The sequence below is a fragment of the Mobula birostris genome, chromosome 25 (assembly GCF_030028105.1).
Source record: "Mobula birostris isolate sMobBir1 chromosome 25, sMobBir1.hap1, whole genome shotgun sequence".
NCBI lineage: Eukaryota > Metazoa > Chordata > Chondrichthyes > Myliobatiformes > Myliobatidae > Mobula > Mobula birostris.
Window position 1 is genome coordinate 31,622,367 of NC_092394.1, and position 144,179 is coordinate 31,766,545.

Below are 144,179 nucleotides of genomic sequence, written 5' to 3' on the forward strand. Positions count from 1 at the left end.
CTTCTCAATATTGATGTAACCCTCAGGGTTGGCCAGCACGTGTTCGTCTCGGGGAAGACAACTTCTGGCCCCGTCAAACTGAGAAATCTCATTTGTGTGGATGCTGTGTGATGTGTTGCCCAGTTACAAATCCGCACCACAGGATATCAGACAGTACACCGTATGTAATTAAATGATTGAACTGTATAAATCTTAATCTGCATATAGGGTTAGTAAAGAAAATAAAAAGTGGATGGGCCCATTTTAAGGAAAAAGTCAAAAGTGCATGTTGGAGCTCACTGCTACGGCTATTCATCAACCATCGATGGCCTGTGGCATTTAGTTTCGCCGAGGTCAGGATATACTTTAAGTTTGGGGGTTGTTGTCCGTCCTCACCTCAAACTTGGCCCTGTAGAGGTAGTCACTCAGCTTATCCACCCATTTCAATGCCAGAAATTCCAACTTATGCTTTCCAGATAGCCCCAAATTCCTTATGAGGACTCTGTCTCCGGGCAGGAGTTGGGAGGACCTCACCTTTTGATCATACCTCCTACTGTCTTGTCTCCCTTTCTCTTCAGCATTTACACCTCGGACTTCAACTTCTGCACAGAGTCTTGTCATCTTCAGAAGTTTTCGGTTGACTCTGCCATAGTTGGATGCATCAGCAAGGGAGATGAGGCTGAGTACAGGGCTATGGTAGGAAACTTTGTCACATAGTGTGAGCAGAATTATCTGCAGCTTAATGTGAAAAAGACTAAGGAGCTGGTGGTAGACCTGAGGAGAGCGAAGGTACCGGTGACCCCTGTTTCCATCCAGGGGGTCAGTGTGGACATGGTGGAGGAGTACAAATACCTGAGGATATGAATTGACAATAAACTGGACTGGTCAAAGAACACTGAGGCTGTCTACAAGAAGGGTCAGAGCCGTCTCTATTTCCTGAGGAGACTGAGGTCCTTTAACATCTGCCGGACGATGCAGAGGATGTCCTACGAGTCTGTGGTGGCCAGTGCTATCATGCTTGCTGTTGTGTGCTGGGGCAGCAGGCTGAGGGTGGCAGACACCAACAGAATCAACAAACTCATTCGTAAGGCCAGTGATGTTGTGGGGATGGAACTGGACTCTCTCACGGTGGTGTCTGAAAAGAGGATGTTGTCTAAGTTGCATGCCATCTTGGTCAATGTCTCCCATCCACTACATAACATACTGGGTGGGCACAGGAGTACATTCAGCCAGAGACTCATTCCACCAAGATGCAGTACTGAGCGTCATAGGAAGTCATTTCTGCCTGTGGCCATCAAACTTTACAACTCCTCCCTTGGAGGGTCAGACATCCTGAGCCAATAGGCTGGTCCTGGACTTATTTCATAATTTACTGGCATAATTTACATATTGCTATTTAACTATTTATGGTTCTATTACTATTTATTATTTATGGAGCAACTGTAACGAAAACCAATTTCCCCTGGGATTAATAAAGTATGACTATGACTATGATTATTCCCTTTATTCTGTTTGGCAGCCACAACCCCAGCTAATTCATAAGCCCTTTACAGCGCTCTTCTCATGTCAGACTCAAGAAAGAAACAACGCATCTCCCATTGGATAACATACATTCCAAAGCCCCGTAATCTCGAGTCATAACCCAAACATTGCTGCTCCAGAGAAACCCTTACATTAGCAGTGAAACATTGCAGAGGGGCCATTACGTTGAGATCTTCAATCACAAATAAGGAGCTTACTTTAATCATCTTTCTATCTGCATATACTTTATTTAATACCTTGCCTATTCCATGTCTTTGTGACAACACTTCAGTGCCAAATTTTCTCTGAAGTCCATGCAAAGTCAGATCTCTGGAGGGCCTGACGAGCTATACGTCATAATTGGGTCATGCATCGAGCATCCTCCCTGCAGATGTGGATAGGGGAACCAGGCATAGTTTTGATGGCTGTTAGAGAACAAGGTGTGGGTGATGGCCTTTCCCTTAGCAAAGCACCATAGTCTACAGTCCAACTTTGTGTGGGAAGTGAGGGGTTGTCATGGAATTGACACAGATGGACTGGCAACCAGTTTTATCCATTACTGATGTTTCTATGCCCTGACCTGTTCATTTTAAAATGCTGACAGAAGTCAAACAAGGCTGGAATGCCAAGGTTACACTTGCACCTTTTGTACTCAATGATGTCAGGCCAGAATGGCACTGACCATATTTGGCTTTGCTCAGTATATGAGGAAATACTTGCATCTTGTCTAGTATCTTGTTCATCTGGTCAGTCAATATTTTGGATCGAGACCCTTCATCTGAACCCGAAATATCGGCTGTCCTTTTCCCTCTACAGAAGTTGCCTGACCTGGTGAATTTCTCCAGCAGCATGGCCTCGCACATGCTGTCCTCTAAGTCTCTACTTCACTCTCATCTCTGTTTAATGTTGAAGATTTGTATCATGAAATGCATTGAGCTTACATCAGTGCAGCTGGTTAACAGTAAACTAATTTTCTGTGCACTTTTTTTCTGGTTCAGCAAAGTTTTATCCAAAGTACAATTTGTTAAAATTTGTCATATTGTGCAGGCATCTTTATTGCTAAGTGAACTTCACACTGCATGCTGCAAATCTCTAACCTGAACAAGCTTAAACTTGCCATTTTTGCTGACTACTCGCAAAATACCATATGTAATATGTTCTGACCTCTAATCAATCACAGTTGTATGGGGAAGATCAAACCCAATAAAGTAACAGCTTCATATTGTTATGATTGCAATCATCTCCTTTATATTAACTGGTGGAGAAGAAAAAAACATACAGTTGAAATGCTGACTAAAGAGTTTGATTTCCTTTGTAGAGTTACATGATGCGGCAGAGGAAATTACACCCATAAATGTCTTTACCAGCAGGTCGAAAGTTTTAACCACATAATATTTGTCTTTGAAAGGTCAGAAACCATATTGAAATTTGGCAAAAAGCAGCTGGCCAGCTGTCGTTAGGTAAGCTATTTAATATAAAATTATAAAGTAACATTTAAAACTACTGTTTCACTGTGGTAACACATAAAATGTACTTGCTTTGAGAGAGCATTAAGCCTTAATTTGGGAGGTGAATTGGGAGCACAGATGACAAAGCAAAGCATTGAAATGCAAAGCCAAAGAGAGTTAAAATCCAGGGTGTCATTATGCTATATATTTTTGGGTTTCTACCACAATGTCAGCATTTACTGCCCACCCTACTAAGTGACTTGCCACATCATCCTGGTAAAGATGACAGATTTCTTTCTTGGAAAGACATGAGTGAACCAGATGGGCTTAGGCTTATGCAGCAGTCCAGTAGTTTGACAGTCAGACTTATTGAAGCTATTGTGTTTCCCCCAGATTTAGTTAATTTCCTGAACTTAGGTTTCATAGCTGCTGTGGGGGGGGGGGGGGGGGGCGGGGTGGGAGGGAGGTTTCAAACGTATTCCCTGGATCATTATTTCAGGCTAGTGGTTTACTTAGCCAATATCTGAATTACCATTTCCTTGATCAAGTCAGTTGATAGAAATCAGCACACTTTTGTTGAGTGGGCAGTAAAACTGGGGTAGAAGAATAGGGGAAAGGCAGAAGAATTGGGAGGAGAAAGTGCAAGGAAAATAGCAACTCAGGAATGTGATTGAAAGATTCAAAGTACATTTATTATTAAAGAGTGTATGCGGTATACAACCCTGAAGTTTGTCTTCCTCACAGACAGCCACGAGACAAAGAAACATGGAACCAAACGCAAGGAATTCTGCAGGTGCTGGAAATTCAAGCAACACACATCAAAGTTGCTGGTGAATGCAGCAGGCCGGGCAGCATCTTTAGGAAGAGGTACAGTCGACGTTTCGGGACGAGACCCTTTGTCAGGACTAACTGAAGGAAGAGCTAGTAAGAGATTTGAAAGTGGGAGGGGGAGGGGGAGATCCAAAATGATAGGAGAAGACAGGAGGGGGAAGGATGGAGCCAAGAGCTGGACAGGTGATTGGCAAAAGGGATATGAGAGGATCATGGGACAGGAGGCCTAGGGAGAAGGAAAAGGGTGGGGGGAGGAACCCAGAAGATGGGCAAGGGGTATAGTCAGAGGGACAGAGGGAGAAAAAGGAGAGTGGGAGAAAGAATGGGTGTATATAAATAAATAACAGATGGGGTACAAGGGGGAGGTGGGGCATTAGCAAAAGTTAGAGAAGTCAATGTTCATGCCATCAGGTTGGAGGCTACCCAGACGGAATATAAGATGTTGTTCCTCCAACCTGAGTGTGGCTTCATCTTTACAGTAGAGGAGGCCGTGGATAGACATGTCAGAATGGGAATGGGATGTGGAATTAAAATGTGTGGCCACTGGGAGATCCTGCTTTTTCTGGCGGACAGAGCGTAGGTGTTCAGCAAAACGGTCTCCCAGTCTGCGTCGGGTCTCGCCAATATATAGAAGGCCACATCAGGAGCACCGGACGCAGTATATCACCCCAGCCGACTCACAGGTGAAGTGTCACCTCACCTGGAAGGACTGTCTGGGGCCCTGAATGGTGGTAAGGGAGGAAGTGTAAGGGCATGTGTAGCACTTGTTCCGCTTACACGGATAAGTGCCAGGAGGGAGATCAGTGGGGAGGATGGGGGGACGAATGGACAAGGGAGTCGCGTAGGGAGTGATCCCTGTGGAAAGCAGAGAGAAGGGGGGAGGGAAAGATGTGCTTAGTGGTGGGATCCTGTTGGAGGTGGCGGAAGTTATGGAGAATAATGGGGTGGTGGGGTGGTAGGTGAGGACATGGGGAACCCTATTCCTAGTGGGGTGGCGGGAGGATGGAGTGACAGCAGATGTGTGTGAAATGGGGGAGATGCGTTTGAGAGCAGAGTTGATGGTGGAGGAAGGGAAGCCCCTTTCTTTAAAAAAGGAGGACATCTCCTCGTCCTGGAATGAAAAGCCTCATCCTGAGAGCAGATGCGGCGGAGACGGAGGAATTGCGAGAAGGAGATGGCATTTTTGCAAGAGACAGGGTGAGAAGAGGAATAGTCCAGATAGCTGTGAGAGTCAGTAGGCTTATAGTAGACATCAGTGGATAAGCTGTCTCCAGAGATAGAGACAGAAAGATCTAGAAAGGGGAGGGAGGTGTCGAAAATGGACCAGGTAAACTTTAGTGCAGGGTGAAAGTTGGAGGCAAAGTTAATAAAGTCAACGAGTTCTGCATGCGTGCAGGAAGCAGCACCAATGCAGTCGATGTAGCGAAGGAAAAGTGGGGGACAGATACCAGAATAGGTTCAGAACATAGATTGTTCCACAAAGCCAACAAAAAGGCAGGCATAGCTAGGACCCATATGGGTGCCCATAGCTACACCTTTAGTTTGGAGGAAGTGGGAGGAGCCAAAGGAGAAATTATTAAGAGTAAGGACTAATTCCGCTGGACGGAGCAGAGTGGTGGTAGAGGGGAACTGATTAGGTCTGGAATCCAAAAAGAAGCGGAGAGCTTTGAGACCTTCCTGATGGGGGATGGAAGTATATAGGGACTGGACATCCATGGTGAAAATAAAGCGGTGGGGGCCAGGGAACTTAAAATCATTGAAAAGTTTAAGAGCGTGAGAAGTGTCACAAACATAGTTAGGAAGGGATTGAACAAGGGGGGATAAAACCGTGTCAAGGTACGCAGAAACGAGTTCGGTGGGGCAGGAGCAAGCTGAGACAATAGGTCTGCCAGGACAGGCAGGTTTGTGGATCTTGGGTAGGAGGTAGAAATGGGAAGTGCGAGGTGTGGGAACTATAAGGTTGGTAGCAGTGGATGGGAGATCCCCTGAGCGGGTAAAGACGGTGATAGTGTGGGAGACAATGGCTTGGTGCTCCTTAGTGGGGTCATGATCGAGGGGTAAATAAGAGGAGGTATCCGCGAGTTGTTGCTCTACCTTGGCAAGGTAGAGGTCAGCACGCCAGATGACAACAGCTCCCCGCTTATCAGCAGGTTTAGTAGTAAGGTTAGGATTAGTACAGAGGGAGTGGAGAGCAGAGCATTTGGAAGGAGTGAGGTTGGAATGGGGACAAGGTGCGGTGAAGTCGAGACAGTTGATGTCCCGTCGGCAGTTAGCAATAAAGAGATCCAGAGCAGGCAGAAGACCAGAGCGGGGTGTCCATGAAGAGGAGGAGGGTTGAAGACAGGAGAAGGGGTCATCAGTGGGGGTGGAAGAGTCCTTGCCGAAGAAGTAGGCTCGGAAATGGAGACGGCGGAAGAAAAGTTCCGCGTCATGGCGAACACGGAACTCGCTGAGGTGTGGGGGAAGGGGGACAAAAGTTAGGCCCTTACTGAGGACAGAGCGTTCTGTCTCAGACAGTTGAAGGTTGGAGGGGATGGTAAAGACCCGGCACGGATGAGAGCTGGGATCAGGGGGGGAGGGGCGAGGCTGGGGGTGTCAATGGAGAGGGGAGGGTTGGAACATGGATCCACCCCATTCAAAGAAAAACATCAAATCCTCTCCTCCCCCGCCCCCACCACGTGCAAAAAGAATAGCACAAATGGCAAGAGGAATGAGCGAAAACACAATATAAAACAGAAAATCAAAAAGCATATTTCAGTGTTCACTATCTGCAGGCCGTCCTGATTCAAAAATCACCCAGAAGTTAGCAACAAGAAAGGGAGTGGCCAGAACTGGAACACTTTGTAAACCTGATTTAGAGTCCAAGTCTACAAACTGCAGCGATTAAACATTGCTCTGGCGTCATCCTTGACAGCATTGAGGGAGAGAGAGAGATCACCTGAATGCAAGGACCTCCCCTTGAGAGCAACAAACAAGAGGGTTAGGGTGACTCAGGAGATTCCGCAGATGCTGAAAGTCTTGAGCAACCCCAGACTGGAGGAACTGAGCAGGACAGGCAGCATGGTTTGGAAGTCTGTGAAAGGGTAAAGAAGGAGAGGTGGAATTCCAGTTCAAGGCAACCCAAATATTTCCTTGTGGAACACTGAGGTGCTTACCAGGAGCTCCTATGGCTGGAATAAATATACGGAAAAGATAAGCTTTATTTGTCATATGTACATCGAAACATCAACATTCAAACAACAGGAATTCTGCAGATGCTGGAAATTCAAGCAACACACATCAAAGTTGCTGGTGAACGCAGCAGGCCAGGCAGCATCTCTAGGAAGAGGTACAGTTGACGTTTCAGGCCGAGACCCTTCGTCAGGACTAACTGAAGGAAGAGTTAGTAAGAGATTTGAAAGTGGGAGGGGGAGGAGGAGATCCAAAATGATAGGAGAAGACAGGAGGGGGAGGGATGGAGCCAAGAGCTGGACAGGTGATAGGCAAAAGGGGATATGAGAGGATCATGGGACAGGAGGTCCGGGAAGAAAGACGAGGGGCGGGGGGAAAACAGAGGATGGGCAAGGGGTATAGTCAGAGGGACAGAGGGAGAAAAAGGAGAGTGAGAGAAAGAATGTGTGTATAAAAATAAATAACGGATGGGGTACGAGGGGGAGGTGTTTCGCCAGAGAAAGCAGGATCTCCCAGTGGCCACACATTTTAATTCCACATCCCATTCCCATTCTGACATGTCTATCCACGGCCTCCTCTATTGTAAAGATGAAGCCACACTCAGGTTGGAGGAACAACACCTTATATTCCGTCTGGGTAGTCTCCAACCTGATGGCATGAACATCAACTTCTCTAACTTCCGCTAATGTCCCACCTCCCCCTCGTACCCCATCCGTTATTTATTTTTATACACACATTCTTTCTCTCACTCTCCTTTTTCTCCCTCTGTCCCTCTGACTATACCCCTTGCCCATCCTCTGGTTCCCCCCCCCTTGACTTTCTTCCTGGGCCTCCTGTCCCATGATCCTCTCATATCCCCTTTGCCAATCACCTGTCCAGCTCTTGGCTCCATCCCTCCCCCTCCTGTCTTCTCCTATCATTTTGGATCTCCCCATCCCCCTCCCACTTTCAAATCCCTTACTCAATCTTCCTTCAGTTAGTCCTGACGAAGGGTCTCGGCCTGAAATGTCGACTGTACCTCTTCCTAGAGATGCTGCCTGGCCTGCTGCGTTCACCAGCAACTTTGATGTGTGTTGCATCAACATTCAAGGTTGTTTTCTGTTATTCTTCACTGCACAAGTGTAAAGAACAAAATGATGTTTACTCCTGATCTCATGTGGGATAGTAGTAGTAGTCAGCAGCCGTCGATCCCAGGGGATCATGGGTTTGCTCCTCTGGTGGACCGTGTCCTCTCCAGGGCGCAAGCCTGGGCGGGAAGATTTGAAGAATCGGTTGTTGCCCATGCAGCGGGTTTCCCCTCTCCACGTCACTAATGTAGTTGAAGGGAAGGGCAAGTGCCGATACAGCTTAGCACCAGTGTCATCGCAGAGGTTGCCAGAGTGAAGTTGTAAACAACATCAAACTGCCCTAGGGACCTCGGCTCCGGATTTCTTCCTCGACATTTACTCCTGAAGCCTTTCCCGTGGGTGGGTATGGCCGCGAGGCAGTGGAGGTTTAAAATCAGAGCTTTCCTTCTCCTAGGCGGGCTGCCGTCCAAGGCCGATGAGCTCCACCTGCCCGAAGCAACCGGTTTTGAGGCGCCAGTGGTCCGCTTTTGTCCCTTCTTTTGTCAGTAGAAACAGTTCCACTGGGCCTAGTAGCTAAGCACATGTGAAGGTCGAGAGCTGGACTTGGTTGTCAGAGGCTGTTAGAGTCGCACACCACTCGCTTTATAGTGGGAGCTTATCCTCACTACCACCCTCGTTATGACAACCTTAGAAACCCATGTGGGATAAAAAAAACACAATAAGCATAAAGAACACAATAGAACAACAAAAAAATCAAATCGCAGTAAGTAGAAATATAAAAGCAATCCTATAAAACAGAATGTACAAGTTACTGTTGTATACATCGACTGTATATGTGTACAGACAGTGATGGCTATGTAGTGGTGGTAGGGTGAGATGGGGGTGGTGTCGGCTTGGGGGATGTAACCGTTTTTGAGTCTAGTGGTCCTGGTGTGGATGCTCCGAAGCCTCTTTCCTGATTGGAGTGGGACAAACAGTCCACAAGTAGAGTGGGTAAGTTCATGATATTTCTGACCTTTTTGTATATACAGTATGCTTTTTGTTCATATATATAAAATAATAAGTACTTTATTGAGCCTGAGTGGGAAATTATTTCGTTACAGCAGTACCATTTAAAAAAACACTTAGCAATAATGATTAATAATAATAATAAATATAATAATAATATTAACTAATAATAAAGTGTAAAGTAATAATTTACCAATGTGCAATAATAATGTATGGTTATAACTAATAAGAAAATATGAAGCATACAATGAAATATGTCATTTGTGTCAAACCAAATCTTCAAGGATTGGTCTGGGCAAGTGTCACAACGTGCCCTGCACACAACTCACTACTCACTAACCCTAACCTGTATGTCTTTGGTATGCGGTCGGAAACCAGAGCACCTGGAGAAAATCCATGAAGTCATCGAGGAACCGTGCAAACTCCTTAAAGACAGCGACGGGAATTGAATCTGGATCCTACAGCTGGTGATGGACTAGTGTTATGCTAACTGCTTTGCACAATTTTCTGGCAAATTGGAGATGGTGCATATTTCATGTATCCCAATAATTAATACAGTTTCCTGGTCCAGTTATTGAAGCTGGGATTCAATTTTGCCATTCAAGTTACATCCTGTTCGTTTGAGATGAATGGGCTCCCTGATCCAGTTTTCAAACAATTTTAAACAGAGAACAGAAATCCTGCTGCCTACTCTGCCATCAGAATATTATAACTCTATTTACACGTGCTTTGCCTTCTGTGGGCATGGAAGGTTGTTGAATTGCTGCCTTCAGTCTTAGAAAGGTTAGATATCTGACAGTAACAATAGACAGACAAGTAGAGGTATAGGACATACCTACAAAATTCAACTGTATTACAATTCAATGTGCAGCACACGTTGTGTTCATTGACAGTATTGCACGTCATATATCAGAGTATCAGAGGAAGGATTCTGTGCTTGCAGTCGTAAATGTACACCAGTCAGTTACCACCTTGTTATTGACAAGTGGGGAATTGATACCAGCGTATAAGCTAATTTGCTTCTTCTGCGTCCTTTTATACAAACATAATGGCTCTAGGATAAACTTTAGTTCAGAGACAATGGCATGGGTGATGGCCAGCAAACAAGTTTGGACTATTAAAAACTAGAGGGGGAGTATTTGAACGCAACTCACTCTAAGAAGCCCACAGGATCAAGTTGTAAATCTTTTTCAAATCGCAGGCAAAGTTGCAGCCTCCACTCCTCAAACAGCCACAACTAGATCTTCCACTCACATAGTGCCTTTAATGTTAGAAACATTTCATACCCAGATATTAGGACCGATGCAATGGTTTTAAAGGTGTATCTTAAAGAAGAGATGTAGCATGTTCTAAGGAATACTTGCTCTTTTTTTCTCTAAAAACAGAAAGGCTACCTTTGGTAAAAGTTTTTGCTTTGTGCTGAAAAGCTTTTATTTCAATGAACTTCATTCGAAAATCTATCGAGAAAACACAATGCAATCAGTAGAGGGAAGGTTATTGGAAGGTATTCTAAGGGACTAGATGTATGAATATTTGGATTGATAGGGACTGATTAGGGACAGGCAGCATGGCTTTGTGTGTGGTAGGCTGTGACTAACCAATCTTATAGAGTTTTTCAAGGAAGTTACCAGGAAAGTTAATGAAGGCAAGGCAATGGATGTTGTGTACACAGACTTTATCAAGGCATTTGACAAGATCTCCAGGGAGGGTTGGTCAAGAAGGTTCAGTCGCTTAGCATTCAAGATGAGTTCATAAATTGGATTAGATATTGGCTTTGTGGGGGAAGCCAGAGAGTGGTAGTAGATGTTTGCCTTTTTGACTGGAGGCCTGTGACTAGTGGAGCCACAGGGATCAGTTCTGGGTCTGCTGTTATTTGTCATCTATATCAATGACCTGGATGTTACTGTGGTTAACTAGGTCATCAAATTTGTCAAGAAAGAAGGTGTCGTGGACAGTGAAGAAGCCTATCAAAGCTTCTGGACCAGCTGGAAAAATGAGCTGAAAAATGGCAGATGGAATTTAATGCAAGGTTTTGCACTTCAGTAGGACCAACCAGGGTAGATCTTATACAGTAAACAGTAAGACACTGGGGAGTGCGTTAGAACAAAGGGATCTGTGAATACAGGTCCATAATTCATTGAAAGTGGCAGCAGACGTACATAGGGTCATAAAGAAAGCCTTTGGTAAATTGGCCTTCATAAGTCAAAGTATTGAGTGCAGGAGATGGGACGTTATGTTGAATTTGTATAACATGTTGTTGAGGCTTAATTTAGAGTATTGTGTGCAGTTTGGTCACCTACCTACAGGAAAGATGTAAATAAGGTTGAAAGAGTACAGAGAAAATTTACGAGGATGTTGCTGGGACTGGAGGACCTGAGTTATAAGGAAAGATTGAATAGGTTAGGACTTTATTCCTTGGAACATAGAAGACTGAGGGGAGATTTGATAGAGGTATACAAAATTATGAGGGGTAAACATAGAAAACCTACAGCACAATACAGGCCCTTCGGCCCACAAAGCTGTGCCGAACATGTCCCTACCTTAGAACTACCTAGGCTTTACCCATAGCCCTCTATTTTATTAAGCTCCATGTAGCCATCCAGGAGTCTCTTAAAAGACCCTATCATTTCTGCATCTACCACCATCGCCAGCAGCCCATTCCATGCACTCACCACTCTCTACGTAAAAAAACTTATCCCTGAAAGGTGAAAAGTTTAAGGGGAACATCAGGGGAAACTTTTTCACTCGGAGGGTCTTGAGTGTGTAGAACGAGCTGCCAGCACAAGTAGTGCATGCAAGCTCCATTTCAATGGTTAAGAGAAGTTTGTATAGGTAATTGGATGGCAGAGGTATACGGGGCTGTGGCCCAGGTCCAGGTCAATGGGAATAGGAGGTATAAATGGTTCAGCACGATGGGCCTGTTTCTGTGCTGTATTTTTCTGTGTTTATTTATATTCAGAGAATCATCAAGTCAATACATTGCATTCACAAAAGACCAATACTGCTCATATGACCACTTTGAACATTGAGATCTTGAGAGTGATGCCATTTGAAACTTAGCTCCTGGTAGATGAGGTTCCAGTCAAAGAGTGATCCCACCAAGACCTAGATGGTGGATGGAGCCGGCGTTCGATGATTCCACATATTGTATGTGTCACAGATTGTGGAGATATTTTACATCACTAAACAAACGTTCTGAACCGGGAAGCTCGTACTTACGTACCCGTGGAGGTTCTGAAAGTGGGGCTGATTTCAGCTGCAGACAGGTTTCCATTTTCTACAGCTCCAGCAGATTTTCCAGAATACTATTTGCTTCCCAAGTGGCTGGGGTGAAAGTTGGTGCAGGAGTCTTATCCACTGTTCTTCACCCACTTCACAGTTCCATTAGTTTTCAGAAGTATCTTTTCAGACATGGGCGTGTTGTAGAAATTATGTCAAATGTTGCAGTCTACGGCATTTCCATTTTATTTACTTATTGAGATACAGTGCAGAATAGGCCCTTCGAGCCATGCTGCCCAGCAAACCCCAATTTAACCCTAGTCTAATCATGGGACAAGTTACAATCACCTATTAAACTACCAACTGATATATCTTTGGACTCTGGGAGAGAACCAGAGCACTAGTGGCAACCCACATAACTATGGGGAGAACATATCAATTCCTTACAGACAGCGGCAGGACCAATCCCTTCCATGGACATTGATGTTAGTCATCAACTTGGTTCAGAGTGAACTTCAAAGAGAAAAATCATTTTAAGTGCAAAGTCCTGTTAAACGGGTTGTGCCCAACTGCCTTACTCCATTTGTGTGTCTTACTCATTTCAAAGTGGTTATAATGGATCAGACTAAACTTGGCCCAGCTCTTCATGGGTGGGTGAGATTGGGACTTCCTCACCAGCACATTACAGCAGAGGTCAGGAATGGGCTGGATGTCAGATGGTCCTCTGTTGTTGGACCTGAGGTTGTCTCCTGTACAATCCCAGAGCCAGGCTTCTGTAGCCCGGCAGCTCAACCATATTGGAGACCACGATGCCACGTAAGGTGGAGAAGTCCACGAATGGAGAATGGGCCTTAGGAGGTACGTGCTGGTGTTCATTTGACAGCTTGCTGTTGTCAATGGCTGTTTTAAGTGTCAATCATAATCAGAAACACTCAGAGCTGTCATTGATTTACACAGTTCATAACATCAAATGTTTTTTAAAGACCAGCTTAGAGATAATTAAGTATTTAAATATAGCATTACACTTTGACCTCACAATTTAATTGGAAGCACTAAAATTAATTGAAGGTTAAGAAGCATATACAAATATAATTGCCTATGCAATCTGGGTTGGCAATTCCATTCAAATGACTTGTATAAAGGTGAGGAGCTCCAAGCAAAGTGTTGCTGGCCCCTGATTAAGCGCAATCAACTCCAGCACTGGTCTCGGTGCTGAGCATAACAGTGAAGCAGCACTTCATCTCTAGCCAGTAGATGACTTCTGTGTTGCAGAAAAAGTCCCACACTCACAAGCTCATGAGGAGCCTCAATTCTCTTTCGAAGTCTGGGCAAACATGAAGGACAGCTTGGCACATTGTACTATTATTGATGAATTCATCACCTTTTCATTTTGACCCTGCAGCTTTACTGTATGTCAGGACTTCCCCAAATAAAGAAGCCACTAACTGAAGAAATGACTTTCATCAATCTTATTAACCACAAGGCTCAACTCAGGCAATATCCATTTTTTTCCCTTCAAGCAGCAGCACAGAATTAAAGAGCCTACCTACTTAACTGGTTGCTGCAGGATGTTTTTGTTATAAGGCAGTCTGACCTGGCGTTTTAGTGGGATATCATCTTTGTGGTCCCTCAGGTGTGAAATCTGTTCTCTTTTTAGGACATAAGCAATAAAGTGGCTGACTTAACTAACTTTTGTGGAGACCAAGCAAGATATGCAGTTGTAACAAAGCACAACCAGAGTACAGTAGTTCAAGAAGGCTCAGCACCTCTTCTTACATAGTATCTAGGGTTGGATAATACTTGGTCACTCTCACCTATGCCTAAATACTGAATTAGTTTGTTTCAGTCTTTAGACTCACACCTGGACATTAAGTACTGAACCACATTATTAGAGCGAATTTCATTAAACATTTTATATTTTACACTACACAGATCATGTAACTATAAGTAAAATTTGAAATCTGACCTAATGCTCAGCCAATTATTTCACCTCCTGAATCTCTTCCTTTACCAACTAAGTGCATTCCAAGTCTGCTGGGGATTTGAAAAAAATTAAAGCTCAGGAGGAAAAACTTCAGAAGCTGAATTTGAACCACTAAAGCCATTAAAAAAAAACTTAATTTCTGGCTCACATGTCTTCAAGGTCTCCTTAGTAAATATAACCTCAAAGCTGTGAAATGAAGTATTGCTGGAAAAGTACAAAATACAAGAACCTTATTGATACTTCAACTAAAAATAACTATAATAAAGAATTCAACACCAACACTTAATTAAAACTATTTAATAAACTATAAAAGTTTGCTTATTATGCAGCAGCACTGAATTTACAGAATATTTTATTGATTCCTTTTGCAAATTCCCTAAATAAATGCTTTTGGTATAAACTACCATTTCAGATCACGGTGATTTTCTGCATAGGCTTTTGAGATTATCTTTACTGGCTGCAAGTCTTTCCAGATGGCGCCATCTACTGTGAGCATGGAGTAAAAATTTCGAGGCAGCTCATAAATTCAGTGTGGTATCCTTTTCATAAAGGGACAATCAGTTCAAGCGACACTTACCTGCAGCTAATCATTAAGGATCTTAACTGATTATATTAAGTATATTTTTCATCATAATTAGGGAAACAAATTGTCCTGTAGTTCACACCAACATAAGGTTGCCTTGTCAGAAGTTATTTTCCCCCCAGTGGTTGTGTACATACATCTATTGATGCCTCTGGACACATCTTCAGTGATGTTCCTGGAATCATCGGGTGTTTCGGGTCTTTCAATATCATACAACCTCCTCCAGATGACCCAGCCGGGGTTGATCAGACCCTAGTTTGTGTCCAGATGGCTAGCTACTTGTGACTCCATGGCTCCCCTCTTTTGAGCCACAGCCATCTTGAGGCCCTCTCTGCCGCATCGGTGGTACTGTGGATGACTCTCCTCTTCCTCTCTCCCTCAATGCCCAAAATGCTGAAGGCTCTAACTAAAGAATGGGCTACGAATCCCCTACAACCAACCTCCACTGGGCATGGCTTGCAGCTTCCTATCAACTCCTCCCTTCGCCGTTGCCTCCAGAATTTGGTTAACATCTTCATCAAACTGCTTCCACAGTGAAGTCATGTTAGCTACAGGCCATTTGATCCGCCTCCTGTTAGACATCATGTTAGAGGGATTAGTTTGCAACACTTGGAGGTTCCGGGCGCTACATGGTGATTTGTGTTAGCAAGGTAGAGCTGTCAAAATCCCTCTCATGTTTGCCACATCTTAGTAAGCAGCTGACTCACCTCTTATCAAGAGGTCCTTGATTAAGGCCTCATCCCTGAGAAATCTAAAATCAATGTACTAGCAAAGCCACACAGAAAATGGTTAAAATGCACCCTTACAGCCTACCTCCTCATTAATCAAGCACTAGGCTCAACTCCTTACTCCTTTCCTATTCTCACACTTTAAACATTTCATCAGCTTCTACCTCTGGCTGTTTGCTCCTCAGATCCACTTTTTGACTGACCCAACATCTCTACCATTAGAAAAAAAATCTTCAACATGTCAAAATAGCCCATGAAACAGACCTATTAAAAATAATTCAGCACAAATTAGTTGTATGTAGTTACTGCAGATGCATTATTTTGGCAATAACTTGTTAGCTGGTCCTTAGCTACTTTTGTTTTCAGAACCATCATGGGAGAATGCGTGACAGGATAAGGTGCACAAGAGCTACTTCTGGATCTGATTCTGCAAGGAAAAGGAAAGGCTAATCACATTGTACAAAGTTTGTACAAATAATTGCTCGTTACCAAACAGGCAAGTCTCCATCTAAACCATTGAAGGACAGCTACTGCCCTCCAATGGCACATTTCACTTGCACTCAATACTGAAGAAAAATTTAGCAGCTCTCTGTATTAAATGGTGAAAGTGTAACCTTCCTCATGTAGTTGTTAATCGTTCAAGATATGTTTCATTTAAAGTGCAATAGGGCATAAATTCAGAATCAAAATCATGTTTAATATTACCATGTCCTGAAATTTGTTTTACTTTGTAGCAGCAGTATAAAGCAATACATAAACTGGTGTATATTAAAGTTAAATAAGTAGTGCAAAAGCATAATGTAGTGACAGAGTTAATGGTTTTAATATCCATTCAGAAAGCTGATGGCTGAGGGCAAAAAAGCTGCTCCTGAATTACCTTCAGGTCTCTGTACTTCCTTCCTGATGAACAATAAGAGGGCATATCCTGGGTGGTGGTGATCCTTAATGATGAACACAGCCTTTTTGAGGCACCACTCCTTGAAGATGTCTTGGATACTACAGTCTAATGCCCATGATGGAGCTGACCAACTTACTTTAACAACTCTCTGCAGTTTACTGTGCTCTTCTGCAGAAGCACCCCCCCCCCCATACAAAACAGTGATGCAACCAGTCAAAATGCTCTCCACGGTCTGTCTAGGTATCATATCCAATGCAGACGTTGGTGACCATGGTTTTCCATATAGATCTATCCTTTGTTCTTTGGATGACTTCCATTTCCTTGATGTGTGACCACCTGGTTAGGCTCTTGATGTACATAAACTGAGGTCTTCCTCTAGGTTTGCTCCCCTCGATCTTTCCAGAGAACATGAGTTTTTCTAGCTCATCTTTCTGCATGATGTGTCCTAGGAATCTGAATTGCCTTTCTCTTATTGTTGGTAGGAGTGATCTAACTGCTTGGGCTCTTCTGAGAACTTCTTCATTTGATGTGTGTGTGGTCCATGATATTTTTAACATTCTCCTGTAGAACCGTAATTCAGCTGCTTCTAGTCTCTTTTCCATTGTTGGGGAAATGGTCCAACATTCACTTCCATAAGTCAGGATAGAATAAATGTAGCACTGCAGTATTCTGTTTTTAGTGTTCATGCTTATCTTTGTCTGTTAATAGTCTTCATTTTTTGGAAAGCTTCTTTCACCATTGCTATTCTGTACTTGATATCTGTGTCACACCTGCCATTGTTATTAGGCTGCCAAGATATCTGAATGTTGACTTGTTTGATGTTTGTATTTCTGACCTTGATCACATATTGTGGGATGTCTTTCTGGCAATGACTATGCTTTCTGTCTTCTTGGTGTTGATTGAGAGGCCTCTGTGATTACTTTCTGCTGCCACTATAATGCGTAGTTCTTGAAGTTTTGTTTCTAAGTCAGTTATTAGTATGATGTCATCAGCATCTGATATTATTTATATTATGGCCTCCAATTGTGAATCCTTTGATATCTTTGAAATTTCTCAAGATATTTTCACTATATAGGTTGAATAAGTCTGGTGAAAAGACACAACCTTGCCTGACTCCTCTCATGCTATTCACATGCTCACTCACTTCTCCTATTCTGATGGATGCTGTCTGGTCCCAGTAAGTGTTTCTAAGAAGCATCTATCTTTCCCATTATGTCAAGATCTTGAACCATATCCAGAAGATCTTGCTGTCTGAGTGTTAAAAGCTTTTGTATAGTCAATGAAACATAGGTAGATGTCTTTTTTACCTGGATGGCTCATTCACAGATCACCTGTAGCATGAAAATTGCATTTCTGGTTCCAGTGTTTTTCACAAAGCCGCATTGTTCTTTACTGATTTCTGGTTTTATACGGCATCTTGCTCTCATCATGATTACTGAGAACAATCTTTGCCACGTGGCTGATCAGGCTTATTGTACAATGTAACTTACATTCTGTTGCTCCCTCTTTCTTTGTTCTTTGGACCTGTGAACACTGATTTACTCTCCACAGTACAGTAAAAAAAAACTAGTTTAACCCAGCATATATTTTCCTGTTACACATCCTCAACCCCAGATGTTCCAAAAATCTATTTTATATAGTTCATCCCTCATCTACAGGTTGGCTTGCAAAGATAGTCACAGTGGGTTATTAGGTTAACAATGCCATTCAATAAACAATTTTAACATCATGGACACAAGTGACATTTATATAAATGCACATTATAATTTTATGTCTCATTTACAAAATCAAAAAGCTACAAGCAATTCAGGCAAATAATTTTATTCTTGTTCGATGTGGCAATAAATCAAATACAGAATTATAAACTATACACCTTTACATAAAATTGAGCTATATGTAAACAAGGTTTTCACTTTTTTGGTATGCACTTGTAATGCTTTCCTTGAACGATCTACCAATTTAACCACATCAATTTTCAGATGCAGTGATTAACCTCTGTGAAATGATGAATCCAAAGTTCATTGTACCAATCTTCTGGCTTTGTACAGTATGTAACCCTAAAAGCAATAAAGTAAAACAATTTAGACTTATTTCTGGCAAAGTTTATGGGTAAATTTCTTCTCTCCATTTACTATTAGTCATAACAGTGATACTGAAGTCAGTGCATATTAAAACTGAAGTTTCCTTGTTAGACAGTAGCATTTGCCCAACGGTATTAAAGGTTTTTAACTGTAACCAAGCAAAACAGTACAGCCAAATTGAAGTGATGACCCACCCCTCCAAAGCTAACAACTTTTGAAATGACATTTAAGTGGCTGATGTTACCATTGCCTGTAACTGAAATTTTAGTGCTTCATATGTAACCCGAGACACTGAAGACATCTGTGTATCCTGCGAGCATAGACTGCAAAACACAAGTCTGCAGTAACTAAACACAGGATGATACTATTTGGTCATTGCGTTGAGAGTTAGTGGATTTGTGTCCAAAAACTCCCCTTGAAATGACCCAAGATCAAACTGCTGGCTTAATAAAACTGCTTCCCTTAAAAGTACCCAAAAGCTAGTTATAGAAGATAATTACCTTTTCTTTAAAAGAGGGAATATCCCAAGCATTATTCATCATCATGAAATCTTCCACTCAGGTCCCAACTTCAAACTGTAAGCAGCCCAAAGTGAAGTGATGCATATTAAAGTTTTTCTTCCAGAACTGAATTATGCATGCAGTTCCCCACCCCCACACAAAACTATTCCTATACATTTATTTTATATAATTAGCAGTAGGCTGTAAGGGTCATCAAAATCTTTACCCAAATAGTTGTAGCAAGGTACAAAAATTAAAGTAAATGGTATTGAAAGGTGGCAATAAATGTTCCCGACTAATTGCGTTACAAAGAGCAACTACAACCAGTTGGGATGGCTTTACTTTATGGTCATCTCCACAGCAGAACAGAGACTGTATTTCTGTTAGCCTTGGTAAGTGACCAGCTACTTTAAGCAAGTTACTTTGCCAACCAAATCAACATATTTAACTTGAGTAACAGCTTAAATCAGGTACTTTAATGAACAAATTTTAAACACTTCCCCCACAAGATTTAAATTGTTAGGGATCATTCTAATAAATGGCATAATAATGGATTAACTAAAAACAAGGAGCAATCTTCAGGAAATAAAAGCTGTACACAATTTAACTTACAAGTGATGCTTTGTAGTTTGTGAAATCAATCACTGAGTGTAGGTACAGAATTTGAATGTCTATTAATACAGCAGACAGTCATCTACTGTCTTCCCGTTAGTACATTGATAAAGATCTGTCACTCAGGACAGATCTGTTCTGTCATGGAACCTTCAAGGTTAAGGGGAATCTTAGTTGTATATTTATGGAGCACTGTAATAAAAGGGGTATATTAAGGTCTGGAATGTGTATGAGACTTTTGGAATCGACATGATTATTGAATGTTCAAAAGGGTTCTGCTAGTTGGGGTGTGTTACCATTTCTGTAAGTTTACCTATCAAAGTGTTCATAACAATTAAAACTGTAGTTAATCATTGACTGTTACTTTATGCTAGGTATAAAACTACATGTTGGGAGAGTAATTCTCTTTGATTCTCCTGGAAGTTTGCTGCATGAGTAAAGACTTTGTTTCCAGTTACAGCTTCCGTGTGCCTCAGTTTTAATCATCGCGATACACTCACCTTAAAAGGAGAATGCAGTGATCATTTCTGTTGATGCACAATATTCAAACACCTGTAAAGAATATTATTGGGTCAGCAAAATACTTCCAAAATACAAGTTGACTAGCTTAAAATATTGGCTTATGTATCATCCAGAAATACCAGGTCAACAAACATATTGAGCATGTCAACCAACGATGCCAAGTGGTGAATTATTATAGCATTGCTTTATGAACAGCCCAACAGAAAGTACTGCTAGGTGCAGATACAACAATGCAAACTAACAAAAATATTTAAAAATTTAAATTAAAATCCAAGGCATGTAAACATTAAATTCCAGATACAAATTGCATCAATATTAGAATGCTGTTTAACTTGGTCACATTTAATATTAAATATACCTGTCTTTTTCTTCCCCCAATTTCATTATGTGCAAACCCCCCCCCCCCAAAACTATAATGCTTTGTGATACAGACTCTCACTGGAACACCATATGGACTTTTTCCATTCTAGCTTCAAGAAAAAAAACACTTACCTTAAACAGGAAGTGATCCCAACCTTTAAAGAATAAAAGATCACATTAGATGCAACATACTCAAATTAAAATGCCAGAACTCAAAACTACTATCAACTACAGTTCTGTTCAGAACATCAAAATATGCACACTATCTTTCACACAGCAGTTGAACAGAAAAATCATCATAACAGAACCAGAAACCCAGGAATTACACAAGCTAATGAACACAAACTACTTAAGTGGAGTCAATCCATCTGGCTGCAAGTTGCCAAATTTAATGGTTATTTTTTTAAAATCAGAAATAGCACTAAAATTACAATTATTTTTGATACTGGCAGGATCTTGCAGGAAAGGTCAGCAGGATTCTCCCCCACCTCCACCCAAAAAAAAAATCAGCCTTCATTAGACAAGAGACATGAGCTTTAACAGGGGTAGTCTATGAATGGGGGTTTGAATGCCCAAGGCTCTGCTAATCGAACATTGAATGCTGCAGGCCGGTAAGCTAGACCAGGCAGTAGGCTTGCTTGTTTGACCTGGCCCAATAAACTGAACAAGCTATAGGCAAGAGAAACAACCCAAATGGATTTGATATTTCTAGAGCATGGCTTCAACCTCTTACCTGAATGCGACATGTTCAGAAGTGTATTCTTACGCCAGAGGCTTGAACTGACATGAATTCAGGCCTTAAGAAAAAATTCAATTATGTAAATCTTCATGTTTTGAGATTACTACATCTTTCTGAATTACCAACAAATCTCAGCGTACTTTGACCAATTGTCATGGGCTAACAAGCCAATGTTTTGTAGCTTAATCCCAAAGGGCTAACAGCACTAGTCCAGTGGGTAAAGCGAACACTACAAGTTTATTCTTTGAGGCATTTCCAACAACACAGATCTACTGTAAAGAAACAGTTGGGATAGGCCTCATTTTCAGGAAGTGCCACTTAATTTTAAGATCTTAAAATATCGGAGCATAATTAGGTAATTTGGTCCATTAAGCCTGCTCATGGTTAACAAAAGGTTACAGAGCGCTCTTCATATGCCAAGCCATTCAATCCTGGAACCATTGAACCCTCTCCAGTTTCAGTACATCCTTTCTAAGAGGCCCAAACTGCTCACAATACTCCAAGTGAGGTCTCACTAGTGGTTTATAACATTACATCCTTGCTTTTACATTCTAGTCTTCTTGAAGTGAATGCTTTTGCCTTCCTCAGCAGACCCAACCTGCAGATTAATCTTTAGGAAGTCCTGCACAAGGATACCCAAGTTTTTTTTGCACCCCAGTTCCTTTGTCTTTTCACTACATTTAGAACAGTCACTTTCATTTCTTACCCAAGTGCATGGCCATACACTTCCTGACACTATATTCCACCTGCTATTTCTTTGCCCATTCTCCTGTCCTTCTGTAGCCTTCTTCAACACTACCTGCCCCCATCATCTGCAAGCTTACCAACAAAGCTATCAATTCCATCATCCAAATCCAGAAATTACAGCAATTGCTGCTCTGCTAGTATCCCCTTCCAATCAATTTTTGCCTGCTCCTTTCTCTTACATCTAATTCCCTTTACTCCACTGTAATACTGGTACTTCTAATTTTAGCCTGTTCTCAGATTTAAAGGTTCTTTTACCTTAAACTCCCTAATCAATTTTGGTTCATTGCACAACACCCAATTCAGAACTGATTCCTTAGTGGGCTCAACCATGAGGTGTTCCAAAAATGACATCTTATAGGCATTAGAAATTCTTCTTCCTGGAATCGAGCAACAACCTGATTTTTTCCAAAATCTACCTGCTTACGGAAATCCCCCATAACTATTGCAACATTGCCCTTTTGGCAATTTTATATCACATTGGCAACAAAATGAGACTTCTATATCCAGTGTAGTAATTTTGTACTGAGCACACAGCCCAAAGAGACACAAATCAGCAGGAAGGTTGAGCAGAGGAATGGCAGATAGAATACAATTTGGGCAAGCAAGGTAATGCCTTTTGTTTTGTTATGCAATACTGGCCAGAAATAGGCCAGTATTGGAAGTGGGACAAAGTCAGGAAAATCTGGGATAAAGCCAGGTATCTCAGTCAGCAAGGACAAGTCCATTTGCAAGTTGATCTTCAGGTACATAATGAACAACCTTCCAACTGATCATTAGAAGCGATAATGTTCCTACAATTTCTCAAGACACTATCATTAATATCCAACTACACAGCTGGAAGTACAAATGGATCAATTCAACTGTGTGCTTGACTCCAATTTACTAATTGCTGCAAGTTTTCTTCTATTACAATTTGTCAATAATGACCTCCACTTCAGTTTTTGCCAATCTCAAATTTAAATCATGAATATAAAATTGACACCGCTTTTTCATCCTAGTGATACACCAACACCAAAGCCCCATTCTATTAGTTGACCTCACAGACCTGCAGGTTTAGTGCCTTCACATTGATCCATTTTTACCCAAACATCAATGTCACTATCAACACTTCTGTTCTACTTTATAACTCATTACTTTGCCAGAGTGCAGTGAAATCTAGATTTAGCAAATATCCGTTATGGTGCTACAGAATATAGAATGCACTTTACATGCCACTAAGACACCGCAACGCCATTACAATTATACTCTACCATTTCTGTTTGGATGAATTGCAGATATCTCAGTAGTTTGGGTGACCTCAGAATCCATTCCAGGTGGTGTGATCCCATCTAGGGTAATCCAATAAGAAAACATTCAGAAACTATTTTGGCAGAGGTAATCTCAGCTAACATATTGATATTGCACCAAAGAGCTAGAACATAGTTTGTGGAATGTTCAGAATGACCTAATCATTCACTGTCAATCAGAGCAGTTGAACATTTTGGCACTCATCACAACTTAATAGCAAGGAGGGGAGGAAAAAGGTGATGAAAATAGAATGCAAATGACTGCAATTCAAACGCAAACAACAGGAATTCTGCAGATGCTGGAAATTCAAGCAACACACATCAAAGTTGCTGGTGAACGCAGCAGGCCAGGCAGCATCTGTAGGAAGAGGTGCAGTCGACGTTTCAGGCTGAAACCCTTCGTCACTGACTGCAATTCAAAGATCCGTTTTAATACTAGTAACAGATTCAGGGAAACCTGAATTGTAAAGTGAGCTTACAATGAGTGAGATTCTTACCAACAGCTTACAAAAACTGTAAAATTAAGGGAACTCTACAAATCATCTAAAATCTTCCATGACTTTTGGAAAAAAAAACCCACCAATTTAGTCACTGCATTCACTTCACAGAACTAGAAATCAGATGTTAACTTCTACTGTAGTAAAAATTACCATGTAGTCACACCACTGTTCTGCAGGGTCTTCTCTTTTGTACAAGGCAGCCATTGTCCATCTTTAGATAAAACAAGAATAAACAATTAACTTTTCTGCACTATTTGCATGAATGCTTCATAAATGCTTCTGATCAACATTTTATATTAATTTGGCAATACATTCAGAAAAAGAAATAAATGTGTCCTTTCTTGTTAGTAACACAACTGGTAAGGTATAACCAGATGTGGGTTGCAAAGAAATATTTACTTTCAGCACTCCGTTCCAGATTTATCTATTAAAAAGATAAAACTCTGAACTGCATGCTAGTCTCAAGATTTTATTTTAGTATACTATTCCTCACCTGTATATTACACATTCTGGAACTTCTACAATTGATCTTGACTCCAGCATTCCAATCCAACAATTCTACTTTGATTTATTGAACAAGATACACCTGCAGCATTCAAGAAGATTCAGAATTATTAATTTCACATCCCATATCTAATTACAACACACTGCCACATAGCACGTCTGTGGAACAGCACTGAATTGATCCCGAACACCAACTAGGTAGGTTTCTTATCTGTAGAATCCTCAAATGGAAGTAACATTTGCATGAAAATCTGCACATGCCACCTGGCCTGCTGAGTTTCCCGAACATCTTGTGTTGCTTGATTTAACATTTATTTCGCTGTAGATTGGGCCAAATGGAGGCAAACTATTAAAACTCCACAAACAGTAGCAATGCAAACTCTTAATTCCTGGTTTCTGAAGCAGAATCCCCTCTATACAAGTTAAAGAGAAGGTATTAACAAAATATGTATTAAATTTATGAGATTCATGAGCAAAACTAACAATTTCTCAGTGGAAAATTAAAACTGTATAGAAATATTTAGGTGAAGCAGCTATGTGCAAAGAAAGCCAATTAATGTTTCATACAAGTGACTGAGAATAACCAGAAATGGTAAAGTAGCTTGGGACTGAAGATCTGAATTGGGGATATCTGATAAGTTCTTGACTTGAATGATGAACAGGTTGCCATACATTGTATCTGTTGACCATTTCCAGCATCAAGTTGCCAGTACGACACATGCAATCTTAAATATTTGACTACAGGTCATGCATTTAGGCAAGGAGGGCCTTCCAGACACTAAGAACATTTTGATGTGCAACTTTAGTTGTCAGATCAGTATTATCAACAAAATTTCTTAATCATATGACAACCAGAGTAACATTATATGTGGTAGTAATACAATGACAAGAACAGAATTGCACAAATATTGAATATCTGCAATTCTAGCAACAAATTCAGGGAAACCTGTGTTGGAAAGTGAGCTTACAAAGAACGAGTTTAATAACAATATAGAAAAATTGTAAGATTAAGGAAACTGCAGATTAGAATGCAAACTTGATTATAATGCAATGTAGGTTAATGGATTTTAATTTGCCAATTTATTAGAAATTTATACCATTTGCAGTGTAATCATCCAAAAGTCATCCATCACTTTAGCCACTGCTTTTAGTACCTTTCAGATCACAAAACTAGAATTCGGGAAACAAATGCTGCAGTGTTAATAGCAGAATAACCGAGGTAGAATTAAGAAAGCAAGTGGATTCTGGTTAATTGAGCCATTGGCTAATCGGTGCAGCCGCTTATTTGGGACAGATTTGCCCAAGTATCCAACGTGTGTGTTCAAAAAACAGTGATTTATGTCACTGACGGACAGTGAGAAATAACAGTTTTGCTCAAATTCGGAATTGCTTTGCTCACGTTTCAAGCATTCAGGCTTAAGAGGTGCCAGAAACGGCTGGGAATGAAAATAAAACGATTTCACTGTAGAAGAGAATCTGATACTAAATGTAATTAAGTATTTTCAGTGAGCAACAATCTTTTAAGTTGAAAGGAAAAAATGAAGATGCTGGAAAACTGAAAGATGGTGGAAACTCAGCAGGTTATGCAGCATACGAGTTGTTTCGCTTGTTGACCTTTGGGAAGATTCTTTAAGGTCAGAAACAAGAGACTACAGATGTTGGAATTGGGAGCAACAATCTACTAGAGGAATTCAAGCAGCATCTATGAGTTAGGAATTGTCGGTCCATGCCCTGATATATTTGACTAATAACTTCCTCCCACAGATACTGCTCGACTCGCTGAGCTCCTCCAGGATATAACTTGTTACTTCTGAAGTTAGGCCACACGATCTGAAATCGACTGATCTGTTTCGTTAACATGCGGTCATATGGACACAGTTCAAGTCACGCTAATAGGAGAAGGAAAATAAGCCGCCAGGAACCCGACATGTGTTACAGGCCTCATTATCATCGGTACAACGGACAGCCTGCAGCGATGGAAGCAGAGCCTGTGTTGATTTGGCCGCGGCCCGGGGGAAGCGAGTCCGAGAGTAAGCGCCAACCCCCTCCAACAAGGACGGGTCCGCGGTCCGGCGATAGGGCGTCCGAGACCTGAGCCGCCACTGCCGCAGGAAGAGGGTTCCTGTGCCCCCCAAACCACTACCCGAGGACCTGGGACAACAAAACAAACACTCACCCACCTTCCACCGGCCGCTGCACCAACTGAGGGCGAATGGCGGCGGGCGCGCCCTTTTATACCGACACGGCGGCGCCCAAACTAATCCCCACCAACTTGAGCTGCTCTGACCCGAACTGTTTCCCCAAATTCACCTCCTCACACCCTCAACTCCATAACAATTAGCACACCTCATTATTTCATTTATTTATTATTTTTCCACCGAAACCCCATGAGGCTTCGCGCCACGATCCGGCGCATGCGCAGTCGGCTTTCAGCTGGGGAGGCGGGAGATTGGAACTGCCGTAGAAATGCTGCAGGAATTCGGCAGGCCGGGTTCAGGCAGCATCTATAGAGAGCAATAAGCAGGCGTCATTTCGGGCCGACCAGAATCTCTTTTGTTGGGGCAGGTTTTCAATTATTTGGAGCATATACTTACCTCCAATCACCTTAAAATTATGCCCTCTGGTATTAGCCATTTCTGCCCTGGGGGAAAAGTCTCCGGCTGTCTATTCTATCTATCTATACCACTTATTATGTTACACACCTCTATCAAGTCACCTCACGTCCTCCTTTGCTGCAGGGAGAAAAGCCCTAACTCGCTCAACCATTCCTTATAAGACATGCTGTCTAATCCAGGCAACAACCTGGTAAATGTCTGCATCCTCGCTGAAGCTTTCCCATTCTTTCCATCCTTCATTCATATATCGATAGTTCTTTATAATCACTAACCCGCATCTGTCAGTCAAACGAGCCCTATCTATAGAAGATCTAGAAGGGCAGGAGATTGGGGCTGAAAGGGAAAAAAATGGATCAGCCATGATGAAATGGTGGAGTAGACTCAATGGGCCAAATTCTGCTCCCATATATAATGGTCTAAATAGCGACTAACTTAAAAAATAACCATAACAGATCTTTAAAAATATTATAAGTGAAAGGTTTCCATTTTATCTTATAAGTCAGGCCACCCAGTATCCAAAATTCATACCCGGTGTGAATAGTTATGACTTAAGGTGACAATGTATTTCATAAGCCTATCTGGATAACACTGGAATAACATGAATACTGTATTTGTGTAGTATTGCCATTCTAGTTTTTGAGCCAAAATACTGTAGGAAATGCTGTCAGTGATTGAAATATAAAAACAATGGATTGCAATGCAAAAGCACGGAGGCACTTGGTTAGGCAGCATCTATGCAAAGGTTCAAAGGTCAAATTTAATGTCAGAGAAATGTATACAATAGCAGACGCCAACAGAATCAACAAACTCATTCGTAAGGCCAGTGATGTTGTGGGGATGGAACTGGACTCTGATGGTGGTGTCTGAAAAGAGGATGCTGTCTAAGTTGCATGCCATCTTGGACAATGTCTCCCATCCACTACATAATGTACTGGGTGGGCACAGGAGTACATTCAGTCCCGAGATGCAACACAGAGCGTCATAGGAAGTCATTCCTGCCTGTGGCCATCAAACTTTACAACTCCTCTCTTGGAGGGTCAGGCACCCTGAGCCAATAGACTGGTCCTGGACTTATTCCCTGGCATAATTTACATATTACTATTTAACTATTTATGGGTTTATTACTATTTAATTATGGTGCAACTGTAACAAAAACCAGTTTCCCCGGGATCAATAAAGTATGACTATGACTACTATAATATACATCCTGAAATGCTTTTTCTTTGCAAACATCCACGAAAACAGAGAAGTGCCCCAAAGAATGAACGACAGTTAAACGTGAGAACCCCAAATTACCCCCTCAGCTCTCCCCTCCCGCGTGTAAGAGGCAGCGAGCAACAATCCCCCTCCCCACCAGCAAAAAAAAGGCAGATCAGTACCGTCATCGAGCCCAAGCGTGTGCTAAGCAATAGCAAAGACACAGACCAAAGTTACCCCAGAGGTTTCGCATTCCATCCGACATTCGACAGCCCACAGGTTCTCTCACTCCCTGGTAAGCGAGAGGGAGGTGTCCCCCATTTTCACAGCGAGCGGGAGACATAGCAGCAACCTGCTGGTTTACGATGTTAAAAGACCGTTTTGTCGCTTTTTCGACAGCTAATATTTCAGGTTGGGACTCTCCGTTTCATAATAAAGATATTTCCATTCCTTTAATGTATGAATTAAGGGGGTACTGTGCCTTGTAAAAATCATTGAAGTTTCCAATCTAACCATTTAGGTAGAGACCTGACATTTTGTACCTTTACATTGATAATCACTATACTTGTTCTTTCATCTAAATTTGATTTTGCACTTAGTTTTTTTGTTGTGCTTGAACCTGCGTTTCAGAATCAGAATTAATATCATTGACATACGTTGTGGAAATTTTTAACTTTGCGGCAGCAGTATTATGCAATATATGACAAATACCAGTATAGAAAAAACAATTAAAGTATTTATGTATATATAATAGTTAAATTAAATAAGTAGTGCAAAAACAGAAATTAAAAAAGTAGTGAGGTGTTCATGGGTTCAATGTCCATTTGGAAATCGGATGCACAGGGGGAGAAGCTGTTCCAGAATCGCTGTGTGTGTGCCCCCCCTTGAGGCTTCTGTATCTCCTTCTTGATGATAACAATGAGAAGAGGGCATATTTTGGGTGGTGGGGGTCGTTAATGATGGATGCGGCCTTTTTGAGGCACTGCTCCTTGAAGATATCTTTAATTAACCATGATGGAGTTGACTAATTTTACAGCTTTGCAGCTTGCCTTGATCCTGGCAATTGCCCCCCCCCCCCCATACCAGATGGTGATGCAGCCACTCAGAATGCTCTCTTGGACCAACCACAATCATTTCACCTCTGAGGGCATACAGGAGTGAGATATGCCAACTAGTGGAATGGTGCCGCAGCAACAGCCTGGCACTCAATGTCAGTAAGACGAAAGAGCTGACTGTGGACTTCAGGAAGAGTAAGACAAAGGAACACATACCAATCCTCACAGAGGGACCAGAAGTAGAGAGAGTGAGCAGCTTCAAGTTCCTGGGTGTCAAGATCTCTGAGGATCTAACCTGGTCCCAACATATCGATGTAGTTATAAAGAAGGCAAGAGCGGCTATACTTCATTAGGAGTTTGAAAAGATTTGGCACATCAACAAATACACTCAAAAACTTCTATAGTTGTACCGTGGAGAGCATTCTGACAGGCTGCATCACTGTCTGGTATGGAGGGGCTACTGCATAGGACCGTAAGCAGCTACAGAAAGTTGTAAATCTAGTCAGCTCCATCTTGGGTACTAGCCTACAAAGTACCCAGGACATCTTTAGGGAGCGGTGTCTCAGAAAGGCCGTGTCCATTATTAAGGACCTCCAGCACCCAGGGCATGCCCTTTTCTCACTGTTACCATCACGTAGGAGGTACAGAAGCCTGAAGACACACACTCAGTGATTCAGGAGCAGCTTCTTCCCCTCTGCCATCCAATTCCTAAATGGACATTGAATCTTTGGACACTACCTCACTTTTTTAAAAAAATACAGTATTTCTGTTTTTGCATGTTTTTAAAAATCTATTTAATATACATAACTGATTTACTTGTAAGTTTATTATTTTATTTATTTATTTTTTTCTCTGCTAGATTATGTACTGCATTGAACTGCTGCTGCTAAGTTAACAAATTTCACATCACAAGCCGGTGATAATAAACCTGATTCTGATTCCCTAATCAATGCAGTCACGTGCTCACTGGACATCCTAGACAGTCTTGTCAACTTTTGTTAACAATATTTCTTCATTATCCCATCCTCTTTGTCGATGTGAGATGTGTGTTCTCAGTGGAACATACAAATTGAAAAGTGACCAATGATCAATCCTTGCAGGACAGATCATCTAGCAGTGCAGGCATAGTAAAACTTGTCATTGGAGGTAATTCTCCAGCCATGACTACTAAATAGATAACAGTAGAATAAATAATGTGTGGTCCCCAACAGGAGAAAATCTGCAGATGCTGGAAATCAAAGCAACACACACAAAAAGCTGGAGGAACTCATGCCAGGCAGCATCTATGGAAGAATAAACAGTTGATGTTTTGGGCCGAGACCCTTCATCAGGACCTGTGCAGTCCCTACTGACTGGAGGACAGCTGTGAAATGTTGGCAGAGAATGATATGATCATCTGCATCAAGGACTCCAAAAAGTTTGAGAAAGAAAGAGGAGATATAAATAGACTCTACCTAAATCACATAAAATAATGGTGAAAATGAACTGAAATCTTTAACAGTGTATACACTTAATTATCCACAATGGTAACTTACAGGAATTTATCATTGTAACTCCACTGCAGAGGTAACTATTTGAATAGTTAGAACCTTTTTATGTGAATATATTTTAATAGTTTTGGGAAACATAATTCTTGAGGTATAGTTTGATTCCATCCCTGCCTTGGTTCATTCTTCAATTCACTTGGTTTCCTCTTGATTTAACTTGTAATATTATCCTGTTTACCATCCTTTCTGTGATCCTTCAAAAGCTCCTTTACTTTCTAATGGAACTTATTGCCTAATTATATTTGACATCACTTATGTTAAAGTTGTTATATAAATGTGAATCATTTCTCATGTTTAATCAACACAAATTGTCAGAATGGAAAAGTAGATTCATTAAAGGTATGATTTACAAAGATCGCATATTTCTTTGCACCAACCTTATCGTGCAATGAAAAACGTGCTCCTCACTATAAACTAAATGCAACATAGGTAATCCAAGGAAATATGGAAACAGATTTTTCAAAAGCATATGGATTATGGATCTCTGTGCAAAAATTATTACATTTAGCCAATAACAAAATTCTTACTCCATTATCTAGTTTTACATTTCTCATTTCATAGGAGGCAGCAATGTAGCCGTAACAATCTGAAGCATGGATGTCATCTTTGTCCATTTCTACATTACCAGTCATAATAGTAAAATGTAAACAATATCATAATTTTCACTTTTAAAATAATTCTGATCTTTAATACATCAAAACTGTTATAACATTTTAAAAATAACCGATTAAGCTATACGTATGATAAATGCACAAATAAACCCAACTTAAAAGTTAACAATTTATCTAATTTGGTACAGAATGGGCTGACCTTTTTAATATTTGGCAAAGGAAAATAAAATACCACTCGTTATTTTATGTGAATCACTAACAGGAAATGGTTACTTATCACTGCTATCCATTCTCTGATTTTCAGTATCAACTTTTGATAAATAAACATAAAAATAACAAATTTCTGGAAAACTTCAATGGGCCAGAGGGAGAAAATGCTCAGGTAGTTCAGATGAACAAAAATTTTCCAACATTAATAGTTGATTATAAATTACCTCAAAAGGATTTTTGCAAGGTCGAAATTTCATAATTACCTGTTATATGTTGTAGGTTTAGAAAATAACTGAATTATTTGTTAAGATTTTGGCTTCAGGAGAAAGTTTTAGGCACAGCCATTAAGTAAGGATCATGTTGAAACCTTACTTCTGTAGAGTACAAAAATATTTTCCAACTTTCACAATGTTCATCCACAGAATGACAATGATTCTATTGCATAATATTCTTAAAATATACTTCATGAAAATTCTGGATTCAAAGTCAATGGAAAATACTTTCCCAGTAACAGTTATTGATAGTGTCAAGCCATAATTGACTGAATAATTTAGTGCAAATGTGCCATTCATTTGTAACTGCAATTCAGATGTTATTTAGTTCATTCTTAAATAACAGCTTTTGAAGGTGACCAGGCAAAATAGCTACTACCCTTTTTACAATGGTGAGGCAGTAAAATAACTATTCCCATTATAAAGTTTAAACTTCTTCTTCTGAGACACCATTGGTAATAAATTGGTGTCTTCGTTGGCTTGTTCCACAGGATGATCCTGATCTTGGAAAATATTTCTTTGAGCACTACCATTACAAAGGATCTTCTGGTGCATTGTTAGTTCACAATCCATTCTTTCTAGATTATTCTCTTCTTGCGATGTTATGTGTTCCCTCTTTTGCATCATTATATTTTTTGAATGTTTATTAGATTTGCGACTCTTAAGAGAAACTACACTCTCTGTTTCTTCAACTTCCCTTTCATCTAAGGGCCTGTGGGAATTCTGTAGACTGTTCAGGTCTGCTAATTTTTCTTTGGTTTTCTGCTTAAAAGGCGCATTGTAAGGAAGATTTTGTGTGGGATGGTCCTTTTGTTCAGCTGTCACTTGTTTATTTTTAACGTGACCTTTACTTTTACCATTGGCTTCATGGTGGCCTTTGTTTTTACCACTCCTTAGAGATCTTTTCTCTTTTTTCCTGTAGTACATTTTCCTAGAGTACCTTTTCTTTTTTTCAGACCTTTTTTCTGCTATGAAGTAGCTATTATCCTGCAAATAAAACACATATCATGAATGATGACTGAATACATAAATTAGCTATAATGCTTCATTTCTGTACTGGCATAGAAACAATAAAACTAGATGTTAGTGTGACCCAAGACAGCTCAAGGAAGACATCATCAGGCTAGTGAAACATTGAACAAATTGTGATGTTTTCATACTTTCACAAAAAAAATCAAGTCTCATGACAAGAGTGCCATAATATTGTGCAGATTCTTGCTTAGTTAGATGTTTCCAAGTCATCAATTAATAACTTCACTAGTGAAATGAAATCCAAACTACTTCTAGTTCAAGCCATGATTCACAACGAGTGGCTTGACTGATGGTGGCTGGTAATAAAATACAGCAAAACCTAAAACAATTTTTTTTCCAACAGAAATTTTGTATTCAATATGGCAAAAATAAAACTTTGGTTCAGTTTCAGTTACAAAAAAAATAAAGCAGCTATTAAATTCTGAAGTTGCTAAAATACAAATAAAGTCGATGAGCACACAAGATTTGAACGTTTACCCAAACGATTTCAGGGATGAGGGTCTTTAATATTATGAAAAAACTGGAAACTTGGAAAAGAGATTGGGCGAGGAGAGGTTTATCTGATAAGGATATTTTATCATTCAGACTCAAGATAAAGTTGAAAAAGATTTTTAAAAAACTTCAGTGGTAGAAGATCAAGGCTTCAAAGGATGCAAAAATGAAGAAGAAACAAAACTGACAGGAAGTAATTTTTTTTTAACTAAAGCAGCAAGTGGCTAGAAGGCAGAGTGCATTGCAGTGGGATAAGTGGAAGCAGATTCAATTGTTGTTCAAAAATGAATTTGAAGGTATTGGAAGGGGAAATGTTGGCATTGGGAAAAGGTGGGGCAGTTGGACAAGTTTAATTCCTTGTGGATGATTATCGATACCTTCAAATTCTTCACAGCTCCGAAGTTGTTGAAGTGGTGAAATCATTTCATTTTCACTCTCAGATGTTTCTGGCATCTCCAAGCCTGAATGCTTGAAACCGTAGTGAGCAAAAAGTTCTGAATTGCTTACTGCTTATTTTTCACCAACAATCAGTGACAAAAATCACTGCTTTTTGAACACAAACACATGCAACAGACTATTTAAAAACTGTGCACTCTAAGCAGTGTAGTATCTGATGGCCACACAAGTGTATTCAACTGATGCTAGTTAGAAACTGTTCAGAGCAGTCTCCTGTCCAATTAAGCAGCACAGTGTCCCAAATAAACAAAGGAAATCCAGCTATTTTCTTGATTAGTTTTTGTTCTTTAAGAGTTGTCCCAAATAAGTGGCAGCCCCGATTAACCGATGGTCCAATTAATAGGAATCTACTGTATTTCACAAGTTCTGTAATCACCAATTTCAGGATACTGCCAGGAACCTTTGCATTTATAAGGTGATATCCTTAAGGAACGTGAAGTACAGTTTACCTTTGGGAAATCTGTAGCACATACAATATTGTGTATAGTACTGAGCTGTTAATTTCAGAAGTAGACTACAACATAGATATATTTCCTAATTATGCAGTCAAAGGAAATACCTTGTTCTCAGTACAACTGACTTACCACGACTTTCATATCAAAAGCCTCTTCATTTCCCAAGTCTTCAATGCAGGTTTCATCACTACAAAATAGTAAGTTTTTCTTCATGTTACAAAGAACATTGTACACAAAAAAAAATTCTTTAACTTTGACCACAACCGTTTATTGATAAATGTAAGCAGTGGCACAGTGCTTAAAATGTTGCCTAATACCCTATGTTGTCAAGCTAAAGCAATGGTATCCTTCACGACATTTACACTAGGCCTGATCATCAAAGGGAGATATAATCTGTCTTTCTTGGTCAGACTTCGAATGATCATTCTTAAAACTGCTAGTATACAAGTTCTCCAGTGGACCCCTGCAAATGTTACATACTCTTGTACCAAATGCCTGAAGTTACCCAAAAAAAAAGCGTGTGGCTAATTAGCTAAAACTAGTTTCAGCCAGTTCCTCATCAACCTCTTTTGTTGTCAGGTTTTTTGTTTGCTATGTTTTCACTAGTTTTTGAGTCACCAGACAGAATTGCTGCAGCAGGTACGGAATTCATCAGCAATAGCTTTAACCAACTATGGGGAAAATACCTTTTCTAGATTTCTTACCCTCAACTTTAGCGCAGTCTTAAACGTATAGGAGCCTGAATCTATATCCAACAACATGCAAGTGTTTATACATGTGATAACAATGCCGCGAATTAAAGAGCTAATTTACTCAATTTCTCCCCAGAAACATCAACTCACTCCAAAATAAGGTTGACACAGTAGTAACAAATCCAACAAGTTGTGTATCATAGTAAATTTAAATTTCAGTAAACAATTCATCTGTGGAGGCACCATAACTGAACCCACCCGTCTTCGTTTTTCTCCAGGTTTCCGGTAGAAACTTCTGGATAGCTATCAGCTGTGCAAATTACCAAACATTTTTCTCTCTGACACAGCAACAGAGAACAATGGCAACACCCCTATCATCTCCATGACTAAAATGAGTTATTTAATACAGAGTAGGAGATCAAACAGAGTTGGGAACTACTTCTGCATGGCTCAGTTTTAAATTGCGGCATGCCTCCACCAACAGCCATATTCTGAAAAATTAAAATGAAAGGCTATCGATACTGGAAAACTGAAATAAACATTTACTGAAAACATCAGGTCAGAGAGCTGTGGAAAGCTCAAAGATCCTTTGCTTTTAACTTGAAATGCTAACTCTATTTTTCTTTCCCCAGATGTTGTCTGACTTCAAGTGTTTCCAGCATTTTGTTTTCATTCATGAAATATTAACTCTCTCCCCACAGATACTCCCTGACCAGCCAAGAATTTCCAATATTTGTGTTCTTACTTAATTAGTTAACAAACACACCCACACACACAGAAACTAAATCAAAATACCAACTTACCTGCTTTCAGATATGGGTGAAATTGGTCTTTTCTCATCCAGGTATTTGTATTGCTTTGTTGGACCACTAATTCTTTCTGCACAATCCACATTTATGTTTTTTAAGGAGTTTATGAGATGTTTTTGACATTTTAACTCCTTAATGTAATCAAATAATCCACACAAAGCAGCTTGCTATAAATTAGAAGCATTTAAAATGTTAGAAAATTTATCAATGTCTGAGTTTTATCTTTATAAAAATTGGAAAAAACTTAATAAAATGTATGTCAATTAAACATAGTAATTGTACCCAATGCTAGTACTTCCCCATACAGAGTTCCAGATATCAAACAGTGTAAAAATACCCTTTAAGTCTCCTTTGAAATTCTTTCCTCATAACTTCTTGTTTATGAAACTCCTAACAAGGGGAAATGATTTTGACTGTTTATAATTTCATACATGTATATCTGGTCACCTTCCTTTGCTCCAGGGAAAGCAAGGTTTGCCGTCCAAAGTCTTATCGAACCCCCTCCATGTAACTGGAGAATCTCCCCAGCACTCTATCCAGCACAATCACATTCTTTCTATAGTACAGTGACCAGAACTGCATGCAATACTCCAAGTGCATCCTAATCAGTGTTTTGTAAAGTTGCCCTGTAACATTCTAACTTTTAAATTCTATGCTGCAACCTATAGAGGTAACATGCTATAAGCATTCTTCACCACTTGATCTCTCTGTACTGAGACATTCAAGGAACTATAGATAAAGGAACATCGATTAACTTTGCACCCTTCAAGTTACTATATACACTCTACCCTATTTGAATTCCTATATTTATCACCTTGCGCTTGTTGGGATTAGTTTGTAACTGCTGTCGCTCTGTCCAATTTTCACCCTGATCTAAATCCTGCTGCAACCTTAGACAATCTTCCTTGCTCTTCATCGCACACATCTCCTACACTAACATCCAAGTCATTAATATATACTAGAAGCAACGAAAGGTCCCAACACCAAACCCTGTGGTATACTACCAGTCAGATTTCCAATTAGAAAATCATCCTTACCACTTAACACTGCATTTTGGTGAGTCAAAAAAGTTATTTAGAGATACAGCATGGAACAGGCCTCTCTGGCCTATTGAGCCACAGAATCCAGAAACCCACCTATTTGACCCTACACTAATCACAGGATAATTTACAATGACCAATTAACCTATTCATTCACAGGGAGGATATACAAGCTCCTTAGAGAGGATGCTAGAAATGAACTCCAACACCACGATCTGTATTAGCGTTGCATTAACCACTATGCTACCTGGGCAGGACTTACACAGCACATGGCAGTGCCATGGAGAATGCTGTAGAACATAGAGAACTAGGGCTGCAAGTACAACATTCTCTGAAAGTGAAGGCACAGGTAGACAGGATGATGAAGGCATTTGTTGTGCTTGCTTTCATCCATTAGGGCACTGTGTAGAAGAGTTGGGATGTCACATTACAACTGTTCAAGACCACTCTTGAAGTATTGTGTGTAGTTCTGGTTGACTAGTTATACAAAGAATATCTTTATGCCGGAAAAGGTGCAGAAAATATTAACAAGGATGTTACTGGGACCAAAACATTTGACGTATAGGGAGAGGGAGGTTTCTTCCCATGGAACATGAGCTGAGAGTTTTAAACCTTATCAATGAACCTCATGTTTTTGTAAACCTTGATAAGTTGAATAGTAACAATCATTTTCTTGGCTAGAAGGCATAGGGTTAAGGTGAGAGTGGAAAATTTAAAGGGAACCAAGGGGCAACCTTTTCCCCCACATACAGGGTGGTTGAGTGTGTGGAATGAGCTGCCTGAGAAAGTGGCAGAGGCAGGTACAATTACAATGTTTAAAAGACATTTGGAGAGGTACATGGAAAGGAAATATTTTAGATGGGCATGTTCCAAACTCGGACAAGTGGGACCAGCTCAAATAGTCAAGTCAGTTGGCATGGGTGAGATGGGCCATTAGAGCTATACAGCTCTAAAACTGTAGCCTCTGCCTCCTATTAAGTCAATTTTAGATCCAATTAGCCAGCTCTTCTTGGATGGATGTGCCTTAAGCTTGTGGACCAGCGGAACCTCGCCAAGTGCCCAAATGTGTATATATACACAGCACAAAACTACAGCACCATTGTCAATCTTCTTAGTAACCTCCTCAAAAAACTCTATCAACTTATAGGACAGGAGTTCCTCCACACAAAAGTCATGCCTGATCAGACTATCCCCGATCAGCTCCTGCTTTTCCAAATGTGTACAAGTTCTATCACTTAGAATTTTATCCAATAAATTCCCTACCACTGACATGGCTTGCCAGTCTGTGGTTTATCTGTACTGCCTTTCTTGAGAAAGGAAAGAGGGGGTTAGCCATTGCTAGGTCTTCTGACAGCTCACCTGTGGCTAATGAAGATGCGAAGATCTGCAACAGGGTTCCAGCTATCTCTTCCCTTGCTTCCCACAACACCCTAGGAATAGATCTCATTTGGCCTTGTGGATTTCTCCACCCTATGTGTTCCACGATACCAAACAGTTTCACCTTCTTAATACTTAAGTGCTGCAGATACACTCCTTCTTGAACAATATACTCTCTCTTGAACTCATTATCTTCCATGTCCTTTTCCTTGGTGAACATGGACAGGAAGTACTATGTTTTTACGATCTTGTCCACATCCCCGGCTCCCTACACTGATTATTGCCACACATTCTCGGGATACCCTCTTGCTCTTAATATATTGACAGAATGTTTTGTTTTTTCCTCCATCTTACCTCCAATAGGGGCTTCAATATGGAATAATTCCAGTATCACTTTGAAGTTATTGCTTTACTCAGATAAATAACTGAATGAGCCTTTCCACCATACTTAAAAAACAAATTAATGAGGTTGTGAGAGGACCTTTCATAGAGGTACACAAAATGATGAGGGGTACAGATCGGGTAAATGCAAGCAGGCTTTTTTCATTGAGGTTGGGTGGGACTACAACTTGAAGTCATGGGTTAAGGGTGAAAGCTGAAAAGTTTTAGGGGATCAAGAGGGGAAACTTCTTCACTCAGAGGATTGTTAAGAGTATGAAATGAGCTGCCAGTACAAGTGGTGCATATGATCTCAATTTCAATGTTTAAGAGAAGTTTGGATAAGTACATGGATGGTAGGGGTATGGAGGGCTATGGTCCCAGTGCATGTTGATGGTAATAGGCAGTTTAAATGGTTTGGCATGGACTAGATGGGGTGAAAGGCCTGTTTCTGTGCTGTACTTTCCATGACTCTTAAAAAAATGTTAGATTTAAAATACAATACACATGAAAAAACATGTTAAAAACAAATATACATAGAACATTTGGTAGGTACATTATTCAATGTGCACAGTATCTAACTATTCAATTACTCTTTATAATTCAAATCCTGACATGCCACACTATAGATTTACTACTTACCTCATACGTAAAAATCATCTTAAATGGCAATTCCTTTTTTCCATATTCCTTTTGCAAAAATGGAAACTCCAGTCCTCGCTCTCGCAATCTCCTCTTTTTCTCTACTGCAGACATGGATGCTTGCAACCTTCCTCTTGGCAGGCTGTGTTTCTTACGAGTGTAACTGCTTTTGGTTCTTTTGCTTCGCCACCGTCTTCTTACTTCACCAACTTTCAGAAAACTTGGACGCCATAGCCCTTCATCTGAATCAGACGAGCTCTCAGAATCAAGTTCATTTTGACTTCTGAATTCTAATTGGGTTAAAAATGTTCCTGTATTTTGCCTGCTCTTATTTCTTTCTGGTGTGGATGGACACTGTGTCTTGAATAAACTGTCAACTGAATTTGAGCCATCACTGGAAAAAAAAAGACTACATTAATCCATTGAACAAGGACCTTCGTTATGTCATCATGTAAATACTTCACATCAGCCCACTTTGAAATGTTATGAAAAAGAACCTACTTCAGGAAAATGGTTATTATTAAACAACTCACTGGAATAGGGCCACTTATTCTACCCCCTCATCCCCCAGGATCAATAATTTCTTCCACAAAAAGACCTGCTATCCTCATAACTTGGAACATAATTTGACTACCTAATTTCTAATCTGGGACTTTAAACTTTTTTTTCCATTATACAAAGAGATGTGTACTAAGAGTCTGGCTACTCAACCCAAGGTCAATGGCACCAAAGTACATGGGTCAGGCTTGGATGTACATTCCCGTTAAGTATTTAGCGTGGGTCTGGCCATTTCAAGGAGGAATGAGAGTCTGAGCCTGGCCGTGTTGGATCCGGCTGTCAGGGTCCTTGTCAGGTCTCAAATTTGGATAATTTTTATAATGTTTCTACTAGCTCACAAAAGGATCCGCACCAAGTAAAATCTACTTGCTTCTCCAAAACCATGATGAAAAATTGATCTCTTTTTGACATGTTACATGGATCAACCATGGATTAGAGGAGACAACAGCAGTTAGTAAACTGGAAAGATTATTAAAGAGGTGGCTTGATGGGATAAAAGTTCTGCCAGCATACCAGCTTTGGGATGTAGGGGTGATGACAGAGGTGGAACATTAGTGGTTTAGCTCCATGGCTTCAGCGACCAAAGTTTGATCTTGAAGTTGAGCACTATCCATCGAGTTGCACGATCTCCCCTTGGGCACATGGGCTCTGGTTTCCCCCCACCTAACAGAAACTAGTTGGTTAACTGACTAATGTAATTTACCCCTAGCGTGGGTAGAAATTGATGGACCTGTGAGGGAACAGAGGTGACAAGGAAATCAGAGAGTGACAATACTAATGCAAATTTTCCAAGACTTGATTGCGTGGAAGGACCTCTTCCAAAATATGAGCTCATCTTAAAGAGAATTAGTTCAGTTCACCAAGGACAACACTCACTGCCTGATTGCTACATTAACAAATTTGTTACCTTGAGGTTGTAACACAAGATTATAGCAACTCTTCAAAAAGGTTCAAAATGAAAATAATTCCATGTTAAAGAAAGAAGCTCAATAATTTTCAGCAGCATAAAGCTAAAGCAATATATAAAAGTTCTGATGATGGCAATAATGTGACAAAGGTCCCAGGCATGAAATGATTACTATTTCTATTTCAACGCATGCTGCTCAACCCGCTGAATGTTTCCAGTACTTTGTGTTTTTATTTAAAAAAGTTGAACTATTGTCCTGTCCTTTCTGGATAGTTCATTAGAATGTCCCATCAGATCAATATTAATTTTTACATGCTTAAACATTACTTCCAAAATATGTCACACTGCAAGTTTTATGATACTTTAGACTGTCATAATCTATGACCATTGCACTTATACACCAATCATTAACCTCAAATGTGAAAGTTTTCCACCCTGCATCTTGTTCTTTCCAATTCTTAACATTTGAAATGGGTGATGGAGGACAATTTTGATGTGCTCTCTTTCTCACTATAGGAGCACTGCAGCACTGTTGTTGCAGAACTTATTAACTAACAACCTTTAGTATAGCTGTGTATTTTTTTTTTACTGTTAATTCTACTGCTTTGTGAAACCAAAAGGAAAGAAATTAACAAGTGCAAACTTGATTTGGTTTCCAGGTAATGATGCCTGGGGATATACTAGCCACTGCAGTAGACAAGAAAGCTGAATCTGGGCTAATAACTGATCCTACACAGTTATGAACTCAGCAAAAATAAATAATGGTGAGTTAAGGGTGACAGTGGAAATCTTCCAGCTCATAGTGGTCTGCTGTTATGTACGTTTCGGGATGGGTGGGTGGTGGGTGAAATTGGAGTTAAAACTGTGAATGATCTAGTCTCTATCATTTTCAAAGACGACATTTTTTAATCCAATAAAGTGTCTCCAGTCTGGTGCAACTAGAATCAATAGGCATTGCTTACCTTAAAGAAGAGGAGATATCCTGATCAACAGGTTTACACGTATTTGTAATTAGATCTCCTTCTGTGTTGGAGGTGGCTGCACCCACTTGATTGGTAACTACCTTTGTGTCAGTAGTCTGTTGCAAGTCCTTAGCTTCATTCTCTTTATCCGAAAATAGCAACACACTGCCTTCATCTTCATCTTCTACACATATTTGCTCATCTTCAACACTCTTTAAATCTTCCATTGCTTTCCTTACTTTACCTGTGCAAGTCCAAGCAAACAATGCCAGGTGACTCCCACTTCAATTACAGAACCTCTATTATCCCACGAGGAGAAAACACAGGCATCAGAATAGGTGGATGGAGATAATATTTGCACAGAAAATACTTGATGGTTGTAATTATTCATGGGAGCGTCTGAATAATTTTGAGTTGTTTTGCAAACAAAGTTCTCTTTGGTGCCGCACCTACTCAAGTAAAAATAAATTCTATCTGATTATCACTAGCACAATTAGGTAATTAATTTGAAAGTGAATTATATTCACACATTTATACCTGACCAGTTCACAATTCCTTTTCACAACATGCAGTTTCCTAAAGTTTGCCTTAAGTACTTCAGTAGAGCAAAGTACAGCTCATATAGTTTACATCCAACATGAACCCAACACTGTGTTCTTTGTTTCACCCCTGCCTTCTATCCTTTTACCACTATCACTCAATTTGAAATGGTAAAACTAGCAACCTTTGAGAAAGATTCCAATATAGTGGCAAAAAGACTAATAAATGCAAAATCTCTTTACTGCCAGTGTTTAATAAAAGATGCAGATATCACTGGGATTTTAGCACTGCACACCTGATCATAGTACATAATAATGACATATCTATGAAAACAGTTACCATTTCTTCAAATGTTATGATCATTGTGCATTCAATGTAATTCTCCCTTTCTAGAACCTAAAACAAACTCGTTATATTAAATGATTTCACTGACATTCCTGAAAAGATTAAATATGAGAGCAGACTAGCTGATAATATAAAGCAGGATACCAAAAACTTTTTCCAGTTTTATAAAGAGTAAAAGGGAGGTGAGAGTTGATATTGGACCACTAGAAAATGATGCTGGTGAGGTAGTAATGGAGAAGAAATGGCAGATGAACTTAATGGGCACTTTGCATCTGTCTTCACCGTGGAAAACACTAGAAGTGCACCAGAGGTCCATGCATGTCAGGGAGCAGGACTGAGTGCCAATGCTATTACAAAGGAAAAAGTGCTAGGCAAACTCAAAGGTCTAACGATGGATAAGTCACCTGGACCAGATGGACTACAGCCCTCTTGAGACAGGTTGCTGAAGAGATAACAGATGCATTGGTCATGATCTTTCAAGAATCACTTGATTCTGGCATGGTCCCGGAGGACTAGAAGATTGCAAATGTCGCTCCACTCTTTAAGAAGGGGGGGAAGGCAAAAGAAAGGAAATTATAGGCCAGTTAGCCTACCCTCATATGTAGTCATGTCTCTGCACATCTCTAACCATAAAAACAGTTGCCAAAATAACTGAGAGATACCCACTGTGTGCAAGGAAAATCAAGTTAGGTGCCAATTCAGGTGGGGAGGGTGTAAGAGAGGGGTAGTGAGTGAACCAGACAGAAGGAATCAAAACACAGAGACTGCAGGGATTAGAAATGAGAGCTTGAATCAACATTGGTTCCTAAAGAAGGGTGGGCGACATAGAGAAAGTGAGGGTCAGCTGCTGGAGGCATGGGGCAGAGGGAGAAGAGGTGGTCAACAATTAGGACTGAGTGTTGTAGGTTAGCAAGCGCTAGGGGGCGCACTTGATCATCTAGAAATGGAATCAGACGAGGAAAAGATCTGAGGGATTAATAACTGGCATGGGGATGGGAAATGATAAATTAAGTGATAATGTTTGGAGATGAGATTTCCGGTACCATTTTCCTAATCCAAGGGAAAACCTCCATTTAGTAGATTATTTAAAGAGGACCTACCAAAGTAAGAGCCCATGATCAGCCTCCCTTCCCTGGATTCTGTCTAGACTTCTCACTGCCTGGGTATAGCAGTCACCCACCCAGGACATTCTCTTTTCTCTGCCACCCCCCCCCCCACCACCACCGGGCATAACATACCACAAGGCCTAAGGACAGCATCTCACTGTTATAAGTCTACTGAACACCTCACTGGTACAGTAAGATGGACTCTGGACCTCACCATCCACCTCATTATTGTCTTGCACCCTATTGCCTAACTGCAGTGTATTTTTTTTCCCTGTAACTGTGACACTTTATTCTGCTGTTGCTGTTTTCCTTTGCACTACCGGCAATCGCCTGTTCTAATGAATTTATCTGTATGGATGGTATGCAAGACAAGTTTTTAAAAACTGTACTTCATTACATAAATTCCTGCCTGTGGCCATCAAACTTTACCACTCCTCCCTTGGAGGGTCAGACACCCTGAGCCAATAGGCTGGTCCTGGACTTATTTCCTGGCATAATTTACATATTACTATTTAATTATTTATGGTTTTATTACTAATTATTTATGGTGCAACTGTAACGAAAACCAATTTCCCTCGGGATCAATAAAGTATGCCTATGACTAAATAGTAACATTTATGTACCGAGGTATAAACTAAGATACCACTTCTCACACAAATTAGAATTCATTTTCCTCGAGGATAGAGGAAACCTTGTATCAGGAGTTATAAAACAGATTGGGTAAGCACTTGAGAGGGGCAAGTTTTCAGGACTGGCAGGAAAGAACGGGGGAAAGGGATGACGGATTCCTCTCCAATGAACTGGCAAACCATTCTATGAGTCAAATGGCCTCTATCTGTTCCACAATTGCATTGCTATCAGCCAGAAAGTGGAAAAATCTGTATGTCTAATCTGCACCAGTACATCACTAACTAAAAACCACACAGGAGCAACACGAAGTACCGGAATTGCTACGAATGCAAAGCCTTTTTAAAAGCACGGGGGAAAAGTACCATTCCTGCATTCAACACCCCCTTCCTCTATCTTCTTCCCCCATCTCCCCCTCCTCCTAGTCCCTTCCCCCGCTCCTTTTCTTTCCCTAGTCCCCCAGCTCCCCAAGTCATTACAAGCCAGAACCCGCCACCTACCGGAAGTGTGCGATGGAAATGTTGTTCGGCGGCGCATCCAGAGCCCGTCCGCCTGGTCCGGGGTCGAGCAACAATTGCTGCCGTCCGACTTGCTGCATTTTACAGTATCAGCAAATGCTGCCGGTATGTGATTTGCTGGTTAGGTTTATTTTGTTAAATTTGTTGAGCAGATATTCCACTTATAAATGCAGAAATCGCGAGTTTGACTTTGCCCTAAGTACAGAAAAAAACAAGGTATTTTAATCCATTAAAAAATGTTTGTGCAATGAAAGACAATTCAAGTCGGGATGCTCCGATTTCCACCCACAGTCCAAAGACGTACCGGTTGGTAGGTTAATTGGTCATTGTAAATGGTCCCGTAAATAGGCTAGGGTCTGTGCTGTATCTCAATAAATAAATCATCTCATTAAGTTCCAGTGTTACCAACAGAGCAAGGTCAGTTATAGCTCAATTTGAGGGGCTCTGGTCAGAAAGTTTTGGCTCCAGTTTCTAGTGTAGTGAAACCTCGAGGCATAATTACACTGTCAGAGCTACCATCTTTCAGATGAGGCATCACCAGAGTCTTTCTTTGTCTGTTCAGGTAGTTATGAATTATTCCAAGCAAAAACAAGGAGGTCTCTATCTATCTCTAAACTTAGATGACAGAGACCGTAAAAACTACTTTATGATACAATTTTTAATTTGTCTTATTTTACCGTTTTAATGCTATTATTTTAAAGTGATTTTTTAAATATCAAAAGATTGTTAGCCCAGAACAATAATTTCACCTATAATTCACCTTCAGCTTCTACAAGAGCAACGAGACACCATAGACTGTATTCCAGGCCACGCATTATTCTAATCATGGTTGTTGGGACAAGATTCTGGAATTTTCTGCCTACTGACCCTGGTCTACCTTTATCACACGCTTTCAAGGGGAACACCACCAATTTCTAAAGGACAATTAGGGATGGATAGTAGCTGAAGATGAATATCTTACCACATTGCATGAATGGCAAGATACAGAAGATGTAGAACAATTCCTTATCTGCATGTTCATGAACAACACAAAATTGCACATTCCACGTGTTTGGTAAATATAATGTATATAGCCTTTGCTCCTACACTGCAAGCTTTGTAAATGCATCATTTATCTTTGACTGTAATGCATGTCATCTCAAAATTAGAAATAAGGCTGTAATGAATTGAGTGGAAAAAGTAGGTGGAACTATTTGACTTGCTAAATTATCTTAAAGTATAACATGGGGAATTATTTTTAAACATGTCATGATTTTATTATTTAAGGCATAAAAGTGACGCCTCTGATGGAATAATTCAGCTTCAAAGAAAGACAAAGAGATCCTGGCCATCTTATATATCAACTAACAGTAATAATACATATTTTTAACGAATGCAGAATAACGTAGGCTTATTTTTAAAAGATCTGAACCGCAGAGTTTAAAATTAACCCGGCAATGTGTTGTTCGAGTCCCACGTTAAATTTAACACCAGAATCTAACTGGACAAAAAGACTATTCCATCTTTAAATGTTTTGGACAATTAGGACTTTAGATTTCTGCACCCATACCCTAACTTACTACTTTACAGCACTTTATCTTTTAAACTGTTTCCTTCCAGAATTCAGAAGGTGCAACACCCTCACGACTTTCACAAAATATCTCCTACCGAGGTAAAGCCAGGTTAATATCCCCCTTGCCTTCACCAGTATGACGTTTAACCGAGACTTTGAACTTTACCCTCTGGAAATTATTAGACCAGTCCGGTAGCAAGTAACCAGGGAGAAATCAAACTCCGAAAGCGCCTGCCGGGAAGACTGGGTTTGACCGGATCGGGCTGTAATGGCTGCAATTGTTGAGAAGTCTGCACTTTATGTTCCAACTTTAAAGGAGCTTTGTGAAGGTAAAACCCCGACTTTGCGCTGGGCGGATGAATGCAAGTCGCGGGACTGCCTGCAATGTGCAATACTGAAAGAAAACACCCAGGAAAATGATAGTGTTTTATCCCTGTGACGAGAGCAAACTACAGCTGTCGGAAGGTCTAACGCTTCACCAGTAAACATCACCACCATCTTGGAATCTTATGTTAGAGTAGATTGTTTTTGCCTACAGTGACGAACAAGGACCCCAGGATCTATCTCTACAGTTATCTTTAGAAGACATTTTTAAAGTATTGTCACTGTCACCGATTAAACCGACTGTTTTACTGGTCTTTTCAGAGGGCAGTCAAACTAACATGATGGGTCTTCAGCGTCGAGTACGCTAAGTAACTGATTATATTACTGAATATATTAGTGAACTAGTTTTCTAAACAACGTTACTGAAACTAATTTAAATTTTGGTTCTCGAGTTGCTGTGCTGGATTTGAAATTGTTCCTCCCGATTAGCAGCCCAGGTACTGCGTCAGAATCTTGGTACAAGTAAATCAATCATTGCCAGTGTTAAAAAAGCAGTATTGTACGTCTCTTTATGTCTAAACTGGGTACCCAGGACTTAAGACCGTAAGACATAGGAGCAGAATGAGGCCATTCAGCCCGTCGGGTCTGCTCTGCCATTCCATCATGGCTGATCCCAGAGCCCACTCAACCCCATACATCTGCCTTCTCGCCATATCCTTTGATGCCCTGACCAATCAGGAAATGATCACCTTCCACCTTAATTATATGCACGGACTTGGCCTCCACCACAGTCTGTGGCTGAGCATTCCAAAGATTTACTACTCTCTGGCTAAAAAAATCCTCCTTACCTCTGTTCTAAAGAGTCACCCCCTCAATTTTGAGGCTGTGCCCTCTAGTTCTGGATACCCCCACCACAGGAAACATCTTCTCCACACCCACCCTATCTAGCCCTTTCAACATTCAGTAGTTTTGAATGAGATCCCCCACATTCTTCTAAATTTCAGTGAGTACAAACGCTCCTCATATGCTAACCCCTTCAATCCTGGAACCATCCTTGTGAACCTGCTCTGGACTCTCTCCAATGACAACATATCCCTTCTGATATATGGGGCCCAAAACTGTTGACCATACTCTTAAGTGTGGTCTGACTAGTGTCTTATAAAGCCTCAGCATTATCTCCTTGCTTTTATATTCTATTCCCCTTGAAATAAATGCCAACATTGCATTCGGCTTCTTTACCACAGACTCAACCTGTGAATTAACCTTCTGGGAGTCTTGCGTAAGGACTGTTAAGTCCCTCTGCACCTCTGATGTTTGAACTTTCTCCCCATGTATATAATAGTCCACACTGTTGTTCCTTGTCCAAAACATTTAAAGATGGAATGATCTTTTTTATCCAGTTAGATCCTGGTGTCAAGCTTAATTTGACCGAGTCATGGGACTTGAATAACACATTTCCCAACACTGCATTCCATCTGCCACTTTTTTGCTCATTCTTCCAATAAGTGCTGCTGCAATCGCATTGCTTCCTCAGCACTACCGACCTTTCCACCTGTCTTTGTATCATCCGCAAACTTTGCCACAAATCCATCAATTCCATTATCTAAATCATTGACAAACAATGTGAAAAGCAGCAGTCCCCATACTGACCCCTGAGAAACACCACTAGTCACCGGCAGCCAAGCAGAAAAGGCCCCTTTTATTCCCACTCACTGCCTCCTGCCTGTCAGCCATCCCTCTATCCTGCCAGTATCTTTCCTGTAACGCCATAGGATTGTATCTTGTTAAGCAGCCTCGTGTGGCACGTTATCAAATGTCTTCTGACAATCCAAGTAAATGATATCCACTGGCTCTCCTTTGTCCAGCCTGCTTGTTACTTCCTCAAAGAACTCTAACAGATTTGTCAGGCAAGATTTCCTTTTACAGAAGCCATGCTGACTTTGACTTACTTTATCATTAGTCTCCAAGTATCCCGAAATCTCATACTTAATAATAGACTCCAACACTTTCCCAACCCCTGAAGGTAGGCTAACTGGCCTATAATTTCCTTTCTTTTGCCTTCCTCCCTTTTTAAAGAGTGGAGTGACATTTGCAATCTTCTAGTCCTCCGGGACCATGCCAGAATCAAATGATTCTTGAAAGATCATGACCAATGCATCTGTTATCTCTTCAGCAACCTGTCTCAAGAGGGCTGTAGTCCATCTGGTCCAGGTGACTTATCCATCTTTAGACCTTTGAGTTTGCCTAGCACTTTTTCCTTTGTAATAGCATTGGCACTCAGTCCTGCTCCCTGACATGCATGGACCTCTGGCGCACTTCTAGTGTTTTCCACAGTGAAGACAGATGCAAAGTGCCCATTAAGTTCATCTGCCATTTCTTTCTCCTCCGTTAGTACCTCACCAGCATCATTTTCTAGTGGTCCAATATCAACTCTCACCTCCCTTTTACTCTTTATATAACTGGAAAAAGTTTTTGGTATCCTGCTTTATATTATCGGCTAGTCTGCTCTCATATTTAATCTTTTCCCTCCTCATAGCTTTTTTAGTTGCCTTTTGTTGGATTTTAGAAACTTCCCACTCACTTTTGCTACCTTATAGGCCCTTTCCTTGGCTTTTATGCAGCCCTTAACCTCCTTTGTCAGTCACGGTTGCCTACCCCTGCCATTTGAGAACTTCTTCCTCTGTGGGACATATCTATCCTGCGCCTTGTGAACTATTCCCAGAAACTTCAGCTATCTCTGCTCTGCCGTCATCCCCACCAGTATCCTCTTCCGATCCACCTTGTTTACCACTGAACATTTTAACATGATTTAATTATCTATAATGAACCTTTTTTTGCAGTAGTGATTCTAGCTAACTGTCAAAGAACATTCCCTGAACTTGAGTAACTTAGACAAATAATTGAGGGCTTCAAATTCCTCCATATAAATAACAACAACAAATCGTCCTGGTTCAACCATGTGGATGCTATGGTCAAGAAAGCACACAATCACCTCTGTTCAAGAAGGCTAAGGAAATTAAATATGTCCTCAAAGACTCTTACCAATATTTTATAGATGCACCATAGAATGCATCCAGATAGGATGCATTGCAGCATTGCTAGGGCAACAGCTCTGTTCGTGACTGCAAGAAATTAGAGAGTTGCAAATGCTGCCCCGTCCATCATGCAAACTCCTCCCTTAACTCTGGAAAGCAGCTAAGGACCCCTCCTACCCTTCTAAGTTGGGCGGAAACCCCTGATTCAGTTCTGTATCACTCTACGATCCTCTAATGGTTGAGCTAGGTAATCTAATGACCATAGAGTTTTTGTTTGATCCGTCATCTGTGCTGAGTTTGATAATCCTATTGGCACAATGGTAGGATTCCAAAACTGACCTCATCCCACTAGATCGTAACAAGGAAAATTGGTTGGAGTTGGCAAAGCAGATTGTTTATCCTTCCTGCAGTTCCTTGTGGTAAATGGTGGGTTGGGCTGATGTGGATTCAACAGCGATGCCCCACACAGCTGACTAAACTTGGGCTGCAAACATGATTAAAATACATACACAAATGATGAGCTCTCAAGCAAGGAACTGTAGTTAGGGCCTCTGGTGAACCGCACCACAAGGATCTAACTTTCGGTAGAGAACGATGGAATTGACAACAAGAAATGGTTTTAAGCTAGAATGACACAATGGCAGGATGCAAATGCAGTGGAAAGATTATAGGGTCGTAGGTGCTTTTTTTTTGCTCGCTTTGACCATCACAACGTGGAAGCATCTTCATGAACTGCCACAGCCCCTGGTGACCCTATGTTGTCAGTTTGAGACCGATGTCAGAGCATCCTTTAGGAGGGTGAAACCACAAACATAGCTGAGTGCTGAAGACCTGTGCTGATTAATTGGCTGGAGCGTTCACCAATATCTTTAACCTCTGGCTTTGATAGTCTGCGGTACCTACCTGCTTCAACTATACCTGTGCCTAAGAAGAGCATGATGATCTGCTTCATTGACTGTCATCCAGCAGCACTTGCATCCACTTTGAAGTGCTTTGAGAGGTTGGCGATGAAATGTATCAACTCCTGCATCAGAAGCAACTTGGGTCAACTGCAATTTGCCTACTGTCAGAACAGGTCAACAGCAGATGCTATTTCATTGGCTCTTCAATCAGTCCTGGAACATCTGGACAGGGAGGATGCACACATCAGGATCCTCTTCACTGACTACAGCTTGGCATTCAATACTATCATCCTTTTAAAGCTAATCAATAAGCTTCGACTCCTTGGCCTCAATATCTCCTTGTGCAATTGGATCCTCGATTTCCTTGCCTGCAGACCTCAGTCAGTCTGGACCGGCAGCAACATCTCATCCACAATCTCCTCAGCACAAGTGCACCACAAGCCTGTGAGCTTAGCCCCCTGCTCTACTTGTTTTATACTTATGACTGTGAGGCTAAGCACAGCTCCAATGCCATATGTAAGTTTGCTGACGATGCCTCTGTCGTTGGCCAAATCAAGAATGATAAAAAAATCAACGTGTAGGAGGTAGATTCAAAATCTCAGTGGTGCTACAACACCATCCTTTCCCTCAATGTCAGCAAGACCAAGGAGATGATTATTGACTTCAGGAGGAGTAAACTGAAGGTCCACTATGCAGTCCTTATTGGGGACCAGAGGTGGAGAGGGTATGGTTTCAAAGGATCCGACCTGGGCCCAGCACGCAGGTGTCGTTTCAAAGAAAGCACGGCAGTGCCCCTACTTTCTCAGAAGTTTGCGGAGATTCGACATGTCACCTAAAACTTCGATAAGCTTCTATAGATGCGCGGCGGAGAGTACATTGACTGGTTGCATCACGGTCTGGTATGGAAGCACCTTGTACGGAAAGCCTACAAGAAGTCGTGGATACGGCCCAGTCCAGAGGGTAAACCCCTCTCCACTATTGAGCACATCTACACGGAGCGCTGCTGCAGAAAAGCGGCATCCATCATCAGGAACCCCCACTATCTAGGCCATCATGACTGCCATCGGGGAGAAGCTACAGGAGCCTCAGGTCCCACACCACCAGGTTCAGGAACAGTTATTATCCCTCAACCATCAGGCTGTTGAACCAGAGGAGATAACTTCACTTGCCCCACCACTGAACTGGTCTCATTTTTTAAGGACTCTGCATCTCATGTTCTTGATATTTATTGCTTACTTATTATTATTATTATTATAGTCATAGTCATACTTTATTGATCCCGGGGGAAATTGGTTTTTGTTACAGTTGCACCATAAATAATAAATAGTAATAGAACCATAAATAGTTAAATAGTAATATGTAAATTATGCCAGTAAATTATGAAATACGTCCAGGACCAGCCTATTGGCTCAGGGTGTCTGACCCTCCAAGGGAGGAGTTGTAAAGTTTGATGGCCACAGGCAGGAATGACTTCCTATGACGCTCTGTGCTGCATCTTGGTGGAATGAGTCTCTGGCTGAATGTACTCCTGTGCCCACCCAGTACATTATATAGTGGATGGGAGACATTGTCCAAGATGACATGCATTATTTCTTTTCACTTTTTTTTATTTGCACAGTTTGTTTTTTTTTGCACATTAGTTGTTGTCTGCCCTATTGGGTGTGGTCTTTCATTGATTCTATTGTGTTTCTTGTATTTATTGTGATTGCCTGCAAAAAAATGAAAAAGAAGAGTTTATCTATGTTAACATATATGTCATATGTACTTCGATAATAAATTTACTTTGAACTTTGAGTATAAATTACTATATCACAGAAGCAGGCTCTTCGGCCCATCTAGTCCATGCTGAACTTTGAGGGAAAAATGCCTTTTTAAATATGCTCCTTCTCTTTCAGTGCTGCAAGATGGGTTGAAGAAAAACTTTGCAGAGGTTCAAGTATCAGTGGTGGACTGCCCAGATCTTACACAGGAACCCTTCACTTTTGCTGCTGCAGGTTAAGTACTGCATCTGTTTGTTTATTTATTTAGTGAAACGGTGTGGAGTAGCCCCTTCTGGCCCCCTTCAGGCCATGCCATCCAGCAACCCTTGACAAACCTGACTAATCCGAACTGAATCAAGGGACTTTTTACAAAGACAAATTAACCTAACCGCTATGTCTTTGGACTGTGGGAGGAAACTGGAGAAAACCCTCGCATTCCACGGGGAGGACGCACGGAGACTCGTTAGAGAATGGCGCCGGAATTCACTTCTGGAATGTCCAAAGCTGTAATAGCATCACACTAACCATGCTATTTTATATTATTAAATCTTTAACTTTTAACTCCACCATACAAATTCCAAACTACTAGCCAGCCAGCCCGACAACTGATAGAGCAGCCACTGTGTTTCACACACTGACCCAGATAGTAAGTATAGTTTGAACCCTCATTCCATAAAGCGACGCTGGGCACATGAATAACTACGTATAAAGTGATTGACAGGAAATGATAAAGTAGTGGTGGTGGAGGTTGTGGAGGGGTGGGTTAATGGGTGGAGGTGCCTTACTGCTTGGGGAATGTAACTGTTTTTGAGTCTGGTGGTCCTGGCATGGATGCCACGCAGCCTCCTCCCTTATGGGAGTGAGGCCAAACAGCCCATGAGCAGGGTGGGTGGGATCCTTCATGATGTTATGGGTACTTTTCCGGCGTCTTGATATATAATGTCCTCGATGGTGGTAGGCTGGTGCAGGTGATGCGCTGGGCACTCAAACTATTTGTAGAACAAGAAAACGAAGCTCAGGGTTGCATGTGGTGATGTATACAGTATGTACTTTGATGATAAATTTACTTCGAAACTTTCCTGTCCAATGCAGTGTGTTTTCCGTACCATGCAGCGATGCAACACGTTAGGATGCTCTTTACTGCACATCTGTAGAAGAATATAGGCATGAATAGTCCAGCTCTCTTCAGCCTCCCCAGAAAATAAAGGCAGTTTTTGAGCTTTCCTGATTGTGTAGGAGTAGCTCCTGAGTACTGTAGAGACTGTGCAAGATTTTAAAGTAGATGCACAGAAGTAATGGTGTGATTTCCACTTATTTCTATTGTAACAGTGGTCAATCTGAAAGAGAAACTTGGTCAAAATTGCTTTTTCAACATGTAAGAGAATTTCTCTTGCGTTTCCTCTCCCACCCCCCCCCCCCCCCCCGCCAACCCTCCAGGGTTATGTGCCAGGTCACCTTGACAATCACATTTTATTTGGAACGTAGGAGAAGAATTAGGCCATTTGGCCTATCGAGTCTACTCTGCCATTCCATCATGGCTGGCTTATTGCCCCCTCACAATCCCCTTCTCCTGCCTTCTCCCCTGTAACCTTTGACACCCTAACTAATCAAGATCCTATCAACCCCTACTTTAAATATACGCAATTACTTGGCCTCCATAGGTGCCTGTAACAATGAATTCCACAGATTTACCAGCCTTTGATTGAAGAAATTCCTCCTCAGCTTTGTTCTAAAGGGACATACTTCTATTCTGAGGCTGCAACCTCTGGTCCTATATTCTCGCACTATAAGAACATCCTCTCCACATCCACTCCACAGGGTGTAATGTTCTGTTATTTTATATAGAATGTGGATTCAAATAATTTCTTGCCAGAAGATTTGAATGTAAGAATAAAAATATCTTGCTGGAATCATGTGGTTCCCAGGCAAAACTCTTACCTAGGATATTGTCTAAAGATCTGGTTACACTTTCAAAGGATATTCCTGTTATAGATGTTTTCCAGAACAGATGCTGGGGTAGGGTGATGGGAATGGGATGTTACAGGGAGGGTACAGTGTGTAGAAGGAGAAGAGATTAAGCAGACGCTTGGAGTCTGAATGAAGGGATGAGACAATATTTGTATTCATTTAGCACAAGGGTTCCCAATTTTTTTAATGCCATGGACCAATACCATTAAGCAAGGGGTCCGTGACCCCAGTTTGGGAACCCCTGGTTTAACAGGAGGGTGGCTATGAGGCTCAATATATTAAAGTGGAGGTAGGTTTTTGGATATTAAGGCAATCAAGGCATAGAGTTAGTGCAGGAAAGATGGATTGAGGTAAATGATCAGCCATGATCACACTGAAAGGCAGAGCAGGTCTGAGGGGCTGAAAGGCCACTGTTGGATATTATTTCTTATGACATTTACCACCACCCTTCTCCTTCTGGCAGAACTGGTCCTTGTCTCAATAGCTTTTCCTTCGGCTCCTCCCACTTCCTCCAGTCTCGAGGGGCAGTCATGGGCACGTGTGTGGGCCCGAGCTATGCCTGCCTTTTTGTTCCAAGCCATGTGTGGTAATGGTCCCCAACTCTTTCTCTGCTACATTGAAGGCTGCATTGATGTTGCTTCATGCACCGATGCTGAGCTTGTTGATTTCATCAACTTTGCCTCCAACTTCCACCTTGCCCTTAAATTCACTTTGTCCATTTCTGACACCGCCCTCCTCTTTTTCGGTTTCTCTGTCTCCATCTTTGAGACAAACTGTCTTCTGTAAACCTACCAATTCCCACAGCTATCTTGACTATACCTCTTCCCATCCTATCTCCTGTAAAAATGCTACTCCCTTTTCTCAGTTCCTTCGTCTCCTCCACATCTGTTCCCAGGATGTGGCTTTCCTTTCCAGGACATTAGACATTAGAGATGGCCTCCTCCTTAGCAAAGAATGGGGTTTTTCTTCCTCCATAATTGATGCTGCCCTCACCAATCTCCTCCATTTCCCTAACATCTGCTCTCATTCCATCTTCCCACTGTCTTGACAGTGATAGGGTTCCTCTTGTCCTTACCTACCGCTCCATGAGACTCCGCATCCAACGTATCATCCTCCGCAATTTCCACCATTTCCAAAGGGATTCCACCACTGAACATATCTTTACCTCCCCCCACCCCGCCGCTTTCCACAGGGATTGCTCCCGCCATGGGTTCCTTCTCCATTCATCTCACCCTACACTTGCCCATGCAATTCCTTTCTCACTTCCATTAAGAAACAGTCCTTCCAGGTAAGACAACATTTCACCTGTCAATCTGCTGGGGTCATCTATTGTGTGCAGTGCTCCCAATGAGGCCTCTCCTACATTGGTGAGACCCATCGTAATTTGGGGGACTGCTTCATCAAGGACTGCATTTTAATGACGTTTCCCATTCCTGTTCCGACATGTTGGTCCATGGCCTTCTCTCGTGCCAAGCTGAGGCCACACCTTGTATACCATCTGGGTAGCCTCCAACCTGATAACATGGAGATTGATTTTCCTTCAGTTTAAAAACAAATCCCTTCGCCTCCCCTATTTTTCTATTTCCCTCTCTGGCCTCTTACATCTTCTCATCTGCCTATCACCTCCCTTTGGGTCCCTTCCTCCTATGGTCCACTCTCCTCTCCTATCAGATTCCGTCATCTCCAGCCCTTTCCCTTTCCCACCCTCTTGGCTTCACCTTTCACCTTCTAGCCTTCCTCCTTCCCTCCCCCACTTTTGTATTCTGGTGTCTTACCCCTTTCTTTCCAGTCCTGAAGAAGGGTCTCCGACCAAACAGTTGTTCATTTCCGTAGATGCTGCTGAGTTCCTCCAATGTTTTGTGTGTGTTGCTCTGAATTTCCAGCAGTTTATATATCATAACAGTAGTTTATGTTCTACTCTGTTATTTGATAGTCTACTGCACGTTTGCAGTGGCTGAATACTTGGTGATGTATTGATTTAAAATAAAATTGTAGGAATCGTGTTTCTGAAAATAATGTAATGTTCACTCACAGAAAGCAACACGTACCCTTCAATATGTTGAATGCTTGTCTGTTAGTTATTGCATACTGTGTAAACAAACTGATCTTAATTATTAAATAAAACAGAAAATGCCTTGAATACCATAGCACTCTTTCTCTATGAAAAGAGAAAGTTAACATTTCAGTTTGACTTTTCATTAGACCTGAAAAAGTAGGGATTCTTAAGCTCAGAGAAAGGTTCAGGGAGGGAAGAGGGAATTGAATGGAAATGTGGAGTTGGAGTTGAAAGAGAGTGCTAAAGGGTTTAGTAAATGACAAATGTAAGTCTGGAGGAAGGGTAAATGGGAGAAGATGAAGTAGAATCTGGATTTATTCGAAGAAGAGTTCTTTAAAATAAGCTTGAAAAATTAAATGCACTCCATCAAGCAAAGGGGAAATGAAAAAGCGATAGTTGTATGCTTTTGACAATGACCAAAGAAATGAGTAGGCTGTTAGATTAGGGAGAATGTTCGAAAGGGTGACACACAGTGGTTACTGCTAATATAAAGCAGTGAATGAACTATAGATTTATATTGAATAAATGGATAATGGTAGAGAATGAAACCCATGGAGAAGATCACTTCGCAGTTACAGTGGTACTTCTTTCTAATGAATTTAATGAAAATAGGGCTTCAGACGCTGTGGTGAAGAAATTATTCTTAGTTTTCTATTAAGTATGTCCTCATTGCTGGTTTCATTGAAGTCAGTAGAAAGTATAGTGGCCAATACTGCTTTGAGCTGATTTCTTGTACCCTTTTACAAAATAGATTTCGTGCTACACAAGATTATCTGTGTAACTTCTCTTGAAGGTTGTGAATTAGCATTGCATTCATATTCAGGATTATTTAATCTACTGAATTTTTTGGAACTAAACCATTTTGATAATGTATTTTTATTTTGCAGGTCTATGTGGGAAACCCAGAATAGCAGACGTGGGTGGAGTTCCTTACCTCTTACCCCTTCCACAAATGGATAAGGTGTGAATGGTTTCAGTTTGGTCAGGCTTTGACATTTTGTGACCCATTCTTCTAATTACCGTTCTTAAAGTCCTCACAAAGGGTATTGTTTTGTGCCATGTTGTATGATGCGGGCAGTCATGGTCTTTCCGTGACCATGACTGTTCTTGGCAAATTTTTCTGCAGAAGTATTTTGCCATTGCTGCCTTCTGGGCGGTGCCTTTACAGGATGGGTGACCCCAGCCATTATCAATACTCTTCAGAGATTGTCTGCCTGGCGTCAGTGGTCACATATCCAGGTTTTGTGATTTGCACCAGATGCTCTCATACACTGCCTTTTCCCATGGCTTCATGTGACCTTGATCGAGGTTGGCACAGGGCTATGCAGGTACTTCTTCTTCTTCGGCTGTCCATCAATTTTGATGTTGACTGAGGCCTGGGCAAGGTTGTATGGAAGTCTGGCAGTTGCCCTTGCTGCAAGTCTTCCCTCTCCATGTCACTGATAGCGTCCAAGGGAAGGGCACTGGGACCCATACAGCTTGGCACCAGTGTCGTCGCAGAGCAATGTGTGGTTAAGTGCCTTGCTCAAGGACACAACACACTGCCTCAGCTGAGGTTCAAACTAGCGACCTTCAGATCGCTAGACCGACGCCTTAACCACTTGGCCACGCGCCAGCAGGTGCTACACCTTGCCCAAGGGTGACCTGCAGGCTAGTGGAGGGAAGGAGCGCCTTACACTACCTTTGGGAGAGACATGTCTCCACCCTGCCACCTAGGTATAAGATTAGGAAGGCATTTCAGTTAATGTATTTTCAAAATCTATAGTGCTCTATTAAAACATATACCTCGCTTTTAATTCATTCATATGTCAGCATGATTTATATAAGCAACCGTTCTAGCTGTGACTGAGTGGGTGAACAGAAAAGATTTCCTACTCTCAACCATGAAATTGTTTTGTGAGGCCAATTATAATTCTACTTTGAAGAACTTTTCTAGATTTACTATACTATGTTAAAAGTGACCGCAAAATCATCTATCAGTTGCCATAGTTTGATTGGCGTAAGGGAGATGAATCTGTACTTCATATAGAGCACTGCACCCCATATCATAATACATGCATCCTTTGCCTTGCTGTTAAAGTGGAGCAGTCCTTCCCAGTGCAGCCTTCTGAAAGGGCCATTCCCTTTGCACCTCACTATTATGCGACGCTCTTCCATCTGCTCAATCACTCCATTTTTCAAGGTGTGTCCTCGTGGAATGATGTGATATGTAATACCTGTCCTTTTACCACTTCCTTTCCCACCATCCTGGCACCCAAAACAACATTCCTCCTATATTTTTTTACAGCTGTGTGGACCAACCATCGCTCTGAGTAGGAAGTTTTTGTATGGCCTGAAAACTGCACCGCACTTTAATAAAATATTATATAAAAGAACAACCCGGCTGTGCGGCAACAAAGGATATGTATGTGGGAGCATTTCAGTTACTGCGTGGCCGTGCACTTGCGCAGCGCAGAGGAAACAGTGACCAAAACAGTCCTTTCTGGTGAAGCAGTGTTTCACTTCACCTTTTCGAGTGTATCATACTGCACTTGGTGCTCATGATGTGGTGTCCATGTGCAGTGTTTGCAAACTACTACTACTACGTCGACTCAGGCCTAGGGGGCCAGCGTTGGGCACGATGACAGACTCCACTTCTCCCCCTCCCTCATCAGTGTGTTCAGTTCATCTACATTAGCCGCGCCGCTGTCTTCTAGGAGCGTGTTGACCATAGGCTTGGGAGGGCGCCCAGCGTTCATCCTCCCATGCTTGGGCTCCCATATGATGACTAGGCTGGCAGGTAGCTCGGGGTGGCGTAGACAGTGCCCTGCTAGTTGCAGTCTTCTCGCCTCGATTTTAGTGGTGAGCATCTGTAGGTCATTATAGAGCTCGATGTTCGTCACGTGCTGTTGCCAGCTCACGTCAAGAGCCATCTGGAGCATTCATGTATAGCAACCATCTAGAGACTTTCGCATAGTCTTGGTGAGTGTCCACGTCTTGCATCTGTACGTGAGAATGGACTCTAAGATTGCTATGAAAATCCTCTTTTTAAGCCCTCTGGTCAGGTTCGACTTCCAGATTTCCTTCATGTCGTTCATAGTCCTCCACGCCAGTGCCTTCCGTATCTTTATGTCCTTCTCTGAACTCATCATTCTTGACCCGAGGTACTTGTAGTCAAAGACTTTCTTAATAGTATCATTCCTACAGTCTTGAGAGTACCTTCGTCACATTTAAACACCAGGTACTCTGTCTTTTTAGCGTTTAGGTGAAGTCCAACTTCACAAACAGCTTTGCAAAACACATCCTTTCACTCCCCAAGAGCTCCCAGTCATGTGCCACTTTAATTCCCTGCCCTATTCCCATTCTGTCCTCTCTGTCTTGACTCAACTCGATAGCACAGTGCTCTACAGTCACAGCCACAGGGTTCCATTCCCGCCGCTGCCTGTAAGGAGTTTTCATGTTCCCCCTGTGACTGGGTTTCCTCTAGGTGCCCTGGGTTCTTCCCACTGTCCAAAGATATATTTTCTTTATTGGCTGGGACTGCTGTATTTTCTAAGTAATCGTTACCTTGATAACTCAATGTTCAAGTTCAAAGTAAATTGATTATCAAGTACATACTGCGTATGTCACCATATACAATCCTGAGATTCATTTTCTTGTGGGCATTCACAGTAAGTACAAGATACACAATAGAATCAACAGCGCACAACAAGACAGAACTGCCAATGTGCAAAAAAAATCAAACTGTGCAAGTAAAAAAAGAAAGTGGAAAAAAGGGAATAATAATAATCATCAATAAATAAATAATCAATATTGAGAACACGAGATGAAGAGTCCTTGAAGGCGAGTCCATAGGTTGTAGGAACAGTTCAGTGATGGGGTGAGTGAAATTATCTTGTCTGTTTCAAGGGCTCAATGGTTGAGGGGTAATAACTGTTCATGAACCTGGAGATGTGAGTCTTGAGGCTCCTGTACCTACTTGCTGATGGCAGCAGTGAGAAGAGAGCATGGCCTGGATGGTGGGGGTCCTTGATAATGGATGCTGCTTTCCTGTGACAGTGCTCCGTGTAGATGTGCTCAATGGTGGGGTGGGCCATGTGAACTGCTTTTGTAGGATTTTCTGTTCAAACGCATTGATATTTCCATACCAGGCCATGATGTAACTAGTGAGTATACTCTCTACCACACATCTATAGAAATTTGTCGAAATCTTAGATGCCATACTGAATCTTTGCAAACTTCTGAGAAAGTAGAGGTGCTGCTGTGCTTTCTTCGAAATGGCACTTGCATACTAGACCCAGGACACATCCTCTGAAATGATAACAGTGAGGGATTTAAAGTTGTTGACCCTCTTAATCTGTGATTTTCCCCTCTCTTCAACTCTCCCATTGAGAACTGACTCCTGGACCTCCGGATTCCTCCTCTTGGGGTCAATAATCATCTCTAAGGTCTTGTTGACATTGAGAGAGAGGTTGTTGTTGTGGCACCGCTCAGCCAGATTTTCAATCTCCCTCCTATGTGCTGATTTATCACCACCTTTGAGTTGACCTATACCATTGGTGTCTTCAGCAAATTTAAATATGGCATTGGAACTGTGCTTAGCTTCAGTCATAAGTATAAAAGAAGTAGAGCAGGGGCTAAGCACACAGGCTTGTGGTGCACCTGTGCTGATGGAGATTGTGGATGAGATGTTGTTGCCAATTTGAACAGACTGGGGTTTACAGGTGAGGAAGTCAAGTATATAGTTGCACAAGGAATTATTGAGACCAAAGTCTTGAAGATTATTGATTAGTTTTGAGAGGATGATGGTATTGAATGCTGAGCTATAGTTAATGAAGAACATCCAGATGTATGCATCTTTGCTGTCCAGATGTTCCAGGACCGAGTGAAGAGCCAATGAAATGGCATCTACTTGACCTGTTGAGGCAGCAGGCAAGTTGCTTTTTGGACAGGAGTTGCTATGTTTCATTACCAGCCTGTCAAAGCATTTCATCACAGTGGATTTAAGTGCTGCTGGACGATAGTTGTTGAGGTGGGCTACCACATTCCTGTGAGGTACCGATATAATTGAAGCCTGCCTGAAGAGGCTGAGTACCTCAGACTGCTGAAATGAGAGGCTGACGATCTCGGTGAGCACTCCTACCTGTTGGGTCAGCTCTGGTCTTTAGTACTCGGAAAAGTAGCACTCCTGGGCCGGAAGCTCTCTGTGGATTCACCCCCTTGAAGGACGCGCTCATGCTGGCCTGTATTCTCACCACTCTCTGCAACTTGCTATCTCACTTCTGCCTGAAGATTTGTTGACCCAAGATGTTGGCTTGTTTTCTCGCCACTCATTTAATGTACTCCATTTACTCTGTTTTCATTGAAAACTTTGCCGTACAGTTTACTTGTAACAGTGTTTTCTAGTTTTTTTTTTGTTTTGCATTTCCAGCACCTGCAGTTTTTTGAACCAGCCATCACAGGAGATGTGATGTAATAAAAAGGATACCAATATGGTTTTGTTTCTGTTTGCAGATCTATAATCTCAATACTGTCGCTGAGCAGGTGGAACTGCCTGGTGCCTTCCTCCTTGGAGCCAGTACAGTGTCGTTTAAAGCTGTTGGTGTGAATGCAGAGGTACAATTCACTAACACTGCTCCTGAACATATTTAGGAATTGTTTACAATATCCTTTGTGAGAGAACAGTAAAACAGGTCACTTTAGTCTCCAAGTTATTGTGTGATTTCTTATTGATTTAATGGTCTAGTGACACGGTAGATAATTATATCGTGTAATGTGTTTCTGTGCCACGGACCTGATTATGATCCCTATTAACACCCGTGGATGTTTACTGCTGCCGATTTTACTTGAAATGTTGGAAACTGCGTGGTCATGCGCTTTGGCAGTAGAAATAAATGTGCAGACTATTTTCTGAACGGGGAGAAAATCCAAAAATCTGAGATGCAGAGGGACTTGGGAGCCCTTGTGCAGAGCACCCCAAAGGTTAACTTTCAGGTTGAGTTGCTGGTGAGGAAAGCAAATACCATGTTGGCATTAATTTGAAGAAGTCTAGAATACAAGAGCAAGGATGTGATGCTGAGGCTTTATAAGGCACTGGTGAGGCCTCACCTTGAGTATTGTGAACAGTTTTGGGCCTCTCATCTTAGAAAAGGTGTGCTGGCATTGGAGAGGGTCCAGAGGAAGTTCACAAGGATGATCCCAGGAATGAAAGGGATATCATACGAGGAATGTTTGATGGCTCGGGGTCTGTACTCTCTGGAATTCAGAAGAATGGGGGGGGGCGGGATCTCATTGAAACCTTTTGAATGTTGAAAGGCCTAGACAGAGTAGATGTGGAAAGGATGTTTTCCATGGTGGGAGGGTCTAGGAGAAGAGGGGACAGCCTCAGGATAGAGGGATGCCCTTTCAAAACAGAGATGCAGAGAAATTTCTTTAGCCAAAAGGGTGGTGGAATTTGTTGCCACATGCAGCTGGGAAGGCCAGGTTGTTGGGTGTATTTAAGGCAGAGATTGATAGGTTCTTGGTTGGACATGGCATCAAAGGTTACGGGGAGAAGGCCAGGAACTGGGGTTGAGGAGGAGAGGAAAAAAAAGGATCAGCCAAGATTGAATGGCAGAGCAGACTTGATGGGCGAGATGGCCTAATTCTGCTCCTATGTCTTATGGTCTTATGAAATCATTGGTGTTTGACTGAAGAACCACTTGCTAATTTCAAAGTCGTTAAAATTGATATTTATAAAGTTTCTTTCATATACAGGACCTTGTAAAATTATTCAGCCCCCAACCCTTTGTTCACATAGATGACTATTACAACCAGAGATTTTGAACAATATAATGAGAGTTTTTATTTGTGAAAAACATGCTCCTTCTTCATGGTAGAGCTCAGAAAACGGGGAAAATCGTTGAGCATGAAAATCTAAAATTTCAAAAGTGGAAATGGCAGCAATTCAAAAGTATTCCTCCCCTTTGCTCAGTACTTAGTTGAACCACCTCATGCTGCTATTACGGCCAGTCTTTTTGGATAAGTCCCTATTAGCTTAGCACAATGTGTTTGAGCTTTGTGCTGTGAATAAAAGAAGCACATATTTCGTAAGTAAAAATTCTAAGTTCATTGATCAATATCTTTTTTTTTTGTAATACAGGGGCTGAACTTTTTTTTAACACTGTAGGTTGAGAGCAGTATTTGAATCTGCAAGTTTCTGAGACTTCATCTGTGACAACAATAAGTGGGGCTTACATTGATTTACTTTTCCTAAATTACTAATGTACTGTGTTTTAACCGAAAACTGCAGTATAGTTTACAGTAAATGTAACAGTGCATTTGGAGCTCAGCTCTATAACACTCTATGTAAGATGTTCTATATAAAAATGTGTACATTTTTTTTGTGTTTTGCTTTAGCTTATGCCTAATGTCTTCGCTAAAGGAAATGGGAAACCTGAGGTGAATCACAGTTACAGTGCCAGAATAGACCCAGCCACAGGTGGGTTTATCCTGGAGAAATATGGGGAAAAGTATAAGACCTGCGATTTTGCATTACTGGCTAATTTGTACATCAGTGAAGGGAAACCTGGAAAGGTGAGTGAAGCATAACTCCATATATTACCTATGTGATTGTACGTTCCGTGTTGATGAGTCTTTAACATATTCAGACTTCCTCTTTTATTTTACTCTTGGGATCTGGACCTAACTGACAATAGTTGGATTTATTGACCCTGCACAAAGGAGGCAGTTCACTGATGAGTTTGGAGTTTCCTGTGGACCACACCGTCAGATTTCTTTCCATGAAGGAGACTGATAATCCAGATGTGTTATTTTCCTTTTTGACCATCCAGTGATTTCATGGTTACTAGATTTAATTTTATAACTACTTCCATTACTTTGAATTTTAATTCTCTACCAATAATGGGGCTAAATTCGAAAGACAGAAGTGGATGTGGTCTTAAAATGTTTCTCGGACATGGAATTCATCTTTGAAATGGGAAAGGAAGTGGCCTATGCTCTGTTCAAAGATTGGCATAATGTAAGGTTCTGAGCTGGGTCAATTACACATTGCCAATTAAAAATAATCAGATTTGTTTGCCCTACCAACTGGCAGCTAAGAGGGTATCAATAACTCATTCATGCCAAAATATCATGAATATGGAAATATAATATTGTTGCAGACTTTTCCATTAATATTCTTATCTTAATCTGTATGCTCCACTGGACAATAATTTTAATGTGTATTCTATAGGATCTAGTGCTTTCTCGGCATATACAACAAATAAACTCTTCTTGGGCTTCCAGCTGGGTACAGGTATCAATTTCAACTGACGTTTCAATGACAAACTCTGCCATCTACATTAGGGTTGAAGCCAGGGCACGTTTAGTCCGGTGGTATTTGTAACCCTATCGTCCATCCCTCCTGATTGGTTAGTCATCATCCAGTCAGGTTTCTGCTGTCCCACCTTGTTTACAGTTGAGTTCCAGTTCTAGAGCGAGACCTTTGTCTTCATTAAAATTCTTTTCCCCTAGTTTTATCTCAATGGCTTCCTTCACCAGGCGGTCCCTTGGCTTGAAAACTTGCAAGGGAGGGTGAATACTTTTTATAAGCATTATAAATACCACTGGATTAGATATGTCCAGGCATCAACCCTGATGAAGATGACAGAGTCTGTCATTGAAACGTTGATTAAAATTGATACCTATATCTGGCTGGAAGCTCGAGAAAGATTTACTCATGAGTATTTTAATGTTTATTTTTGTCAAACTTTATGTCTTTATTTGCAAATATATAGTGATCAAGTTGGTGTATTAATAAATTCTCGTGGTAGCTTGAAATGACACAGCATGATTTAATAAGAAATTGATTATACAATTGTGGTTAATTTTGTTAAGTGCGATTTCAGTGTACGTAATTACATTGCGTTAGTGGGTTTATAATGGATTTACACAGATTCTTCAGATTGATTTTTGACTTGTGGTTTGATGCTGTTGTTGATTAGGTTGTGGAAGTAAGGAGTTGTAGAAGAACAGGACAAAGTAACTTCGTAAGTTGCATGAGAGAAGCACTTGCAAAACAATTTGGAGATAAACCTGTAGCAATGGGAGGGACATTCCTCATTCAGAAGGGAAAGGCCAAGATTCATGTTATGGTAAGTACCAATGCATGTTGTCTCTACTGAAGTTATGTTTGGAAAGGTTGGGAGGGGATAAGAACACCATACAGTTTCCTATTCATACGCATAATGCTTAATGGAAACGTAGACACGAGCTACTTAGAGAAAGGAGCATTTAACTATATGTGGTTCAATGTTTCCTCTTTGGCTGTAGCTTCTTCTCATATCCTAAAGATGTTCTGGTAGTTTAATCATTCAATGTAAATTATTCCTTTCTGTAGGTAAATGGCAAAAAAAAATCAGAATTAATGGGCTTGTGTTAGGCTCAAGCCATGGGGCACAGGAAGAATAGGACAAATGGGTTTGCTACCCTGGGAACCAACATGGACCCAGTAGTCAAACGTTCTCCTGGTTTGTTGTTAAATATTCTGATCACAACATAATCATATGTATACACAAGCTTCTGATCACGTTTCAAGATTCCTCACATTCAAACACTTATTACTAATTTAAATGAAAGCGATATCTTCTCAAATGTATAATTTATATGGCTTATCTCTAAGATAACATTTTACAACCACTAAATTGCTTGTAAAGGTTGTAAAGATTGATTTAATAGTTGCCTTGAATATTCAACATGCATAGGAGCTCACCATTGTTTATGAATATCTAAATTTAGATAAAGTTATATATATCCCATTGATAGTTTTTCTTCTGAATAGGGAGTCTTAGTTTCTGTCCATCAGGACTACTTTCTGACTAGGGGTATGATTAGTTACTAGAGGTATCATCTGAGTTGGACAGTGAGTTCAGAAATTTTGAGTACTGAGCATTTCCAGCACAGTCAACATTGGTAATTTTAGATAATTATTTTGCATTTGCACCTCCTCTGGCTTTTAGTCATCTTAAGCCTTCCACTTTTTGCCTCTGACACATTCATGTCAATCACTTCTCTTGCTTCCCTTTGCACCTCCCTCCCTTTCTCTGCACGTTCCAACCATCTTACTTTTAACTTCTGGATCTGATGAAAATGTAAATTATTTTTCTCCGCGCCGATGTTGCCTGATTTGCTGAATAATTCCAGTTTCTGTTTTCTGTTTTTCTTCTAGATGTCCAGCACTTGCAGTGTTTTGTATTGCTTAGTCAATGTTTTTTTTATTTTGCTGTCCTTCTCTGCTTTCATCTACCTCCTACCACCCATTTCATTCATTCTCTCTTGCACTCCATGGTCTGATATTCACTTCACTCTCTTCCTTTTAAAATAAGTTTTAATTTGTAATTTCCCTCAATTTTGATGGAAGTTTATCAAACTGAAACATTAACTCTGTTTCCCCTCATCACAGAAGCTGCCTGACCTACTAAGTATTTACAGCATTCTCTATTTCTGCTTCTCACTCTATGAGAGAAGTAAGCTCTGGTCCTTGGTCATTGACATGAACGAATGAAAAAAAAAAATCATCCCTAAGGATCTGAACCATTGTTCATGTAATGTATGGATCTATTTCTTTTAGAGCAGTGACCTCCCCTCAGCATTATGTATTGCTCTGTTGTCTACACATGCACACTGTTCTCTCTCTCTCTCTCTCTCTCTCTCTCTCTATCGCTCTCTATCTCTCTCTCCTCTCTCTCTGTCTCTCTCTCTCTACCTCTTTCTCTCTCTCATTGCAATGTGAATACACCAGCTAAAGCCATCTCCAGAGTGCGTGCCTTTATTTAATTGATAAGTGGTTGTGTACAGACACAACAAATTTCCTATGAGTACGAACCTGAGTGTCAGAGAATATCACGACCTGCACCGACAGTGATAAGACAAAACACTGAGTGTTAAACAGCACGAGAAAGCTGAAGGACACGTGAGTAACAGTGAAAAATGTGCTGAATTTAAAGTGAAAATGTGGCGACAGTTTAGGCCAGAACGTTGACCAATTTGATAGTGCTTATGGTTGTTGTGATGTGTCTAGTGTGGTAGTGTAGTGGGTAGTGCCTGTTGTTCTCACTTTCAGCTTCCGCTGCTTTCAAGCAGTCTTGCGAAAAGAAAAGCTGAGTGTGTAAGTCTCTCCCTGCCAGTACATAGCCTCACCAATAGCAAGCCTCATGTAGTGCCTCCTCGCTGAAGACACACGGAAACTGAACTCCTTTTGGACTCAGGCTGAACTACAGCTGATAGGGAGGTCTGGCCCCTGCATATGTAGCACACAGGCCCACCAGTGTGTGGACACGCCCTGGTGCTCGTGAACCAGATCTCCAACTATGGGTAAGTAGCCCCACTGCCTTGTGGGCAGCCTCGGGAGAGATGAAGGCTACAGGTGTAAACCCAGATAGCAAATCCGGAATGGAGCCCCTAAGGCAGCTGGACGTCATTGAACATCCTTCCAGCAGCTCCTGCATCCAAGCTGATGCCAAACGTGTTGCTTCAAAAGCTTTCCTTTGGATTACACTGGTGAAGCCGAGAGGAGGATCTTGATGACTGGGCATCTCAGGATCTCCATACCTTCCACCCAGGCTTGTGATGATGATCATCATCACCCATTGTCCTTTGAGACAGATGGATGCCAACTAATGAAAGCTGTGGTTGTATATTGAGAGGGTGGAACTGTATTGTAACGCGAACAATGTGGAGGAGCAAAAGAAAGCCCCGACACTTCTTAGCTTAATGGGTGGAAGAATGTACAGTAACCCCTGCAAAGCCAGCAAACGATGTTCGACGTAATTGTTAACATTTTACAAAATCAAATCACTTGAGTCCTAAACTGCTGGTAATAGCTGAGAGATCCAGATTTTACAAACTGAACCAGTCAAAAGTTGGAAGCCTTTCTGAATACATTGCAGATCTGTGCAACTTTCTCAGTACTGTGACTTCTGATGCATTATATGTGGCATGCATAGCCAAAGCACTCAAAAGAGGCTACAATCCGAAAGAGACCTAACCTTAGAATGGGCATTGACCATTGCAGTATCATTAGAGGCTGCAGCAAAAGATGTGGCAGAACTACAGAAAAGGAAATTAGAATACGAAATGCATAAAATGTCTCTGAATGGTGCAGAAAGCCAATAATGTTATTGATGTGTCAAATCCCCCCATGATGCCAGTGACTGTTGGTTCAAGGAAAAAGTTTGCAGAAAGTGTCACAGACAAGGTCAAGGCAGACAAAATATATAACCGAGTGAAAAGTCTCAAACACAAAATAAGTAAATGCCTAAAGTTACCGAGTGTAAAACAGAATCAGACAACATAGAGTCTGACAAAGGTGAACTGTTGTGCCTAGAACTGCATAGTATAACTGAAGCAGATCACAAAATCACCTGGATCACAACAGATGTGTCTGGTGAAAACTGAAAATGGAGATAGATATAAGGCCAGACTTGTCCATAATTCCAGAGGCTGACTACGACAGACTGATTTTTGAGATACATTAGAGAAGACCCCAGCGATGCTAAAGACTTACGTGGGTGAAAAGATGTCTCCCAAAGGCAAACTGAAAGTAAATGTGACATATGGAGGCCAAACATAACAGTTAGAGCTTTACGTATTGAAAAGTGGAGGGCCAGCACTTTTTGGACGTGAATGGTTGAGAAAAATCCAACTTGACTGGCACTCAGTCTAAGCTCTCAGTGTGACATCAACAGGCAACGGCAGCCCAAATGGTAGCACTAACCAGGGACTGGCACAGATGCTTATTGCTAATGAGAAGGTGTTTGAGAAGGGGATTGGTAAACTCAAAGACAAGAGACCAGAATTGAACTGGATGAAACAGCATCATCAAGATTCCATAAAGCACACCCGGTGCCTTACGCTAAAGCGGATGCTGAACTGCAGAGCTTGGAGGCATCTGGAATTCTCTTCAAGGTTGAGTGGAGTGATTGGGTCATGTCCATTGTCCCGATGATCAAGAAAGGGAAGGCTGGAGCTGTTCGTGTATGCGGGGATTTTCAGGTGAGTGTCAATCCGGTGTAGTATCTTCTGCCACAAATGGAAGACATTTTTGCATCTTTGGGAGGTGGGGAGAGGTTTTCAAAGGTTGACGTGTCACAAGCCTATCTGCAAATGGAGATGCAGGAGTCAAGTAGGAAGTTCCTCTCAATCAACACTCATAAGGGACTGTTCCAGTATAATCGTCTTGTCTTTGGCATTGCATCAGCTCCGGCAATTTGGTCCATTCTCTTTGCCAAGTGCTCCAAGATATCCCAGGAACACAATGTTACCTTGATGACATCATCGTGACTCTCAAAAATGACGAGGAGCACCTCCAGAACCTTGGTAAAGTGCTTGCCAGGCTGAGTGAGTATGGTCTGTGTGCAAAGAGAGAGAAATGTGAGTTTTTCAAGAATGAAGTCTCACATTGTGGACATGTCATTGACAAACAAGGCTTACATAAGTCACAAGAGAAGACTGAAGAAGTGCTACAGGCACCCAAACCGGAAAATATGCCACAACTCAGGTCATACTTGGGCCTTGTAAACTACTACCACCAGTTTCTCCCAAACATTGCTACAGTGCTGCATCCATTGAATGCACAGTTACAGACAAGAGCAAAGTGCGAAAGGTCAGAAAGATGTGAAAAAACATTCTAGGAAATAGAGACTAATAACATCTGATGAACTGCTCACCTATTATGACCCGACCCATCCCTGCCCATCAGACTGGCGTGCGATACATCCCCATATGTTTTTGGAGCCATTGAGTCACACACTATGAAAGATGAATCTGAATGCCCAATTGCATTTGCTTCAAGATCACTAACGAGCGCAGAATGCAACTACGCACAGATTGACCGAGAGGCCCTAGGTCTAGTATAGGGAATAAAGAGTTCCATCACCACCTCTACGGACAGAGGATTACACTAGTGACAGATTACCAGCTCCTTGTGTCTATTTTCAATCCCAGGAAAGGAATTGCAGTGATGACTGCTACTCGGTTACAATACTGGGCACTGTTTCCAGGAGCCCACACTTATGACATAGTGTTCAAGGGCATAAAACAACACAGAAACGTTGATGACTTGTCACGTCTTCCACCACTGATAACTGAAGAAGAAAAGTCTTTATACCGTGACCCAACAGGAGTGTTCCATACTGCATTGGTGGACCAGTTGCTGGTACCAAATTCTGAAATGCAAAGTGAAACAAGGAATGACCCGACATTGACAAAAGTCTATGAATGCGCCATGCAAGGATGGCCAGCTCATGGTAACCCTATGTTTCCAGAGTACTCAGTGAGACGAGACCAACTGTTGGTATGTCAAAGAACACTGATGTATGGATCTCATGTTGTGGTCCCCTCTAAACTGTGCACCAGAGTGTTAGAGAATCTGCACGAAGGACACCTGGATACAGTCAAGATGAAGAGTCTTGCCCAGAGCTATATGTGGTGGCCGGGAATAGATAAACAGATTGAAAACTTGGCCTAAAGCTGTTCAGGATGCCAAAAAGTTCAAAATGCACCCCCACAGGCACTGTTACAAGGCAAAGAGTACATACTAACTTTGCTGGGCCATTCATGGACTCCATATTTCTGATTGCTGTGGATGCTCATTCTAAGTGGCTGGAGGTTATATCAATAAAGTCAACCACCTTAGTAAAGACGATCTTCACCAGAAATGACTTACCAGAACAAATTGTGAGTGACAATGGACCACAATACACAAAAGAAGAATCCCAACTGCTCATGAAGAAAAATGGCATCAGACATTTCAAGTCAGCTCTTCACCACCCAGCAATGAGTGGGTTAGCTGAACGGTTTACTCAAACCTTCAGGAAGTCCATTAAAGTGATGGACAAGGAGGACATTTCTCTGCAGCACAAGGTGGACAGCTTCCTTTTTGTGTATCAGAGCTCTGTTCATGCAATGACAAATCAAACACCTGCAATGCTGTTCATGAGCTGGAATCTGAGATCTCACATAGATCTCCTGAATCCAAGCTTCAGGAGGGAAGTACAGAATAAAGAGTTCAATCAGTTGCTAAGTAAAGCAGCAAGGAGCTTCGAGATTGGACAGGAAGTCCTAGTGCGTGATTACCAAGAAGACAAATGGACACCTGGTAGGATAGCTACAAAAACTGGACCACTGATGTTACACAGTGGATGTTGGAGATCATACATGGATATTGGATGATGGACTGAAGAACACAGCTGAATCAACTGCATCCAACAGGATGAACGCATCACAGTCACTGGACTTGCCTCATAGTGATGATGTCACTGACAGTAACATGACACCGGAAACCAAGAACTTTGTCTTAGACAAGACACTTACCAAACCTGATGCCATCCCACAGGTCCAGAGGCATTATGAGAATATTATCATTGATATAACACCTGCCAAACCTGATGCCATTCCACAGGTCCAGAAGTACTATCCTGAAAGAAACAGAACGCCACCTAAGTGACTGAATCTTTAGGACTATGAAGTTAGTTATGGACTGTTACTGTGAAATCATGTTTAAAAGGGAAAGAAATGTAATGTATGGATCTATCTCCTAGAGCAATGTCACCCCCTCCCTTAACACTACATATTGATCTGTTCTGCCTCCCCCTCCCCCCTCCCAGTTAAAGCCATTCCCTGCATGCGCTGCTTTCTTTAATTGATACGTAGTTGTGCACAGACACAGCAATTCCAACAACTTGCTGTCTAGATTTTCCTGGTTTGAATGCAGAGTTATCTGAGATGCCTGGGGTTACTAGGGTTCTGGATTTCTGCCTCTATGTATAACTCGGAGCTGTTCTGACACCAGGCCCCCTTCCCACCACTCCTTTGCTTTATACTTCCAAATGTGCTGTCAGACTCTTGAAGACAAGTGGGGTTTAAGTTGGTACCGTTGAAACATCAGGTGGTGGAAATTTCTCAGAAGCAGTAAATTTCTTGGGCTCCTGGTGGTATCTTTGAATACACGGCTGAACAGTCTCATCAGTACCGCTTCACCAGAAGGGCTCCAGGTTTGACAGTATTTTTAGATTGGGTGGAACAAGATGGGTTGTTGTTTGTGGCATCCACGTATGATGACGTCTGTTAGTTCTCTTCAAAAACAAACAAGTCCTTGATGAGCAAGCTTTAATTGTGTGCAATCTCAGGTGTTGAGAACAAATGACAGTGACGGCTAGCAGTATCCCTCATAGTTCAGCGCCCTGATCTGATTCCACTCACCATAAAATCCGTCCATCACTCTGACTCGCCAATAACCTTACCCAGAACAGCAAAGGACATTTTTCTTTAATTCAGAAGACAGTTCTGGCCAGTTTTAAGTCAAGGTAAATAACACTGATTTTCTTTGCATTGGGTGTTCATTTTTGGTGAACTCCAGGAATAATCAGGAGCATTATTTATGGGAGGACTCAGTCCACCTTTAAAGGTCCAGAACTAACGGCATTTCAATGGGCTTTTGGGAAAAACTTTACTCAAAGGTATCCTGCCATCTTTGGGATCATGCATTCCTCAGTGCCAAATAACAGGGGGGGATCTTTAGAGGGATCTCAGAAGCCAAGGTAGTGAAGAGAATTTTCACCCAATTTATGTGCCAACTTTAACGAGAAGTGGATTTTTGCATGCAGTCGGAGCCACTTGAGATGCTGTTTGTTATTAGATCCAAAGATGGAATATTAAATTTAGTAATCAATCATTCAATATGCTGCTTGCTTTGATAAGGATACCAAGCAAGCAGCATGCAATTGATCAGTGCAAGAGCACAGTGGTTACATTATTGGAATAGTTGCCAGAGGGCTAGACTATTGATTTTTGGAAACTTGAGTTCGAATCCCACCGTGACAGTAGTGGAATGAAAATTCAAGTAATGAAAAAAAAATAGAGGAAAAACATATTCTTGAACCATTAATGGTGACCATGAAAGTATAGGAAGAAAACTAAAATTGACTGTTTTACTAATGTTCTTTGGGGCAGAAAATCTGCCATTCCTACTTGGTCTGGGCTAAATGTGACTTCAGACTCTTAATTACCTCCTCAGTTCACACCACTCCAGGATGGCAAATAAATAATGGTATTGCCACCAATAGAAGGACGTCCCTTTAGAACAGAGATGAAGAGGAATTTCTTTAGCCAGCGAGTGGTGAATCTGTGGAATTCATTGCCACAGACAGCTGTGGAGGCCAAGTCATTGAGTGTATTTAAAGTGGGGGTTGATACGTTCTTGATTAGTGAGGGCATCAAAGCTTACTGGGAGAAGGCAGGAAAATGGGATTGAGTGGGATAATAAATCAGCCATGATGGAATGTTGGAGCAGACTCGTTGGGCCAAATGGCTTAATTCTGCTCCTATATCTTATGGTCTTTGCCTCCAGCTGAATAAACTAAAGAAGCAATCCACTTCTTGGTACTAAGTCTAGATGGGGAACAAGAATCCAACTCTAAAGGGAATGTGTCAATTAAGCATTTCCATTTCCTTGAGGTTCTGATAAATAGATGCACTGAGTTGGTGGAGCACATGTCTAAAGTGGGACTCCTCAACTTTGGAACCATTGTGAACCATGTGCCCAATTAGGAGAAACCTATCCACACTGCCAAGAAATTGCCTAACCTTTGTTGATTAAGTTGTTCCCAAGCTCCATGATAAAACCATTGACAGGAGAAAAAAGCATTTCTTAAAAATGTTCTTTATCCGTGAAGTGGCATTATCAATGTAAGGTTGACATCATGATGATATAATTCAGCTCGGTGGGCTGTACCATACTGCGACTTCAGAAGATTACTCCCGGGGTTTGAATTACCGCTCAATGCCCAAGAGACGGCAAGCTTCTCCACTGTTTGGAGCCACTTTAGCAAGGAATCTGATCAGTTGTTCTATCTTGGGTAGCTGGCAATTTATTCTCTAAAACTAAAGATGGGTGCACAAATGTAATATGATACAGTATCATTAAAAGTACCTCTGTTGATATAATTAGTATTTTTTTGTTTTAAGTATTTAAAGTTCTTGATTTTTTTTTCTCTCTCTCTGTTTTCCAGCCTGACTTTTCTCCCTGTCCTCTGAACAGTGATGAGGAGGTAATCAATTGGCTGAAATTCTTCGACATGAGTGCTCCCCTCATCTGCCAGTCAGTGTTTGTGTCTCATGACCTGGTAGGTAACAATGGCTGAGCATCTATTACAAACGTTACATTTTCAGGCACTTAAAATTCAGAATAATTAACGCTTGATTATTTGATTTCTGTAATTTAGTTTAATAGTAGTAGTCAGCCATCAATCCCAGGGGATCATGGGTTTGCGCCTCTGGTGGACTGTGTCCTCTCCAGGGTGCAAGCCTGGGCGGGAAGTTTTGAAGAACCGGCTGTTGCCCATGCAGCGGGTTCCCCCTCTCCACGTCACTGATGTAGTCCAAGGGAAGGGCAAGTGCCGATACAGCTTAGCACCAGTGTTGTCGCAGAGGTTGCCAGAGTGAGTTGTAAACAACATCAAACTGCCCTAGGGACTCTGGCTCCGGATTTCTTCCTCGGGGTTTACTCCTGAAGCCTTTCCCATGGGTGGGATGGCCGCAAGGCAGTGGAGGTTTAAAATCAGAGTTTTCCTTCTCCTAGGCGGGCTGCCGTCCAAGGCCGATGAGCTCCACCTGCCCGAAGCAACCGGTTTTGAGGCGCCAGTGGTCCGCCTTTTCCCCTTCTTTTGTCAGTAGAAACAGTTCCACTGGGCCTAGTAGCTAAGCACATGTGAAGGCCAAGAGCTGGACTTGGTTGTCAGAGGCTGTTAGAGTCGCATGCCATCTGGAGCACTTTATAGGTAGTGGGAGCTTATCCCCACTACCACCCCCAGCTATGACAACCTTAGGAACTATTTAGTTTAATACTACATAATTATACTGAAACAGTTTCCGTTTTGATTAGTGTAACTCTCGCTTCGCCTAGCCGCTTAATATAGGGGGTGATAACCCCCGGCCCAGCCAAACTTAAGAAATCTCGTTTGTGTGGATGCTACGCGATGTATCCCCTGTTACAAATCAGTACCACGAAATAACAAACAGTACACAATATGTGATTAAATAATTAAGCTTTATAACTCTTACTTTGACGATATGGTTAGTGGAGGAACGAAATAGAAGAGAGAAAAAGGGCCCAGACTTATTAAGCAGTCTGTGCGCAAAGTTGGAGCTCACTCATAGGTCAATCGTTCACCATCGACCTCCTCCGATCGTCACTGCCCTTCGGAGCCTCGCTTTGAGTTCACCCCGTCCGGCGGTCTACCAAATCTCTCCATTCGCGCCTTCTCTGTCTCTCTCTCTCGCTTTATAAAATCACTTGTGATATGAACTTATTTTATAAAAAAGTTTTCAGTTTCAGAGTGTCTTTTGATAAGCTTATAGACATGCGATGGAGAAATTAATGTGAAAGTATTAAGTTCTGGTGTTTTTGGCCAGGGAAGTGGATCGGTGTCTGTGGAGTTGTGCAGAATATTAGCTGCCAATATTCCTGCCCCTTACATCCATAGTGTTTCCTGCTCATTTGTTTGTTGGTGTCACTGTCAATACCTCAGGGTTCCCAGTGCTTGTGGTGAGTCAGTAGACTGCATTCCATGGGGGAGAAAAGAGTGCAACCGCAGGAAGAGGGGAAAAGAAAATAGTAAGAAAAATGTTTTATTTTCCCTTCAGCTGACACTCTTCAGATTTTGGGAACTTGCTGGAATGAGCTTCATATTGAATTACAATACAATATTAAATGAATAATGACCTGGAATTAGGAATGTGTTATATTAAAAAAAATTGGGGTTAACACGGCGCTAACCCTAACCCTAAAGCAATGTACCTGTGATGGGATTAGTTGCTTCCAGCTTCACATTAGCTCAATAGCTGTACCTAGCTTGAGTGTGCTACAATAGAACAGGTTCGTATTTTCCTGTGATCCCAGCATGGGGCTGGGAACATTTCACTGGGTTGAATTGAGATCAGGGCCTTGAAAGGGGAGACACAAGGAAATCTACAGATGCTGGAAGTTCAAGCAACACACACAAAAAGTGCTGGTGAACGCAGCAGGCCAAGCAACATCTATAGGAACATCTATCGGCGTTTCGGGCCAGGACCCTTCGTCAGGACTAACTGAAAGAAGAGATAGTAAGAGATTTGAAAATGGGAGGGGGAGGGGGAGATCCGAAATGATAGGAGAAGACAGGAGGGGAGGGGTGGATCTAAGAGCTGGAGAAGGGAGAGGATCATGGGATGGGAAGCCTGGGGAGAAGGAGAAGTGGGGAGGGGAGCCCAGAGGGTGGAGAGCAGGCAGGGAGTTATAATGAGAGGGACAGAGGGAGAAAAAAGAGAGAGAGAAAAAGGGGGAAAATATATATATATAAAATAATAAGGGATGGGGTGTGAAGGGGAGGAGGGGCATTCATGGAAGTTAGAGAAGTCAATATTCATGCCATCATGTTGGAGGTTACCCAGTCGGATTATAAGGTGTTGTTCCTCCAACCTGAGTGTGGCTTCATCTTGACAGTAGAGGAGGCCATGGATAGACATATCAGAATGGGAATGGGACGTGGAATTAAAATGTGTGGCCACTGGGAGATCTCACTTTCTCTGGCGGACAGAGCGAAGATGTTCAGCGAAACGGTCTCCCAGCCTGCGTCGGGTCTCACCAATATATAGAAGGCCGCACCGGAAGCAACTCCTTGAAAGGGGAGTTGGGAAATCTACATGTTCAGGAGGCCAGATCGTGGGTTAACTGGGAACTGGGCAGAGCCCTGAAAAGCAAATTCAGTAGGTGGAGGTGAGGGTGATCAATGCAGTGTATCGTAGAGGTAGTGGTATGGGTGAAAGGAATGTAATGTAATGGAATTAGAAGTAATTAACCATGTAGTGCTAATAACTAGGACTTATAGGGGAATGGGGATTACACCAGGGGTACTTCAAGCAGTGCATTACGTGGGAAATGGTGCAACATGATGTGCATAAATAGCATCTGATGAACAAAGTCAACTCAAGTTGGGAAGTGCCCAACTCTATTTCTGGAGTTACACAGTAGTAACTGAGAAGGTACTTAAAGTATTTCACTCGGAAATAGATTTTAGGCCGGGCTAATTAATCACCCAGTAAACTGCTTGAAGAAGGTTAGAATTTTAGTTGCTTGTGTAAACATAAATTACTTAAATAAATTCCCTGCTGCTCACAGGGAATACTCAGCTATCAGGAATCATCTGTGGAGTGAGAGAGTCAGCAAATTAGTCATCCAGGAGCTAACAAGGTAATGTTAGAAGTCAAACATCTTTGACATTGCTGAGGAGGAGAGGGGGAGAGAACACTGAGAATGTCTGTGATAGAGATCAAAAGAGACTGAATGACATTAATAAACTCTACTCTATCGTCCAGCCGGGTACAGATATCAATTATTGCCAATGTTTCGATGACAAATCCTGCCATCATCTTTAGGGATGATGCTTGGGCATATCTAGTGGGGTGGTATTTATACCCCTGTATTCTGTCCCTCCTGATTGGTTCGTCCTCATCCAATCAGGTTTCCGCTCTCCCACCGTGATTACAATTGAATTCCAGTTCTTACTTTGAGTGAGACCTTTGTTAAAGTTCTTTTCCTCTAGTTTTATTTCAAAAGCTTCCTTTATCAGGCAGTCCCAAAATCTATTGGTGCAGCACAGTAGTTTTGTGCCGTTGAAGTCAGTACTATAGCTTTTGAAAATGCAGTGTTCTGCTGCAGCCAAAGCACAGGAGGTGTGTCCGTTTGGGTTACCCGGAGAAATCAGCGGTAATTACTTTGTAGAGATCTGTTTTCACTTTGACAGGAAAGATTTTTTTTCTGTTGATCAGTGTCAAAAAAAGCCAGATTATATCCACTGTGATTCAATGTTGTAAAACAATAAAACATGAAAACTTCCGGGGGGGGGGGGTGAATACTTTTTATAGGCACTGTAAACACCACTGGACTAGCTATGCCCAGGCATCATCCCCGAAGAAGATGAAGATGGCAGAGTTTGTCATTGAAAGATCAGTTATAATCGATACTTGTACCCTGCTGGAAGCCCAAGAAGAATTTATTTGTCATATGCGCCGGGAAAGCACAAGATGCTTTTGAAGGACACAAGTTCGAGAAAATCAGGCAGCATCCATGGAAAAGAGCAAACAGTTGACATTTCAGGCCAAGAGCCTTCATCAGGACTGACACTATTGATGGTGCTGTAAGTTGCGGAAGGCTGCTGAAGGCTTGTCCGTGTCCGACGAAGATGGTGGAGAGAGAGGAAGATGAAAAGGGTGCTGGAACAATGAGGCAGAAAGCACAGCCCTTGCTGAAAATCTGAAACAGAAGAAAACGCTGGAAACATTCAGGCAGTGTTTGTGGAGCAAGAGAGAGAAAAAAAAAAGATTGAATGTTTTAGGTTGATGAACTTTCTTCAGAATTGGCCTGTTAAGATAAAAATGGGAAAGACCTGTATCATGTCTAAGATGCTGTTCTTGCATAGGCCTTCTCTGAGGCAGCCTTCGAAGGCAAAGAAAATAGTAAGAGCAGGATTGGAATGGAGAATTAAAATGGCAGGCAGTTGGAAGTTCTGGGGCACCCTGACCTACTGAATGGAGGTGTTCTGCAGAGTGATTTGCATCTGGTTTCACCTAAGTAAGGCAGATCACATTGCAAGTGAATTGCAGCTTCACCTGGTAGGAGTGTTTTTGTTCTTTGATGATGTGAGGGAAAGTGATTAAAGACAGCTGATGCATCCCATGAATTATTTGAATGATATTTTGGCCTTTAGATTGCAAACTGTGCAGTTGAGTATTATGCCAATGGTTTCCAGCTGGGTTGGCTGCCACTGATGATTTTGCATTTCTCTTTCATGGTAGAAGCTGCAGCAATAAACTCGCTCAAGATTAAGCTACTTCCGTTGACACATCTTTGCATTGATCAAGCAGATGCAAAATTGCAACATATTTCCATTTCTGTCTTAGTTTTAATCAAAGCCAATGTATGTAGCTTAGTTGGTTTTGCAGTTTTCCAATGCAAGTGCAGCAGAGAGGTGCAAAGCCTTTACTGGCATCATAGAGTCACAGAAAGTACAGTACAGAAAAAGGCCCTTTGGCCCATTACATCTGTGCTGACCCAGGAGCTTGAAGTACATTTATTTTTACTGTCTCTCCTGTATTTGATGTCATTTCTTCTATATTTTTTCTTCATTTCTATTATTTCTGGGGTCTTGTGCGCTACTTATTTTAACCTAACTGTTTAATAGACATATATTTACAGTAATTCTGTTTTTCTCTCCATATTTATTTTTCCTGAATTGAATTGACTTTATTACTTACATCCTTCATATACATAACGAGTAAAAATATTTACATTATGCCTCTGTCTAAATGTGCAACGTGCAGTTTGTAGTAATTTAGAATGAATAGTATATACAATACAACATAGAACTACAATTGTATCAGCCTGAATTAATCAGTCTGATGGCCTGGTGGAAGAAGCTGTTCCAGAGCCTGTTAGTCCTGGCTTTTTTGCTGTGGTATCATTTCCCTGATAGTAGCAGCTGGAACAGTTTGTGGTCGAGGTGACTTGGGTCCCCAGTGATCCTTCGGGCCCTTTTTACGCACTTGTCTTTATAAATGCTTTGTACTGCTGCCGTAGAGTGGTGCGGACAGCCCAGTGCATCTGTAGTTGTGAACTTCCTATGATTCAGGACATTTACAAGGACAGGTGTGTAAAAAGGGCCCGTAGGATCATCGGGGACCCAAGCCATCCCAACCACAATCTATTCCAGCTGCTACCATCCGGGAAGCGGTACCGCAGCATAAAAGCCAGGACCAACAGGCTCCAGGACAGCTTCTTCCACCAGGCCATCAGACTGATGACCTCACACTGACTTGGGTGTACTCTATATTACATTGACAGTTCTATTTATTATAAATTACTGTGATTGCACATTTGTATGGAGACATAACATAAAGATTTTTACTCCTCATGTATGTGAAGGATGTAAGAAATAAAGTCAATTCAATGATATTAAACCGGAACCTGATTCTGACTAATTAACAAAATCCGCCTTTTTTTATCTGAAGGGATTTGATCTCCGGGTTGAACATACCCATTGCTTCAGCCATCATGGAGAGGGTGGGCATTACCACTCCGACACCACCCCGGAAACTGTGGAATACCTGGGCTACTTCCTGCCAGCAGACTTCCTTTATCGCATTGATCGACCAAAGAAAACTTAAATTGGACGTGATTAGCAGCATTTCTAGCTGATCATTTTGAAACTATGGAAATATTCTCAGTTCCCAGACAGAGCTGAATGTTGAAACATTCATGCCGTTGTAATGATTTCCATAAAATGTCTCGATAAGGATTACGGTTACATGTAAAGACGAATGTACTAAATTTCCCCATTATGTTTGGTTTAGTGTGAAATGATAATTATGCCATTTATGGTCCATTTGGATTGTCTGGTGAGTGAATTTAAAGTGCGTGAATCTTGGCTAAAGTATTAGTGATTACAGGGTTTTCAGTGACAGCGAAGTGAATTTGAAGTCATTATTGTGATCTATTTTTTTCCATAGTTTAATGGTAAATGCAGGTTAAACCTGGGCATGAAAATGGATCGTTGATTGACATGGTGTCTAATTTGTACAGAATACTGTTCAGAATTGTGTCGTAAATTGCAGTTGTATGAAATAAATGTAAGTGCCCCTGCTGAAGTGAATGCTTAAGGACATTTTTACTATTTATGGCTCAGAATTAAGATTCAACAACTTAGAGCCTCCAGGATCCATTACTTGTGAATAAAAAGTACAGTAGATAGAAACAGTGTTTTATTCTTAATACTTCAACACCCAAAATATAAAGACATTTTGAAGAAATATCAGAAAATTTGATAGTCTGAGATGGAATAATGAGTACAGATTTTGATAGGAAAATCTAAAATTGATTATTTCTGAATTTTTTTGTTAATTAAATCAAAGAAAATTACCCTAATTTACCTTCATTTAATATTCAGATAATTTGTTAATTACTTGGCAATTTCAAATTAGTACCGACATAATTGTCACCTCTTTTTGGAAGGAAGGATGGTGATACATTTTAATTAGTTGGAGCCGCAATATGAAGCATGGAAATGGCATCCTCAAAGGTTCATTTATTATCTGAGTTTACAACTCTGAGATTCGTCTTCTCCAGATAGCCGTGAAACAAAACCATGGAAGTCAGTTTAAACTTCTCCCCCACCCCGGCACAAAAAAAACTTACAAATTGCCCCAAATTTAAATCATAATGGCAACAAGAACATCAACAGCCCCCCCCACGTGGTAAAACAAATCAGCGAGCTGTAACAACATCAAACCCCAACCCTCCCGCACAAAAACTTACAAGTCGCATCAAGCTTAAATCGCACAGCAAAAGCATCAACCAACCCCCCCCCCCCCCACCCCCCGGACACACACAGGAAAAACAAATTGGTGAACTGGAAGGACAAATCAGTGAACCCCAACCCCTCCTCCACCCAACATGAAATCACTCAACGACAAGAAAGAAGCGGCGAAAACAGAATATAAAAAACATAAAACTGAAAAAGAGTCCATAAATCGCAGATATTTGGTAACATCCCCTGACGGCCTCGAGGGAGAAGGGGGCAACTCGAATGCTGAGGCAGAGTAGCAGGGAGACAGGCAGCCACACGCAGATACCTTATCCGGCAGAGATCTGCCACAGCACGGCGACATGCAGGCAGTCGGTGCTGAACCCTCACTCACCTGGATGTTTCAATCTGCCTTGATGCTTGAATTGGTGATTAACGGACATTTTAATTGGAGTTGATCTCTAAGCTTCGCCACGAGACCCACGCTCATCTCCTAGAAATTTCTTGGAGACAACAGAGCACTAGGTCACTCAGTCATCTCCAAACTGTAAATTGCAGGCTCTAACAGTTCCAGAAACCATTAAGGCAAAGAGGAGGTGTACAGGAAGTAAAGTAAACAGTTTCGTGGACTATCCGGAAGACATCACCAAAGGAACGGTTTGCTGGCGCCAACTTAACCTGATTTTACACCTAAAACGTTGCTACACAAATATTTCTTATTTGATGTATTTTTTAAATTTACGACACTGATGAAATGGGAAACTGGAGGAAAGAAGGAAAGAAGGATTATCTTTATTTGTCATATGTACATCAGAACATATAGTGAAATATGTTTGCATGAACAACAAACAGTTGAGGTCACACTGGGGGCAAGTGTCACCATGCTTCCAGTGCCAACGTAGCAGGCTCATAATTTACTAACCTTAATCTGAATATCTTTCTGGAATGTGGGAGGAATTCTGGAAGAAACCCACGTGGTTAAGGGGAAGAACATACAAATTCCTGTTAGACTGCGGGTGGGAATTGGACAATAGCTCCTCAAGGTGTTGGCACTTTGAGTCATTTAAATTACAAAGATACAGAGAACTGAGAAGAATGGAGAGGAATAAGCAATTTGTTAACAACAGGGAAAATTTTATCAGCGTAGATCTAAAGATGTTACAAATTTATGTTTTTGCAATCCGCAAATGTTGAACAGAATAAGTCAAGACTAAGGGATAATTATTTTCCAATGTTTGAGGAAGCAGTCTGGCATTTCAAGATCAAAGGACTGCAAAAAATAGAATAAACTTGAGCTTGGCCTTGAGCTAAGTGCAAGTTTCTTTTGTTTGGTAAAACTACAGTGTTCATTTATTTCCACTGGATAACCATTCTTTTTATCTACTAATATCACAAATATTGGATGCCGAATAAGGCGGCAGATCAGGCACCTGCAGGTTTGCTCTTTGTTTTTCTGGTGATTCAGTGACCTTGAGAAATGCAAGCAGCACACTCAAAATGCTGGAGGAACTCAGCAGGCCAGGCAGCATCTATGGAAAAAAGTAGTCGATGTTTCGGGCCAAAACCCTTCGGCAGGACTGGAGAAAAAATGCTGAGGAGTAGTTTTGAAAGGTGGAGTTGGGGGAGGGGGAGAGAAATGCCAGGCAATAGGTGAAACTTGGAGGGGGAGGGAGGAAGCAAAGAGCTGGGAAGTTGATTGGTGAAAGAGGCGGAAGGCCATGGAAGAAAGAAGAAAGGGGGGAGGAGCACCAGAGGGAGGCGATGGGTGGGCAAGGAGATAACATGAGAGAGGGGCAAGGGGATGGGAAATGGTGAAAGGAAGTTTGACAAATTGTTGTTCATGCCATCACGTTGGAGGCTACCCAAATGGAATATAAGGTGTTGTTCCTCCAACCTAAGTGTGGCCTTATCCCAGCAGTCGAGGAGGCCATGGATGGGCATATCGGAATGGGATTGGGAAGTGGAATTAAAATGTCCATCCATGGCCTCCTCCACTGTCGGGATAAGGCCTCACTTAGGTTGAAGGAACAACACCTTATATTCTGTTCGGGTAGCCTCCAACCTGATGGCATGAATATCGATTTCTCAAACTTCTAGTAGTGCCTCCAACCCCATCTTCACCATTTCCCATCACCTTGTCCCTCTCTCCTTGCCCCCCCATCACCTCCCTCTGGTGCTCCCCCACCTTTTTTCTTTCTTCCATGGCCTTCTGTCCCTTTCACCAATCAACTTCCTAGCTCTTTGCTTCATCCCTCTCCCTCCAAGTTTCACCTCTCTCCTGACATTTCTCCCTGTCCTCTCCCACCTCCTTTGAAATCTACTCCTCCAGTCCTGCTGAAGGGTTTCAGCTCGAAACGTCAACTGTACTTTTTTCCATAGATGCTGCCTGGTCTGCTGAGTTCCTCCAGCATTTTGTGTGTGTTGCTCGGATTTCCAGCACCTACAGATTTTCTCTTGTTATATATGCTTATCACGTTAATATCAACCTAATTCGGATTCTGTTGATAATGGATCCAATTCATATGTGTTAATAATTTGCTTTAAAATATTAATCTTAATTTCCTATTTACATTGCTTTTAGATATTTTCCAGAAAGGTGATGTTAGTACAATACTAATTCATGTGTATTTTTCCCTTAGAATGATTTCAAAGATTAATTGCCAAGCTTTCTCAAACTAGACTGATTTTTAAAATGAAATTTCGTGTTTGCTGGCTGGTGTGTTTCTCACATTTCAGTGCACGGGTTTTACAGCCTGATTCATTTTTGACATTAAATGCTACATTTACTCTTTCCATGGTTCAGTGCTGCTAGCTTGCAGTCCAGAATAACCAATTTTTTTGTAGTTATTAAATTGTCACATAACCTGACTCACATGCCTTGAAAAATGCAGTGTTATTTAACATTTTTCTGAACGATATGCACTCAGTGGCCACTTTAGTAGGTCTAGGGGTGGAAGCCGCTGTGGTCTTCTGCCACTGTGTCCTATCCACTTCCAGGTTCGACATGTTGTGCATTCAGAGATGCTCTTCACCACACCACTGTTATAACGCATGATTACCTGAGTTATTGATGCCTTCCTGTTTGTTTGAACCAGTCTGGCCACTCTCCTCTGACCTCTCTCATTAACAAGGCAACATCCCCCAAAGAACTGCCGCTCACTGGATGTTTTTGTTTGTTTTTTGCACCATTCTCTGTAAATCCAGAGATCTGTGTTTGAAAATCCTAGGAGATCAGCAGTTTCTGAGACACTCAAACTACCCTGTCTGGCACCAACAATCATTCCGCAATCAAAGTCACTTAGATAACATTTCTTCCCAATTCTGATGTTTGGTCTGAATATCAGCTCAGTCTCTTGACCACGTCTGGACGGCTTTTATGCATTGAGTTTCCGCCAAGTTATTGGCCAATTAGATATTTGCATTAATAAGCAGGTGTACCTAATAAAGTGGTCACCGAGTGTACTTAGCAGTTTGACCTGAGTTTTTAAAAGATCTTATTTTCTTGCTCCAATTATTATCAGAGCAAATTTGTTTTACTTGCAAAGCTCTGGTTATGGAAGGGCAGGGTATTTTTGTTGTATTCTGCTTTGAAACAGAACATTGCTTTTCACTGAAATCAAGAGCTGATGAAATAAAGTACTCTGGAATGATACTGAGCATAGGCAATGTTATTAGAAGGAATGGAAACACAAATGAACAGTTTGTGTTATCTTATGGCCTGTCAACATTCCTTTGATAATCTGGCAGTATGTGATTATTTTGTGAAATTGAAAGTTTGGAAACATTTCCCTTGAATACAGAAGTTATTAATCTTGAAGGGATAATCATATTTGTTGTCTTTATTAAAAACCTGGTCTTTGAAAGTGCACTTAACATTTACACAAGTGTGTTTCAGAGCCCCTTTAGTGTTTGTGTGTGTGAGGGTTATCAAACAGCTTCTGTGATTGTTTTTTTTATATTTGTTCCCCAATCAGTTGGAGAGGAATTTCTTAACTGATTTTTTTCAAGTTTTATTGTTTCCTGTGAAGCTTTCTTTGAGGAGCACTGTGTGGGAAAATGGAGGAATTGACCCAGGAACCTTTATCATTGGGCACTCCAGGAATCACTAAATCTTCAATGCACAAGACCTGGGGCCTCCATGAGGCAATTCTCTACCACTTATACTGACATTTCCTCCTATGGACCCTAATCTGAAGGTCCATTACCACCCATTCTTCTGATTGGCTGCAATGCTGACATCAACAACCTCCACCCTGCCTGGTTTCCACTTCTCCTGCGACTTTCAAATGAACCTCCGACCACGTTCTTCCCACCTTCTCTCTCTATTTAGCGCCCATCCTTCTCACTGGGTCACTTATGGGATCGGTGACCCACCTCCAGGTTTTGACTGGGTCTACAACCACTGGCTTGCTCCCTCTCCCACCATCCCTTGCCCTCTGACCTTCCAGCTCTCGTGGGACACTCATATCTCTGAAAATATACGATCTGTCAGTGGGACTTCATGTTTACAGTGCCAGGTCCATGCCCAAAGCAGCAGTGATTGGCAAGCTGTTGTTATGACCATCCTTCGGGGCACATGAGGAGTTCTACGTTTTACTCTAGGATGTACAATTAAACCAATGTGCAGAAATGAAACAGCCACAGAAAAGTCTACTCCTGGTGATGAAAGATAAGTTGTTCCACATTCCGGTCATATTGAGGAACAGCATAAGGGTGTGAAATAAGGCGGGAAGGCAATAGATAGATACTAGAGGAGTATTAGATGTAATGAGGGCTGGGAAGAGATGTCATTACAGTTCATTTTCTGGCTGTGACTGGAATCAGCTGAGGTCACTGCCATCATTGCAGGTGATGAGGAGGAACACAAGTTAATCATCTCAAAAGTTGTGGGCAGTTGGAGAATGATTAAAGAAGTGGCTTGCCACAGTCGCTGTTTTGTGAAGAGCCATGCGTGCAATGCCAGTGGACAAAGTGGTTTATGATGACTAATTAGTTATGCAAATAAAAAACTACAGATTCTGGAATTTGGAATCAATAACAGGTGTAGGAGCCATACATCTGTTCTCTATCTGCACTGTAGTCTGTGTTGTGCCATTATTCTATTTATTATGGTAACTAGTCACATGAGTGATAAAAGTGAAGGGGATAAGTCACGTATTTGTGTTTTGTTAGTTGCAGTTTGTAGCTTGGGACCAGCAGATGTTGTCTCTTAAGCTCAATAATGCTTAGCTTATTCTTGAGTATGCTTAAACTATCATTGTTTCAAGATTGTATGTTAGCTAATTGCTAATAAAGGATCAAATAAAGGACGACTTTTGGAGCAATCATTGGAGCTGGGGGCACGTCATGCAAGGATAAGAAATCCGTAGGGTCGCAGGCAGTGGTGATTTTTTGTTCTGGTTGGGTTTGGTTTTGCCGCTACAATAGGAAAGGCATTTCAGATCTTTGACCTGAAACATCAACTCTGTTTCTCCTTCCACAGATGCTGCCTGACCTGCTGAGTGCTTCCAGCATCTTCTGTTTTTATATCTGAACTAGTCACCGCAGGTTGTCAGGATCCAACCCTGGATTTCCCTAGGTTGCATGCCAGGTTATTGTGCCACCTGGATCCAGTACAGATCCTCACTGTTCCAGTAGCCCATGTTCAATCCCATCCTCGGGTTCTGTCAATGCGGAGTTTGCACGTTCTTTCTATGACCACATGGCTTTCCTCCCACATCCCAGAAACGTGCATATTTATAGTTAAACAGGCCACCATAAGTTGCCCTGGTGTTTAAGTGGTAGAATCTGGGGCGGGGAGTGGGCTTTGATATGAATGGATATCTGCAAGTTTTATCCTCTTTGAATGGCCTTTTACAAATGATGCAAGTTTTCACATTGATGAGGTAGTTAAGAATAGAATGCATTCTGCTGGCTGACATGCCCTTGTGTCCGCACTGGAGTGTGTAGGCTTAAGCAGGAGCTCGGCAAGTATTTGTGCCCAAGAGTGTCAGGGTGGAGCACCTATCCAACCACAAGAAACTGCAGAATTGCTGATTCAGCTCAGTACATCACAGGGATCAGCCTCCCCTCCCTGGACTCGGCCTATACCCCTCACCACTTCTGTAAAGCAGCCAGCGTAATTAAAGATCTCTCCCACCCTGGATATTCCCTCTTTTCCCTTCTTCCATTGGGCAAAGAGCACAAAAGCCTGAAAGACCTTGACTCAGGGACAGCTTCTACCCCACTATTTTATAAGACGATTAAATGTTACCCTCGTACAATGAGATGAAGTTGGAGCCCTGACCTCACAATCTACCTTGGCATGATCTTACACATTATTTACCCAAACTGCACTTTCTCTGTGGCGAATCAGGACTCAGTTATTCTTTTACCCTGTACGACCTCAATACACTGTGTAGTGATTTGATCTATATGAACAGTATGCAGAAGCTTTTCACTGCTTTTGCCTAATTGCATGTGATAATAATAAACCAATTCATTTCTTCCAGAGCTCAAAAGCGCTCATCTTTAAAACAGGCTTAGCAAAATCAGTGTGATGCTCTTGTGACTAATCTTTGCACGCTTCACAGCTGAACCAAGTATTTCGTTTAGTTTTGTGTCAATTAACCTACTTGAGAAGTGTGAAATAAGCCCTGGGTAAAGGCATGTTAAGGATGTCTCGTTTCTTTTCCAATGTTTTCAAATACACATTGAGAAGATTAATGTTAAGAAGTGGCTGTCTTTTACATGTGACTGCTGATGTATTTTAAAAGGAGTATTTAACTCCGTTTAAGGAAGAGCTCAGACTCTCAAACACTCAGTGTGGGTGAGAATCGCGTGCCATTGTGCACTGAACTGATGCAATATTGGGATGTGCCTCCGCTCTTGCTTCAAGAAGTATTTTTGCTGTTAAGTTTGTCCTGTAATAGTACAGGAAAAAATATGGAGGATATGTTGCTTATCCCTCAGATAACTTCACTAACACTGACTGAATAGGCTTTTTAAGAAAAGCCTTTTCGATCTGGAAGTTGATATTTGAACCTGTTGCCCTATTTGTGAAGCACTTTGAGATGCAATCTTTCGTTGATAATTGTACTATAGTAGTAACATAATTACATACAGTATTTGACCTTCAAATGTTAGCAGCGCGAATAAGAAAAGGGAAACTAAAAAATGAAAATGGAATTGGAATTTGTTTGTTATTGTCAAATGTACTGAGAGAGTGAAAAGATTGCCCTGCATACCATTCATACAGATCAATTCATTATGCAGTGCATTGAGGTAGAACAAGGTAAATTAGTAACAGAATGCAGAATAGAGTGTAATGGCTACAGAGGAAGCACAGTGCAGGTAGACAATACTGTGCAAGATCATAGTGAGGTAGATTGTGAGGACGAGTCCATCTTATTGTACTAGGGAACCATTTAATGGTTTCATAACTGTGGGCTGGGAATGGTGCTTGAGCCTGACAGTAGGTGCTTTCAGGCTTTTGTATCTCCTGCCTGATGGGAGAGGGGAGAAGAGCGAGTTCCCGGCTTGCAGGGGGTTTTTGAAGCACTGTATGCTTCATTGAGGCAGCAGGAAGAAAGGTTCATGGAAGAAAGGTTGGTTTGTGATACGTCGAGCTGTGTCCACAACTCTCTGCAGTTTCTTGTGGCTACAGGCAGAGTATTTACCACACCAAGCCGTGACGCATCCTGATAGGATGCTTTCTCTGGTACATGGCTAAAAACTGGCGAGGGTCGATAGGCGCATGTCAAACTTCTCCAGCCTTCTGAAGAAGTAAAGGTGTTGGTGAGCTTTTTTGGCTGTGACCTGTAGCTAAGGTCACAATTTTCTCAGAGGCTCTGATTCTGCTGTTGTTTTATTAACCTATATTAGCAAAATTGGCAATAAAGTTATTAAAAAATTCTAAACACCACACAAAATGCTTAAGGAACTCAGTAGATCAAGCAGCCTCTACGGAGGGAAATGGACATTTCTCATTTCGGATCAAGGCCCTTCCTCAGGACTGGAAGGAAAGAGGGAAATGGTGAGTATAAGAAGGCGGGGGAAGAGATGGAGCAAGAGCTGGCAGGTGAAAGGTGGATCAGGTGAGAGCGGGAATGATGTCAGAAGTTCGGAGGTGATGGGTGGAAGTGACAAAGGGCTGAAGAAGATAGAAACTGATGGGAGAGGACAGTTGACTATTGAACACAGGGAAGGAGGTGAGGAGGGGAACCAGAGGGATGAATATGAATATGCGATGGTCAGGTTGTGAGAGTGGGGGAGTGGATAAAGATGGGATGGTGCGATAAGGGGAAAAATGGGACAGAGGTAAGTGGTACTGCAAAACCAGCCATCTAATAATCCCAAATTAACAGGCTTAAAGAATTCCACCAACAGTATTTCATTGAATTCTGGGGATCAACATGGAGGTCCACTGGACAATGTGAACATCCTACATGAACTCTTTTGGCCATGACCTAAGTTTTTCATTTTGTTTTCAAAATCCTCTAAATCCTCAGAACTCCCTGTTTATCTAACCAGTCCTCAAGAATTACAGCAAATTGTCTCTTCTGCTTACATTTGCACCTGTGATTTTATCTATGACGTCACTAGGTACCATCTTCCCAGCTCCCTAGATCCTGTACTCTAATAACCCCGGACTTCTGGTGCCGTACAGTCATACAGCAGGGCCCCATTCATCCATGCTGATTTTTTTTAACCCATCTACACTAATCCCACTTGGTAGAATTTAATCCATATTATTCTATGCATTGTCTATTTAGTTGTCCACCTCAATGTTGCTTTAATGTAGAGATAGCACCTGACTTCACCACCTCCTCTGGCAGTTCGATCCAGATATTGACATCTTGTGTAAAAAAATGAACTCCTCAGAATCCCTTTAAAATTCCTGCTGCTCACTTTAAACCTACACCTTTTTGGTTCTTTTAGGGTCAGGGAATTTATGACGCAGTGATTATGGCAGAGAGTAGTGTTGGGGGTGTTCAGGGAGGGGTAGCACCTCTGGTGAAGCTGCATGTCATGGCTAGTCTGGGGCAGCTCACCCACTTTTGGTCCCCCCGGACTCTCAGCTCTCAGCTGTGGCTCCAAGTAGCTGTTTGCATGCGGCAGTGGCCGTACCCCAGTACACTGTTTTAACGAGTTAAGGTGAGGGTAACCGACAGCCTCATATCCCAGCGAGAGAGGGACGTGCCTGTCCTAGCTTGCAACCAGCTCTGGTGCACTGGACAGGTGAGATCTACAATGAGATCCAACGGCTACAGGGAGGCGGTACTGCAATGCTCCGTGGAGAGCGGAGGCACAGAAGATGTCATGGTCATCCACTGCAGCCAAGGAAGACCCCAATTTGTGACGCTTGTTTGTACTACTGGACCCGGACCTCTGAGGCTGAGAGAGTGGAACTGCCCAGTGCAGTGGCTTTCCCACTTTAAAAACTCTCCCCGCACAGGTTTCCTGTCATCGGTCACATGATGGACAACCAGCAGTATCACTACTCACACATGAAAGTGGAATACACTTTATCTTATTCTACATTGAGAATAGTTTGAAGTTCTCAATGATTCACTGACTTCTGATGACTTTGCTAGGGAAGAGTTGACCCTATCGGATCAAGAAACCTTCAGCACCGTCTCACTTCCAGTTGGTGAGTTACAAAATTATTATGGTCAGCAGAAAGTCACATAATGTTTGTGTGGCTGAAGAGCTGACAGAGAAAGGGGAGAGAGACCTGTGAGCAGTGGGCTGGCATTGCGTCCAGGAAGAAAAGATCCAACAAGTGACAAAGTCTTCATCAGTTGTGTGGTTCTGATTACCAATGATGGAAGAAGTATCATTGTCTCACTATATATATACACACTTTCACTTGTTCTTCAGTTTCTTTGTCTGCAACTAACACACTTAATCATTAACTCTCTCTCCCAATACAAAACTCCCAAACTCCCAAACTCTCCCTCCTACTCTGAAGATCTTCACGTGCGATAGCTAGCCTGCACAAACATCATTGGTGTTTTAATCACTTTGTTGTTATGTTTGCAGGCTTATTATAGAAAATCCAACCCTCCAGGAAAAGAATAACATCTTTGTGGTGGGGCTAGGAGACTTGTTCCTTGTGGTTAAACTGAGAAGCATCAGCACAGGTACTGGGATCCACACAGTGAGGGGTGCAATTCACGAGGTGAAACAGCTGGCACTTGTAGCTCATGTCAGCCACGGAGCCAAAGGAAGCTAACCGGCAGAGCTGTAAGGCTCGGATGAGGACCACAAGTAGGCAGCACTGAAGAGAAAGCTTATGGGATGCATTGTGCTTATTACGTTGCTGATCCTGCCAGACATAATGCACCATATGGACAGGAGGAGACTGTCTCAAACGTTGTGTGGAGATAGGAGAACATTTCTTGCAATTAGTATTTCTGTGCTTGCCGATATCTACACTACTGGATCATAGTAACAGATGAATCAGCTATCAACTCCTAAGGAGACCAGTCAATGTTTTGGTGTCTCCATGAAGACTCAAACTGATCACGTAGGAACTCTGGTATCTGGAGAAAAATGCTATAAGAAAGTTGTCATCCCAGGGGAGATCACTCTCCACCAGGAGATTTCCAACAAGTATCTGTATCCCTCAGGGGTTTTCAGTTCCTCATTTTGTTCTCAGTCTGTTCCTATGTGAGTCCCAGTAGAACCGAAGTTCTCTCTTATGTCACTGCTATTCCGACATTACCCTCACCTCCGTCCCACAGGCAGCTGCCCCAAATCCAGCCACCCATGCCAGTGCAGAGCAGCACAGGAAAAGGAAATGGCTTCCTCCTTCCACATATGATGCGGTTTTCTACTTTCTCCTTGAGATTAGTGGTAGTGCCATCTCAAACCAGCTTCTAAGTGGAAGGAATGTGTTGGGCTACCTGGCTGCTGAATGTTTTTAATCCCATCAATGTAGCTGCTGACCCCAGTGCCTCTAATGAGTACAGCTGCCTTTAATTCCATAGCAGAGTTCACAGGGACCGCATGATCAGCCGACTGGCAATTCCTCATCTGGTGAAATTGTTTCATCAGACAGATAGTTCAAGGCCACTGCATCCAAGGCTCATTAACTATCATATTGTATCCTTAAAGTCAGCTTATTTAGGGAAATGACTAATTGCTGCCAGGTTGTGGAAGGTTGCCTGTAAGTATAGTTGCAATGTGTCAAGCTTGGTGGACTGCATTACAGACCAGGCATTTGGAGCATTAATCACTTGTGCTGGTGAGGCAGCTCAGCTTGCATTTTCTTCTTGGGGGATTATCCTTGCATTAGTAGAACTGTGAAGCTGATCCTTTGAACAGGGATGAACACTGGTCAAACCTGTCTTGCGTGCAGCTTCAGAAGGGAACGACAAGCAATGAGATGTGCTGTTTCAGTAGCTTCTACTTGTGTGGCACGTAGGAATTAAAAGGAATGTTGGTCGTGACTCACTGGGCTCTTGCCATGGCGTCCTTTGAAGGGGCAGGGTGCTTGCATGCCCTGCCCCTTGGTCCCGCACAGGCAGATGTGTCTGAGTTGCCCGGAAACCCACTGAATGTGTCTGAGCTATTGGATGGGCCTGAAGAGGGCTTCACTTCAGCAGGGCCTTTCATCCTCCTGCTCCAGGTGCCTCTGCTGTGCCCATTTTTGCTGTTGCTGCATCTCCTCCTCCTCTTCTTCTTCCCCCCTTTGGTCCCTTCTGCTCTTCCACCTGCAGATATCTCTTAGGCAAAGGCTCTGGTCTCCGACTGGCTAGGTTGAACAGGCAAAAATGATGCCTGCAATAACTGCGGGTACTGCAAATCTGAGATAAAAGCAGGAAATGCTGATCTCATTCAGCAGGTTGGATAACGTCTGTCAGAAAGACCCTTCATCAGATGTTTCTTGAGAGTTCAAACAAACGGTTTTTGACCTGAAATGTTAACTCCGTGTCCCTCACCACAGAAGCTGCCTGACCTGCTGAGACTTTTGTTTCTTTCTTTTTCAATCTTTTTATTAATTTCATAACATAGAAATGAAACATAGCAATAATACAAATAGTAGGAGATATATTGTTACACTTAAAATACGTAATTGTAAGACCAAATAGTGTAAATTAACAAAACTCCCAATCATGTAAAACTGACAATGAATAATACAAAGCAAAAAAAACTGGAAAAAAAAACATGAAAAAGAAAAAAAAAACAAAAAAAAAACAAACCCCATCCCCCCACAAAAACTAAACAGAATTAATTCACTAAACTAAAAGACTTGGGCAGTACTAACAACTTAAAAAAGGGAAAGAAGAAAACCTTAGTGTCGACGACTCCATTCCTCTCAACCAGCAGTACAGAGAGATAAAACAATTTTGGAAATGCTGAGACTTTTGAAGAATGCATGAAACCCTGTGAGTACTGGAGATGAGTGCAGACAGCAGGGTGGGCTGTTGGCAACCTCTGGTAAGCTCTCAGTGGAGCCTAGGCTTTCATTGTGGTAGGACTCACCCTTAGTAGCTAGAACACAGCCTCATCACCCCAGCCCTTCGAACTGCCAAGTGTAGCATCTTATGGATCAACTCTCCAGATCATCAACCAGAACTCCAGAACCATTTCAGGCTGCAGGACCCTCATCATCAACTCATGTGTGTGGGCAGAACTCCCTTAACCCCCTAAGAGCATGACCATCAGTGAAGAAACAACTAGTGTGCTTACTGCAGAGCCTCAAATCACCCATGCATCCAATGCTCATGGCGTTCAGGAAAATGGAACCAGCAGGGAGAGACAAGGGGCCTTCTATCTGGTAAAGTCCCTCCGACCTCTCATTTCAGCATCATAGCCTGACTCGCTCTCTCTGTTCCTCTCAACACCCGGCAGCTCCACACACCCAGGAGATTCTGGTGCAGCAGGCAATTTTCTGGATGGGACCCTATGTGTGTAACTGGGACTCCCTACCAAGCCGATCTTTCACCCCTTCTGTATCACAGCCATTGACGGAGGTCCCATGGGGTTTGGGATGGTTAGAACTCACACATCAGCATCAGAGAGCACCATGAGTCCATCCAATTCCTCCTTATTGACTCACCCAACACTCTTCTCATCTTGGGTTACCCCATGGTCTCAACTCACTACCCCCACTTCACTTGAGTTGGGACCCACCTGCTTGCAACCTCAGTTGACTTCACCCTGTAAGTCCATGGAGATAGAGGAAATGCTCAAACTCACCAAACTCCCACAGGAATACCATGACTTAGCCATCGCCTTCAGTAAAAGTGAGTGCCCTACCATCTCATAGACCAAACGGCTCTGCGACCGATTTCCTCCCAGTCACTACCCTTTCCCCGCGGTCGTCTGATCTCCTTCTCCCCTCCCAAGACCTAAGCCATGAATAACTACATCACCGAAGACCACAGCAGGGCTTCATTTTACCATCCTAGTCCCCAGCCGGTGCGGGATTCTTCTTTGTCAAGAAGAAAGGTGGATGTCTTCATCCCCACATTGACTAATGTGGACACAACAAAATCACCATGAAGAATCACTACCTTCTCCCCTGGATGGACAATGGATTTGAAACACTTTGTTGGCCCGGACCTTCACCAAATTGGATCTATGGAGCATGTACAATCTGACTGAGGTACAGCAGGGTGATGAATGGAAGGCAGAACTCATAGCACCCACTGATCACTTGGTGATGCCTTTCAGGCTTGCCAACAGTCTGGCCATTTTCCAAGCCTTTATCAACAGCAAAATCCTCCAAGACATACAACACAGGCATGTTTTTGTCTACATTAACGACATCCCCATTTTCTCCAAGAAACCCCAAGACCAAGTCTGTCAGGTCCATTCAGTCCCTCAATGTCTCCTTGAAAATCAACTGTACTTTAAGCTAGAGAAATGCCAGTTCCACATCTAAGTCATTTCTTTTCTGGGTTACGTCCTTTGACTCCAAGGCATAATCATAGACTGTCGTCACTGAGTGGCCTCCATCATGCTCGCTCAAACAGCTGCAGTGCTTCTTGGGCGTCTCCAACTTCTGCCATTTCATTTGAAGCTACAGACAAATCATGGCTCCTCTCGCTTCCCCGACCAAATCACCTACCTCACGAATCACCTGGTCTGCTGCTACAGACCACATTTTCGAAGTGCCGATTTACCACCGTTCCCATCCTCCACCTTCAGAACCTTTGTGATAGAGGTGGATGCATCTGACATGGGTACTGTGGCCATCCTCTCCCAGAGAGGCCCGGACCGGAAGACATACCCTCGTGCCTTCTTCAAGCACAAGTTTAACTCAACACATTGCCGTTCTGGAGAAGTGCGTTGGAGGAATGGAAATATTGGCTGATGAGAGGCACTGAGCCTTTACTGATCTGGAATGACTTCCAGAACCTCCTATCCATTCAACAGACCCACCAACTCAACCCACGTCAGGCTGGCCGGGCCCTCTTCTTCAAGCAATTCAACTACACCCACTTTCAAGAGCACAAAGGTGGTTGCCCTGTCACGACAGCTCAACCCAGCTGAAATGGAGAGTGGCCCTTAGCCCTTCATTCCATCCTCACAAGTCCTTGCCCCGATCGTTTGGGATATTGAGCACTAGATCCACCAGGCCCTCGATCCGCCAGAGTCTGCTCTGGCCAACGCACCTGACAACTGCACGCACATGCCAGAGTGTCTGGTGTGTGGGTTCTGAGACACTCCAAAGGGTCACTCCTCGCCCCGCTCCGGCCACCCAGGTGCACGACGGACTCTGGATTTTCTGCAATATTGGTGTTGGTGGCTCACTGTGAGGTACGTCAGTTCATCACTGCCTGCCCTCAATGTGACCGGTCCATTTCCTCCAACCAGTGGCCCCCTGGGCTCCTGCAAGCCCAATCGGTCCGACATCGCCATAGATTTCATCATGGGTCTGCCAGCTTTTGATGTGGTCACAGTGACCATGACAGTGGTGGACTGGTTCTCTAAGGTAGCCTACTTCACCGCTCCCCAGAACGTCCGTCCGCCGCTGAGGTGGTGGACCTGGTTCTCCAACATGTTTGCTTTCACGGTTTCCCTCAGGACAATCTGTTGGACTGCAGCCCTCGATTTGTCTCCCGCTTCAGGCCCTTCCCCGCACCTCAGTGCGTACGTCCTCTGGCTATCGTCCATAGACCAATGGACAGGCAGAATGGGCCATTCAGCAAGTGGAGAAGTTTTTGTGCTGTTTCACCTCCTCTACCGCATTCCAAGTGGAAGGAGTATCTGCTCTGGGCTGAGCTGTCCCGCAATCAACACAACTCCTCTGCCAGGGGAATGTCACCTTTTGAAGAGGGCACAGAGGGCCATCTTGGCTGTCAACTGTGCCTACTGCCACCAGGCTAACTGTGGTTGGCACCCAGCGAGACTACTCTAGCCTGGAGATTGTGTCTGGCTGTCCGCCTGAGATCAGCCCCTGTGCACCGACTCTTACAATCTCTCACCCCGGTTCATTGGTCCCTTGAAGATTACCCATCACACCAAGCCAGTCACTTAACGTCTCCATCTGTCAATGTCCCTCAGGACCATGCCTACCTTTCACATGTCCAGCCTCAAGCCTATTGTCCATGGACCAGTCAACCCAACCGAGCCTGCGCCTCCGGTACCAAGGGTAGTGGAAGATGGTCCTGCGTACGCGGTTCGCTGGTTGGTAGATTCACGACATCATGGATAGTGTATGTAGTACCTGGTCTACTGGGAATGCTATGGCTCTGTGGAGAGGTTTTGGCTGCTTTCCAGTTTCATCTTGGATCCATCACTCATCGAGGAGTTCCACCAGACCTATGCAGATCATCCTGGGCTGTTGGGTGTCGGCTGTATGTAGGGCTCTCAGTATTCTAGATGGACTGTTAACTGTTGATCGCTTATTACCAAAATGGCTTCCCTGAAGTGTTATATTAAAATGGCTTCTCGTAATGTTAACTGTTGAGCAAGGGGTTCTCTGTAACTGCAATGTTTGGGCTATACAGGGAGATAATGGAAATTGTATTCATTTGTTAGCCAATGGAAGTCATGTTCTGTTATCTTGTATATGTGTGCTGAGTTGAGGAGTGCGGGGTTTTTCGGAAGCTGAGCAGAGAGGACGGACGTGTGAGGAACAGACAGCGGTTCCAGGGCAGTGGACACCGGACCTCGGGGGTTCGGAGGGTTGCTGGAGTCTCGGAAGGACGTTGTGGATGGAATTGGAGGCGTGAGCTCCAACGTATTAAAATATTATGTGCACAAGACTGATAAGTTAGTTATGTGGCGCCTTTTCTTGTAGTTGTTTCTACCAACCCATCACTACAAATTTGCTGTAAAGTATAATTCTTTACTCGCACTTTGTATATTGTTTCATATTTGTGTCGTGGCTGACCATTGGGCGACTCACACCAAAGCAATTGCACTGTTTGGCGGGGTTGACGGTTATTCACCCTAGGCAACGGGGGTCAGTGGGGCAAAGATCGTTACATGTAGTAGGTGGGGTCCTGTCAGGCCTGCACAGTCAGCAACCACCCAGTCTTCACGCAGTCAACAGGAGTCACCTGCCATTTGTTTTCGACTCGTCACCTGCAGCCTACTTAAACCCAGCCCTCATCCACAGTCGAACGCACAAAATGCTGGAGGAACTCAGAAGGCCAGGCAACATCTATCAAAAAAGGAACAGTCAACATTTCGGGCTGAGACCCTTCGGTTCCAAAGGGTCTTAGCCTGAAAATTTGATTGTACTTTTATCCATTGATGCTGCCTGGTCTGCTGAGTTCCCCCAGCATTTTGTGTGTGTGGCTTGGATTTCCAGCAACTGCAAATGTTCCCTTGTTTCTCATCCACACTCATCGAACCAGCCAGCCTCAACCAGTTGCTCCTAACCTTCAGTTACTTTAGTAGCTTTGTCGTGTTAATTACCTGTTCTGTCTTGTTTTGTGGCCTCTTGTGGCTTTGCTCTTTTGCAGTGTACTAGTAAAATATTGCTTAGTGCTAAATTGTCTCTGCTGCTCTGCATTTGGGTCAGGCTTCCTCTACATTTGCTGGCACTCAGCTCCTGATTACTCTCTCTGCATGACAGGGAGATTGAAGTGAAGATTGGTAAATCCTTTGTCAACTTTGGTAAACTTACCTCATGCACCTGGGTTTGAGAAATGAATCCTGATCACAAAGGTGTTGTGCCCCCTGTAGCCTGTGTGAGGTGGGCCACGTGCTCAGAAAAGGAGCAACGGTTAAAGAGATTCCATATTCACTGTCAGTAAATCTAGAATTACTCAGGACCAAATAATTGGCAACAACGAGATCCTTAAAGGAACCAACCTTGCAGAATTGTTTGGATGCTCATGGGGTTGGCTGGTTGGGAAGCATGAAGTGCATGATTCAAGATCACCTGGTGAAGAATGTTCTCTAAGGCTCACTCAGTCTTCCCATGGAGAAGAGGAATCTCTGACAGCAAAAATAAAACTCAAGCAATATCCAAATAAATTTACCGTTTACTTGTACAGACAGGAAAGTCCTGCCTACCATTTTAATCAGAGGGTGGTGAATCTGTGGAATTTATTGCCACAGTTGGCTGAGGAGGCCAGGCTCATTAGGTCTATTTAAAGCAGAGGTTAAAAGGTTCTTCATTAGTAAGGGCGTCATTATGGGGAGCAGGCAGGAGAATGACGTTGTCACAGGAATCACTCCTTGTAATAATTATCAGTGAGGCACAGAGAATCTGTATTTACCAACAAGTAACTTTTATTGTCTCAAGCAAAAGCTCATGGTTTCACAAACTAACTGCCTGTGCACACCCTGCTAGAATCCCTGACCCTCCATGAACAATCATTGACAAGAAAAGGTATTACCCAGGAAAAGAGTCTATGCTGGCCAGGCGTTCCTCGTGGTCCCGATCTCCATGTGTCTGTGGGGCCCTTCTTATCCGTGATGGTCGGTCTCTGGTTGCTGTAGAGTTATTGCCCCTGCGTATTTGGTGCTCCTGACTCTTATAGTGTTCCTCATCAATTGAACTGGTGGATCTCTATCCCATTGGCTCGAGGTCTCTTGATCTACCTACGTCACCTTCTTACTGGTTCTTGTACAGGACTGCAACCAACATTGTTTCATGGCTCTGCCCACCCCGGCCTTGTGTATTTGTGCCTTTCAACTCTGACTAGTCCAAACCAGTTAAATGAGGCAACCCAGACCAGTCTAATGAGATTACAGGTTGGTTCTTTGGTAGGTCTGGCATTTAACATAATAAGTAGCTACTCATCTGAGAATGGTCTCAGGTTTAGCAGGTCATTACCTGAAGTTCCTTGTGTCCATATTCAATTGCTCTGATTAGATTATCCCGGAGCAAGAGTCAGTTCAGAGTCCACAAGATGGGGGGGAAATAAAGACAACTGGTTTGTCTGCTTCCCCTGTCCTTGATCAGACTGAAGTTCCTTCTGGCCAACAGGGTTGAGAGGGAAATGGATCAGCCACGATTGAATGGCAAAGCAAACTCAGTGCATCAATTGAACTAAATGTTCTCCTCTGACTTATGGTCTTTTATATTTGATAGATAAATGAAATCTATTTTAACCTCATCTGCAGCAAATTCTGATTTTAGTGGCAATTATAGAAAGCTAAACTGTATGTTCTCTAGCACTGGGCCACAGTCAAGCTGAAAAATGGAGTTAGAGTACATGGAAGATCAACGAGACTTTTTAAGGAGGTAATTTATGGCAATGTTTAATTCAAATCCCAAGGTAATTGCAACATTGCCAAACCTTGTCTGGATAATAACCCATTAAATTTTCAGTTTTACATTATCTTTACTTCGCAATATATTTATTGTTTGTTCCCAGTATATTTAAAATAAAACCTACACATTTAATTCATTACACTCAGATACTGATATGTTAACGGATCATATCAAGGCTTGTTAATGTGGTATATTGAATTAGGGAACATTACAAGCTGTGAGAGCAATGTGGTGGATTACAGCTCTGGATAGATTGGTGCCAAATGCAATCCCATGCAGATACTGAGAATTACACTTACAAAACAAAAGGTAAAGTAACTAACCGGTGAATCGGCAATTGCCTCTGATCTGGGCCGAAATTTACGTGCCGGGCAGCACCTAATTAATTAGCTTGCTTATTTTGGCTTTTTTCTTAAAGATGTGCTGGGTGTGTTCCGGCTCCCGTTGTACCGCTGCATTCTTCGCGGCAATGTATTGGTCCGCGGCCCGGAGGTTGGGGACCACTGCTCTTGAGCGACCAACTACGGACACTTTCTATCTGGCCTCTCAGCTCTATGCCAGCCCTGGCTGGCATATTTAGCCTTCCTTCATTTGTATGGAATTATCGGAATTGAAATGGTCAGAGACATTTAAAAAAGGTGTTCCGTGATCTTTGACAGACGGTAGATTCTGGAAAGGTACCAGGTTGCACCTGTGGGCAACATCTCAAGATCTGTCATCTGAGGCCAAGCTGCTCCGGTTCAAAGGATAGTCATTCCAGCCAGCTCAATTTAAACTATAATGTGTGTATTCACTACATCCCACTCCTTATAATCACAGCTCCTGGCCTGTAAAAGATTAGGGGGACTGTGAGTATAATGCGTGGGATGTAGAGTTAAAGACTCAAGTCAAGCACCATTTGGCCTAAAGTCAGATATCCTACATCACCAGTAGTTCTAAATGGACCTTGAAATGCTTATAAGAGGAATACACTTGGCATATTGCTTGCACTGAGCTGAAGGGACATTGATCACCCACTGAGCCTTCCACTATTTTGTTCAGGTGCTTTCTAATTTAGCTGCCCTTTCCTGGGAACAAAGGACTCAGTCAGCTGCTGTATTGCAACTGTCACCTCCTTGGTGCAATTAATTTCCTTGGACTTAATAACCTCATTAATCTAACTGATTGCTACTTGTCCAGGTGCTGTCAGTGAGGAGGTTTATTAGGCATCTGAAACTCCTGTGTTCAAGGCGACCCATGCGAGCAAAGTATTTATAAAGCACTGTGAATTCACAGATTATGGTGCCTTGCTTTTCCTAAAAGTGAAAAGCTTCTAGGTCACTTGAATGTGATTTTCCAATTTGTTAGGATCATGAGACCATAAGATACAGGAGTAGTTAGGCCATTTGGCCCATTGAGTCTGCTCAGCTGTTTCTACATGGCTGATCCATTTTCCCTCTCAGCCCCAATCTCCTGCCTTCTCTCCAGATCATTTCATAACCCAAATAATCAAGAACCTATCAACCTCTATCTTAAATATTCCCAATGACTTGGCAACAAATTCCACGGATTCTCCACCGATTTGCTCCCTGCTAGGAAAAGTGTATGAAACACCCAGCAGGTCAGGCAGCATCTGTGCAAAGAGAAAAACTGAAGTAACAATTCAGATTGAAGATCCTTTGTCAGGTTTCCATAATCTGCTGCACTCCTGCACTTCAAGAGGACATCTTGAGTTATTATTGAAATGGCCACTAGAGGCCAGTCTTACTACATGAAATAAATTCTGTCAATTCAACAATAAAAGCAAGTGTGACCTTAGTAATTTAAAAAAAGGAATTTGAATTTCCTTCAAACTAAGTGATTGCAGAATGGGAAATATATTACAGCAACCTAACAGGATGTGCTGCTGGTGTGGTACATGGTGTAATGTGAGAGCCCACTATCTCAGCTGATGAGATAAGGCAGTTGCAGATAAATACATTGACCTTGCTAATGCATTGCAACATTTCTCCAGCTTCTTAAGGCTTGACCCATGGCTTTCACTGGAATAGATATCTCTTGCCACTGCCGCCTGAGTGTGTATCTTGAGGGTATCCAGGCTCCCAATGGATAAATGACATTTTATGAAAATGAAATGATGCTCTTTCCTGTGTTTTGCCATAAATCATTTGGCCATTTTCTGTTCTGATTCCTCTCAAGACTCATGAAGACACATTTATGTTCTTAGCCTGGCTGTAAATTATTCTGATGAATTTTAGATTGTAAATTCTACATCGCAAAGTGTTAAATCAAATGTAGGTTTTCATGAGCATGTCCTTCTTTGGGGAGTCTGAGGTATAATAATGATGTTTAATTCCTGGACTGAAGTCCTTTTTAAACCCCTTGATTTGGAATCCTTATGGAAATCCAGGTTAGTTTCTAAATAAAAATTCGTAGAAGTCTTTAAATTACTTCTGGCTACAGATGAATTTTCTTCTTTTAATGTTCTAAGGAGTTCCTCTTTCCTAACTTTACAACATCTTGAAATGCTTTTTTTTATCTATTTAGCATGATAAACAAGAAATACACGTTCTTCTTATGAGGATATACAGGTTTCTGGCAAATTATTCTTTCATTTAAAATCAAATTAGTTATTTAAAATTGAGGTATGATGTTTGTATTACATAGTATCAAAATATATAGATAAGATGTGAGAATCAATGTCTTAATATTGCAACTTATTGTCTTATATTGTCTTAAATATAAGCTCCAATTTTCTGGAAATTATTGAATATAAAGGTTTTCAGATTCAAATATAGATTTGTATGCATTTATTTATCATATATACAAAACATACATGAAATGTGTCATTTGTACTGCAGCCAGCACAATATACGGACCTGCTGGGGGCAGCCCACAAGTGTTGCTACACATCCCAGCACCAACATGGAATGCACACAGTGCTCAAGAGAGCAACACAGACCACTATTAAACAGAACACAACAAACAACAAAACAAGCCCCTTTTTTCTCTCCTGCTCACCCACAGATACAGATAGTCCTCCAACCCCAATCTCCAGGCGTCAGCGTCAACTTCTGATTAATCTGCAGGCTTCAATCTTTAGTGTCAACCCCCCAGACTAGCTGATGGGATCCCAAACTCCAGTCTCAAACTCTGGGCTTGCCGACTGCTTGCGTGGACATCTAATCCTGAAGCACATTGATTTGAGACAGCCCAACATCCACGCATGCACTTCATCACATGTCCACGTCACTGTTCTTCAAGCGTGGAGCAGAGGCCTAGACATCAGATGTCCTTTGTCACCAATCAACACCACTGGACTTCAAATGTGAAGTGCCTAGACTCCAGTGGTTGAGTGCAGAGGGGAGGCCTAGACTCAGACATCCCACCTCTCCCGGAACTTCCGGGAGTCTCCCGCGTATTAATAGTGGCTCCCTGATGCCCACAAATTATATACAATATCACGGAAATCAATTTTTTTGAGAGTGAGCGAGAGCAAAGCAAGAGAGAGCGTGAGAGCAACCACGAGAGAGAGCACGCGCGCGAGCGAGAGAGCGAGAGCGAGCAAGCGAGAGAGAGAGCGAGCGAGAAAGCAAGCGAGAGCGCTTGAGAGCGCACGAGCGACCACGAGAGAGAGAGAGAGTGCGAGAGCGCACCATGGCAGTGTGTTCCAAAAAAATATAAAATATACGTCACCCCAGATTACACTAAAGTGTACCCCTGCCTAATAGGGGTCAAAATAATGACAGTGTTGCTCGCTGCACTGTTTGCAACAGTGACTTTTCTATTGCCCATGGTGGGTTAAGACTGTAAAAGACATGTTGAGGTGAGTTTAACGGGTGTCATTCGTTCATTAGCATAGTTAACGTTATTTAAACTAGCTGGCTAGCTGCTAAGGAGTTACTCTATTGCAAACATCCCACCTCTCCCGGAAGTCTCCCGCAAATTGATGGTGCTACCTTCCTGAAATGAGTTTTTGCAGGGTCAGATGTCTGTAGACTCCAGTAGTCGAGTGCAGAGGCCTAGACTCCAGTAGTCGAGTGCAGAGGCCTAGATTCTGGTAGTTGAGGGCAGAGGGAAGGCCTACAAGTGCAGAGGGGAGGCCTTGACTCTGGATATTTTTTGTCACTCATTAACATTGTTGGCCTTTGAAAGCGGAACAGAGATCTAAACTACAGATGCCTTTTAACACCCACCTATATACTCATTGTTGCATCCCAGTAGCTGTCATTTGCAAAAGATATTGATTATCCATTGTTTTTTTTTGGCCTGTCTCTCACTTTGTCCTTAGCACATTTTTACACATTTAAAGAAACAAAGTGGTCATAGACATTTAAAAATTATATACTTTAATTAAAGGGCCAAACATACTGGGAGAGGCTACATCCGGATTTGCTGTGTGCAATGTCTGAGCTAAAGTAATTAGACAAATATTTAGCTAAAAAAACTGTAAAACTCTGAAAAGTAATTAAACATATTTAATGAGTAAAACAATTCAAACATTCACCCACAGCTATATTTCTTCCCTCATTTTAAGAGATTGGGCTTGTGTTTCTTATGTCAGCTGCAGCAGGTGCAAAGCTGGGGGATGGATACAAGGGCTATCTGGTCCCTCCCTTTAAAGTTCAAAGTAAATTTATTATCAAAGTACATACGTCACCATATGCAAACCTGAGCTTCATTTTCTTGTGGGCATTCACGGTCAATACTGCCCCCAACAGGATGGACAAACAACCAGCGTCCAAAAGACAAAACGCCATGCAAAAACAAGAAGGAAGAGAAACAAATTAACAATAATAATAATAATAATAATAATAATAATAATAATAAATAAGCAATAAATATTGAGAACGTGAGGTGAAGAGTCCTTGAAAGAGGGTCCATATGCTTTGGGGACTGTTCGGTGATGGAGAGAGTGAAGTTGAGTGATGTCATCCTCTCTAGTTCAAGGGCTACTTAGTCCCTCTGGTTGAAGGGTAAAAACTGTTCCTGAACCTGGTGGTGTGGATCCTGTGGCTCCCATACCTTCTTCCCAATGACCTGGGTGGCGTGGAGGTCCTTGATGTTGGATGATACGTTACTATGACACTGCTCCTTGTAGAAGTGCTCAAAGGTAGAATGGACTTCACCTGTGAGGGACTGGTCAGTATCCGCTACTTTTTGTCGGCTTTTCCATTCCAGGGCATTTGGTGTTTCCATACCACGCCATGATGCAACCAGTCAATATACTCTCCACCGCACATCTACAAAAGTTTGTCAGAGTTTTTGATGACATGCTGAATGTTCACAAACTTATAAGAAAGTCAAGGCACTGCCATGCCATGTATCAGTTCTTCCTGCTGGCTTCGTTGGTGATTCCAGTGACGGAGCGGAAAGATAACCCGCAGCCTTTCTCATTATACCGTTGTTCTGCCTGCACAATAATCTGTTTGTAAGTGGTCAATATCTAAAATATTCACATATGTATAAACCTTCTTCAGATATATGCCACAATCTGAAACAAATCTGAACTTTTCCACAAAATATTGAGTAAAAAGTGGCTTGGTTAATCTTCAATGTTTTTGGTGACCTTCTATTCACTTAATTACTATAAATCTATTACCTTAAATGCTCTTGAAATTGACAGCAGTGGCCTTATATACTTGACTTGTGTGCTTCAGCCAGTGACATTTGCCTCCTCTTTTAATTGATATCTAAACTTTGCTTCGAATGCAATCACATAAATTCATAATGATATTGCTAATACAGTTCCACCAACTGTGTATTCACTTTTTCACCTCACTGAACATGGTTTTTTGAAATGAGAGGCAGCAAAGGACAGAAGCTTTGAAAAGATGTTCGCTCTTCAAGTAATAGAGTTGCTTTATGCCTGCATTTATTTAAAAATATGGATGATTTTGCCAAAAAATGTTGGATTAGCTGTCCTAGTATCTGCTGTGGAGAAATAAATGAATAAAGAGCAAGCTTCCCTGAAGCACGTGCATATTAAGAACAGCTACCATCACTGCTAGTCACAAATAAGACAAAATCTGCAGATGCTGGAAATCCGAGCGACACACACAAAATGCTGGAGGAACAGGCCGGGCAGCATCTCTGGAAAAGGGTAAACAGTCGAAGTTTCAGGCCGAGACCCTTCAGCAGGACTGGAGAAACGTCGACTGTACTCTTTTCCATGGATGCTGCCTGGCCTGCTGAGTTCCTCCAGCGTTTTGTGTATGTTCCATTGCTAGGTTTGGCGTTTTCAGTTGGGTTCTGCTCTTTCTGTTAGGGTGCATGGTGGGATACAGGATGGAACTTTAGTTCTCTATGAAAGCAGAGGAAGCAGGAGAGGGGTAGGGGTGCATTTAAAAGGCGACACTCCATTTCCTTTTTGCTTGTGTTGTACCTGGAACTTCAATTTGCAATTTAACCCATTTTTGTACAGGACCTGCCCGCCAAGAGGTTCGCGCACGCGGCCGCTTCCTCTACCTCCTGGAATCCCCTCGGAGACTGCAGAGTGCTGAAGCACCCAAATGATCTCTAAAGGGCAAAATGCAGAACTGTTGTAGTTCTGGCTCCAACAGTTCCAGAATCATATTCAAGATAAGAAACAAACATAAAAGACATAGAAGAAGCGAAAAAGATGTAGAATATCAGAAGTTTAGACTGAATGGGATTGAATAAGATTCTAAGTCAGCAGTTACTTAAGGGGAATTGCATTAAGTTCAAAAGGGGGAATAGCTATTTAGGGAATAAATTTTGACCGTTAACAAGTTGGATTATCTTTTGACTTTTATATCGTTGAATTCTCACATTAGTTGGGGAAGATGTTTCTAAAATCTGGGAAATTGTTTGGTGTGAAGTTTTTATGAGATCTTGTTCATTATTGTAGACAAGAGTTGAACACATTAACTTGAAAATATCGATTATTCAGCATGTGATATAAATATCGTCAGATGCTGAAGTACTTTATTGCATAACCTGTGCTCAGTAACTATGAATTTATTACTAGATTTACCCTTGATTTTGCCCTGTACATCTTGCACATTCAAAGAGTTAACGTGTATTGTTGAAGTTACAATGGTAATTATAAGTGAGAAGAAATGAAGTGCAAAAGTCCAGACGTTCCTGGCTGCCCATGATCAATTCTTCAGTGCCTCAACGTGAAAAGTGTGACATCTTGGAGTATAGTTCTGTCGCAGTCTGAAGGGTCATTTATTATTCCTCGGGATATGAAAGATTAAAAAGCTGAATGTGCTATTACTATAGGAATTTGTTGCTGAAATTTCCACATCTGGGGTAATTTATCATTTTGCAAGTTGAGAAAATGGCAAGTAGACTTGCTGGGCTTGTACTGTCAATTGTTGTCATCCACTGTTCCCTGTAAATGGGAATTTTACTATATGGAAAACATTCCAGGCTACTTTAAGTTGATTTATTTTTCTTACAAGAAAAATAGAAACTAGATCTCAGTGAGTTTAATGCACCTCAAAGTGACACTTTTAGTGTGCAGCTTATCATTAATACTTGGAAACTCTTCAGCTATGTCTCGGAGATTTCAGTAAATTATTTAAGTAACAGGAGCTCTAAATTTTTTGGGTTAACTCTGGGTCATTGGATGTGGCAAGGTGATTACTTTTTGTAACCACGTGGCAATTCTCAGACTGAGATCCATGGATCTCAGGACATTCAGTGAAGTTTCTCTGCAGAGAAATAAAAATCAAACCAGGGTGTCTGTGGGGGAAATTGATCACGATTAATGGTTCTGCTGGCATGTGCTTTCTGGTTTGCAACCTCTATTGAGTCAGTGGAGCAGAGCTTCCTTTGGGCAGGTCAATGAGCCCGCTCAAGGCAGTTCAGACAACAGTGAGCTGGTTACAGGAGAAGTACTCACAATGGCTAAGACATTGTGGCCAACATGAAGTGTGCATCTTGGAAAAGTTTAATATTGTTCTATTTTGTTTGTCTATTGCAGAGGAGTAGTGATGGAATTGTTAAATGATCTCAGAGACAAGTTCAAACCCACCTATGACAACTATGGAATTTAAATCCACTTAATTAGATGGGATTTTGGAAAACAAGCACCAACTTGCATTAATAATGATGTCTTCCATACTATTAGAAAGTCTTTTAAAAACCCATCTGGATCACTGAGGTTCTCCTGGAGAGGAAATCTGCCTTCCCTTCAAGCAGCTCAGTTCAAGGACTGGGTAACAAATCGTGGCGTTGTCAGCAACATCCACCTCCTCAAAGAGAAATGGAATAAAGGTAAGTATGAGCTCAGAGGTGAGCTGCATGAGTTTGCTTCCTAACCCCTTTACCCTTTGTCATGATCCCACTGAGAAGGTACAGAATCAAGGCCCTTACTGGGTCTGAGTATCTATCATCCAGCTGGGTGGGAGTAATGGTGGTGGTGGGCGGGGGGGGGGGTGTAAAAACAAGCTGAGAAACTTTGACAGGCAGCTGGGCAGTGCCCCCCAAAGTTAGCCAGCTCTCAAAATTTCAGGCAGAATGGTACAGGAGCATTATGTCCCACTCTACCAGATTCGGGAACAGTTATTGCCCTACAACCACCAGGCTCCTGAACCACTTGCCTGAGCTCTAAGCTAATTCCACAACCTATGGACTCACTTTGAAGACTCCACAAAGTCATGTTCACAGTATTATCTAATAATAATAATAATAATAAATACTTTATTGATCCTGAGTGGGCAGTTCTTTCATTACAGCAGCATTATTTAAAAACACACTTAGCAGCGTGCAGACTTAACTAATAATAAAGTACAGAATAATGATACACACAATAATAATTTACCAATGTTCAATAATAATGTATGAAGTAATAAAACAGAGACTATTGTACTATGATGTGTGTTCTCCTGTCGCACAGAGATGAACTGTTGTATATGTTTATTGGATTTGGTAGGGAAGGTTTTCTGTCACAATCCTTGTGACAGTGGAGCTGAATGAGTCTATTTGAAAGGGTGCTCCACTGCTTAATCAGTAGGTCCTGGAGAGGGTGGGCCAGATCTATCTATCTATCTGTCTATCTACTTTTGCACACTGGCCATTTGTCAGTCTTTGTTTATGTATAGTTTTTCCTAACTTGTATTGTATTTCTTTATTTTCCTGGTAAATATCTGCACGATAATAAATCTCAAGGCAGTATATAGTGATGTATTTTGATAATAAATGTACTGTGACTTTGAAAAACTTAGTAACTCCGAATCATCTTGAATCAACAGATACAATGAACAAAACTCACACCATATTCCCTCTCAGATACAGTCCTCTGTTCAAACCAGTGAAGAAGATGACCCTGGCACTTATTCTGTGAGCAGGTTGCCCAACATAAACTCTTGTACGTGGCCTATCAGCGGCGTCAATAGAGCTCTATCAAGAGGGATTTCTCACAGGTTGGTGGTGGTTTGATGGCATTTGTCCATTGTACGTGGCCTATCAGCGGCATCAATAGAGCTCTACCAAATAAATAAAAGTACAGAAGAGATAAGCGGAGTAGTTATTATCAGGAGTAGGCCAGTGGTGAGAGTACAAGTGAAAGGTTTTGGCTCAAAAGAGGCTTCAGCTCGGAAGAGGCGTCGATTCTGTGTAAAGAGTCCGTTAAGGTTTTCTTTTTGTTTTTTTCTCCCTCTCTTACTGTACCATTTAAATGGATGTGGTGTGCTGTTCGTATGATTGTGTTCAACTTGAAATTTGATAGGGAGAAAGTAAAGTCTGATGTAGCAGTGTTTCAGTGGAGTAAGGGAAATTACAGTGGTGTGAGAGAGAAGTTGGCCAAAGTAAATTGGAAGGAGCTGCTGGCAGGGATGTCAGCAGAGCAACAATGGTGTACATTTCTGGGAAAAATGAGGAAGGTGCAGGAAATACGTATTCCGAAAATGAAGAAATACTCAAATGGTAAAATAGTACAATCATGGCTGACAAGGGAAGTCAACACTATTGTAAAAGCAAAAGAAAGGGCATACAACAAAGCTAAAATTAGTGGGAAGATAGAGGATTGGGAAGTTTTAAAAGACCTACAGAGGGTAACTAAAAAAAGTCATTGGACGGGAAAAGTTGAAATATGAAATCAAGCTAGCAAATAATATCAAAGTGGAGAGTAAAAGTTTTTTCAAGTATGTTAAAAATAAAAGATAAATGAGAGTGGAGATAGGACCGCAAGAAAATGAGGCAGGAGTAATAATAATGAGGGACAAGGAGATGGCTGATGAACTAAATGAGTATTTTGCATCAGTCTTCACTGTGGAGGACACTAGCAGTATGCCTGATGTTGTAGCGTGTGAAGGAAGAGAAGTGGGTTCAATGACTGTTACAAGAGAGAAGGTGCTCAAAAAGCTGAAAGACCTAAACGTACATAAGTCACCCAGACCAGAGGAACTGCACCCTAGGGTTCTGAAAGAGGTAGTGATAGAGATTGTGGTGGCATTAGAAATAATCTTATAAAAATCATTTGACTCTGGTGTGGTGCCAGAGGACTGGAAAATTGCTAATGTTACTCCACTCTTTAAGAAAGGAGGAAGGCAGCAGAAAGGAAATTATAGACCAGTTAGCCTGACCTCAGTGGTTGGGAAGATGTTAGAGTCAATTGTTAAGGATGAAGTGATGGAGTACTTGGTGACACAGGACAAGATAGTACAAAGTCAGCATGGTTTCCTTCAGGGAAAATCTTGCCTGATGAACCTGATGCAATTCTTTGAGGAGGTTACAAGTAGGATAGATAAAGGGGATGCAGTGGATGTTGTATATTTGGACTTCCAAAAGGCCTTTGACAAGGTGCCACGCATGAGACTGCTTACCAAGTTAAGAGCTCATGGTATTACAGGAAAGTTACCAACATGGTTAGAGTATTGGCTGATTGGTAGGAGGCAGTGAGTGGGAATAAAAGGATCCTTTTCTTGCTGGCTGCCAATGACTAGTGTTGTTTCGTGGGGGTCAGTGTTGGGACCACTTCTTTTTAAGCTGTATATAAATGATTTAGATGATGGAATAAATGGCTTTGTTGCTAAGTTTGCAGATGATATGAAGATTGGTGGAGGGGCAGGTAGTGTTGAGGAAACAGGTAGGGTGCAGAAAGTCTTAGACAGATTAGTAGAATGGGCAAGAGAGTGGCAAATGAAATACAATATTGGAAAATGCATGGTCATGCACTTTGGTAGTAGAAATAAATGTGTAGACTATTTTTTTAAACAGGGAGAAAATCCAGGAATCTGAAATGCAGGGGGACTTGGGAGTCCTTGTGCAGAACACCCTGAAGGATAACTTGCAGGTTGAGTCCGTGGTGAGGAAGGCAAATGCAGTGTTACGTAGCATTCATTTGAAGAGGTCTAGAATATAAGAGCAGGGATGTGATGCTGACGCTTATAAGCACTGATGAGGTCTCACTTGAGTATTGTCAACGTTTTGGGCCCCTCATCTTAGAAAAGATGTGCTGGCATTGGAGAGAGTCTGAAGGAGGTTCACAAGGATGATTCCAGGAATGAAAGTGTTATCATACGAGGAACGTTTGATGGCTCTGTGTCTGTACTCGCTGGAATTCAGAAGGATGGGGGGGGATCTCATTGAAACCTTTTGAATGTTGAAAGGCCTGGACAGAGTAGATGTGGAAAGGATGTTTCCCATGGTGGGAGAGTCTAGGGCTACATCCACACTACGCCGGATAATTTTGAAAATGAAGCTTTCTCTCTTCGTTTTGACCCTCTGTCCACACTAAAACGGCGCTTTCATCCCCCAAAAACGGAGATTTTCAGGAACGGTCTCCAGAGTGAATAAATCTGAAAACGCCTAATATCCGTTGCAGTGTGTACCGGGTAACTGGAGGTTTTTAAAATCGCTGTCATGATGGGCCGGAACAGATGGTGACAGCGTGACATTTCATTGTTTTCTTCTGATTATTACTACTTTATTGTCGCCAAAGAATTGATACTGGAATGTACAATCATCACAGCGATATTTGATTCTGCACTTCGTAGAACCTAACAATTTCAGAACAGATGGCAACGAGACTGAAGCCAGAAGAGTTAGAAATGTACTTACCAAATACTTTGACCCATAGCTTTCTGAATAAATAAGTGTACTCACTTTGCCCTGTTTTCTGTCCTTGCTTGTATGAAGGTATTTATGCAAGTACTTCTCTGACAATAAATGTGTAACAGCCTAACGTAACGTTGTATGGAAATACAAGATAACACTGATGCAGACATGTTTTATATATTTAACAAGGTGCTTTATTAATGCAACAGATTTAGGCAGTTTTTCAATGTTCGTCGTCAGCCGGGTCATACTGTTTGTGAACTACCTGTCGGTTGCCTCCATATGCTCCAGTATTTGTTTTTTTTAGTTTTAAGTCCTCCTGCGCGAGAGCCAAGAGCAATTCCTTTTAAGTTTTTCTACTCTGTAACTGGACAAACACGGACCAAATATACCGTTTCCTCTTCGCTTCTTTTCTATGTGTCCTGCGCGTGCCCAGTAGGAGAAGATTCACCCAAATATCCGTCTAATGTGGACAGAGATATTTTGAAAAATGCTTGGTGTGGACGCCTGTTGTTTTTATTCGTTTTCAAAATTATCCGGCGTAGTGTAGACGTAGCCTAGGACAAGAGGGCACAGCCTCAGGATAGAGGGGCAACCTTTCAAAACAGAGATGTGGAGAAATTTCTTTAGCCAAAGGGTGGTGAATTTGTGGAATTTGTTGCCACATGCAGCTGTGGAGGCCAGGTCGTTGGGTGTATTTAAGGCAGAGATTGATAGGTTCTTGATTGGACATGGCATCGAAACTTACAGGGAGAAGGCCGGGAACCTGGGTTGAGGAGGAGATAATAAAAAGGATCAGCCATGATCGAATGGCAAAGCAGACTTGATGGGCCAGATGGCCTAATTCTGCTCATAAGTCTTATGGTCTTATAGTCTTAAGGTTTGCTGTAACTACCTGCCCCACTGCAGGACTCAGTTGGTAATTGCCAGCAAACTTCTAACATGTCGGTTCTTCTAAGCTTCTAAGGAGACTACGCCACAGTTGGAGAGGGCGAGAAGTGGTGAAGAGATGACCGCTAGGCTGATTCAGTGTGCTGCGTGCATGATGTGGGAGGTCAGGGACACTGATGGTGCCTCTGGCTCCTACACCTGCGGAAAATGTGTCCAGATTCAGCTTCTGAAGGACCGTGTTGCAGCACTGGAGAGGCAACTGGATGACGTTAGGCTCATCTGGGAGAACGAGAGTTTTCTGGACAGGACCTACAGTGAGGTCGTTACACCCAGGATACCGGAAGAGAGAAGGGGGACGACGATGAGCAAGGAAAGGATGCTTGAAGTACAGGAGACCCCGGGAGATGTGCCTCTCGTAAACGGGTTCTCTCTCCTGGAAGCTGTTGGGACAGAAGACAGTGCCAGTCTGAGAGGCGGACGGGTCTGCAAGTCAACAATTGGCGCTGAGGCAAAGCTGAGAAGGCAGACGTCAGGCAGAGCCGTAGTAGTAGGGGGCTCCATAGTGAGAGGTACAGAAAGGGGTTTCTGTGGCAACAGGTGAGATTTAAGGATGGTGTGTTGCCTCCCTGGTGCCGGGATCCAGGATATCACGGACCCATTGCAGGGAATCCTCAAGAGTGAAGGTGAACATCCGGAAGTGGTGGTGCATGTTGGCACAAATGATGTGGGGAAGAAGAAGAAAGACATTCTATAGCGTGACTTCAGAGAACTCGGAAGAAGGCTGAAAAGCAGGACTTCCAGGGTGGTTATCTCAGGTTTGCTTCCAGTTCCTCGTGCTGGAGGGGTCAAGAACAGGGAGATAATGGATCTGAATGTGTGGCTGAGGAACTGGTGCAGGAAACAAGGATTTACATTCTTGGACCACTGGGGTATGTTTTGGGGTAAGGATGAATTGTACAAAAGGGACGGGTTGCACCTTAATAAGCGGGGCACCAGCGTTCTGGCAGGCAGGTTTGCCTCTGCAACACGGGTGTGTTTAAACTAAGCAGTGGGGGGGAGGGGACGAACTGGAAACTTAAGGATGGAGATAAAGGGAAAGTGAGAATAAGAAAAGTTAAGAATGACAGCAGAATCAACAGAGCAGAAAGCTCAAGAAGGACTCGTACAGTATAGCCAAGTGAAATAGGAATTGATATGGGAGGTGAGGGGAGTAATGAATTAAAAGCATTATATACGAATGCCCGGAGTATAAGAAATAAAGTGGATGAGCTTGAGGCACAGTTGGAAATTGGCAAGTGTGATGTTGTGGGAATAACAGAGACATGGCTTCAAGTGGACAGGGCCTGGGAAATGAATATTCAAGGGTATACGTCCTATCGAAAGGACAGACTGATGGGCAGAGGGGGTGGGGTGGCTCTGTTGGTGAGGAATGATATTCAGTCCCTTGCAAGGGGGGACATAGAATCAGGAGACGTAGAGTCAGTATGGATAGAACTGAGAAATTCTAAGGGTAGAAAGACCCTAATGGGAGTTATCTACAGGCCCCCAAACAGTAGTCTGGATGTAGGCTGTAAGTTGAATCAAGAGTTAAAATTGGCATGTCGCAAAGGTAATGCTACAGTTGTTATGAGGGACTTCAACGTGCAGGTAGACTGGAGCAATCAGGTTGGTACTGGACCCCAAAAAAGAGAGTTTGTGGAGTCCCTCCGAGATGGAGTCTTAGAACAGCTTGTACTGGAGCCTACCTGAGAGAACGCAATTCTAGATTTAGTGTTGAGCAGTGAACCGGATTTGATCAGGGACCTCGAGGTAAAGGAGCCATTAGGAGGTAGTGACCATAATATGATAAGTTTTAATCTACAATTTGAGAGGGAGAAGGGAAACTTGGAAGTGTCAGTATTACAGTTGAACAAAGGGAGCTATGGTGCTATGAGGGAGGAGCTGGCCAGAATTCAATGCAACAATACCCTAGCAGGGATGACAGTGGAACAGCAATGGCAAGTGTTTCTGGGAATAACGCGGAAGGTGCAGGATCAGTTCATTCCAAAGAGGAAGAAAGATCCTAAGGGGAGTAAGGGAAGGCCGTGGCTGACAAGGGAAATAATGGACAGTATAAAAATAAAAGAGAAGAAGTGTAACATAGCAAAGACGAGTGGGAAGCTGGAGGATTGGGAAACTTTTAAAGAGCAACAGAAGGTAACTAAAAAGACAATATGTGGAGAAAAAATGAGGTACGAATGTAAACTAGCCAAGAATATAAAGGAGGATAGTAAAAGCTTTTTTAGGTATGTGAAAAGGAAAAAAAGAGTTAAGACCAAAGTTGGGCCCTTGAAGACAGAAGCAGGTGAATTTATTATGGGGAACAAGGAAATGGCAGATGAGTTGAACAGGTACTTTGGATCTGTCTTCACTAGGGAAGACACAAACAATCTCCCAGATGTAATAGTGGCCAAAGGATGAATTGAAGGAAATTTATTTTAGGTTGGATAGGCTGTTGGGTCTGAAGGTTGATAAGTCCCTGGGACCTGATGGTCTGCATCCCAGGGTACTTAAGGAGGTGGCTTTAGAAATCGTGGACGCATTGGTAATCATTTTCCAATGTTCTATAGATTAAGGATCAGTTCCTGTGGATTGGAGGGTGGCTAATGTTGTCCCTCTCTTCAAGAAGGGAGGAAGAGAGAAAACAGGGAATTATAGACCAGTTAGCCTGACGTCGGTGGTGGGAAAGATGCTGGAGTCAATTATAAAAGATGAAATTACGACACATCTGGATAGCAGTAACAGGATTGGTCCGAGTCAGCATGGATTTACGAAGGGGAAATCGTGCTTGACTAATCTTCTGGAATTTTTTGAGGATGTAACTATGAAAATGGACAAGGGAGAGCCAGTGGATGTAGTGTACCTGGACTTTCAGAAGACCTTTGATAAAGTCCCACACAGGAGATTAGTGGGCAAAATGAGGGCACATGGTATTGGGGGCAGAGTACTGACATGGATTGAAAATTGGCTGGCTGACAGAAAGCAAAGAGTAGCGATTAATGGGTCTCTTTCGGAATGGCAGGCGGTGACCAGTGGGATACTGCAGGGTTCAGTGCTGGGACCGCAGCTGTTTACAATTTATTTTAATGACTTAGATGAGGGACTTAAAAGTAACATTAGCAAATTTGCTGATAACACAAAGCTGGGTGGCAGTGTGAAATGTGGGGAGGATGTTATGAGAATGCAGGGTGACTTGGACAGGCTGGGTGAGAGGGCAGATGCAGTTTAATGTGGATAAATGTGAGGTTATCCACTTTGGTGGTAAGAACAGGAAGGCAGATTATTATCTAAATGGAGTCAAGTTAGGAAAAGGGGAAGTACAACGAGACCTAGGTGTTCTTGTACATCAGTCACTGAAGGCAAGCAGGCAAGTACAACAGGCAGTGAAGAAAGCTAATGGCATGTTGGCCTTCATAACAAGGGGAATTGAGTATAAGAGCAAAGAGGTCCTTCTGCAGCTGTACAGGGCCCTGGTGAGACCACACCTGGAGTTTTGGTCTCCAAATTTGAGAAAGGACATTCTTGCTATTGCGGTAGTGCAGCGTAGGTTCACAAGATTAATTCCTGGGATGGCAGGACTGTCATATGTCGAAAGGCTGGTGCGACTGGGCTTGTATACTCTGGAATTTAAAAGGCTGAGAGGGGATCTTATTGAAACATATAAGATTATTAAGGGATTGGACACACTGGAGGCAGGAAGCATGTTCCCGCTGATGGGTGAGTCCAGAACCAGAGGCCGCAGTTTAAGAATAAGGGGTAGGCCATTTAGAATGGAGTTGAGGAAAAACTTTTTCACCCAGACAGTGGTGGATATATGGAATGCTCTGCCCCAGAAGGCTGTGGAGGCCAAGTCTCTGGATGCTTTCAAGAAAGAGGTGGATAGAACTCTTAAAGATAGCGGAATCAAAGGTTATGGGGATAAGGCAGGAACTGGATACTGATTGTGGATGATCAGCCATGATCACAGTGAATGGCGGTGCTGGCTCAAAGGGCCAAATGGCCTACTCCTTCACCTATTGTCTATTGTCTATTATTGTCTGCCGTAATCATCAGCACGCATCTCAAGCTTGCTGGCACTTACACATAGACTTCTGGCATTTCCTGAAGGAACTTCCACCTCTATATTCTACTTTTAATTTATTTATTTATTAAGATACAGCACAGAACAGATGTTTCCGGCCCTTTGAGTTGCTCTGTCCAGCAAACCCCTGACTGAACCCTAGCCTAATCATGGGACAATGTACAATGTCCAATTAACCTACCAACCATTACGTCTTTGGACTGTGGGAGGAAACTGGAACTCCGGGGGGAAAACCTTGCGATCAGTGGGATAATGTACAGCAGTGGGAATGTAATGACATTATTTTCTACGTCTGATGACTGTGAGCTGAGAGCATTTTTTTGCATACTCTGGCTTTTATCCTGATGGTACTTGGCTAATGCCTGTTAAAGCTTGACAGGAAATGACCGTGGAGAGGAAGAAAATACCCATGGTCACTGATGGGTTATATGCATTTCATTAGCCGCAGTTGAAAGCAATGGGTCAGATCATCCTCAGCCAGCCCTGCTGTAGGCCTTCCCTAGCTGACAGGCCTCATCTGGAAGACAGGCACTCAGATACATTTACGAATCATTAAAACTATTACAAATACAAAAGCTAAAATTATCAAAATATAAAGTTAATGAAACATTTATAAGCATTTACAAATAAATGCAAGATTACACGCAAGTAAAATAATTAAAGGAACACGGACCTTCCCAGGCTCTCAGATGAAGGAGCTCTTTGGAGTGAATGGGATTGGCCGGTGCAGGACTGGGAAGTGAGATCTGTCACTAGGTTACTGCTGGACCTGCGTCAGGCCTGTGCGTGACTGGGAGCTGTGAAGGGACGGGTGAAAACTGCTGATCCTCTTCAGAGTAATTAGACATAAGCGGGGTAGATATTTTACAAAAGAAGCCAAAGGCAGGTGGCGCAACCAGACTGGGCATTCTGGGTGAATACGTAAGTAAAATTAGTTGGAAATCTCCCGCAGAAGGCACTCAGTTGCTTTGCCAAGAACTAATCCTCTTTAGATCTCTGACTGTTGTTAGAGCTCCCGAAGGGATTGCAATCACATTGCTCTGGATGCTGGAAAGGGGACGCAGCAAAAACAGAGAATAATAACAAGGGAGCTAAAGCACGACACTTTGTAATTGTGCTCCAGTTTCTCCCCGAGTCCCCAAAGACATTGTTAGGTTAATTGGCCACTATCATTGCCCTCAGAGTGCAGATGAGTGGTGAATCTAGAGGGAACATGGCAAAAATAGGTTACAGGGAACAATATCTCACTGAAAGTTAGCAGAGACTGAAATGGTAAAATAGCCTCCTATGTTGTAAAGAAGTATGGAAGATGTAAAAAAATCTAATCTGCCAACTTATTTTTAAAGGGTGATATTGACTTTGCCCCGGGAAAGGCCATCCATTTAACTCCTAGCCATTTCAAATATATTGTTAGTACAGTTGGCGAACAAGCCAGTTTCAAAACAAAAATTGTTCTGCTCTCAATGAAACATCTTCTAACCATCTGCCCATCTTTGGGAAACGTTGTCACAGGAGTTCGTGTTTCGGATTCATATCTAATGCCAGCAGCTGGGATCAATAAAAACAGCTCTGGGATCAATCAGATGGGCAGTTTACTTTCATGGATGTAAAAGTGAGCTTAAAAAAAATATATGCCTCACTCTTAAATAGGATTGTTACCCCACACCCATTGAAGTTCATTGGACACAGTATTAGATCATGATCGCTGTAATAATGTGTGGGTGGTTTTGAGTGCCCAGGATGGCCTTTATCTTGTTACTGCACAGTTCATGATCATTAAATGCTCAACATCACACATCCACTGATCTCTTTTAATGCTAATCGACATCAGTGCGGCAGCATTTAATGGGAACCCTCCACGAGGTCAGAGTCCTGCTGAAAGTGCGCAGTTAAAAAAAGATCAGTTTCTGTTGCACTTGCTCCCTTAATTCAGATATATAAATAACGGCAGAGTTAAATATTAAAAAGGCCCGGGCATTGGGTCGCCATGGTAACGGAGCTGTTGGCGCATCGCTATTACAGCTCGGGGTGTCGGAACTCGGAGTTCAACCCTGGTGTCTTCTGTAAAAAGTCTCTACCCCTCCCCCCAAGAATGCATTGGTTTTCACTGGGTCCAAAGGTGTACCAGGTGGGTTAATAGGTCATTGTAAATAGTGCCGTGGTTAGGTCAGGGTTAAAATGGGGTTGTCGGGGGTTGTTGGGGGCGGTGTGGCGCGGCTCGAAGGGCCTACTCCACTCTGATTCTCTAAATAAAATAAAAATAAATTTGTTCCTGCTGCTATGAGAAATGGTAAACAGTACAAGTGAGAAACAAACCCACAAAAATATTATCTTCCAGTCCACACATGTCAAATAAAAACGCTGTAACTTAATGGACTGGTTTTGATGAAATCATAAATCTTAAGTACAAAGCCCGTGCAGTATATGAGCCGAGAAAAGCAGAGACTGAGATTGAATTATTGCTCTGAATTCTCTAGAGGACTTTGATTGTTCTTTACAGTTATAGCCATTTTATTTATTTTTTCTGAAAAAGTATTTTTTGGCTACATTTGGAGTTCACTGGAAGGAAAAGGTAATAAAAATGGATAATGTGCAGTGACACCAGCTCTGTTTCTCTGAAGTTAATGCTCCACACGGCAAGGCCAGGATGTCATAACAAATGGTACCTTTTGGTCACAAACAATGATTTACTTGGGTGTGGATTATAGAGCAGAAGACTGCAGGTTGCCCCTAATATGTGGAGCATATGACTGAAGGCAGATCAGTGCACAGAAGCTCACTGGCCAACAGTTTTGGTTTGGGATTCCTGTAACTGTTCGGAGCTCTTTTGGGAAGTGTGCGTCCTGAGACCGTGGCAGAAGGGGTTGGAGGATTCATGGTTAAGGCCATCTTGCTGGCTCTAAACTATCAGCAAAATACTGAGTAATGTTGTCAGAGCCTTGAAGACCTTGCATAAGAACGCAAGAACCTAAGAAATAAGAGCAGGAGTAGATCACCTGGCCCGTCGAGCCTGATCCACCATTCAATGAGATCATGGCTGATCTGGCTATGGACTCATCTCCACCTACTCGCCTTTTCCCTATAATCCTTAATTCCCCTGCTATGCAAAAATCTATCCAACCTTGTCGTAAACTTTGTCTTTAAGTGCAGAGAGCTTCAAGTGTCAACTCTGCAGCCAGGATAACGATTCTCCATACCACAAGACCATACCACCGTACGACATAGGAGCTGAATTAGGCCATTTGGCCCATCGAGTCTGCTCCACCATTCAATCATGGCTGATCCTTTTTTCCCCTCCTCAGCCCCACTCCCTGGCCTTCTCCCCACAACCTTTGATGCCGTGTCCAATCAAGAACTTATCAAGCTCTGCCTTAAATACACCCAGTGACCTGGTCTCCACAGCTGCCTGTGGTAATAAATCCTACAAATTCACCACCCTCTGGCTAAAGAAGTTTCTCCGCACCTCTGTTTTAAATGGATGTCCGTCTATCCTGAGGCTGTGCCTTCTTGTCCTAGATTCCCCCACCATGGGAAACATCCTTTCCACTTCTACTCTGTCTGGGCCTTCCAACATTTGAAAGGTTTCAATGAGATCTCCCCTCATCCTTCTGAATTCCAGCAAGTACAGACCCAGAGCCATCAAACGTTCCTCATATGATAACCTTTTCATTCCCGGAATCATCCTTGTGAACCTCAGACTGTGCCCTTACACACAGAGGTTGGCTGTCATTTTGGCTGGTGCACTCGTTGCCAATTCTTCCATTTGTGTATGTACTATTTATATGTGGGAGGTGCAGGGAAACACCTACTTGCAAAAGACATCATGGGCACATTAGATTGGGATCACTAAAGTTGTGAAGCTCCATCCTTTTGACAACAGGTACTTGGAGATGATGAAGATGACCTCCTAGGTACATTGATCGATGAGACTGGAGTTCAAGGCTTGGTGTTCAGGGTCTTGGTCATCGGAATGAATGGCGTTTGCCTGAATTTCAGGGTTGTCATACTTTGTCTTCGCCAACTCCTGGAGTTGATGTCACAGATCAAAGCCCAATGTTGATCAGATATCTAGAAGTTGAGGCCCAATGCCTGAAGCACAGAGTCTGTGAGTACACTGGGAAAGCTGAAGGCCCAGTGTCTGTGAGCTCACAGGTGCACTGGAGGCTAGAGGTCTGGAATCGGCCTGTGCTGGGTCTGCAGGACTATGCGTGTGAGTGGAAAGGAGGAACGGGGGTTGTTTTGACGTTGTTGTTTTGTTGGTGTGGTTCTATTTTTGTTGTTGTTGCTTGCGGCGTTCCACGTCATGGTGGGCACGACACATTGGCACTGGAGTGTCTGGTGACGTTGCGGGCTGCTCTCAGCATATCGTTAGGATGCGTTGTTTGTCATGTTTCGAGGTACTGTGGATGTGGTAAATGAATCTGAATTTTGACGTACACAAAGAGCTCCCCAGTGAACCGACCTGGATGCTTTCTGGCCATCAGCTTTGTCCCCCATCAATTTCAGCCAGCCCTGCCTCTGTGTTCATCCCTCCATGCCTTGGCTGGTATCCCACTAGATTCTGAGTGCCTCATTTCATGTTCCATTAAGGTATATAGTCTCTCGGCATTCTGCTTGGCCCCGAGCTTAAGTATTCTTGCACTAGTCCAACACAGCTGCCAAAACAAGCCCTTCATTCCAAACCAGCCAGCCCCTGCCCCATCAGTAAATTATTCACCAGTTTTTCTACCCTATATAATCTACCTGTACCATATATAATTCACTGAGTGAACATTATTAAAGTTAAAGTTAAAGTCTGTCCCAAGCCTCGTGGCCCATCAGGCCGGTGCTTATGCCGGTTTCTGTGGCGTGAAGTGACTGAGAGTACGAGACTCCCCCCCCACCCCTGGATAGGACGCCAGTCTATCGCGAGGTTATCCCCCAGCACTTGCCGGTACCCATTTTCAGCTGGGTGGACTGGAGCAGTCTGTGGTTAAGTGCCTTGCTCAAAGGCACAACATGCTGCCTTGGCCGAGACTCGAACCCACGACCTTCAGATCGTGAGCCCAACACCCTAACCACTTGGTCACTGAGTGAACATTATTAGTGCTATCCTAAATCACGGACATTGCCCTCTGCTACCAGTTATTCAACCTTGCTTACATCCTAGTACCAGCTGAAACTTGAAGCTATCGTAGGTGAATGACATGGAGTGGTTTGTGAGCCAATGTGCTGTCATTGACCCGCTGCTACAGGTTGGTATTACATCTTAAATATATGTTAAGTGATGACCTAACTGAGGGGTTGTAGATGATCAAAGGAATTAACGCTGAAATGGGAGAGGAATTATTTCCTCTGCTGGAGAGAGTCCAGGACAATTAGAAAATAATTAGAGAATAACTGTAACCAGGCCAGTCAGAGCAATTCTGCACATGAAGAGTAAATCAAGCCATACTACAAAAAGCTTCTGTGGCTACAGGCCCAGGAAACAGTGTCAAAAATGAGATTGTTCAGCAAGAGTAAGAGAGGATGTGGAACCCAGAGTAGTGGGTGGAGATCAATCACAATCCAATGAATCAAAAAGTCAAAGGACTGTTTTCCATGGCCTTGTTTATGGAAAACTCTATCAAATTTACTTTTTAACCTTTTACTTACTTTTTTTTTACTTTTCTGAGGATCTCAAAGCTCTGCTTCCACTTTGCTTTGAAGAAGAGAGCTCCAAAGGCAATCGAGGGCACGTGATCCCCACATTCCTGTTTCAAATAGGGGACACCTGCTTTTTGAACTGAGGCTTTGGGCCTACTCCAGCCTGGTCCAGGGGTTTGGATCTAAGGGCTCAATTTGGTTCAGAATGCTGCTGTTGTTGCCCGCTTCTATTGTTTGCGAGATTTGTTTCCTTTTCTCTGTTTGCATTGGGGGTTGGTCTTTATTTTTTTTAATTGGGTTCTTTCGGGTTCCTTGCTTTGTGACTGCCTGTAAGCAAACAAATCTCAAGGTTGTATAATTTATACATTCTTTGATAATAAATGTACTTCAAATCTTTGAATCTAGCAGTAAATTCTCCCTCATTGTCTCCCTATTCACCCTGTTCTGACTCCTCAGTATCTAATGTGTTATCTCAAAAATACCCATATCCATCAGTACACAAATATGGCAGGGTGTAGGTTCAGGTTTATTTTAAAATGAATTTTCCTAATAAAATATGAGCCAACTGGAGAACAAAATGCGTGCATAAGATGTTAAAAGAACAGTGCATAACATTCAATTATAATAATCTTTCCTGTCTGAAGTTAATCATCAGCTGAGCTTACTAGGCTTGTGACCAGAAAATGACTTCACCGTAAGATAGTCAGTTGAAGTGGTTTTATAAATGCTTTGATTTCCATGCAGTTTGCATTCTATATTTATGCAGCTTTTAAACTAAAATAGAGCTTATTTATGCATCGCCCTTCATTGGCCAAACTGTTCCTTTATCCATTTTATTTCCGGGCGCATCAAAAGAAAATGATTAGTGCCATAATAGACTTTAAATTCTTTCATCTTCAGTGATAATGGCCCTGTTGGAGATTTACAAGATTACTGTTATCAGATCAAGAATTCATTTTATCTCCTGTAGTGACAAATAAATATCTGACAGTTGATGAGAGAGCAGCTAAATTTGATGTAAAATGAAAGCCAATTATCTGCGATAATCTTATTAACCGCGGTTCAAGCTCAGAACGTGGCACAAACTTACTCCGATCCACAACACTTGGTGAGAAGGCGTAAACCAAGATGTAAAATTCAAGGGGAGAAGGTGACGGCATCCGGTCCAAGCTCAAGAATCAACCTTATTTGCCGCATATATGTATTAGGAATTTGCTGTTGTGTGGTGGGGGCTGGGCATACAACAAAGAAACCCAGCAGCATTCAACAATTATAAGAATAAAGAGTTGCTTAAAAACGTTAGCGGTTAGAGTATGGATATGGAATAAAATGTGCATAAATACATAAATATCAGCATGTATTTACAATGTAAACAGCATTATAGGAAGTATTTACAATACAGTGCAGATAAAGGGGATGGATGAGGTCTAAAAAGAATAGGCAATCAGATTAACTGCCTGGTGGAAGAAACTTTAAGATGGTGTGAAGCGCCATGAGGAATTCTGCAGATGCTGGAAATTCAAGCAACACACACACAAAAATGCTCCACACAGAAATTATAGATGGGGAGCAGTGAGAGGATTTCACTAAACTTTCGTTGAAGAGAAGATCTAAACTTCTTCAGTGTAGGCATCACTGGAAGACGCTTCGCAGTAGTGAATTTGAAAACGCGGACACGAGGAAATCTGCAGATGCTGGAAATTCAAGCAACACACACAAAAAATGCCGGTGAATGCAGCAGGCCAGGCAGCATCTATAGGAAGAGGTACAGTCGACGTTTCGGGCCGGGACTCTTTGTCAGGACTAACTGAAAGAAGAGCTAGTAAGAGATTTGAAAGTGGGGGGGGGGGCAGATCCGAAATGTTGGGAGAAGACCGGAGGGGGAGGGTGGATAGTCAAAATGTGGTTGAAAAGTTGAAAGGCTGAAGTTTTTGTTTTAAAATCCCTATAGTGCTTTCCACGTCAAGATTCGATGTTACATGATCCAAAGACGCACAGACTGAGAAACCCGAATAGTCCCGTCAGTAAACATGGATTGAATTGAGGATGAACTTAAGCACCTCCCCACTCCCTCAGTGTCAGGCTGACCACCTGCAGGCTGATCTGTTGCTGAAAGAGTACTCTCTACACCCATTTCGCTCCCGGGAAAATGACCCAGTGCTCAACAATTTCAAACCCGTATGGTGTCAGTCAGAAACAGCATCAGAAGTGAACCAACTTACAGAACAATCTCTTTTAGCCATCATTCATGGATCCACGAAACAGGACAACGAGCAGTCATCTCTCAGCGCACAGTTGTTTTATCTGAGTGGAGGCTAACTATGTCTCCATTTATTATTTTGGAATAAAACAACTGTGAATTAAAACGCAGATCTGCACTATCAATTGAAATGAGTCGCTTTTTCAATGAAAATTGAAGTGCTTCATTGCACAACAAAAACTGTATTAGAAATATAAAGGAGGCAATCTACATGTGAAAAGGTAAGATGTTTTTCTTATGATCAAATAGAGATCTAATATGGACTCTTCTGTGACGTGAGCATTAACATATTAAGATGTGAAAAATAACAGACCTGTGAATGTTGAAAATCTGAAATAAAATAAGAATGTATTATAGATTCTCGTCAGGCCATGCACCATTTTCTGGAGAATGGAACAGACTGCAGGTTGATGACTTTCGGAGTTTCATTTTACTGTCAAAGCATGCACGCAGAGTACAACTCTGGGACTTGTCTTCTCCAGATAGTCAGGAAGTACAGAAAAACCATGGAAGTCATTGAAAGAAAAGACATCAACCCCCACCCCCCGCATGAAAAAGAAAAAGAAACAAAGCTTGTAACCCCCAAGCCCCCAACCCCCTCCCTCACACAAAAACTAACAGATCCCCCACCCAGAAAATGGCAGCTAAAACATCAAACCCCTAACCCCCTTCTCCACACAGAAAAACAGTGACAATAACATCAAACCCCCAGCCTCCACTGGGGAACTGAAATGCCTTGACCTGTGATGATATTTATTTTATTTCATTGCGTGATGCAAGAGTCCACACTTATCGCAAATAATGAAATGAACATAGTATTTCTTTGGTATTGGTTACACCATTCTTTTTTGAGGTGGAAACATAATCCATTGATGTGAGTACAGAGAAATGGAAAATTCATAGTCATATGAAGAATGCATAGCTACTGTATATGCACAGTCTTCTTGGGCATCTGGTTTGTATCGAAGCTGTAAGCTTATGTCTTGGCTGCATTGACTTAATTATATTCAGAAAACTAATAGCAGGTTGTCTCTGATAAGCCATTAAAACTGGATCTGTGTTTTATTACTTAGATTATAAGGGACAAGTTATTGAGCTTTTGGGATCTCCAGTATGTGGGCTGAATCAAGATAGATTTCAAGTTCATCGAGCAGCTACTGGCTACCTTCTTAGTGATTTTGTACTTTCACTAAATGTTCAATGAGCCAGGTACGTGCCTTTTGCAGTATTAAAGCAAGTGATCTCGGTGGAGTTGCACACGGTTTTAATGCGCAGTGTAATGGTCAGCGTAATGCTGTTACAGCACCAACGCTCTGAGGTCACTTCTGCCAGGTCGCTGGGTTCAACGTCTGTCAGGAGATTTATGCTCTGTGACCAGGTGAGTATTTTCCGGGTGCTCTGGTTTCCCCCCACATTCCAAAGATGTGCAGGTTTGTAGGTTAACTGGCCTCGTAGTGGTAATTGGTTGGTGCAGGCTCGTTGGGCTGGACGAGCCTGCCGTTGTGCTACATCTCGAAATTAAAATAGATTTTAACTTTGCTCCTAGCAGCTCAATTTGCAAATTAATTTTTTCACACACACAGCTATTTTGTACTACAGCGCAACGCAAAGGGCTTCGTTTACAGAGTGGCACACATCAACTGATATGTATGTACAAATGATTTCAAGTCTATGTTCAGATTAAGATGTTCAGACAACATCAATAACCACATGAGAGTACTCGGGAGCTTTATAACCATCATTTGAGCTTGTCAGTGAGATTACAGGCTTAACAAGTATTGATTTTTTTTTGTAGCCCTTACATCTTGTGAAATTCATTGCCACTATTCTGCTTAGATCAGTTATTTTGCTCACACAGGTAGAAACTCAACGGGCGATGTAGCTCATGCTGTTCATAGCTGATGATAACTGCATTTGGCCTTGAAATAATCACTACAGATTTATTAATTAAAGGCCAATTTTAACAATCAGAAAATGTTACAGATTTTAAATAATGGTGTGCCTCGCTATTAGGCTGCTTCACCCAGTGGCTTGTGACTGCACTGGGGTGCAACATATAAATAAGCCTTCAGCAAAACAAAGTCAATTTATCTGGACTCTATTTAAGGAGAAAATAAACAACTTGACAGAACCTACAGTAACTCTACCTCCCCCCTGCGCCCCCCCCCCAGTAAAAGCAAAGTAATTGTCCACAAAACAAGACAGTAAGGATCGTTATAAACAAATTATATCTGTAAAATCAATACAGATCATGACAGCATAAATTAATTGATGAGAGAATTATATGATCGTCTTCACTTTGACAGTGATTTTCATTGTCGCTGCATGAAATAAAGGCATACACTTTTATTGCTATAAAATACACCAACTATTAAACAGGATTAATAGAAGATAAAAAAAATAACTTTGTAGGAGTGCCATAGTCATGGGATTATAATCACTTTTAGACCATAAGAACCTGGCACGTCGAGTCTGCTTCGCCATTCAATCATGGCTGATCCTTTTTTCTATCCTGTCCTCAACCCCAGTTCCCGGCCTTCTCCCTGTAACCTTTGATGCCATATCCAATCAAGAACCTATCAATCTCTGCCTTAAGTACACCTAACAACCTGGCCTCCACAACTGCATGTGGCAACAAATTCCACAAATTCACCACCCTCTGGCTAAAGAAATTTCTCCACATTGCTGTTTTGAAAGGGCACCCCTCTACCCTGAGGCTGTGCCCTCTTGTCCTAAACTCTTCCACCACAGGAAACATCCTTTCTACATCTACTCTGTCTAGGCCTTTCAACATTTGAAAGGTTTCAATGAGATCCCCCCTCATCCTTCTGAATCCCAGCAAGTACAGACCCAGAGCCATCAAATGTTCCTTGTATGATAACCTTTTCATCCTTGTGAACCTCCTCTAGACCCTCTCCAATGCCAGCACATCTTTTTTAAGAGGAGGGACCCAGAACTGTTCACAATACTCAAGGTGAGGCCTCATCAGTGCCTCATAAAGCCTCGGAATCACATCCTTGCTCTTGTATTCTAGACCTCTTGAAATTAATGCTAACATGGCAATTGCCTTCCTCACCACCAACTCAACCTGCAAGTTAACCTTCAGGGTGTTCTGCACAAGGACTCCCAAGTCCCTCTGCATCTCGGATTCCTGGATTTTCTCCCCGTTTAGAAAATAGTCCGCACATTTATTTCTACCACCAAAGAACAAGACCATGCATTTTTCAACTTTGTATTTCATTTGCCTCTTTCTTGCCCCTAATCCGTCTAAGTCCTTCTGCATCCTACCTGTTTCCTCAACACTACCTGCCCTTCCACCAATTTTCGTATCATCTGTGAACTTGGCAACAAAGCCATCTATTCCATCATCTAAATCATTTACATACAGCATAAAAAGAAGTGGTCCCAACACCCACCCTACGGAACAACACTGGTCACTGGCAGACAGCAAGAAAAGGATCCTTTTATCCCCACTCGCTGCCTCCTACCAATCAGCCAATGCTCTAACCATGTTAGTAACTTTCCTGTAATACCATGAGCTCTTAACTTGTTAAGCAGCCTCATGCGTGGCACCTTGTCAAAGGCCTTTTGGAAGTCCAAATATACAACATCCACTGCATCCCCTTATCTATCTTGTAATCTCCTCAAAGAATTCCAACAGGCTTGTCAGGCAGGATTTTCCATGAAGGAAACCATGTTGATTTTGTACAATCTTGTCCTGTGTCACCAAGTACTCTATCATCTCATCCTTAACAGTCGACCCTAACATCTTCCCAGCCACTGAGGTCAGGCTAACTGGTCTATAATTTCCTTTCTGCTGCCTTCCTTCTTTCTTAAAGAGTGGAGTAACACTTGCAATTTTCTAGTCCTCTGGCGTCATGCCAGAGTCGAATGGTTTTTGAAAGATCATTTCTAATGCCACCACAATCTCTATCACTACCTCTTTCAGAACCCTAGGGTGCAGTTCCTCTGGTCTGGGTGACTTATGCACGTTTAGGTCTTTCAGCTTTTTGAGCACCTTCTCTCTTGTAACAGTAACTGCACCCACTTCTCTTCCTTCACACGCTACAACATCAGGCATAGTGCTAGTGCTTTCCACAGTGAAGACCGATGCAAAATACTCATTTAGTTCATCAGCCATCTCCTTGTCCCCCATTATTATTTCTCCTGCCTCATTTTCTAGCAGTCTTATATCCACTGTCATTTCTCTTTTATTTTTAAAATACTTGAAAAAACTTTTACTCTCCACTTTTATATTATTTGCTAGCTTGCTTTCATATTTTATCTTTTCCCTTCTAATGATTTTTTGAGTTGCTCTCTGTAGGTTTTTAAAAATTTCCCAATCCTCTATCTTCCCACTAATTTCTGCTTTGTTGTATGTCATTCTTTTGCTTTTACAATAGCTTTGGCTTCCCTTGTCAGCCATAGTAGTACTATTTTAACATTTGAATATTTCTTCATTTTTGGAATACACATGTACCGTACCTTCCTCATTTTTTCCAGAAATGCATGCCATTACTGCTCTGCTGACATCCCTGCCAGCAGCTCCTTCCAATTTACTTCAGCCAACTCCTCTCTCATACCACTGTAATTTCCCTTACTCTATTGAAATACTGCTACATCAGACTTTACTATCTCCCTATCAAATTTCAGGTTGAACACAATCATATTATGATCACTGGTTCCTAAGGGTTCTTTTACCTTAAGCTCCCTAATCGCCTCCGGTTCGATACATAACACCCAATCCAGTATAGCTGATCCCCTAGTAGGCTCAATGACAAACTGCACTAAAAAGCTATCCCTTAGGCATTCAACAAACTCACTCTTTTGAGATCCTTTACCAACCTAATTTTCCCAATCGACCTGCACGTTAAAATCTCCCATGACTACCATAACATTGCCCTTTTGACTCGCCTTTTCTATTTCCTGTTGTAACCTGTGGTCCACCTCCCAGCCACTGATGGGGAGGCCTATATATGACTGCCATCACGTCCTTTTACCCTTGCAGTTTCTTAACTCAGCCCACAAGGATTCAACATCTTCTGATCCTATATCACATATTTCTACTGATTTGATGCCATTCTTTACTAACAGAGCCACACCACCCCCACCGTCTACCTTCCTATCCCTCCGATATAACATGTAACCTTGGACATTCAGCTCCCAACTACAACCATCCGTCAGCCATGATTCAGTGATGGCCACAACATCATACCTGGCAATCTGTAATATTACAACAAGATCATCCACCTTATTTCTTATACTACGTGCATTTAGATACAACACCTTGAGTACTGTATTTGCTATCCTTTCTGATTCTGCATCCCTAACGATTTGATAATCACTGTTGGCTGCAACTAAGTCCCATCACCTGCCTGCCCTTCCTGACACTCTGACTGTATGCTATCTTTACTTTCTTACCTTCCGTCCTATCCTGAGTTCCCACCCCCCTGCCAAGTCAGTTTAAACCCTCCCTAACAGCTCTAACAAACCAGCCCACGAGAATATTGGTCCCTCTGAGGTTCAGGTGCAACCTGTGACTTTTGAACAGGTCATACCTCCTCCAGAAGGGATCCCAATTACCCAAGAACATGAAGCCCTGCCCCCTGCACTAGCTTCTCAGCCATGCATTTGTTCCTACCCTCGCTAGCGTGTGGCTCAGGTAGCAATCCAGAAATTACTAACTGGGAGGTCCTGCTTCTCAACTTTCTATCTAACTCTCTAAATTCTCTTTCCAGGACCTCATTGCTTTTCCTTCCTAAGTCATTGGTACCAATATGTACCAAGACATCTGGCTGCTCCCCCTCCCCCTCCAAATGCAAACCGAGACATCCCTGACTCTGGCACCTGGGAGGCAACATACCATCCGGGTGTCCAGTTCACATCCGCAGAATCTCCTGTCTGTTCCCCTCACTATCAGGTCCCCTATCACTACTGCTCTCTTTCCCTTCTGCACCGGGTTACTTTTACCCTGGTCATTGGCTTGCATTAGTTTTTGTGTCTATATACATACACAATTAAATATAAAATATACATATCTATATTTTTGTTATATATAGGCAGAGTAGAAAATGCCTGCCTGTAGATTTTATTTTATTTATGACTGGTTGGCACCCATCTGTCTCGAAGGACAATGGGTGATGGTGATCATCATCACAAGCCTTGGTGGAAGGAATGGAGATCCTGAGATGGCTAGTCGTCAAGATCCTCCTCCTGGCCTCAGCAGCGTAGTCCAAAGGAAAGGTTATGAAGCAACACGTTTGGCCCCAGCTTGGCCGCAGGAGCTGCTGGAAGGATGTTCAAAGATGTTCAGCTGCCTTAGGGGCTCCATGCCGGATTTGCTGTCTGGGTTTACTCCTGCAGCCTTCGTCTCTCCTGAGGCTGCCCACAAGGCAGTGGGGCTACTTACCCGTAGCTGGGTATCTGGTTCACGAGCACCAGGGCGTGCTGTTGGAGAGGCTATGTATTGGCAGGGAGAGACTTTAGAGATATAGCAAGGGAGCAGGCCCCCTAGCCTAATCAGCCTGCACCACCCAACTACACCAGGGTGACCAATTAACCTATTATCCCATATGTCTTTGGACTGTGGGAGGAAACCAGAACACCCAGAGGAAACCCATGTGTTCATGGGGAGAACGTACAAACTCCTTACAGACAGCAGTGAATTGAATCTGGTTTTCTGGCAATTAGAACTTGGTAGATTTTCTGGACAATTGAACTTTATTTTGATTAAAATTCGAACTAATCTCTAAAACATTTTTACACAGGGTCAGGGCCTGACTGAGCGGACAACGAGTACTGTGGGAACTGTGTTCGAGAGAATAAAGGAATCAGGGCCCCAGAGAGTGGACAACATAGCAAACATTACCTGGTGACTCTGATACCAGACCACTGGGCTGTCCAAATATCAGATAGTGAAAAAATCAGGATTTTACTGCAATACTATGTCAAATTTAAATCCTACTGCAAACTGATTTGGGTAATTTTATTATTCAAGAACATGAGAAAGTCTGCAGATGCAGGAAATCCAAAGAAACAGATATAAAATGCTGGAGAAACCCAGCAGGTCAGGCAGCATCTATGGAAATGAAAAGATAGTCGATGTTTCGGGCTGAGATCCTTCTTGAGGTCTGAGAAGGATGTGGGTGGGGGAAGATGCCAGAATAAAAAGGTGGGAGGAGGGTGGGAGGGGTAGGAGGATAGCTGGCAGATGATAAGTGAAGCCAGGTGAGTGGGAAAGGTCAAGGGCAGGAGAAAATAGGAGAGGAGAGTGGACCATAGGAGGAAGGGAAGGAGGAGGGGAGCCAGGGGGAAGTAATTGGCAGGCAAGAGGAAGTAAAAAGGTCAGAGTAGGGAATAGAGGAAGGGGCGGAGGGAAAATTTGTGTTATTGGAAGGAGTAATCGATATTCATGCCATCAGATTGGAGGCTACCCAGACCGACATGTCAGAAAGGGAATGGGAATCAGAATTAAAATAATTGGCCACCGGGAAGTCCTGTTTGTGGCGGATGGGGCAGAGGTGCTCGTTGAAGCAGTCCCCCAATTTACGATAGGTCTCTCTAATGTAGAGGAGTCCGCACCAGGAGCATCGGACCCAGTGATCCCAGCAGATTTGCAGGTGAAGTTTTGCCTCACCTGGAAGGACCACCTGGGGATCTGAGTGGCAGTGAGGGAGGAGGTGAATGGGCAGGTGTAGTGCTTAGGCCACATGCAGGAATAAATGCCGGGGGAGGGGGGAAGATTAGCGGGGAGAGACGAATGGACAAGGGAATCATGGAGGGACCAAGCCTGCGGAAAGTGGCATGGGAGAGGGGAGGTAAAGATATGTTTTTTGGCAGGATCAAGGATGTTCAAGGAGTTATTGGTAGATTTCCTCCTGCTCATCTGGAACTATGTAACTTCCTATGTGTGGTATCAAACCAGATTTTAAAAAAATGGCCAATCAGAATTAGAACAAGAAAAATGCAGGAACATTATTTTCTTATTTTTCCCCCTTGAAGTTTTTGAAGCTCAGTTATTACAAAGACATGCACAGTGTAGATGTGAGGTGAACTCTGAAGTTTGCTCTGTTTCTCTGAGATGCTTGTTTGTTTCTGCTGAGTTCCTTGTTATGAGATGATGCCTGCATTTGGTACATGGGAACTGTGTCCAGTGACTCAGACAGGACACTGGGCGTAAGTCAGAGTTGGTGACCTGCTTCATCACTTGCCCTTCTGCTTTTCATCTGCCTCTTTCACCTCAGTCCTCCTCAGCTGTCCCAAATCCATCTCATGGCTGGATCTAGTCTCTGTCCTTCACCATAACATGCCTGGATCCAGTTACCCTCAGCCACTGATACACCCATTGGCAGTATCATGTCCTAATCTGTTCAACCTCTCCCTAAACCTCAGGTCCTCAAGCCCTGGCAATATTCTTGTACTTTTTCTCTGTACTCCATTAATTTCTCCTGTAGGTGGGTGAGGAGACAAGGAACTACAAACAGTGCTCCAAATTAGGCCCAACATCTTCAACATAACATTCCAATGCCTGTACTCAGTACTTTGATTTATGAACGCCAATGTGCCAAAAGCTCTCTTTATGAGCCCCTTGAAGCCGAGTCCTCTGACTCAGCTTCCCAATTCAGTCACTATTCAATAACTGCGCCCAACACCTCACCTACTAATCCCTACTAACTGACCTCACACTACTTTGCTTAAGAGTCTTGTTCTGACCTTTCGTCCCCCTCTCCACTCCATACTTTTCTCCTGGTGATCCGCTTCCCAGCCTTGGACTCCCCCCATCTCCTTTACAAGTTCAGCAACGTGTCGTGCTGCTGTGAAAATTCTAGGCCATTGTGCTTGGGAGGTTTCAGAATCAGAATTAGGTTTAATATCACTGGCATATGTTGTGAAATTTGTTGTTATGTGGCAGCAGTACATTGCAATACATAATATTAACTGTGAATTACTGTGTGTGTATATATACACACACTTATTATATATTATATATTATATATATATCTAAAATAGTTAAATTAAATAGGTCGTGCAAAAAATAGTACTGAGGTAGTGCTCATAGGTTCTATGTACATTCAGAAATCGGATGGCAGAGGGGAAGAAGCTATTCCTGAATCATTGAGTGTGTGCCTTCAAGCTCCTGTACCTGATGGTAGCAATGAGAAGAAGGCATATCCTGGATGACAGGGGCCCTTAATGATGGATGCCGCCATTTTGAGACATCGCTCCTTGAAGATGTCCTGGATGCTACAGAGGCTAGTGCCCACAATGGAGCCGACTGAGTTTGCAACTTTCTGCAGCTTCTTCCGATCCTGTGCCCTTACCCTCCACCCCTATAGCAGATGGAAATTTGATGAACTTCCAATACCAGGCTCTCTACACCATGCGAATTTGCCTCAGCATGACTTTGCAGATAACTCAAGTCAATTGTCCAGCTGTGAGATAGATGTTAATAGAATCAAAAACCATTAGGTAGCCAGCTGAGAACATTTGTCCTTTCCTAAATAATATGGAACAGTAATAAATTATTCGTAGTTGCAGAAAGATTTAAAAATGCAATTTAGCAATACCTTGCAGGAAATAAGGATGCTTGGCATAGTGGTAGATGAACACAATGAATCCCTGGGATTGCTCCATTATGATCATTAATTAACCATGAAATGCTCTTTATGATCAATAAATGAGCAAAGGTGCAGAAACAGTTGACATCATTTTTTTTGTTACATTGACAAAAATCAATTATTCTCTGTGGTGCACACAAAGCCACATCATGAATTATAAATTATATGAAAAATTATTCATTTGAGCTGTTACTTAGCTTGCAGCAAAATTATTTCTCTGTAAAGGCACATTGTAATTATTTCCTACACAAGTTTGAATTTGTTAATATTGAAATTAACTTGACCCTGAATAATTACATAAATTAACTAATCATTTAGGTTTCAGCTTTTGATTCATTATCAGATTGATATAAAATGTATGTCCTTCTGTTAATATTATGGTTTAGGATTTTCACATCAGATAATAGTTTGTTATATTAGTCTTTTTCTTGCCACACTTCATGAAGGCATTGGCTATATGATTACTTTATAGGTGATGCTACCCCTCAGTATGTCATCCTGTACCCCACTATTCACCGGGGATAATGAGAGAGATATAGCTGAGTTTCTTCTTGGCTCACTTGTTGTGGCAAAGAAAGAGGCTACTCAACCTAGTAGAGACATCCATCAGTCTATTTAGAACTATATCCCTACAACCTATTCCCTCTCACAGGCCCATGATCTCATCTCTGGTTCTATACCACTTAACTATGCTAAGGGTAATTTACAACAGCCAGGCCATGACTCCTTCTTGATATTGCCATCAGGCAGAAGGTACAGAAGTCTCAGGTCCCACATCGGCAGGTTCAGGAACAGTGATTACCCTACAACCATCAGGCTCCTGAACTGGTGTGGATACTACAATCACTGCTACTCTGAACTGATCCTACAAGGACTTCTTACAACTCTTGTTCTTCGTATTTCTTTTATTTGCACAGTTTGTCTTTTGCACATCAGCTCTTTGTCAATACTTGTCTGTTTCGGTATAGCTTTTCATACATTCTATCGTATTTGTTTTTTTTCTGTAAATATCTGCAAGAAATTGAATCTCAAGGTCTCACTACGAACTTTGGTAAAAATATTACTTTGATATTTGATGTATGAACACAAAATGTTGGTGGAAACAAAAGCACCCAGTAGAAACCAACATAGAATGTACAAATTCCTTATCAGCACAGAATTTGTCTCCCTGGAGCTGGAAGGATGCAGCACTAGTGATCACATCATCATACCTACCTGAGCTGGATTCCCACATAACTACTTTTAACAGTGTCACTATGTCACTATTGGGACCACTGGACTTTTTTGTTTCTTTTTTACCTTCAAAGGCTGACACAATAGATGTTGAGTTGTTCCCATCGGTGGGAGAGTCACATACAAGGGGGACATGGTTACAAAATAAGAAGCCAGTCATTTAAAACTAAGATGCATAGAAATTTCTTCTCTCAAAGAGTCGTGAATCTCTGGTATTCTCTGGCCAGGTCATTATATGTATTTAAAGTGGAGAGAGATAAATACTTGAAAGAATGAGCAATTGAGGATTATGAGGAACTAGTACAGAAGATCCACGTAGCTATCCTGACATGAGGTTTTCGCTTGATGACGCCACTGGTAGCCTCATTCTTACCGTTGCCGGACGTGACTCCGCTACTGTTATTCGTGGCTCTGTTAACGTTGTTGTTTTGACCCTTTATTGAGACTGACATATTGAGAAATCATGTATTTGGCAGGTTACAGCAATGGTTTGCCTTTGCCTTCTGCCGGGTGAGTTTAAAGAGATCAGAAGGAGAATAGATATGGCTGAGACCCAGTTCATGAAGCTAAAAGCTCTACTATGCTATCGGAAGGTAGACATCCAAAGTAGAATCCGCTTCCTGGACTGTTACGTATGGTCAGTACTGAGGTATGGATCAGAAACATGGACCCTGAAGAAGGATGACATGAACCGAGTTAATGCTTTTGAAGTGTGATGCTATCAACGAATGTTGAACATCAGCTGGGTAGAGAAAGTTTCAAATGAGAAGGTTTTGTCCGAAGTTGAGAGACCACTGATATTGCTGGAGAAAATTATGAAGTTAAAAGTTGCTTATTGTGGACACTTTACGTGGAGAGATAACATCTTGTCGGACCTGCTATACGGAAAGGTGGAGGGAAAGAAAGAAAGAGGAAGGCAAAGAACAATGTGGCTGGATTGGACCAAGCTGGAAAGACTAGGGATGTTGTGGACAAGTGTCGGGACAGAATGGCATGGAGGGAAATCGTCCGCCAACTGGAAATTCCAGATGTGACCTAATGACGAGTACAGAAGATGAGTTAATGCCAGTATAGATCAGCCATTATATTGAAAGGTGGGGTAGGCTTAGAGAGTCTGACTCTCTATTTTGTATGTTCCACCACTACCCTCCATGGCTGCAGCATAAGGTATGCAAATTGGAACCTTTCTGGTCTTCATAGCTCAGGGGTTGCTACCTCCATTTTCCCCTTGGAGTAGTTTCGACTTGCGTGGTGAATGTTGGTTATTTAGGCCAAGTTATATGCAAAAATAATGCCTTAATCTATTTTTCCTGGACAGCTCGCCTGGACAATTTCACTTGGATAGCTTCTGGGAGAGTGGTAGCAATGAACACAAATAGTTATATTCAACAGAAAGGGTACTATTTAACAGAATAAGGGTAAAGAGGTTTATGAATGCTTTTGGACAATATTAGGGTCATTTTAAAAGACCAACAGCTGATGCCAAGACTGAAGTTACCTCATGAACATAGGGAAGGAAAACCATGGTCCAGATAGGACTAAGGAGGTTAGAGCCTTATAGAGGGCTACCATCACCAGGGAAACTACAATATTGCAAAAGTCTTCAGTGAGAAAAAGGAACTATCAGAAATGGAGATAATTATGAAGGTGGTTGCTGGGAATATTTTTGTTGTGTCACCCCCACCCCCACCACCGCCCCCAATCCGATGCTAATATAACCTGCCTGCAAGGGCGTAGGGCTTGGTTTTAGGGCAAAACTCTCTGTTTCACCCATTGTAAGTACCAGCCCTCATGTACATGATACCTGCAATATCCTTGAAGCCCAGGACAGAGTTCCATGTGTGACTATCCATTGAACATAAACAGATCATGCTTGTTTGCCCATACAATGAAACAGAGACACCTCTTTTTCCCTTATTAGGGAGAGAGAGAGAGAGCCTGTGGTACGTCGAATACCGGGTGAATGAGTAGTCTTTGGGGTACTGCAAGTCTGTGTCTTTGCTGCACGCTTGAGTGCTCGGTTGTGGATGCCAATTTTTTTTTGCTGGTGGGGGGAGGGGGGGAATCATTGCTACTTTGCTGAGGGAGGGGAGCTGGGGAGACTTTGGGGTTCTAACATTTAACTGTCATTCATTCTTAGCAGGCACTCCTCTGTTTTCGTGCATGGTTGTGAAGAAAAAGCATTTCAGGATGTATATTGTATACATTCCTCTGACATTAAGTGTACCTTTGAAACCTTTGAAACAATGTCATGGCCGATCCTTTACCTTTCTTGTATTAGCTCCCAATGTTGAGTTGCTTTAAAATCCAAAGCTCTATCAATCTGTTTTGAATAAGCTCAGTTACTGTGCCTCCTGCCAAAAGAGTTCTCACAGTGATTACCAGGAGGAAATCCTACAGTCTCCAGCTCAGATTACTTGCATCTTGGAGGATAAGGACTAGCATGAATTACAACACCCAGAAGCATTGACTTCATACCTTATCTCGAGATGTGGGTGCCAATGCAAAGCTGCCACTTGTGGTTCATCCATAATTGCCCTTGGGAAAAGCAACAGCGAAACGCTTCCCATATCACCCCAGCGGTGTTCTTAGCAATAGGCTGGATCTGCAAAGGCACGTCACACAGATACTTCCCCTGCGGCTGACAGCATTTTAGAGGGATGGGATCACAAGCTCGCAGAATCACGCAGCCCAGAAACAGGCCCTTCAGCCCATCACGTCCGTGCCAATCTTCAAGTGCCCGTTTCATTTAACAGCACCTGGCCTGTAGCCTTCCTCAACATGTGATCCAACTGCTCGTCCGGAAGGTTCTTCAATGTTGTGAGCTACCATACTCGTGGTATGCTGAGGGCCACAAGCACATGATCCGAGGTGTTGTGCCCTACAGGACAAGCCCTAGGACACCCCAGGTAAAAAACCAGGTACATCTGAGTGTTAGCCTCCACGTGAAGATTTATAATTAGAGAGGTGTAGGTTGGGAGGAACGATCTGAGGCCATTTGGAGATTGACTGCTGGGGATTGGTGCGGACTAGGGGCAACTGTTGGGGCTGAGCTTGCAGAGTGCACAAAATTAGTTGATAGGGAGAGGGAATCTATGGTCATTGGATCTGGATTGGGTGGGCAGATTGGTGAATAGTGGTTGTCTAGTTGGGCTTGGTTAGGAAAGCATTCGGGGGGGATGTTTACGGCAAGGGCAGTGTACTTGAAGACGAGGAAAGGGTGGTGAGCTGGGTACAGTGCCAAACCTGTCCCTGTTCAGTCAGAATAATGAAGCTCTCATACCGCTGTCAAACCCTGCTTCTGCTTCAAAGAGAAATAAATGGCATAATCACACAAAATTCTGCAGATGCTGGAAATCCAGAGCAAGATTAGGAAGCCACAACACTTTGTGTTCCCTGATTTTTCCAATTCTCTTTTATGCTTCATTGAACTTGGATCACATAGGGGAAATATTGTAGTGCTCAGGCAGGCGAGGACTAGGGGATATTTGCATTCAGTGAGGTTGGAACTCCAGCTACACACCTTTGAGGAGGAACTTCAGTAGATCTGGTTCAGAGGACATGTAGTGGGTGGTGAAGTTCCTGAATTCGGCCAATTGTCACACCAACCAATGATGTTACGACTATGGTGTAGGAGAGTGCCCTTGGAGCCATACTCTGGACAATGGGGTCCAAATTTCTTCACAAACCCCAACATTTACCCGGGTTAAATCAATCTTTAACCAACACTAAAAAATACATCATGCTGTGATCCAATTTCTAGAGATTCATATTTCTTACCATACCACTCCCAGTTTCAGTTCCTTGATCACCCCAACTATGTGTTAAATTAATTCTGACTAAACATCCTCATTAATTGCCAAATTATTATTAATGGCACCGATTTAAATTTAAATTCTGTTGACCGGAAATTGGAACAGATTTTTGATATTTTGAGTTCAGTAAAGGAGTTTTTATGTGGTAGTGACCATTTATAAATGGTTTAATGCTACTTGGGATATTGCTCCAGGCACTAATTATTGTGATTCCTCTGGGGGCAGCTGACAACTAACCCAAGCCATTGTTACAGCTAATGATGTCACAGCTTGTGCACCACACATCCCCTCTGCTGTAGGTAGAACTTGGGTGCTTTGACCAAAACCAAGATCTGTGCCATCCAGTCACAAAGCAACCTGTGCAACATTTGGGACTGAGGCAGTGGCTAAAAGGTTTGGCCTGACATATCAGTGCTCCACCCCAGCTACAGTGTCCTGTGGTCAGTATTGTGGAAGCGTTTCCTTATCAATTGCAGCCCCCTTTAACATTATTGGCCCCTTGATCAGCTGCTGACCCTTTGTGCTGTGGGGCCTTTCACAGCACAGGAGCTGATTGGGCCCTTTCGTACAGTGTAAGGAAATGTATCGTCATACTTTGGTGGAAGAAATAAAGGAGTACACTATTACTTTCTAAACGGGGAGTGAATCCAGAAATCGGAGGTGCAAAGGGTCCTTGTGCAGGATTCTCTAAAGGTTAGCCTGCAGCTTGAGCTGGTAGTAAGGAAGGCAAATATAATGTGAACATTCATTTTGAGAGGAATAGAGTATAAAAGCAAGGATGCAATGCTGATGATTTCTAAGGCAATTCAGATCACAGTTGGAATATTGTGAGCAGTTTTGGGCCCCAAATCTGAGAAAGGATGCATTCGTATTGGAGAGGGTTCCAAAGCGGCTTGCAAGAATGATCCCAGGAATGAAAGAGTTAATGTATGAGAAATGTTCAGTGCTCTGGGCCTATGCTCACAGGAATTTAGAAGAATGAGATGGACCTCATTGAAACTGACCGAATATTGAAAGGCCTGGACAGAGTGGACATGGAGAAGATGTTTTCAATCGTGAGGGAGTCTAGGACCAGAGGGCACAGAGAGGAACAGAGATGAGGAGGAATCTCGTAAGCCAGAGCATAGTGAATCTGTAGAACTTATTGCCACAGGTGGCTCTGTGCCCAAGTCATTTGGTATATTTAAGGTGGGGGTTGATAGATTCTTATTTAGTAAGCGTGTCAAAGGTTACAGGGAGAATGCAGAATGGATTTGACAGGGAAAATAAATCAGCCATGATCGAATGGTAGAGAAGATATGATGGGCTGAATGGCCTAATCCTAATCCTATGTCTGCTTATGGTCTGATGGCATATTCAGACTGGGGAGTACTGTATCACTTCTCCCCACCTTCCTCTTCTCTCTGTTAGCCATTTTTGAAGCTGTACAGTGGCTACCATGGGGGTGAGCTCTCCCTGCAGTGTTTGCCCCTCAGTGATGCAACAGCTGTGGCGAACAGGAACCACACGAGCTCCATTTTACCTCATGAACTGGTGTGCCGAATTCCACTGTGCTGTAAGTGGATTTTTACTCAAGTTCACAATGATTTTGCAGGCGATTGAAGTGGCATTAATGTTATTACATTACAAGTCTAGTGCCCCAAAAGAATGAGAACTCCACTTCTTTTCTTTAGTCACAAGCTGAGAATTGCTTACTCCTTCTCACCAGAGCTTCTTGCAGGTTCTCTATGGTATTCATCTCAAGGAATTCCTCCCCAGGGAAATCCAGTGCAGTAATTGGTGACTGGAAGTTGACTGACTGTATCTTTGCAGAATGGCTTCATTGTACAGTAATCCATCATCAAGCCTATTATCGAGCTGTAGGATGCTGTGGTTCAAGGCAGCAGAAGGCAATTCAGTCTAACTTACTCATGCTGATACTTTGGAAGAACCATGCAATTAGTCCTAATGTCCCACTCTTTCCCTGGAGCTTCACAATCACTTACTTCACAATTTATTACATTTTTGTGTGCAAATATTTAAATTATTATATAAACTCTTTCACGTTCTGCCTCTGACAGGTGTCTGAAAGGTATAACGGATGACTTCTGAGTGGGGACTGAATAAGATTCTTTGCTACCTACATACTGCTATTCGGAAAACTCCCATTGACCAAGTGTGTCACTCAGTGATCTGCAAAATGAGAATTTTAATAAACAGTGAAATTTATCCAGCAGCTTGGGGAAGGAAGACAAACCTCACAAAATGCCACTGGGTTGGTGAAAACAACAGCTTGGACCCAACCACCCCCATGAGCTTCCCTGAGTCACTTTAATGGCATATTGATTGCCCATTAAACTTGGCACAAGAACAGCTACTGTCTACCAGTGTGAGCCTCTATTTAATGAGGTGACTTATAATGTCAATCAACTGGTCCAGCCTGGGTAAAGAACAAAATATCTTTCAGCCATCCAAACTCTCCTTGCAAAATGATATAAACTCCAAGCTTCCATATCATTTACAACTTAACACTTTTCCCACTGGGAGACGCTTTTAACGGTTATAGAAACATGCTTCAAAATGGAATGTATTATGCTTGGAGCACTAACATGCAGTTCCATCTACCACTGTGCCTGAACTCTATTTTAATTGACTTGTGTGTCCTTGAGAATCACTCAGCTGAATCCGGTTTGCCAAATAATTTGTGGCTCCCCTGCTACAGAGAACAATTACTCATCATCCATCACCAGCAAGTTGTACAAGGGGATTGAGAAATTCTGTGCTGCTCATGATCATTAACATGGAAAGAAACTACTTCCCACCCAATCTAGTTTTGGGGTTTAGTTACAGCTGACAAGCAGATTAACTACTGCCAATGGCTGAAGAACAAGAGCATCTAATTACCTAAGGCATACCTTTTTAAAATGGTTTCTTGAGAGAAAGCTACAAAGAGTTAGATGGCAGAACTGTCAGAGGGATTTAAATCTATACTCATGTTTGGTTTTAGAGCTACAGGCACTGACAGGATGTTTTCAACAAGACATTAAGGCTATATGCAAAAAAAAAAGAGAAAAGGAATCCTGTTTGGGTAATGAAGATAAATGTGGAAAATTAAGAAGTTAATTAGATGAAGTTCTTTACATTATTTAAGCAGTATTAATTAAACAACAGTGCACTTAATTTGCAGAGAATCATACGTTGAAAGCCCATTGGATTTCTTTTCATTCATTCAAGAGATGAGGGATTGTCATCAGGGCCAGTCTCATCCTTTGTTGTCCATGAGTTAGCCTCTGGAACATATGCTGAAACAACTGGATCTGTTTCTGTCTGGGGTGTAAATCACCTTGATGAAGATATGAGAGCTCCACACTTTTAAATAATGTCCTTGCGTTTTCTTGTTCTGACTCTGATTGGTCCTGACAACGGGTCTCGACCCGAAACGTCGACTGTACTTCTTCCTATAGATGCTGCCTGGCCTGCTGCGTTCCACCAGTATTTTATGTGTGTCGCTGATCTTTTTTAAAAACATGGTTTGGTGCCATACTCAGGAAATTCACAGTTCCAGATAAGCAGAGGAAATCTATTAACAAGTCCTGAAACAGCAGAATAACCCACACCAGATATCTGCAGTGTCCTGATGAAGGGTCTCGGCCCAAAATGTTGACTGTTTACTCTTTTCAATAGATGCTGCCTGGCCTGCTGAGTTCCTCCAGCATTTTGTGTGTGTGTGTTGCTTACATTACTGCAGGATTTAATTTGGCCACAGCATTACGGTAAAACTCTGATTTGTCACTATCTGATGTTTGGTAATCCCAGTGGCTTGGCATCTGACTCACCAGGTAATGTCTGCCTGTTTTCCACTGACTGGGTCCCTGTTTCCCTTGTTCTCTTTAACACACTGGAGATTTAATTGGATTTTATGAATGCAAGAGTCGTCTTATGTGTTGAACAAAAGCTGAGGCCCTTTACTTCCATTACAAAGTTCAGAGTAAATTTATTATAAGAGTACATATAAGTCCACTGCCAAGAAGGCCCACCAGCGCCTTTACTTCCTGAGAAAGCTAAAGAAATTTGGCCTGTCCCCTAAAACCCTCACTAATTTTTATAGATGCACCGTAGAAAGAATTCTTCTAGGGTGCATCACAACCTGGTATGGAAGTTGTCCTGTCCAAGACCGGAAGAAACTGCAGAAGATTGTGAATACAGCACAGCACATCACACTAACCAATCTTCCATCCTTGGACTCACTTTACACCGCACGCTGTCGGAGCAGTGCT

The 144,179-nt window shown here is 42.3% G+C and overlaps 2 protein-coding genes and 3 non-coding genes across 12 annotated transcripts; 1 reads left to right on the forward strand and 4 right to left on the reverse strand.

Moving 5' to 3' along the window:
• Positions 1 to 20,250: 20,250 nt before the first annotated feature.
• Positions 20,251 to 20,387, reverse strand: LOC140187931 (small nucleolar RNA SNORA8). The gene has a single exon (XR_011883183.1). It is a non-coding gene; the product is annotated as a small nucleolar RNA SNORA8 (small nucleolar RNA).
• A 1,032-nt stretch (positions 20,388 to 21,419) lies between these two features.
• Positions 21,420 to 21,554, reverse strand: LOC140187934 (small nucleolar RNA SNORA18). Its single transcript, XR_011883186.1, has one exon. It is a non-coding gene; the product is annotated as a small nucleolar RNA SNORA18 (small nucleolar RNA).
• Positions 21,555 to 24,114: 2,560 nt separating this feature from the next.
• On the reverse strand, positions 24,115 to 24,241 carry LOC140187935 (small nucleolar RNA SNORA40). Its single transcript, XR_011883187.1, has one exon. It is a non-coding gene; the product is annotated as a small nucleolar RNA SNORA40 (small nucleolar RNA).
• Positions 24,242 to 30,996: 6,755 nt separating this feature from the next.
• LOC140187581 (uncharacterized) lies at positions 30,997 to 44,926 on the reverse strand. 7 transcript variants are annotated; one of them, XM_072243013.1, is made up of 6 exons: positions 44,714 to 44,926; positions 41,596 to 41,839; positions 39,169 to 39,562; positions 35,726 to 35,898; positions 34,360 to 34,417; positions 30,997 to 32,782 (listed from the first exon to the last, which is right to left on the reverse strand). In XM_072243013.1, the coding sequence occupies exons 1-6, from the start codon at positions 44,748 to 44,750 to the stop codon at positions 32,180 to 32,182; spliced, it is 1,509 nt and encodes a 502-aa protein (XP_072099114.1). In that variant the 5' UTR covers positions 44,751 to 44,926; the 3' UTR covers positions 30,997 to 32,179. The 7 variants fall into 7 exon arrangements, with proteins under 7 accessions (XP_072099114.1, XP_072099116.1, XP_072099119.1 ...); XM_072243015.1 differs by having other exon boundaries at positions 30,998 to 32,782; positions 41,596 to 42,044; positions 44,714 to 44,924; XM_072243018.1 differs by lacking the exon at positions 44,714 to 44,926 and adding an exon at positions 43,719 to 44,590 and having other exon boundaries at positions 30,998 to 32,782; positions 41,596 to 42,044.
• A 1,462-nt stretch (positions 44,927 to 46,388) lies between these two features.
• c25h11orf54 (chromosome 25 C11orf54 homolog) lies at positions 46,389 to 81,024 on the forward strand. Of its 2 annotated transcripts, XM_072243020.1 has the most exons (8): positions 46,389 to 46,612; positions 52,440 to 52,538; positions 57,216 to 57,289; positions 61,822 to 61,923; positions 63,706 to 63,882; positions 65,292 to 65,441; positions 74,355 to 74,468; positions 80,389 to 81,024. In XM_072243020.1, exons 1-8 carry the CDS (start codon positions 46,552 to 46,554, stop codon positions 80,542 to 80,544), a joined length of 933 nt encoding a protein of 310 aa, XP_072099121.1. In that variant the 5' UTR covers positions 46,389 to 46,551; the 3' UTR covers positions 80,545 to 81,024. The 2 variants fall into 2 exon arrangements, with proteins under 2 accessions (XP_072099121.1, XP_072099124.1); XM_072243023.1 differs by lacking the exon at positions 74,355 to 74,468.
• The last annotated feature ends 63,155 nt before the right edge of the window (positions 81,025 to 144,179 follow it).

Bases quoted from the DNA above. Each gene is read 5' to 3' on its own strand.
- c25h11orf54 (XM_072243020.1), top strand. From the start codon at position 46,552: ATGGCTGCAATTGTTGAGAAGTCTGCACTTTATGTTCCAACTTTAAAG. The intron at 61,924-63,705 runs GTACAATTCACT...GTTTTGCTTTAG, and splicing joins CTGTTGGTGTGAATGCAGAG to CTTATGCCTAATGTCTTCGC. The intron at 65,442-74,354 runs GTAAGTACCAAT...TCTGTTTTCCAG, and splicing joins AGGCCAAGATTCATGTTATG to CCTGACTTTTCTCCCTGTCC.
- LOC140187581 (XM_072243013.1), bottom strand. From the start codon at position 44,750: ATGCGCCGCCGAACAACATTTCCATCGCACACTTCCG. The intron at 41,840-44,713 runs GTAGGTGGCGGG...GGACTTGCACAG, and splicing joins ATTTCCATCGCACACTTCCG to GTAAAGTAAGGAAAGCAATG. The intron at 35,899-39,168 runs GTAAGTAGTAAA...TCTAATTTATAG, and splicing joins AGATGATTTTTACGTATGAG to CAAGCTGCTTTGTGTGGATT.